General features: G+C 38.2%; 2 protein-coding genes across 3 annotated transcripts; one reads left to right on the top strand and one right to left on the bottom strand.

Moving 5' to 3' along the window:
• Positions 1–42,884: 42,884 nt before the first annotated feature.
• On the top strand, positions 42,885–59,506 carry LOC121738364 (cyclic nucleotide-gated cation channel subunit A-like). Its single transcript, XM_042130354.1, has 7 exons — positions 42,885–43,086; positions 44,726–44,885; positions 54,440–54,585; positions 56,674–56,796; positions 57,860–58,765; positions 58,926–59,107; positions 59,248–59,506. Exons 1-7 carry the CDS (start codon positions 42,907–42,909, stop codon positions 59,504–59,506), a joined length of 1,956 nt encoding a protein of 651 aa, XP_041986288.1. The 5' UTR covers positions 42,885–42,906.
• A 19,519-nt stretch (positions 59,507–79,025) lies between these two features.
• On the bottom strand, positions 79,026–142,367 carry LOC121739093 (forkhead box protein L2-like). Of its 2 annotated transcripts, XM_042131415.1 has the most exons (11): positions 142,209–142,367; positions 139,243–139,326; positions 120,200–120,311; positions 97,914–98,055; positions 97,222–97,544; positions 96,440–96,641; positions 91,824–91,932; positions 91,291–91,354; positions 86,563–86,724; positions 81,302–81,418; positions 79,026–80,185 (listed from the first exon to the last, which is right to left on the bottom strand). In XM_042131415.1, the coding sequence occupies exons 2-11, from the start codon at positions 139,291–139,293 to the stop codon at positions 80,115–80,117; spliced, it is 1,353 nt and encodes a 450-aa protein (XP_041987349.1). In that variant the 5' UTR covers positions 139,294–139,326; positions 142,209–142,367; the 3' UTR covers positions 79,026–80,114. The 2 variants fall into 2 exon arrangements, with proteins under 2 accessions (XP_041987349.1, XP_041987350.1); XM_042131416.1 differs by lacking the exon at positions 139,243–139,326.
• Positions 142,368–144,179: the final 1,812 nt, after the last annotated feature.

Here is a 144,179-nt window from a genome sequence, read left to right as displayed (position 1 = left end):
AATATGACGTCGGGAAACAGAATCGCTCCGCTCTAAAGTTTTTCACAGTAAATACCAGATATATAATGTTACAAAGTAAACCATAGAGGCAATAATATTATATAGGGAATCCTACGCCGCAACTTAATTTTCCAAACCTCGTTCATAGAAGGGGGAGGCAGAGAGGGTATTTTGCGACATACTCGAGCGTGTCAGATTAAGCTTGTATAGGTTACCTGTCTCTAGTTATCGAGGTATAAAAATCAGTTTTCTTAGTTGATGAGTTAAAAAAATTTTTTTTCAAGTACCTACATAACATATTATGTCATCGGATCTATCAGTTAAAAGATAGTATGAGAATATCAAGTAAGTATACCCCAAACATGTTTACTCATAAAGCACTGATGATTTAAAGGTACGTTACGTATTACATTGCAAAGGGCTATTTATATTGTATGTTAAAAGTTTAATAAACTGTTACTTAAATTATAAACGGAATGTGCCTCGCGCTGGCTGATATAATTTATTTTTAAATATTTAAAATGAAGATTTCAAAATTGGATTCTGTCAATTTTAATCGCATGTGCCAAAACACAAACAACAATACGACCAAAGAGGAACACGTCCATCGAATTTGTCATATTTTTAAATTCGTAGGTAACAATTTAACAACCCTAGCGACGATTTTCGTCATAATACGTCAAATTTAAAAATTTCAACATCAGTTCTAAGTCGACATACTCTATCATTCTGTCTACTCTGGTAATACTGTTACTACGTCATTTCGGAACGCGCCCTAAGTTAGTACTTAGATAGTTCAAAGAAACGAATCATAATTCATAAGCAGATAGCGAATCTATATAATTTGATCGGGTTGTGTCGAGCCCAGCTAGAGACTGACAATGATTTAAGTACGTCGGTAGGTCGATCCCCTGTCCATGAATGAACTTCTCTGATAGTACTCGTATCTTGTTCAAGAAAATTAAATTCAAATGTATGGAAAATTTGGCGAAAATAATGTAGACATATTCGAGGGTGCGGGGGGGGGGAGGGGGTGACGCACACCCCGGAGAGGGTGAGGGTAGACAAAATTTAACTTTACTCTGTAACCTACATATCCTGATAGAATATAAATTCCTACATTATTTTTGCCTTACCTAATTTTCTTGAACTGCCTTAGTAGATAAGTGGCAAGCGATTATCCTAAACGCTAACAAAATGTATGTGATTTGACATAAGTAGACATCGGATTATATATGCATTTTCATACTTGCATATGCAAATGCATATAATGGCACTTTTGAGGTGATAGTGCATATTTTGGCAATTTTTCGTTGATAGTGCATATTTCGGTAGTTTTATGCCCTCGTAGTCTCCAAACTAGCTATCATGAGTCATGACACACACTGAGGCCACTTCTCTTCTTACAAAGATCTAAGATCTTTAATAATAAGTGAATTTTGATTGTGCATTTTTGTGCATATTTCGGCCATTTATCGTGCATACTTGCATGCATATTTTTGCACTTTGATCGTGCATATAATCCGATGTCTAGACATAAGTGATCGCTTCGCTAGCGAATACTAATGTCAAGTCCCATACATTTTGTGACGTTGGCGAGCGCTTACGATAATCGCTTGCCGCTTGTCTAGGCCCTCTGATCTACCACCACTTGGCTGTGGCCCCCGTGCGTCGAGGGAGCGGTTTTGGAAGCGCCGGTGTAATCCAGACGCTGGGAGTGTGTCGGTGCGATACTGCACCGGCTTCGCTGTCGCCATATCAAATTAGTGCGGAAACTGCATGGCGCTTTTGATTCACTCCGAATTTCGCAGTTTGTTTCAGCTTAGCAGATTTAGCTTATAACATAATATGCCAAATTTAAGTGCCAAAAAAGCCAATTTTAAGTGGCTTACGTTAGTTTTATTAGGGTACCGTACCCAAAGAGTAAAACGGGACCCTATTACTGAGAATTCGATGTCCATCTTTTGGGGTAAACGAGCAAACGGGTCACCTGATGGAAAGCAACTTCCGTCGCCCATGGTCCCTTGCAGCATCAGAAGAGCTGCAGGTACGTTGCCGGCCTTTTAGGCTGCGTTTCTACTGAAGCGGAGCGGAGCGGAGCTTAGCGGTGCCCGAATTGACCAATCACCATGCTTGAAATCTCCGCTCCCCTTCAATGGAAACAGCAAGAACGAGGTGGAGCGGAGCTAAGCGGATATTCATAGAAACGCAGCCGAGCGAGGTGAAGCGGTGCGGAGGACAACGGGGTGCAGAGCGAAGGACAGCGGAGCGGGGCGGTGCGAAGCTGGGCGGTGCGGTGCGTACTCGCGCTCAGGCGGTCACTGGCGACCGCGACATCGTTACGTCACAATAGACATAACTACGCTCCGCTCGACTCCGCTCCACTCGACTCCGCTCCGCTCCGCTTTAGTGGAAACACTGAGCACTTTTCGTCGCTCCTCTCCGCTCCGCTCCGCTCCGCTTCAGTGGAAACGCAGCCTTAAGAGGGAATAGGGTAATAGAGGAGAGTAGCGAAGGGAAAAGGGTAGGGGATTGGGCCTCCTGTAAACTCACTCACTGGCGAAACACAGGTTTTTCTGTGAGCCCGTGGTATTTTCTCCGGTCGAGCCGGCCCTTTCGTGCCGAAGCATGGCTCTCCCACGTAAGCGTCTGTCTGTCTCCAGGCTGTATCTCAAGAACCGTTATAGCTAGACTTCTGTAATTCTCACAGATTGATTTCTGTTTCCGCTATAGCAAGAAATAATAAAACAAAATACTTAAATATATTTTTAAGGGGGTTTCTCATAAAACAGATGCTATTTTTTGGCCTTTTTTGCTCGTAATCAATAATGGCAACAGGTATACGCACTTGAATTAATGTTAATATAATCCTTAATCTATATATTAATACGTGAGAGAAAAACTTTGTAACCCTTTTTACGAAAAATGGGGAAACGTAGGTGCATGAAATTTCGTACAGTTATAGTTTATATGGTGAAAGAGTGCAAGAGAGCTAATATTATTTTAAAATTATGCTTTTATCACATATATTTTTAACAAATAAAACGTTACACACACTACGACACTACTACTAGGGAAAATGACAGATTTTTGAGTGACAAGCCTATATACATACATACGAATTATACTCTTGTATTTATGGTTGAAGTCTGTTGACAACAAGTTGACAAATTGAAAATGGATTATTGTTTTTTTTTATTTAATTTTAGATACTATTAGACAATGCTTAAACGGCCAGTCTGAGATCAGCTGAGTCCCAGAGACAAGAATTGAAAAAACTATGATGAAGTCAATATTTTTTACAAAATATAAGTAGTTCTAATGTCCTTGCAAGTAAGGTCGAATTTCGACCATTGGGCGATCTCTAGTTATATTAATTGTACTTAAATAATTGATAATACAATGAAAATAAATTAAATATATTTTAAGGGGAGCTCCCGTACAAAAAATACGTGTGGTGTGTTATGTTTTTTTCGTTACGGAATTTGTTGATTCAGTCGCCGTGCTCAATTCCTACAATAAAAGCAATGCAATAGCCTAACACAATTTTTTGCACGCTTTCGCTCTACAACTGTACGGAATCCGTTCGTGCGCGAGTCCGACTGTGTGAGTTGACCGCTTTTTTATTCGATAATTTGAGCTCTCCGTATTATTAATAATAGGAATTATTAATAAATTATTATTATTTAAAGGAAAATCTAGACACGCAGTAGCATGTCAAGCCAAGTTCCAGCATAACAGTAGCTCTACCATGAGTTTAAAGCTATAGTATTTTTCGATACTCGATACCGACTGCCGTAAATTTTTTGTGTGGCAAATTTTACAGCGTCTCCAGCGGTTACGAGTGGAACTAAAATCGCCACACTAAATATTTACGTAGTCGGTATTGAGTATCGATAAATACTATAGCACTGCTTTAAACTCATAGCTACAGAACTGGCGAGCAGCACCGTGTGTTAGATCAAATGCTACAGACGCGTAACAAAGCGCGTGGTGGACGTAGCACGGCTACGGCACAGCTACGGCGAGTGCTACGTGTCGTAGCAGATCGCTACGGATGATGCTACGCTTTTCTTTTATTTATAACTAGCTGTTACCCGCGACTTCGTCCGCGTCAACAAAATGTAAAATACATAGGTAAAAAATAAAAAGTAAAAATATGTCCTCCTCCTTTTTGGAAGACGGTTAAAAGTATCCTTATTACATCAGCTATCTGCCAATAAAAGTAACGTCAAAATCGGTCCAGCCATTTCGGAGATTAGCTGGAACAAACAGACAGACATACAGACAGACAAAAATTCTAAAAATTGTTATTTTTGTGTAAGTACCGTCTAAATATTCATATGCACGTAGTAAAAGACGGTTATTTTAATATTACAAACAGACACTCCAATTTTATTTATATGTATAGATGTATAGATTCCAGTAGCAATCTAACGGTGGATTGGATCACTGGATTGGAAATATTTAAACAGGCCGTTACCTATCGTAAATAATATAATTATTAAACTGATTGGCTCATTTTAAACACAAGTAAAATAATTATGACGTCATACCTAGTTTGAAATTAGTCAATCAAAATTATATATTACTTACTCATAAATTTTATACTAGGTTGCGTTTGGCTGATGTAATCAAATTATAGTATAACATATTTTAAAAAAATTTGCTTTTTGCTTTCTTTACATTTCGAGCTAAGCTCGGTCTTTCAGGCACTAATATATCTTATCTTATATCTTTAAATGAGCAATTCTTGTATATATATATAATATATAATTTTAATCTAGGAATCGGCTCCAACGATTTTCATGAAATTTAGTATATAGGGGGTTTCGGGGGCGACAAATTGATCTAGCTAGGAATCATTTTTAGAAAACGTAATTTTATTCGTGTGTTATCGAATACCGAGCGAAGCTCGGTCAAAATAGCTAGTATTTTGTAAAACAAACATCAACATTCAACCTACTGTGAAATAAATATGATAGTATTTCCGTACGGACATATCGGCTATCAGTTAGCTGTCTTTAACTTGCCGTTTATAAACCGGAGAGGAGTCGACTTCGAGTTCTAAATGTCAGGAGTGTACCGACTACCGCCCTACATTTGAGATTGCAATCTATTTCTGTTCTACTCGGGACGTATTGTAGCATTTCGGTTCAAGTATAGAGTCAGGCATCAAGTAAATTACCTATTTCAGACCGACAGCTTCGCTTCATATTTATACAGGACCTACGGAGTCGTCCTTCGAGTGCAATAACCTAGCTGAGGTCGATGAAAGGGCGCGGAGCCGAAACGTATCAACGAGATACGTCAAGGCTCACACTGAATGAGTGACAAATTATCGGAGAAAGAATTTGAATTTACAAACGTAGTCTTTCCTTTACGATTCAAATTTACCGAGTATTCGAAAATGCTTATCCGACTATAAATAATTATCTTTAGCGAAAAGGCCTCGCATACGAGTGAGTCCCCTTGGCACAGGTGACTGCTTACGTTATATTTCTCACGATGTTAAACAGCGTCGTTTTACAGATTGGCAAGTAATCAACCAGATGTGGGCTTACATAATGTCAGCCGGTCGCAGGGACCACCGAGGCCGCCAGCAGCCGACTGCTAGCACCTCCGATGACCATCTTTACACGTGAGTAACACAAGCACACTAAAACGACACGATATGACATAGTGCCAGAGACACATTTAATAATTACTGAACTTTGATTTCATGACAGGAATATTCATTACATTATAGTTAAGTAATCATTAAATATCAGCTATAAGTGCGACCGTAGGAGACAGAGAATACACGTAACACGTCCTCTTAACGTCTTTGTATCTACAAGATGGATTTTGTAAGCAGCAGTTTAGACATAAAAATATAGCCACGTAAATAAACAGATCTATTAGACCAAGAAGTGACATAACATACAACGTGAGACTGGTGAGAAATGTTCAATGCTTAAGGAGAGTGCTCTTTACTCGACTCTCATTATATTTACGAAATAAAATTAGGTACTTCATTTTAGTCCGAATTCCCCTTTAAATAAGTGAATCATGGACACTGAGTAAATTACGCGGCTAGGCAAGCAGGCATACTATGCGAACGGCGCGGCGCGGGCGGCGGCGGCGTGCCGGTGACGGTGCGCCATCAAAGAAACACCGCTCTGCTACCCATCCATGCGTTGGGTCACAGAAATAAATCAAGATAGAACGGCTAAGCGGGTGGAGTAAGCGTGTTTCAATCTTGCTCTGTCGTGCAAGATTCGTTGAACGTTCATACAGTCAGCGCGCACGTCTCGAATTGATTACAACGAAATGGTTGTGCAAAAATGCCTCATTGTGCAATGTATAATTGTAAAAAACAGAAGTACAAAAGTGTAGACATACACACAACAAAAGTGTGTACAAAAGTGTGAAGACTAGTGGTCAATAGGAGGTATTTCTTGCCACGGGTAATTTATTTGTTTTATCTAAAAGCAAAGCAAAAATTGACACGAGCTATTCCTTAGCAACGCACGCGCGTCGCCGTTCTATCTTGATTTATTTCTGTGCGTTGGGTAAATTATTATTTTACTTTAAGCTACATTTACTTAGCGATCAATTAATATTTTATTTCTAATTTTTTTCATCTAACATACTTAATAGCTATATATCACGTCCCCGAGTATTGAACATGTCTCACCACTCACCAGTCATGCAGTAGATTCGAGGGCCGACCGTACCTGCCGGCGGACAAAGCGATTGTTGCCGATACCGTGACGGGTAATCTAGGCCCAAATGAAAATAAGTGTAGCACTCACTATTCACGGCGGCACGGCGCTAAAGCTTTGACACCGGAGTTAATTGCATTTCTCCGAAAATCCAACTCCGTAATGGAGCCATCACGCTCTATCTTCACCAGATTTACCCACTTGGCTCGCTTTATACCTCAGCATGGGCGTACCGAGGGGGGGTGGCAGGTGGGGCAAATTAAAAATTAAGAAAACGAATTTTTGCCATTTGTTTGCAATACAATATTTTTACAACTAAAAATTATTAATTTTTTTATTTTTATAAACACCTAGCTTATGAAAAATCTGATCTGCTCCCCCCCTGGCCCAGAACCTGGGTAATTTACCGCCCGCCTGGCACCAGAACCTGGTACGCCCATGTACCTCATGATTAATAACTAAATTAATAAATAAAAGCTATCTAAAGTACAAAGGCACTAGCACAAAACTTCGATTAAGTCAGTATTTATATTTCTGTACCTCGATATTTGATTAAACCATAATATAAATATTTTGATGAAGCGGTAATTTATCAGACGTTCTAAACTTAAACGATAATGTTTTATGTAATTGTTGTTCGTTCAATAGTTCAAACTGCTGTCCAACTTCTAGTTCGCGACTCGTGCCGCGGAATATGAGATGAAAATGCCGGAAATCGTTGTTTGGGAGATAGTTCAGTGCTCACTCATTCCCCGATAACTCTCCGGCACACCGACTCTACTGTTGGCAACATTAATGCCGCTACGTTACTACTTCGATCTAGTTCGTTTTCTACATATAATACTCGTTAAAAAGTATTTCCATGTTCAAACAAACGGTTTATTATGCATTGATACAAAAATTACAATACTATTTTGTTCTTTGTGTGAAAACGTTCCAGCAAGTTTTTCTAACAAAAAACAAAACTACAACAGGTACATTTAGTGATTTCGTACTAATTATTATAAGAAGTATAAGTGCACTGTGCATTATTATTATTATTATTGTACATTATTGCATTATTATTATTGCTTGAGTTTTTTTTTTTAATGAAATAAGGGGGCAAACGAGCAAACGGGTCACCTGATGGAAAGCAACTTCCGTCGCCCATGGACACTCGCAGCATCAGAAGAGCTGCAAGTGCGTTGCCGGCCTTTTAAGAGGGAATAGGGTAATAGGGGAGGGTAGGGAAGGGAAGGGAATAGTTGAGGGTAGGGAAGGGAATAGGATAGGGGTTAGGGGATTGGGCCTCCGGTAAACTCACTCACTCGGCGAAACACAGCGCAAGCGCTGTTTCACGCCGGTTTTCTGTGAGAACGTGGTATTTATCCGGTCGAGCCGGCCCATTCGTGCCGAAGCATGGCTCTCCCACGTATAAATATTGAGTGTGTGCGGTGCATTGTATTAATGTGTGAATAAAGCATTTTATTATTATTATTAACAATAAAGTTAAGATATTGTGCATAAAATTATTTTGTTAGTCTTCAAAGCTATTTTCGCTCTATAATAATATTATGCTCCCAATTAAAACGTGTTTTTACTTTCGCTGAACGATTCAAAGCAATATGGAAAATATTTTCCATCAGAATCCTGTTTTCGCGAGGAAAGAGCGCATTCCAGGAAAGCAATTAACAACGAAAACATTTTAATTATTCATTAATTAAAGTACAAAAGTAGGAATCAAAACAAATCACAATCATCATCGTTCTTACGCGCGGCTGGTGATGACATCAGGAGTGTTCATAACGATATCATCATCATCACTCAATTACAATCTAACAGTCAATTACTGAAGTCGTTTCGAACGTGTAATTGCAATATGTTCAAGGAAACGGCAAATGCGAGACGTGCGGGGTAAGGGTTTCATAATCTAAATATTTTTATTCTGAATGTATTTTAAACAAAATATTTCCTGAACGTCCTCAATATTCCACCGGTTCAGGAACCAGGCCGGTAAAAGTGAGCACGTAAAAAACATCCTCGAAGCTATATTTTACCTAATGATGGAACAATAATTATCATTTGAAGAATTTATACAGGGTGTAACAAAACTAAGTGATAATACTTTAGGGTGTGTATGTGTTCCTTATATTATAGAGTTCACTGTGAAAGTAACTGCGCTGAAAGATCATTTTTTAGGGTTCCGTACGTACGGTAAAACTGAACCCTATTACTGAGACTACGGTGTCTGTCCGTCTGTCCGTCTGTCTCCAGGCTGTAACAATTACAAAAAGTGCGAGTCTCCAGGCTGTAAGTCAAGAATCGCTATAGCTATACACCTCTGAAATTTTCACATATTGCGTATTTCTGTACAACAATAAAATATACTAAAAACCCAAAAAAAAGTTAATATTTAAGGGTTTCCCTTCCTATACAATTCCCATACAACAAACGAGATTTTTTTTAGGTTTTTTCGGTCGTAATGAATAATGATAACAGCTAGGCACTTAACATTTTCACAAAATCCTTAATTAGATTTGTACTTTAATCATTAATAATAAAAATTTATTTAGTACATATTAATTAAGGGGGGCTCCCATACGAAAACACAATTTTTTGCCTACTTTCGCTCTATACTATACCGGTACGGAACCCTTGGTGCGCGAGTCCGACTCGCACTTGACCGATTTTATTTGTGATTTATATATATGGGCTAGCGCCCCAGCCTCATGGGTTTTCCCATACAAAAGTTAAAAAATCGGCCAAGAGCGAGTTGGACTCGCGCATGAAGAATTTCCTACCATTATAGAGCAAAAATAGTAAAAAATTGTATTTTTTTTGTATGGGACAGACGGACAGAAATCGAAGTCACAGTAATAGGGTCCCGTTTTTACCCTTTGGTAGTGAACTCTATGCAGATGACTCGTGATACTAAATGATAATACATAAGGTGTATTATCACTTAGTATTGTTACACTATAACAGCTACTGAGATGCAATACATAGCATAATATAGACTGCTATATTATGACCAAAAGAAACAAACTATAACAAATGTATAATATCACATAGACATAGCTCTTGAGTCTTGACTATTTCATCATCATTATCGTTTGTGGTGTGTCAGGTACCGTGACGGGAAGGTCTTTATGTCGAGCGCATCCAGCAACCCCGGCCCGTCCGGCCTGTGCGCTAAGAACTTCCTGACCGCCCCCGCCGCCCCCGCTGTCCTCGCCGCCCCCGCCGACCCCGACGCCCCCGCCGCCCCCGACGACGACAACCCCCCGCGATCGCCCCCGCTGAGACCCAACGTGGAAGTTGGCTGCGACTCCAGCGACGAGGTAAGTCTCTCCTTCTGCTGTTGTACAGCGGAGCAGCCTGCAACACTACAGTTCTTCAAATTCATTCTCCTCCTCCTCGATAGTTTAACGATGTAGATGGTGAGGCTCTAGTGGTTCCTCTCCTTTATACTGTAATACTCGAACGTTGTTCAAAAAAAGTTTAAAATAATAAGTTAAAACGACTTGGACGTAACTGTGACAAGATAGACATATTTTATTGACATACGAACAGACGACTTGATACGTAAAGTACGCGCCTCGCCGAGAATATTCATGTGGAAAAACGATCGTAAAACGATTTTATTTCTAGATTCGTTTATGGTTAGTACTTTGTTACCGTTCTACATCACACTTTACAATATTTTAATGCACCTTTTTTAGGTTTAGTTTTATTACTATGTTTTAAATTTTTAATAAGTACATAACAATAAAAATAAATAAATGTTTATTCTAGAACCACGGACGTAAAAAAAATACGGACGGATCGCCATTAAGAAATGAGTGAAGCACCCTTAATAAGCCCAGGCGATCATACGTACACATCTTGCACACGCACTCGCACTGTAATAAGCCGATCGTACCGCCATTACGCAATTAGACTGCATCGCGGTGACACGTCTTTGTCATTCATAAATAAAAATAAATATGCCATCTTGTGTTGTAAAATGGTGCAAGAACAATACAACCTTACACAAAAACATCAAGGAATAATATTTCATAGGTAAGATAACATATTTTTAAAGTATTTTGATAAAATAATGTAAATATTAATTCAACTTCAACAGGTCAGTAATGTCCATAACAAAGTGGGGAAATTTTCCCCAAACCGGGGAAAATTTTAAATTATTTTTAAATAATCAAATAATTAATTTTATTGTCTTTTATTAGTATCATGTAAATATTTAGCATACTATTGACCAGTAATTAGGCAGGAATACAATAATAGGGGTGTAGACAGTAAACGAATTCTAATACAAATTATTGTTTTTTTGAGAGTTTGTATTATAGAATTACCGAAAATGGACATATTTTACTTAATAACTTTATAATATTTTTTATATTTAATAAGTGATTTTTTTAATTGAAATAAGAGTGTATTTATTTTTTATACATATTTTTAGGTGTAACAAAATACTTATGTACTATCAGAGAAGTTGATTCCTATGCAAATCGGGGACATAAGTAGTTTGTTTGCTTTACGTCAAACCCAGCCGACAGATCACAATTAACATTGAATTGACATAAGTATTCGACCAAATAACGTTGGTCTGTCAATTGCATAGCAATCAACTTCCTTGATGGTACATCTGTAAAATAAATATATTTCCTAAAAATAGTCTACACCCCTATTAATTTCTTAATTTACAAAAGTGGATATAATTGTTGTTTGACGACTTCTATGGCTCAGTGGGTGGGCTGTCGGTAGCTCAAGCCGGGGGTCGCGGGTTCGAATCCTGCCGACGGAACAAAAAGTTTTCAAAGTTCCTGGGTCATGGGTGTGTATTAAATATGTGTATCATATAATAAAAATCTTAAATATATGTATAGTATAACAGTATTAAATATATTTCCGTTGTCTGGTACCCGTAACACAAGTCCTTCAAGTACTTAGCACGGGGTTAGACTGACGTGGCGTAAGCGTCCATAGATAAAATTGTTGTCTTAGATTTCCTTCAGTAGTAGGGGAGGAAAGGTGCTATTGGTGAAGTCACCCGAGCGTCATTGAGACCTAGTAGGAATGAAAATATTGAATGGACCTCTAGACCAGGAATAAATTTAACACCATGTTAGGTGATTTGATTTGACGTTAGCGCATGGTAGAACTCCCGATAGCTCTAACAGGCCGTTAACTGATTTAACAAGCCATTATTTATTTAACATTACTTGATTGTTTGATGAAACGGGTTACGGGACATAAGTATCTTATATCTTTTCGTATACAGGTTTCGTATATAGGTTTCGGGGGCGATAAATCTATCTAGCTAGGAATTATTTTTAGAAAATGTCATTTTATTCGTGTTTTATCGAATACCGAGCAAAGCTCGGTCAAATAGCTAGTAATAATTTTATTATTGTAAATGTTTGTACATAATCATTATTACTAATAATGTTATGTAAATTATATACTTCTCTGTACGTAACATGTGTTTTTTTTCTATCTATAGTGTCATAAAAATAATATTTTCATTATGACATCTTTAACAACCGCTTACATTTCTGAAGCGAAAAAAACATAAAAATATGTTTAAGTATAAAAAATACATTTAACTTGTCTGAGTTTACAAAATTTAAAAAGTAGGGAAATTTATGATTTATATGGCAACCCTCATATCACGCACACGTCCTACACGGGCGGCCATAACTAGGCTTCACTCGTGATTATAAGAAGGTTACGTCCGTATTTTTTTTATGTCCGTGTCTAGAACATTTTATTTTCACACGAAAAATATAAAACTCAATTAAGATAGAATAACCCCCACACCGGTTTCATTAAAACCAGGCCAGCTACGCAGAAATTATTTTATAGTGCCCAAGTGTGTTGGCAGTACTCAAAAGCACTCTCTATTCATTTACTCTCATAACCCAGTGGACGCCAGACCCACACGACTAGCGACAGATCAGGCGCAGGACCAACTTTTTATATGGCCATCCGACGTCCGACGCACGGATCATCTTACTCGTCAGACAATCTAGTGATAAGCTTGAATTGTCCTAACCAAACTTTGGAAATAACACGTTTTCAACGCGGGAATTGAACCTACAATCCCCGAGTCAAGCCATTCTCTAAGCCAATGGACCACGGAGGCGTTTCCAATCAGTACGTAGTAATAAATGTGTGAAACTTATTTACACTCGATTGTCTCACTCACACGAGTAATGAGGGAGATCAACGAAGAAACGATCCTCAAATTCCCAGCATTTATAACCCTAAACCGTTATCGATGTAATCAGTTTTCTCGTGCGACCGAGCCGCCTGCGCCGCCTCCCTCGGCGACTCGCTCACCGCGCCGATGTCCCGAGCCTCGTTGTTTATTCAAAACGCAGTATAAATCAACTGGAATCTTTTACATCGCACATTATCGTGGTACAACCGCTCAGAGGCATTTTATTGCGACCTTAAATGCTACAGATAGTGAAACCCCTTTACTTATTTTTATGTTCCCCGACAATTTTAACCAAAATATAACTGTTATTTCTGAGGCGCAGAAAACTGTCAAAACTGTCAAACTGACAAATTTCAAATCAGTACAAAAATACAGAAATGAATTGCAAGCAGAGTTGCATTTTGCGATTTTAGAAAAATGAAACATATTATGATTCATATCATGATTCCTCAAAGCGACCATTTTAGCCCCGCAGAGCTTGTAAAAAATACTACCTGAGGCCGCTACAATTATATTCCGCTAATAGCTTGTTTTATAAGCGTATAAATCCTTCGCGAGAGTTGGGACAGGAGGGGGAGGGGGGAGAGGGGGGGAGTGTATTGTTGTAACAAATGAGATGTTGATTTATCGCAGCCTCCACTCGCCGCCTGTATCGCTTAAAATAACGCCAATCCTCTTACATTACCGCATAAAATGCTCCTGTCTTATAAATAACTGGATGTTGCCCGCCTTTCACAGTACGATGTTTTTCTCGGATATATAATTATAATGACATCAGCCTGAACTACTACCAAAATCTGAATGTGATTTGTAAAAGTTTAAGTATTAAAGTTTTGTAATTAATCCTATTAGTTCCTCTCAAAATTTTCCAAAAACAATTTCATCATATTATTATTACGAGTTTTATAATTTTTTTCCGAACATATACGTTTGGAATATTAGAATAATAAAACATAATATTGTAATATTTATAATACTAGTTATTTATTAATAATAATGTGATGCAGTCAATTTTATTTTATGAATAAGATTTATTCCAGTCATGAAGTCTGAAGACGATATGGCTGAAGTAAAATAGGTACCGAGTGGCATTAACAACAATAGCCGTCTCGGGTAAACATTGCGGACGAAAAGTTTATTTTTATAAGTCAGCTCTGAAGCGTGAGAGGACGAGTCTGGGAGCAAGTAACGTAATAATCTTCGCCCACCAGATATCATTGTAAGGGTTTTGTTTTTATTTTTAAACCGTCTATTTTTGTCGAAACACAATCTCCGTTGTTGAATCAAGTAAGGGTGTCAAAAGCACATTAAATAGACAGTTTTTATGTGTTTTACGATTTTGTTATTTATTATTATACTTATATTTTTTTGGAGGACTATAGTTTTACAAGTGTATGCAGTAAGTATATTTACGAAATATAAACGACTGATTAAATTTTCACTTGAGAGTTGAGACTAATAATTTATAGCTGTCCCGGCAAATGTTGTTTTTTGCTATATAAAGTATTCCGCCCACATTATTTCATTGAAGTGACTAAATAAGTATGTCACCTTGGCAACGTCCATCGCTATCCCGCCGCACAAACAATGGCCGCCGTCAGTCTCGAGTTGTAATAATTTACTATTATTTATTCAACAAATGCACTTATCGATATAAAAAGTAAAGAGTAAACTGCTCGCTAAGATTTACAAAATCGGTCGAGCCGTTTCAGAGGAGTTCAATTACGCACACCGTGACATGAGAATTTTATATATTAGATAGACGTGGGTGGCCAAATCATTATACTCAGTGTGAGTGATTACAGTTGTAGCCGTCCTTTTAAAAACCTAAATTTACCCAGACAATGCGTGCTAAACGATTGGCGTAAAATGCATAAGCATTGGACTGAGGAATACTGGAAGGAAGAAAAAAGATTTAATTGCACTTTTTAAATTATGATGTTAATGGCGTAAACTTAATACATGACCCAATTCACTCAGATCCTCTAGGACAATTCCCAGTTTGTTCACCGCAGGTGACTTGAAAATTATGATGAAAGCTGTGTTGTTGAACGAGTGAACCCTCTTTCGTCGATATGGGGCGAGATTAGCTCATAGGGGAATGATCGACTACATTTGGTTGAAGGAACCATGCGTCAATACCAATACCTGCGAGTTTTGCAAACTCCTCTCCATCACCAGGTGGCTGAATAGTAACCAGATGGCACCTTACAAGACACAAAAAAAGGTTTTTTTTTTTTCAAGTGAGTTTAATAATTTTGGCCACCGACGACGGTACATAATATTCTGTATGGAGAACATTAAGTAAATGTTTATTAGTATTGAAAGTCGTAATCCATAGCTGTATATCGATGCTCGTTGTTTTGATGGCCCCTATCAAATGTGCGTTTGTGATGCTCATCTCATCACTATTTGTCATTGAAGTTAAACCCCCTCCCCCCTCTCCAGCTGCAATCTATAGCTCGTAGAGGGGGAGGCGGGTTCAAGGACGGTCGAGATAATGGAAAAAGTATATGCGATAACGTCTCGTTCCCGTCTTCCTTCCCACTTAAACGTATGTCTTTCTAAGTATAATTTCCCAACTTTGTGTGTGAATGTGAACTCTACATTTTACCGGAATAAAATTATGCTACATTTTTTACCGGTACTCAAAATATTTCCATGCAAAATAGCAGAACCGAGCACCAATCGAGCGATTCAAGCGTGAAGGGGAACAAACGGACATATTCTCGCTTTTAGCAATACTCATCAGTCATCACTGTGGATTCATATGCACTACTCTATCCTTTCCATCAATAGAATAATTTAAAGTGACGTGTGAGAGAATGCTCATGACGCGTGATGGTAGTCGGCCGCCACGTACCGCGATGATCGATCACGCGAATCCCGGAGCCTACCGCCGAAAAAAGAGTGTTATGAATATTATGACACCGCAGATATTGCACATCGTTTTTAGCTTTCAGTGAATGATCGATGTTTTCATTGTGATTACTGATTAGTCTTACATTAAGTTTAATGCCTATTTATTAAGATCGAGCTGAGCTGTTATATAAAATTTACTAAGTACATAATAATATTATGTAAATACTAAATTAGTGGTTTTCCTGGCAGGTAGGTATTTTTCAGTGTACTCATTGTACAGTGTACACCCAGTAGAACTCGAAATAGGTATACAGTGTGTAACAAAAATAAGTGATAATACTTTAGGGTGTGTACATGTTCCTTATAGAGAGTTCACTGTGAAAGTAGCAGCGCTGAAAGACCAAATTTTTTTTTCTTTTGTATGAGGAAACTCGTGACGCTCGGGCCCTTGCCTTTACAAAAGTGAAAAAAAAATTTGGTCTTTCAGCGCTGCTACTTTCACAGTGAACTCTCTACAAAGAACATGTACACACCCTAAAGTATTATCACTTATTTTTGTTACACCCTGTATATTTTAGATTATAGCGTCAGTTCGTATGGAAATGGAAATACAATTTCGAATCCTTCACATTTACACGGCAAAATAACTTAAAACTTCGATCGCGGATTTCAGGAATTTCTTTTGTATTTTATTGTTGTCGCGATCACCGGTGCTCTTATAGGGCTTGAAGAATTAATTAAAACTTCATAGTAATTTAATTGATTGCCACTGTATACGTCGGCTACTGTATCTCTTAATGTGTAGCTACTACATACTATTGAAGTAGGAGGTCAGTCGATCCCATAAAGTTAATATATTTAGCGAGATAGAGAAACAAAGGCCTAAGTAAGCGAGATGTCACTATCAGTAACAGTGCGTGGTAAAAAGAGACGTGTGATACATGACAGCAGAACCAATTTTTTCATCTTTTTGACGTCCAGTCGGCACTTATCGGCATGTTGCCAATTTAATCTCTTAGAAAGATGCTTGTGTAAGTGTATACGTAAGCAAATTTTTACACACAGACGTAAATTAGTTTCGGTTTCGTTTGACAGCTCGAGATTGTTGCTCTATTCCGCTAGGTAATAACTTAATGGTCGATCCAGTAGTAACGGTAGTACGTCATTTGATCATCTTAATGCATTACCGATTGGCAATTAGCGTGATGGCAGTGGTACAATCAGTGTTTACAGCCAGCCTAATAGCCCATTGTCCGCGCGCGTCGGGACCCGAGCCGCGCGCGCGCTCACTCCGCCGCTGTGCCCCAAACGGATCGCCCGCTAATTCCACTTAATTGAATTCGAGTGATAACATCTAAGACGTAAAGTGAATATGTTCGTTAAACGGAATTGAAGTTTCGCGATGAGTCCGGTGTTCAGTATCGACAAGCCCCGCGTCCCCGACGCGATGGTGAGTAAACAACTCTCGATTTTAACGTTACGTTGAAAGAAAACACAAATTACTTCACCGTCCGCATGTCGAGATACTTTATTTCGGAAACGAGTGGAGTTTGAAGTGACTTGTATTATAATTCTACCTGTGTACGAATTTAAGACCTATACTAATTTTCGGCTCTATGAAACTCTGAAAAATTACTTTTCTATGTTTACAGTTATTATTGAGGTCTTACCCGAGTACCCACATACCTACAGAGCTATAACTCTTACAATAATATTTTAATTAAAACCTTCGCAACGGCTGCAAGCGTCTTCCCAATTTTTTTATTGTCATTTTATTTTTCTGTACATTAGATACAAAAATTATATTTCTTTTAATTAAAATTTTGCTTCAACTTACTGATGCGATTCTGTCTATAGTAGCGATAGGATGTCGTTGTTTTCACTTGACTCTTAAAAAGTTAAACTTTTTTTGGTACATAGAATCCCAATGGCGATATTTTAGGATAATTTTTATCTCTGTAAAATGGACAGTTCCTGATTTTCACATGTAGAATCTTTAGATGCACATCATGAGTAAATATTTGAATGTATCCCCCAACTCCTCCCCCGGGCCCTACCGCGCCCCTCCGTCGCCGGGGTTTCGTAGGATTTATCGCTCGCGTGTAATCTCATTACGGAATTACAAGTCACAGGACTGCTCCCTGGCGGACTTCAAGTCATTAAACTAACTGCCCGCAAAAACGCAGTCAAAGCACGAATGTGACCTTATTTTGATTAATCTTTGACTAATGTCCGACTTAGCCCGCCCTTTTTAAGTTAAGCATCGACGAAAAATAAAGGTTGTGTTTGACGTTGTGACGTGATTGTGTTTAGTATTTCGTGGACGTACGAGTAACTAATTTAATATAATAAATTGATTAAAGATTATTCCTGCTTTAACTGATCATTAGACAAAGACATCCGATTATGTGCACAATTTGTATTTGCATGAAACCAGGATATTATACTTCGGAGGAAATTCTTATCTTTTGTAGTAGGTGCTTGAAAGTTCTCCGTTCAGAACAAACATAAAAAAAACCAAGTGTGAATCGGACTCGCGCACGAAAAGATCCTTACCGTTGTAGAGCAAAAATAGTACAAAGCTTGTGTTTTTTGTATAGGGCTCCCATACAAAAAATATAATTTGAATTTAAATTTTATTATTAATTATAAAAGTACACATGTAATTAAGGGCCTTATGAAAATTTTAAGTGCCTTTATAATTGACAACTGTTGCCATTATTGATATCGAGCAAAAAAGGCCAAAGGCACAATCTGTGCAAATTTCAGAAGTCTAGCTATAGCGGTACTTGAGATGCAACCTGGAGACAGACGGACCGACAACAAAGTCTCAGTAATACGGTTCCGTTATTACATTTTGAGTACGGAACCCTAAAAAAACATACTATATACGGTTGTATTGAGAAACCTCCTTCTTTTTGGAAGTCGGTTAAAAAGAGGCGTTTACCATGTGGAGATTTTAACGACCTTTCCTCTTGCCTTAACACATTCGATATCTAACGAGTAACGAAATTCGTTGTCAGTTTATCCCTGACACATGATCACACATAAATTATAATAATTATTATATGGCATGATAATACTTACGCATTAATAATGTTTATGGTTTTAATGAACTTAGCACCTTCATCGTGGATACCGCTGACATAATAGATTTTCAATTGTTATGCGGCAGCCGGCCGCTTGGGGATTGATGGGTTAATATCTCGTCTGTTTATGTACCGATTTTTAGGGTTCCGTAGTCAACAAGGAACCCTTATAGTTTCGGTCTGTCCGTCCGTCTGTCCGTCTGTCTATCTGTCTGTCTGTCCGAGGTTTTACTCTGAGATTATAGGACCTACAGAGCTGTAATTGGGCATGATTGAACATAATATTATTGATGCCGACAAAATGGTACCTACTTATATAAAATCTTAAAAAAATATTTTGTATGGTATCTCTACACATCAAGCGGGGATGATTTTTATTTTCCATCGCGCCATCCCATCGTGTGGGGTGTCGTTGGATAGGTTTTTTTTAAATATTAGGAGTATTCACAGATCATTTTCCGATTTACGGTTCCGTTTGTGAAGTATGAAGTTTTAAAGTGGAAAAAATCTTTAGAGTATTCCACCCCCCCACCCCCTTCTACCAGCTAAACGGTTGTTTCTGGAATTAATGTGAAAAATTCAAGGGAATAGGAAATATGGAAAACTATCACGGCTAAGAAAACTTCCAAAGTTATTAAGATGATGAAAGATGATATTGTTAGTAGTGTAAAACACATTATAAATGTACATTCATTGACCATACAAAAATTATCAAAACTAGCGGTACTACGGAATCCTATATTGCGCACGGCCCGACACGCACTTGGCCGGTTTTGAATGATTATTATTATCATAGGCGCCATATTATGGTGGTAGGCACCATGCAGACCTTCAGCTGAGAACATTTTGTTTTAAATTTATTCAGAAATAAAACAATTTTTATTTTTGATCTCTTAAGTTTACGCGAGTATCACTCATGATATTCTTATTTTTATTTTATTCATAGTAGTCGCAATGTTAATTACCTATAATAATAATTATCCCTTTTAAAATTGGACCCAATTCGCGTACATCTCATTGTAATTGTTTACCCGGCCGGAGGTGAGCACGTGAGTGACGTGAATTAATAAACAACGATTCCGATGTCTCCAGCGATTCGGCAATCGACATGTGGCTTATCGATTATGCAAAGCGACGTCGGCACACGTCGCGGGCCCGACGCTTCGCCCGCGAAATTAATAGTTTGAACGTCGCCAATAAAGGAAGAAAACAACCAATTACTTTGTGTTTTAATGGCTCGGCAAATGAAACGTCTCTCCTCTCCTCCCCCCACCTTCCCCCCTCCGCCACCTGCGATACCCCCGACACTATTTACACAGCGCGGTGAATTACAGCCGCAGCTAGCCATACTCCTCGATATCCACTTGTACATGTTTTGTTATTCTCACTCTTGGAATGATTCTAGTTTCTGCTAATCTGATATCAGGTAAAATAGAACGGAATGACTCGACTGACGATTCCTTTGTATCCAGCATACTTCCTATTGCCTCAAGCCTCTTGTTCCTCAAGCCGAGTACTTCAGAATTGATGACAATTATGATAATCTTAGTTCAGCTCTATTATATACCGTTTTAACTTCGTGAAAATATACTTGTTTTTATTATCTTGATTATTATTAATTTATTATATTATCTTTTGGTTTAGGCCATTTGTACGATTTTACATAACGTATTGTCTGTATGTATGTTGTATATCTGTAAACAGAATGTCGCTCTCTCGATTTGGAAAACATTTTATTTATTTGAGTGTCCGAGCAGCACGACCGATGTTGATCTACGCTCGGGATAGATCCGATGATGATTACTAATTTTCAATCAAAATTCAAGTTTATTTTGGTGATAGTAGTGCGCATAACATTAATCTAAAACTAATAATATCCGGTTGCGGGAATTAGCGGCGCGGTATCGGCGGTACTGGGATAATGTAATTTTCATAACTTAATGACATCGCACCTACCGGCCACAGATTAATTTGGTACCGCATTACGGCTCACTGTGGCGATCATCAGTGTCATTTTAAAGCTCATTGACACAGAAATACAAACACTCGGTGTGGTCACAGTAGACATAACGACCAGTAGTTCGACTGCAAAGAGACGGACAGGTTTCAATATCTGTCAAATTCGTCGGGTTTCACTAGGATTATGAACGGAATGTGCCTCGCGCTGGCTGATATAATAAATTTTTAAATATTAAAAATAAAGTTTTCAAAATTGGATTCTGACAATTTTAATCGCATGTGCCAAAACACAAACAACAATACGACCAAAGAGGAACGCGTCCATCGAATATGTCATATTTTTAAATTCGTAGGTAACAAGTTAACAACCCTAGCGACTATTTTCGTCATAATACGTCAAATTTAAAAATTTCAACATCAGTTCTAAGTCGGCATACTCTATCATTCTGTCTACTCTGGTGTGGTTGTTGACACTTTGTGTGGGTATGCCGTATGACTGAAGATAAGCAGTTGTTGTTTGTGACTTTACTTATGGGAAATTAATAATAATTAATATATTGTGAAATGTGCCCTTCCTTGGACTTAACGAATTTCTCTACTAAACAAGACAATGAGTTTGGAAGTTCAGACTTCAACACGGAGCTAATACAGAGTACTAATAATTCGTATGAGCTCCGTGGACTTCAGACAGGGAGCCCTAGAACAATTTTTTTCTTATTACTTTCAAGCTATTTTTTATGAGTAGCTTCATTTCGATAAGACAAACATCATAATATATTTTATCTGCGAAATATCTTGAAAGTAGTAGCTAACAGAGATAGAAAGGATACTTAAAGGATACTTTGATTTGTTGGTCCTAAAATATGGATTGTTCTATTTGTAGGACAAATATGTTACTCTTAAATTATATAACTATTAACCTACACAAAAACTCATCTATTAACCTATACAAAAAATCAGCTAGTTAGGGTTCCGTTTTAGGGTTCTGTAATCAACAAAACTTGGTTGACTGCGGTACCCTTAACCGTAACGTAGGCCATCATGTAGACATTCTGAAAAGATTTGATTCAAATTTGGTCAGAAATGAAATTTTTATTTTATTTTATTAAAAATCAACCCGTTTTCGGCGATATCAATTGGTCCCAATGAACACCCGAACTATCGCGCGTAGTTCGCTAAGATCACAAGAATGCTCCGCGCCCGGGACGGGGCAGGCAGGCAAATTGTTGACGTTTAATTTAAAGTTGGAATTTTGCAGGAATGGAAAAAACATTCGATTCGTCCTCGCTTCAAGTATGTTTAATTAGTGCTTTGGAAATAGTTCCGACTTCCCGGGGTCGAGGCTTCGAAGCGTAATCGCTGTCGGGGCGGTGAAGCTCACAGCCTACATCTACTGCACCAGTACACAGGAAATGCTCAGCTAACAAGACGATGCTTTATATTTAATTGCACTCGATATCTGTTGAAGCGCAAATCCAATAAACAATTTCTGTAAAATGAACTCCATTTTGTTTTACTCGGAAAACTGAACAAAAAGTTATTTTGCAGTCAATTTTCCGACTTAAGAATAGAGGTTGCGTTGTAATTTAAGAATTCTTTATCCTGATGATTCGGTGTTGTCGCCGCGTGCTCGTAAAACCTTTTCACTTTGGGATTTACATTTCCTTTTTAATCCGGACGAAACAAGACGTGATGAAGGGCAACATTTCTATCACTAATCACTTATGAATGTTCAGAAAATTGATTTTTAATGGTATAATACTTACTTATATAGATTATAGATAAATTATCTTTTACTTTTAGCGAAACGACACCATACTACAATACTAAAATCCAATATCCATACTAATCTGTATGTCTGCCTGTCTGTCTGTCTGTATGTCTGTTACCTCTTCACGCCCAAACCGCTGAACCAATTTTGCTGAAATTTGGTATGGAGATACTTTGAGTCCCGGGAAAGGACATAGGATACTATTTGTCCCAGGAAAATGTACGGTTCTGCCAGGATAAACGAGTTTTGGCGCAACGGAGTTGCGGGCATCATCTAGTATTTTATAATAATAATAATTGGTATCTGGGTAATTCTACAGTTACTTAATATAACTATTTGTTATTTTTAAGTCGTTTAAATAAAAGTTTTTTTTCAATAACTTTTTTGATTTTTTTCTCAGTCTGTTTAGCGCATGATATTTGTTCCAGTTTTTTTTTGCTGGATTTTTCTTGCTGGGAAGGATCAGGGAAAAAACAGTGTGTATGTTAGCGAGTTCTTTATAATATTTTGTTTATTTCTGCATATCTAAAAAGTTGGATTTCTCTCAACAAAAGTGTCCGGATTTCACCCGCACACTTTTCAAAAACCCGGCCGGATGATTCCCGGACGCCCTCCGGTCCACTACGACAAATCTGGAAAAATCCGGACAGATGGCAGCCCTGGCATGCAACTATGTTCCTTCGTACCGAAGGAACATAGTTGCATGCCAGTATAGTCTAGAACTTTTGCGATATCTATTACCAAAGAAATCATGTAGAAAATTTCAAGAAAGTAAATGTCAAAAGAGGATTAAAAATGGTAGTCATGCTTTACTTATAGATTTTCGATAGCGGAAGAAACCTTCTTTTTCCGATCGCCATACTACGATCGGTAGAAATCTGTCAGTTTTTTCCTAAAATCTGTCAAAGTTTCTATTCGGATTTCTAATGGCCCGTGTTCCCGGCCTCAGGTTGACTTGGGTGTTTGGGAGAATGCACCACCTATTTCAGCTTCAAGCCTGACGAATCAGAGTTGCGAGATTGATTTTAGAGTTGTTCTTCTCCTAGACAGGTCGCGGACCAACGCCGACGGCGCTTATCTCGCCAAATTACACGAGTCAAGTTATTACAGCTTGGACCTTACTTTTGAATTTACTCTCAATGGATTTAGAATGATGCTTTAATATTATTTTTCGAATAAGTGGCTAAACACACTAGGCCGAAGTTTCGCGGCGTAAATTACGAAAATTATGCCCGACCCGACCATCATATCGTGATTTATCAACCAAACTAAGCATATGACTTCCGGAATAAATCAAAATCTGAGGGAATGAATAAACAAAAGCGATATACGATAGACACTATAATCGGCAATACATGTGGATGCAGCGCGAGGCGGGGAGTGTGTAATGCCGTCTGTCTTCGCCTCGCTGACACACTTGTCGCAATTCAATCGGCGCGAAGATTGCGTCTCCGCAATGTCGTTTGCCCCCGGGAATAAATGCATATTGAGCTCCCACCGCTGCCACCACGCCCGCCCACCGCACGTCATCGTGCGGTGTGCGCTCCGCCGACTCCTGGCTTGATGATATTGTACAATACACGCGGTTAGCACCGACCGACCAAAGCTAATGTCAAAGGTTATGCACCGCTCGATGATTCGATGCCCTAATTAATTTATTCTCAATAAAATATTGACTTTTCACACGCAAATTGTCGAACGAATCGGAATGTAATCAACGCCGCCTCGGCGCCGCGGACTGCTCCAAGTCGGAACAACTTCGGAGTCGGGTCGGATTGAATCGGTAATGCCTGGTAGAATTGACGTCATCAGATGAGGCTGGCGGTGCTCGGGGTCCGGACAATAGGCAATTACAATGACAGATCGCCGGTTCACCGCCCCCCTCTCCGCGCTCCCCCCACGGTACACCACACCGAAGACGGATACACCATACGGAATACACGAACTGATATTATTACACCTAATTGAATACTCTCTAACGAACTATTAGAAACATGATCATTGATCACACTGTACGTTCAATGTTCGTATAAGGTATTCAATTACAATTACTAGGGATCGCCCAATGGTCGATTATCCACCTTAGTTTCAACGACATTAGGACTACTAAGTACCCATATTTTGTAAAAAAAAAATTGCCTTTATCATATTTTTTCAACTCTTGTCTCTGGAAATCAGCTTATCTCAGACTGGCCGTGTAAGCATTGTCTAATAGTATCTAAGATTCAATAAAAAAAAACTATAATCCATTTTCAATTTGTCACGTTTTTAATAGATTTCAACCATAAATAAAAGAGTATAATTCGTATGTATAGGCTTGTCACTCAAAAATCTGTCATTTTTCCTAGTGTGTATAGTAGTGTGTGTAATGTTTTATTTGTTAAAAAAAATTATGATGAAAGCATAATTTCAAAATAATATTAGCTCGATGCACTCCTTCACCATAATATACAGTGTGTAACAAAAATAAGTGATAATACTTTATGGTGTGTACGTGTTCTTTGTAAAGAGTTCACTGTGAAAGTAGCAGCGCTGAAAGTCGAATTTTTTTTTTCACTTTTGTATGGGCAAGGGCCCGAGCGTCACGAGTTTCCCCATACAAAAGTGAAAAAAAATTTTCGTCTTTCAGCGCTGCTACTTTCACAGTGAACTCTCTACAAAGAACACGTACACACCCTAAAGTATTACCACTTATTTTTGTAACACCCTGTATAAACTATAACTGTGCAAAATTTCATTCACCTATAACGTTTCCTCATTTTTCGTCAAAAGGGATACAAAGTTTTTGGCTCACTATTAATATAAAGATTCTAGTTATGATCTGTGATTACGGTAGCTCTATCTAGAGACCGTACTATCACTGCCGAAAGCATCTCGCGACTTTATTTTGTTTTTCTCCGATTAACAGAGGTCTGGAAGACAATTATGGTATTTTATAATCCCTTCATCTTCTAAGTAAAAGTTCATTATAAGTATCATTAAAAATTACAAAGAGTTCAAAGTTCTTTGTAAATTTAACTGGTAATATCATTAGCAGATGATCTCTCTCAATTACACCGCCCTTTTCTCCCCCTCCCCCCTCCATTTCCCCCCGCTGTGGCCTGCCTTGGGTTCTCGCCTTACCTTCAGTTTGAATCTCGAACGGGCGCCTAAACTTCGATAACGTACCTCCACCGGGCGTGATAAGCCGCTTCGCTTACAACTTTTTGTTGTTAAGAAAATAATATCTACTTAGTATAATAATTTAATTTCCCAGGTTTAACTTTTAGTTTGTGCCAAACAAGTCAATGTTTTCATTAAAATCTTTAGTTTAGTACTTCTATGGTACTTAATGATTCATTTTTCGAATTATGTATATAGTGTTGGAATTTGCAAAGCATTTCAATAGCTAGAACGAAATATCAACTTACTTATGAATCTTAGATAATAATACGATTATTATCAGTACTAGCTGTGCCCTGCGGTGTTACCTGCGGTTTTTAAGTGAATTATAATAAAAGACTATGTAAAGTACATGATGCATGCAGCATGGTGTAATGGTAGTGATAGATGCACTTTCCGTTCTTCGAACAACGTCGAGACCTCCAAACTCATATCTATAAGAAGTCAGGAGTTCTCTCAGCAGTTAGCACCTTCGGGACCATGATATACCTTGGTGCAAAATCTTACTTTTTGGTAGAATATAATTATCTTCTTTTAAAACTGTACACTTACAATTTGTTACACCCTGTATATGATAGCTTATCTTCACAGTGAGCTATCATATACAGGGTGTAACAAAAATAAGTGATAATACTTTAGGGTGTGCACGTGTTCCTTGTAGACAGTTCACTGTGAAAGTAGCAGCGCTGAAAGACCAAATTTTTTTTTTACTTTTGTATGGGGAAACTCGTGACGCTCGGGCCATACAAAATTGAAAAAAAAAATCGTCTTTCAGAACTCTCTACAAGGAACACGTACACACCCTAAAGTATTATCACTTATTTTTGTTACACGTTGTATATTTTGAGAAGTTACCTACATACCTCATGGATCCCATGATCAAAATATTGCCACCCTGCAGGTAACCGGAGTACCAAGTTTAATATACTTTACAACAACAATATCTAGATTTTTTTAAATCGCTTGACAAACTCGAGAGGTTCATAACTCATAAGTCATAACTCATAAGTCATAATGGAACGATGCATCGCATAATAGGATTATGGGAGTGATGATGATGATGATGAATGTAATATTCCTAGTAGCATATTATGCTTTCTGTTCTTATAACAACGCCGAAACTCATAAACTTGTATATATTATAAAGAGTCAGGAGTTCTCTCAGCATCTTCCGAATCATGGTATACCTCGGTGCAAAATCTTACTTGTTGGTAGCATATTACGCTTAGAATACTTCTGAAGAAACCGAAACAAACCGCATGTTTTCATATAAATTTTGAGAAGTTCCCTCAATTAGTTATTGATCCCTTCATTAGATCACCACTTTTGTGAACATGGTACCAAATTAGGATAATACCCTAATAAAGAAAAATATTGAAAATCGGTTCACAAACGGCGGATTTAATCTGTATTTTTTTTTTAGATTTTTTTATCACTCAGCTATAAGCTGTTGTTTTAGCACAGCAATTTCCTAGTCATTTTGGAGTCAAAAAATATTCTTAATTACAATTTAGTCTATAGGCGCGAATCACCATAATATTTCGCTTGGCGTCTTGCCCCACTAGCGAAAAGATGTATGAGCGATCGGGACAGTGCAGTAATGGCGTGCTGGCGGGCGCGTGCACTAATGAGGCCGTCGCCACGCCGCGCACGTCGCCTCGCCTCAAGTACGTCGCTCGATACCACATCACAAACGACACATTTGCATTTTTATTGACACCTCCGTCGTCACCCGCAAAGCGCTAGTCGCTGTCATTGACGGTTTGGGACTTATCGATCTGGTCCGAGCACGAGCTGCGAAAGACTCTGCTTGCTTTTACCGATAGTTGAGAAAACTATCGGTATCGATGGAGATTAAAGAAAATCTTACCAGCGCCAGGACGATCTTTGTTAGGTGGTGCTTGCGATGCTTTCGAGAGAGGTGAGCTGCGATCGAATAAAGTTGGAGTTTATTTTACCAAATATAATATAGCAAAAATTTATATTAGGGGATCACACGAAGATAAAACGTTGCCAAAGAGTAAAAATGTACTATATTTCAGCCTTGCGAAACACAAAATAAAGTTATATACTTTTCTAAGAAGTCCCGGTTGTTATTACTCGGAAATACGCTGGCATCATTTCAGACCGTATTTTGCATCGCAGATCCACCCCCGATGTCATTATATTTAATATTAAATTTTGAGATCATACTCGTAGTACTATTTCCGGAGCTTTATGAGTTTGATTTTAATCTGCAGCGAACAGGCCCGTATAATGCGGGACGAGGAATAGATCGAGGCTGAGGTGGCCCACGCGGCACGCGGCACGAGGCAAACGCAGCAAATAACATCATATTACCGCGGTATTGCAGTCACTCAGCCACTCAGAACATCTGGAGACACTCCAGCCCGATATTGCCGATATTGTAGCTAAACCCAATATCGGCTAACGGCTTATCGGCAGACGACATTATTTCAATGTTATAGACAACCAATACGTTTTGAAATAGTAATTTCCTGCGGCTAGTGGCTCCCACATTTAGGACTACGCGAATGTCTACTTCTGTTTTATACATATACTTATTATACGAACTTTCAAAAGCATTTTCATGGTTAGACGCCCATTAATGGTAGTAAAATTTAAAACAGCATTTAAACGTCTTATTGTCTATTTTAATGTCCTTTTCTCTGACGGCGGCTCGGTGGTGAGGAGCATTGAGATGAGTGTCACATAGCGTTTGAAGGGCGACCAACGACAATGACCCGGGGAGTCGCAGGTGCGATCACCTTGGCGCTGCAATAACAATTTCGATCACGGCTCCAGAGAAAATGGTTTCCTTAATATTTTCCTCGGTGTCGAAATGCTATTGTTATTTGGGGAATAACTTTGGTCGTTGATATATTATGAGAGATGAATTTAAAACAGCCGGGGCGCTAGGGTCACCTGTTTCGTATTATTTTAAATTTTAATTATAAAAAAACAATAATCAGTCAGCCTAACGCAAGTCGGACTCGCGTACGAATTGTTCCGTACCGTTATAGAGCAAAAATAGAGCAAAAAAATGTGTTTTTTTTTAAATGGGAGCCCCGTAAATATTTATTTAATTTTAATATTTATTGTTAAAGTAGGTACACTTCGATTATTGTGAAAACCTGGTGCTATTATTGATATCGAGCAAAAAAGGGCAAAAAATCAAATTTGTTGTATGGGAGACCCCCATATATTTTTTTTTATTGTCGAGCAGCAATAGAACTACACAAACTGTGAATATTTTAGAAGTCTAGCTATTCTTGAGATACAGCCTGGACAACCTTATGGAGATAGATAAACAGCTGATAGACAGACTGACGGCCATCGAAGTCTCAGTAATGGGTTTCTGTTTCTAAAAATGAATTATCCGTATAAAATTGACGGGAAAAAATATTTGTTATGACAACACTTGTGTCAAATTAAAATTAACGACCATCAAACGTAGCGGTTACGGTTATCGTCAAATTTTGCAAATTTTGTGCAACCTCCTCTAGGAGACAACCCTGATAACACGCTCGTCTCAGCTAAGCACTGTCAATTACTAATATTATATATCTTCTCACCTTCGTTGCTCGCGGATGAAGGGCTGAGTCGCGGAACATATCATCCGTCTATTCCTCTATACACATACCTACACACATACCTACACGCGCACACACACACACACACACAAACACAGCGCGAGTTAACGCGACTCATATTTTTCTTTGTGATTGCCTTATCGAAAAATTACTTTATGTGTTGTCGACGACACTTCCACTGATTCGCACTCGAGGAGGCGCTTTCCCACGAGCCACGACACGACACGATTTAAGAAATACACGATGTAACACGGCAGTCGGCACACGGGCTGTGGGTATGGGTATGAATTTTTTTATTATGAAATAAGGGGGCAAATGAGCAAACGGGTCACCTGATGGAAAGCAACTTCCGTCGCCCATGGACACTCGCAGCATCAGAAGAGCTGCATGTGCGTTGCCGGCCTTTTAAGAGGGAATTGGGTAATAGGGAGGGTAGGGATGGGAAGGGAAGGGAAGGGAATAGGGGAGGGTAGGAAAGGGAACAGGGTAGGGGATTGGGCTTCCGGTAAACTCACTCGACGAAACACAGCGCAAGCGCTGTTTCACGCCGGTTTTCCTGTGAGAACGTGGTATTTCTCTGGTCGAGCCGGCCCATTCGTGCCGAAGCATAGCTCTCTCACGTATAAAAGGGTTTGCTGTCAGGAATAGGAAAAAAATTGTCACGTGACTTAAATACTACATGGCGGATATCTAAGATAGCGGATTGGCTATTTACGGCCGTTCCCAATATTTGATCTATCTCTGGTTTTGCCCTACTAGAGATAGGAATAGCTCACAATTGACATAAAATATATGTCTCTAATGTCTAATGTGAGCTATTCCTATCTCTAGTAGGGCAAAACCAGAGATAGATCAAATATTGGGAACGGCCGTTAGTATTTGAAATGCACCCCCATGATATGGGTACTAAAAGCGTGTATTTTAGTTTTTAACTATTATTATAAATACTTAACATTAGAGAGTTTTAATATTTAATTTTGTTTTTGGTAAAGTTTTAATAAAATGATGCCTCAGCAGAGTATATTATTTTTATTATGCTATGCGCATATCATTATTTTATTACGCCATCCTATCCAGAGTATTTTAGATACGAACTAACTTTTATGTTCCAGGAAGTTGTGAACTTCATGCATTATTTTGTTATAATATATTATAAAATATTTGCTACATACACTTACCAGCACCAAAATTTCTGGTTTTCGGATATGTTTATTTCCATATCATATCGGACTGCACCATATCAGCTGTGCAGATTTAAGAGACAAAGCTAAAATAATTAATTTATTAAACTAGTTTATAAACTATGTTATATAATATAAACTATATTTGTATATAAACTCCACCTTCAATAAAATGAATTTTACTCAAGAATAAAGCGTTCGTTCTCAACTTTTGTCTGAGATACTTATAAACTATTACAAAGCACTCAGTGTCTATTGTAAAGTTGTATTTCATTGCACTCGAGATCGTATTAAAGTATGTAATTCGTTTGTTGTAGTCAACGTGTGCGGGAAAACTTGTTTTTATATCAAGGCTTTGTGTCGTATTTTACGTCCACGCGCTTGGAAAGTTTTAACTGCTCTATCCACAACGCAATATCGGAGATGGTAAACGGAAACGCTAGTTAGTGAGTTAGTACTCAAGTCTATCCTACTCAATTATTCTTATCAACACGTTTTCTTCAAAAATATATTTATCAAAATTATATTTATAAACACGTTAAGTCAGGAATAATTTATAACACTATACAGCAAGCACCGTGGAGCCATGTAAGGGTAATAATTAGTAATATAATACATACAAACTATATTAATATGCACGTAACCTAGGACGTATTTAGGTTTTAGGAATTCCCTTCAATTTGAATACTAGGCATCCTGAAACTAATGTCTAGGATTAATTTTAAGATTTGTAATTTTTTTAATGGGATAGACTACGCAGGAGTCCCACATACCCCGGCCGATATCCCCAATTTGCCGGGGATGCGTAAAACATTTCCCCATGTTAAAAAAAAAAAGGAATCAAACGAGCAAACGATGGGAACGATGGGAGCGAACCTGATGGGAAGCAACAACAGTCGCCCATGGATACTCGCAACTCGGAAATACTGCTGGCGACAGTTTGACTCATCGAGGTGATGAGGATAGTATATTTTTCTCATGGAACGATGGCGGAAAGTTGCAGGAGGTAGATTCCGAACAATTCCTCGGAGCACTTCCCAAGATACAACCGATAGGATGGAGCTAAGCCACATCTCGGCGTGATTGGTCCAACATGTTTGAAATACTATGGCAGTCAACAATCCGAGCGGCTCTTCATTGCATAAGATCTAGAGGGAGTAGTTGGTATTTTGGCGCCCCTGTTCAGAGATTAGAGCAGTATTCCATGTGGAGCCGAACTGGCCTTGTACCATGAAACTGTTTTGAGACTCAAACAATCGTGCGAAAATGTTGCTTCCTTCTCTAACAAACGTAAAATGACGTTGTTAGAGCAGGACGCGGCATTCTCATCCGATTGTTTGAGTCTCAAAACGGTTTCGTGGTACGGCCACTGTTCCTTGTAGAGCTGTAGGCGTTGAATCGGACTGAAATAAATATTAAAGGGACGGGGTCCCGCTCTGTTAAGACTTAAGAATATGGTAGTTTCTTCGAGGCTAACTTGGTCTTACCCTATCCGATATCATCTAGACTCTAGAGTCTAGATGATATCGGAACTTGAATTTTGAAATGTTTAGGTACACCAAGTATCTCAATGCTGGGGAAGATTGTCAAAGTGGTGCCCTCAAAACGAGAATATTATACGAACATTGGTAACTTTTTTATAGTGATCTCGCAGACTTCAATAAGATTTTTTATATTTTATTTTGTAGATGATGACATGTTTGTTCTATAATATTATTATGTTAAACTACTACTCTTAAATATGAGAGGTTCTCCATAAGAACGCCTGATCAGAAGTTTGTTTAATTGGCGGCAATGTTTAGTGATTCTTGTTCGCGTGTTTAAATTTCACTCAAGCTTCAAGTCGACGTGAAGCAGTCGAGCAAATAAAAGGTAATGTTAATTAAATTAGCTCCAAGTTAAGAAAATTGTCTGAAGCAGACATCATTATTTAGAGTTACGTAAATCCGCGTACTCGCTACGCCTCCCCGTGATCGATTAGCAAGATTTTATACTTTAGTGTTATACTAAAGATAAGAAGAAAGATGGCCCCGTGCGAGTTTCTTACGCCGGTTCCTCTCGCCGGGTTAGTTCCCGAACCGGTGGTAGGCACCGTAGTATCGACGTTCAGAAATGTTTTTGTAAAAAAATTACTCTGAATAAAAAATATTTTGATTTTGATTTTGATACTTAACGACTATTATACATAGATACTCCGTACTCTATAACTCGTTTCTACTAAGTATTTTAAAGTTTTATATATTTCTGACGACCTCTGTGGCTCAGTGGTTGAGCGTGATGTCAGCGCTCAAGCCGGAGGTCGCGGGTTCAAATCCAGCTGACGGAACAAAAAGTTTCCTATGTTCCTGGGTATTGGATGTCAGGTATTAAATATGTGTATCATATTATAATAAAAATCTTAAATATATTGTATAGTATAAAAGTTTTAAAAATCGGCCAAGTGCGAGTCAGACTCGCGCACAAAGGTCCGTACCGTCCGTTCCACTTTGTTTGTTGATAGGAAATGCACTGAATCGAACAAGGAGTAAAACGGATTAATCTGTACTTAATATTATAAATGCGAAAGTATCTCTGTCTGTCTGTCTCGCTTTCACGCCAAAACTACCGAACCGATTGTAATGAAACTTTGTACACAGATAGACTAAAGCCTGAGAAAGGATATAGGCTATTTTTTAACTGGAAAAGGGTTGTAAGGGGGTGAAAATGCGTAAAAGTGTTCAAATTAAGTTAGTTCCAAAAATTCATAATAGATGTCGCCGTGCCGTCTCCTTCATCGCGCTGACGCTTACTCAAACGTCTTTCTATAAGAGGTGGTATCATCTCATATTAGATTTTCTTATTACGTTATTAATTAATTAAATAAATCAGTACTTTATCTATGCATAATGCAGTGACGTAACCTTAAACCTATCAATGATAAAATATAGTTTATGGGTAAAGTTGTGTAATTGGGGGGCTAAATATACTTTAAAATTTGGCATAAATAAAGTTTACTTAATTTTAAAAAATGAAATAAGTTATGTGCAGTTACCCTTAGGGTACTAGGGTTTTTTTATAAAAGCTTTTGACACCAATTTTGTTGACATCGCGCGCTATAAACTGAAGTCCACGCGGACGAAGTCGCGGGCAACAGCTAGTTTAATATACTTAGTACAATTAAGTAGTAGCTAGTAGGTACCCTTTTCTCTATTAAATTTTAATAATACGTTAAAATTGACGTACCTAACATTAGTGACGTAAATCCATTAGTGGGGAGTTATCAGTAACTATTTAATATTTATTTTATAACACAGTTTATGCAGCTCATGAGTCATGAGTCATGTCCCCTCACACTTGACCCGCTACAGACCACAATGTGCTATTTCAATATATCGAACTAAAGTACCTTCACACCAATTAGGCCGATACGAGCGATTGTACATAATATTGTAGCTTTAATAAAGCATTAACTTTTTGAATTAATTGCTGAAATATAAGTTTGTATATTTTGTAAATTAAGTTTAGTTATGAAGCATCTCATTTGTTTTGAGTTGTGGTGAACCTTAATTGTGCATTCCCCTGTGTGTTCAATATTATAATAAAATATATACAAATTATCTTCCCCAAGTTTTCTTCGTAACAAACTCAACAAAAGCCTTCTTCAAATTCTCAATATATAATATTATAATATCGTTTAGGGTTAAACTGTTTTCATATTATCTATGTTATCGTGAAGGGCGGAGGACTGTGTCGCTCCAAGCCGCCCGCGCCGTGAGCGCAGGGAGGGACCGCGAATGATAAGTTACACTCACTCTGGCAATATTTCACGCGGTCTCTGGGGCGAGTTCAATCCGAGACCGACACTTGGGAGTTGCGTGCTACATTATCGTATCCTAGTATCGTTACAAATTCAGTATAATACATGACATTATTCGCCGGTGTTTTTAAAAAAAGGATTTAGTATAAAAAATTAACACACAAATAAATCTAGCTATTTCATCTTCTACTACATCTATTGTCAGTAGCCACATTAGCGTTACTCGCCGTCGACCGCAGTACATGACTGCAGAGTCGTTAGTCGTCGACCGCAGCCAGTGTGAAAGCGCACGGCGCGTTACTGTAATCACTAATGCGCAAATATTTATATTTGCAGCTTTATCGCGCAAGCTGACAGTTTCATACTTTACAGTTAACGCAGCGACATCTTTGTGATGGATTTTACATTAATTACCTGACTGCGTCAGGCGCCTTGTGGCAATATAATAATATTATAATTATATGTCACGCTTAGAGTTTAGACTTTAGAGCCTAAACAAGAGGTCGTCATAGAAGACTGAACGGATTTGGAATTGACAGATTATATTCATCTCGGTCGTAATCTGAGTGTCACTGGGTAATTGCTATAGGTTTAATTATTTTAACTATAATTTTATTTCTAGCGACTGCCGACTAGCATGAGTACTTCACTCGTTATACGAACACCCAAGAACATCCCGCGGCAGGCTTCTGTATAAACGCAAGATGGGATTGAGAAAATAATATTCCATTATAAAATTCAGCTAAGTACTGTCATTTCGCTATCTTTAAAACCCATAAACGGGTTTTATTAAATCCTAAACCGCAATAGCAGCGGCTACAAAATTTTCAGTAAGCCGATATGAAAACATTATGTTAGTGCATAATACTTAATTCAATTCCGATTATTATTAACGTGATCCATTAAGGCGACGCCTTGATAATTATTTGGCTGTAGCGATGTCGATTTTTCTCAGCAATGAAAGAAACTATAGTTCATTGTTAGTATTCATCATGTCTTTGTCTTTGAATTACCCATAGCATAACATGATTGCAAAAAAAAGAGATTCTTATTTTGCCAACAGAGGAGAGTGATTTAAGAATTCCGTGCAACACTACGCTTACACATAGTTAGCGTAGTATATAATGCTTATGTTAGCGATATTTAGGTTGTGAAATAATGATATAAATACGTATATTTATGCTACATTATCTCTTATATATAATATTATGTTTTTATTTTATAATAAAAATACTTTAATAATCACATTACTTCAACATAAATTGGAAACGTCACCGTTACCTGCCGAAATTGATAATCCTAAATTCGTGCCTCTGTATAATTACGTCATGTTCAATGAACCTTTTTCAAGCCGAGATACAGGCAAAGACAGGAAAATAGTATAGTATTATAATACATAATTATATAAACGACTTGGGAGCTCCACTTAATATTTCTTCACCTATAGCATTGACCTCTATTCAAACACCTTCTCTATTAACATTAACTTTACCAAGTATCGCACTTTTATTTTCGACTAGCTGATGATGCCCGCAATTCCGTTGCGCCTAAAATCGTAACAGACAGACAGACAAACAGACAGACAGACTGAAAGATAGACAGACATACAGATAGTCGCCTGTTGTATAGGCTATAGCAGGCTCGTCTTGTATTTACCTTCCAGCCCCAACAGATGATCCTTTGGACCAGGCCACAACACTGCGTTGCGGCGTCGCATCGCAAAAACAACTATAGAAAAGCAATGTAGTTTTTTGCGATGCGATGTCGCAACGCAGTGTTGTGGCCTGGCCCTTGGGCCTTGCTTGCGTCATTCTTTCTAAGTTCGCGATATCCAGGAAAACCATGCCATCGTAACCAATTTGGAGGCTCATGCAATGGCCGATAGCATTCCCAAGCAGCCGCCCCGAGTGCTCCAGCTAGACGGGACATTATGATGATTAATAATTCTGATCCTACGTCTTCCCCTCGGCCTGTTTCGGGGATTGAGCCACTCCCACTCTCTTAGACGCTCAACGTCCTCTTTAGCAGACGCCACCTGTTGTACAAAAGTCTCCACCGCTTGCTACTTATTTTCACTCTCCAGCAAGGCGCATAATATAATATAATAACTTTATTGTGGTGATAACAAGCCGTTGTTTCCTCTCGTCTTACTATCTCACATAAGTACCGGCCGAAGCACCCAAGGGCGGTCGTAGCTGCGTGAGACGAAAAGACAGTACACCGGTCTTTCAGTTGACCCATTCTTTAAGACCAGGTCGAATGGATGTGAGCAGGTTGAACTGACTTGCGGCTACTCTAGTGTCTCAACCCAAAGTACAAGCATTCGTAATGTGGCCCTATTCCGCTATCGCTGGATAATGTCAGGTGAAGGGTCCTGTCCCGTTCTGGCATTGCCAGAGCACTTCGGTCAGTGAGGCAGCCTCCAAATCCCAGGGCACAACTCATTGCTTACTTGGAATAATCGGCTGATGCTGTTCATACCCCCAAGCACTTAGAGGTTCCACCTTCCTTTGAGTTTTTTCAATATATATTTTGTAGGTATTTGACCTCCAATCTGTTCTATGACTCGGATAAGAACGTTGGGATCGATTTCTTATTGCTTTTATTTAATAAAATAAGTTTTATTACATATTGAATGTATAGGAATCGATACTCTAAATTTGAAATAATACGCTAACTTGTTGCACAGTACGATGTAAAGGACGCTATTTTCAACTTGACTGCTTTGAATACGTTATCTACCAGTATCGCACGCACCAGTTAAATTAAGCTAACTTTAAAAACGCGCTATTTACGTAAATAATTTACCTTACTACATCTTGTGAATATAATATGAAGTAACCCAAGGTTAAAAATTATGCATCATTTCTTTTAGAAATTACCCTGTACCCTGATTATGAAAAAAGTTATTGCTCTTTTCCCTTTAAAAGCATCTCCTGTAAAGTTCACTTTTATAAGTTAGCGTAGTATAAATTGTTGGTGTCTATATAAGGGGGGCTCCCATACAACAAACGTGATTTTTTTTGGCCTTTTTTGCTCGTTATCAATAATGATAAGAGGTGGGCACTTGAAATTTTCACAAAAGACTTAATTGTATGTGTACTTTAATAATTAATAATAACGTTTAAATAAAATAAATAATTAAAGAGGGCTCCCAAACAAAAACACAATTTTTGGCCTATTTTTTCTCTATAACGGTACGGAACCCTATGTGTTTTCTATGAGAGGCCGGCCCGGCAAGCAATCTAAAACATATCCGACACGGTTTTTTTACTTTAACGCGGCGTCACCTTAACAAAACATCGATCATAACGGCCGACGCACCGCCGACGCCGCGTCGCGCTGATAAAAATATTGGCACTCTCCATTACCTGTATCATAAAAGAATTGTTTTGCCAACGGATAAACTGATTGAATTACCTTAAAAGGGTGCTCCGAGGGACGAATTAAAGGCGCGCGGGCGGCGGGGGGCGCACACACACACCGGCTGTGAATAGTGGTACACACATCCACGCACTACCCCTCGTAGCGATGGCCTTCGGTGTAATATTGTTTACAAGAACACGACGATCCGAGACCACTCCATTAGTAGACAACATTATACATGTCACTTAAATATCCGCATCTTTATTAAAAAATCGGCCAAGTGCGAGTCGGACTTGCGCACGAAGGGTTCCGTACCGTTATAGAGCAAAAATAGGCCAAAAATTGTGTTTTTTGTATGGGAGCCCCCTTAAATTTTTATTTTATTTTATTATTATTCTTAAATATTGAAGTAGTATTGATATCGAGCAAAAAATGACAAAAAATCACGTTTGTTGTATTCGAGCCCCCTTTAAATATTAATTTTATTTTGTCTTTAGTATTTGTTGTTATAGCGGCAACCAATATACACAATCTGTAAAAATTTCAGAACTCTAGCTATAGCGGTTCTTGAGATACAGCCTGGAGACAGACAGACGGACAGACAACGAAGTCTAATGAATAGGGTTCCGTTTTCACCATTAGGGTACGGAACCCTAAAAACGTCTCTCCCAATAGTGTATCAGTCGGTGCGATGCCTGTGTCAGCATTGTGATGACTGACATACCGACTAGTTACGGAACAAAAATATACAGTACTTAGTAGCATATCTTCGCTCTAGCCGCCCGAAGGGGTCGCGGTCGTACGCACTAAGCGTGACTTCAGATACTTTTAAAGGGCGTAAGCTCATCTGTTCTGCTGGTTCTGCATGAATTAATTTGATTTCAACGACACGATTTTTTTACGCTACTTACATCTTATTGCACAAAGGCTAAGATAATGGAATCGTTTACTATAATATTACGTATATACTATATACGTATATTACAGTATATATTATACGTATATAATAAAGAAGCGATAACAATCCTGCTACTTTTTTCAGGACTGATGCATATAATTTTTTGTCTCAATCGGTTTGGCGACTTCGAGCCTTAAGGCGCTGTAGTTGTTGCAACTACGTAAAATGGGTTTTTTAAAACACGTTTTGAGTAAAAAAAAATGTCATTATTTGAGTATAAAATAAGTACCGTTTTAAAATTGAGAAAATTTTCTATACGCAAAGGTATAAAGTACACAATTTGAAAAATTCTGCTCGATAGAAAAAAATCTCAAAGATGACTGTTATAACGAGGTTATAACGCTGTTTTTCATAATTAAATCATTTTATGGCTAAATTACACACTTTCTAGAAAAAACAAAAATGTAGTATATGTGTTGTAACCTAACGTAAACGATTTGATATATTTGATTTGTGTAATACAAAAGGTTTTTACTCCTATTTTCTATTATCAAGGCAAGCGGCGAGCGCGTAACAGCCACTGTACAAGGCGCGCTGATATGAATGTTATTTTAAATATGTCCTTAACGTCGAAATTCGTACTGACAGACATCGACCTGCTTATTTTAGGGACTACTGGGCCTTAAGAGAGGACAGATAAACATTTTTGCATTTATAATATTAGTAAAAGAGATTAGAAGAAGATGAGTAAACTACATTCTGTGAATGAATGATTCGATTTGCTTTGGGCCAATATCGAAATAAATATAATCGATGAAATGTACAAATAAAATAAATGTAAAGCTAATTGGCTTCAGCAGCGATTCATTTGAATTAAAACTGTTTATAAAAGCTTGAACTCAAACAATCCTTGAGCTCAAGCCTCGTAAAAACCATCGCCCAGAATAGCCAGATAGACTTCTATTTGTAAACACTCGAAGAAACTAATTATATTTCTTACGTTTTTACATCTATTTCTGTATTAAAGCCAATTAAGCCAAAAATAAAATAATATATTCAGAAAATTGCTTATTTAGATAAATTATTATAACAAAATTTTAGACTACAAGGACTAAGTAAATCATTTAGTTTAGTGCAAAATAAAATATCTGCGAAACTTAGTTAGGAAAATATGAAGCTTTATTTTTTATATTTTAAAATGTCCCTACAGGCTTACCTAACCTTTGAATCGTCAGTGCTTTATATGGAAGCTTCTTTGGGGTATACTAAACATCCCCTATCTTAAGCTGACAGATCCGATGACATTTCTATATTCAAAAATAACTTTTTTTAACTTACTACGTGATAAATCTGATTTCTATACCAATAGGCATGACGAAGTTTTTTTTTTCTTGTTGGTAAGTTAAGGACCATTAAAAAATAGGAATATCGGTGAAAAAATGACTTTGATAGCTTAAAAAGTAAAAACTCTCCAAGATATATACATATTGTTACCCAACTGTGACGTCACGCTTAGGTAGTTTGTTCGATAGCTATCTTAAATAATATTGCGTTTATGATAGTGGATTCATAAGAATTTTTTTTGTAAATTGTATAACTTATTGAATGCTATACAAAAATTAAGGCATTTTATTAAAAATTCGACTTGACTATCCAACTTTGAAGGCTCATAACAAAAAAAAATACATAAGTTATGAAGCTGAAATTTTGGAAATACTTGTATTTTATCGCTATGTCTTTATTTTATTTAAAAAATCAGCTAATCTTTGACCTTGCCGTCATCCCTATTACCATGATAACTAGGCACTCTAGACCAGTGGTTTTTAACCGGTGGTCTGCGGACCACTGGTGGTCCCTGGAGGCATTCCAAGTGGTCCGCAAAGCCATCATTAACATAATCATAATTTTATTTGCTAGAATATGGTAACAAATTGATCTTAATATTAAATATTTTAGAGAACACAAATTCTGCTTAAAGCATGCAAATTTTTATATCTTGAGTGCTAATTAGTCACAAATCACAATTTCAATAAGTGTCTAATAAAAAATACATACTATCAAAACAACGAATAATAAAAACTAAGGAAAAGTAACTCCGTCAACAAACATGCTCCACAATACTTGTCAAAAAAGTGTACCTTAGGTACACATTTCAATACATTTGCAATATTTAGGAGACCTTGAGCGGTACTAGGCTGACGTTACATGACAGATCAAAAGGAACCAAATTTAAAACGGTAATAGTATGGGAGTTACGATTCCTTAGTTTTTATTATTCGAAGGCTCCTAAAATAATTCCTAAAATAATTAGTGAGAATTCAGAAGTTAGTAAAGAGCATACTCTTTACTAACTTCTGAATTCTCACTAATTATTTTAGGATGATATAATAGGATGACATAATGAAATAAATTATTGACTTATTTTTAAATTTTATTGTTTTGATACTTGGATGGACTATGCAGTCACAAAAATGACATTTAATTAAAATCTGTAACGTTTACATTTTTGCCACATAAAAAAAATTTGTGCTAATTATAAAGTTGCCCTTGTTTTCTTTATCAAAAAACCCTTAGTTTAGGTAAACCAACCGGGTGGTCCCCGGCTGTGGATGTGTATTAAATATGTGTATAATATAATAAAAATCTTAAATATATGTATAGTATAAAAGTATTAAATATATTTCCGTTGTCTGGTACCCGTAACACAAGTCCTTCACGGGGCCAGACAGACGTGGTGACTGGTGCGAAGCGTCCATAGATATTATTATTATTTATGAGAATAATATAACAATCAAGACGTGTGTTTAGGACTCAGGAGTAAGCCACTGACCGGCGACTGCCCCCCCACCTGTCAGCCTGTAATTAGTAATTACAACTCGATTATACCTGCTACTGATCGCCGTCTCTCAGGTGATTACAGTTATATTGTTATACCATACTGGGTCAGTACCCAGTATGGTATAACAATATAACTGTATTACATATGTACATTCATTGATGAACGCCAGTGCGTTCATCAATAAATGCCTGTATGTGCCTGTATAATGTATATTCTATATGTGAAAAGTGACGTTAAGGGCACATCGTGATCAGGCGCATTTTCCATGCGTGTTTTATGACCGAGTGCCATCAAAATACAGCAGTGATTTTCATTCTTTTTTATGATGCGGTGTGAAAAAAAAAAATTCGCGAGCCTTTGCTTTTTTATTAATTAGCATGTCCTATGTTTATGAATATAATATTTTTTCCTTAAATTTTTCCTACTTAACTTATCAATCTTTTTAATATTCATTGTTTTTTTACTAAAATAGTTCTCTTCCTCTGACGACCGTTACAGAAGCTTCCAACGTTAAATGCCTAACATTTAAATATTATAATATGATGTGCGCGTACTCTTCCATAACAAGTTCAGGGGAAGGTTTGTATTTAGTGAGTTATAGGACCGCTGGGGCGTAGAGACACGTGTCCGAACTCCGATGTCTGCGGCGACTGCGGTGGGCGACTCGGCGGGTGACGCGACATCACGGCTAATCATCTCCAGTTGGTAGTTACGTCTAGACTCTAGACGTTACGTCATTATTGTTTCGGGGTTCGTTTCGTTCATTATTGTTCGTGAAAGCCCTCGCTACACCGCGGCCGGCCGAGGGCGCCGCCGCGTTACGAATTTTTCAAACAAAATCGTGTGTCAAAGCTCTTTACAAGCCGGGCCGACAATTTTCCGTCACCACTCACCGTACACAGTACGTAAATATATTGAACGGAACGTTTAGGTTGAGCGCTTTTGATTAATTACGTCCGGCACACGGGAGCTCGAAGTCAGCATCGCGTTATTTAGTCAATGGCTGCCGGTTCGGTGGAACGCTTTCGATAATAATTAGCGTGTCGTCAGCGGCCGTTTGAAACTGACGCTTTGATGATATAACAATTTCAAAGTAATTATTGAATTCGAAGAGTACTGCAGGTATCTGATAGGTCGAAGAGCTTCTCTTCATCCTGGCCCATTCGGACGAGATCCGGTAGCTTATAATATACTATATTATGTTACATTTACATTGGAGGTTACTCTTAGTAATCGTATTTGCCATTTGGAAAACAGGAAAGGTGACATCAAAATATTTTGATTACAGAATACACGTGTACTCACTAAGTGGACATCGAACAATGTTGTTGTTGTTGTTATTTTACCTGTTATACGATTTATTTCCCTCAAAACTACGTTAACGTAGTCATTAGATACCGTATTGGGCATATTAATTCATCGTGTTCGTGTTGCAGGGCGCCGCGGAAGGCGGAGTGTGGTGGCGTCGCGCGCTGTTTATGGCGCGGCGGCGGCTGTGTTGGCGGCGACGACGCGACACCCGCGAGGACTGGTTCCTGGACAAGTTCGCCGCTACCACCTTCACCGACCCCGAGGAGCCCGCCTACCAGCCTACTGCCAGCCGCCTGCTCTGCGGCCTGCGCCTCGCCTTCGACCCCACGCTACCGACGCACTACTACGTGAGTACACCCATCACCCAGCTGTTCCAAAACGTTTTCGTAGCCACGTAATGGACGATTTGTCTGTAATTTGAGATAAATCAGCTGTCTACTCTGATCGCTATTAGTCGTGGACGAATTTGCCGCGTCAGGACACGCGGGACGGCTCGTTCATGTTGTAGTTGTCTATCGTGGCTCAACGTGTAAACGCCTACCGAGCTTAGATTTGCGCAGTCGATAGTTGCGTCGCTTTTTATATTGAAATACCGGAGACACAAAATCAGAAAGTAATAAATGTAGAGTAAACGGATCGAGAACGTGAGGTATTTACACAATTTTGCTTACCCCAGAAAAAGAGATTATAATAATATTAAGATTTCGCCTCCAACGAACTCATTCACGTACGTCGTTCCCCTCTGAAACTGCTGAATTGCAGGTGAATTCAGATCGGACAGCTTCAGTTGAGCTGTAAAGACACGAGCTCGGAGGAGAAGTAAGTAAGCGAGTAACTTAATTACCTGAGAGCCATCAAGAAGTTGGAGCAGCGGTCCCCGGCGTGGTGTCACTAGCTCGTGTACTCTCTCTCTTTCACCGCCCAATTGTAACCGAATGCCCAAACCGAGAAATTATATGCAACTTCGCAGTACTTTTGTACTAGTATTATGCTTGAATATGAGGGACAATGCTATTTACTGTGATATTTTTGACATTATGAATATGCTCAGACTTGCTAAGACAAACCCCAGATACGGAGCCAGTATGTGTAAATTAATTAAGTACCTAAACGTCTTACCATTAATAATGTATTCCCCTTTTCTGAACGATATGATAATGTTATAAAGTTTTCTAACTCGTGTTAAGTTATAATTCACTAATTTAATTCACTAATCGTAATGGACTTGTATTATTTCAAAATATCTCAGTTGGTTCACTTATTATTTGTTTATGCCGTACAACCTAAATCTTATACTTTAAACGAGCAATTCTTGTGTATAGGTATATAAATATATAATTGGAATCTCGGAATCGTCTCCAACGATTTTCATGAAATTTAGTATATTATAGGGGTTTCGGGGGCGATAAATCGATCTAGGAATCATTTTTAGAAAATGTCATTTTATTCGTGTTTTATCGAATACCGAGCGAAGCTCAGTTGTACATTAAGCGAGCCAGACAAAAAGTGTAATCCAGACTAAAAAAGGTTTTGGTACCTTAAAGACGGGACCCTATTACTAAGACTTCAATGTCTGTCCGTCTGTCCGTCTGTATGTCTTCAGGCTGTAACTCAAGAACGGTAGAGAGTTGAAATTTTCACAGACTATGTATTTATGTTGCCGCTATAACTACAAATACTAAAAACAAAATAAATTTAATTTATAAGGGTGGCTCCCATACAACAAAATATGTGATTTTTTAATCATTTTTTGCTCAGTATCAATGATACTAACAAGTAGCCTCCTGAAATGTTCACATAGTTTCATTAATTATACTTTAATAATTTATAAGTAATAAAATTTAAATAAAATTAATAATTATGGGGCTCCCATAGAAAAAACACGTTTTTTTTTCTACTTTTGGTCTATGGTGGTACGGAACCCTTCGTGCGCGAGTCCAACTCGCGCTTGGCCGATTTTATTTCTCAAGCCGCGTTTTGTTTCAGTGGCTCGCCTGCGTTTCTCTTGCGATACTGTACAACGTGCTCATGGTTATCGGACGCGCCGTGTTCTGGGAGCTCGACAAGCTGACGGCCAGCTGGTTCGCCATCGACTACATCTGTGACGCCATCTACCTCCTGGACACTGTCATACATATCCACGAAGGTACGTCGCACACCGCCGGGGTGGCCGACGGGCCGTGATGGACATCACTCGATAGACAATAATCTCAATCTCGATTGCGACTATACAGTGTGCAGTTAGTATTCGCCTGTAATTGTCTATCACGACCCGACGTTTACCACACGCCACAGGCCACAAGCATATATTATGCCACAATATCTACACGTACCACCTGTCATGTGCCATAGACAGGCTGCTCAATATTGAAGGTACACACACGCCATGCGACATGCCACGTAGCTGTAACGCTGAGCGGCGAGCGAATATTATGCGTACTCACATTTTCAAAAGTCACATTAACACAAGTCAAAGAAAATAATTTACTGAACATTTAAGATAAAATCGACTACGGTTGATTGAATGGCTTTTTCATGATGTCCCCGATTACGTATACGATGGTCGATGAGTAGTATGAGTAGAATTAAATATCTATATATTAATACGCAAGCGAAAAACTTCGTATCCCTTTTGACGAAAAATGCGGAAACGTAGGTAAATGAAATTTTGCACAGTTATAGTTTTACATATTATGGTGAAGGAGTGCATCGAGCTAATATTATTTTGAAATTATGCTTTTATCACACATTTTTTTAACAAACTAGAGATCGCCCAATGGTCGAAATTCGACCTTACTTTCAACGACATTAGGACTACTGCCTATATTTTGTGAGAAAATATTGACTTTAACAATTTTTTTTTCAATTCTTGTCTTTGGGACTCAGCTGATCTCAGACTGGCCGTGTAAGCATTGTCTAATACTATCTAATATTCAATTAAAAAAAAACTATAATCCATTTTCAATTTGTCAACTTGCTGTCAACAGACTTCAACCATAAATAAAAGAGTATAATTCGTATGTATAGGCTTGTCACTCAAAAATCTGTTATTTTTCCTAATGTGTGTGTTGTAGTGTGTGTAACGTTTTATTTGTTAAAAAAATGTATGATAAAAGCGTAATTTTAAAATAATATTAGCTCTATGCACTCCTTTTCCATATAAACTATAACTGTGTGAATTTTCATGCACCTACGTTTCCCCATTTTTCGTAAAAAGGGTTACAAAGTTTTATAGATAAAACATTACACACTACAATACGCACACCCAAGAAGATGGCAGATTTTTGAGTGACAAGCCTAGACATACGAAATTTACTCTTTTATTTATGGTTGAAGTCTTTTGACAACAAGTTGACAAATTGAAAATGGATTATAGTTTTTTTTTATTGAATCTTAGATACTATTAGACAATGCTTACACGGCCAGTCTGAGATCAGCTGAGTCCCAGAGACGAGAGTTGAAAAAAATATATGATAAAGTCAATATTTTATTACAAATTAAACGTAGTTATAGTCCTAATGTCGTTGAAGCTAAGGTCGAATTTCAACCATCGGGCGATCTCTAGTTATAATAATCATTCGTATCTGGTTGAATAGATTTTTCTACTACGGAGCCATAAAAACGATGACTAACGACATGATGGTTCAGAGCGCGTACTTCATATTAGCGTCTCGTGAGTCGTGACTGTAATCGAACACTTAATATTTTTTTTTATGAAATAAGGGGGCAAACGAGCAAACGGGTCACCTGATGGAAAGCAACTTCCGTCGCCCGTCGGCCTGTTTCACGCCGGTTTTCTGTGAGAACGTGGTATTTCTCCGGTCGAGCCGGCCCATTCGTGCCGATGCCTCTCCCACTCATATTTTTTTGGGATAGATCGCCCGGAAATTGTAAGTATATTTTCTAAATGTGGGACGCACCCTTAGTACGCATCCACACACACTTCTGAAAATATGTCACGGTCACGGTCTCGGCCAACCTGGACGCACCTTTACGCGTTGTCTACGCACACGGGCAGCGAGGATATTACGGCATTTATTCAGTCATCCGAGTTATTAGATTTGAAATGTACAGACGTTTTACTCGCTGGAAAGCGACATTCGGCTGTGATATCTCATCCTACTGTAATATTATGCGTTGCCAGGCATGTCCCACTCGCGAGAATAGGTATCGAACTGTAAGTACCACCCGCGGGTGGCCAATCAGTAGGGACTCACAAGCGAGCGGTGACGCACGCGCAAGATTTTTCGTCGCGTGTCTACTGTTTACTGATCATAGAGGAATTTTATTCATGATACTGGTTTAACCGCTGTGACAAAATCGTTATAAATCTTATAAAAATAAACAATTAAGAAAGGCCAACGAAATATGTATTTGAATAAGGTATTTAAATATAAAAAGTAGATAAAAAACTATAGAAACATAGCAAATAAACCAATTTCATACAAAGAAACGCACAAACTACACAGAAATAAACACAAGTTACTATGTTTAAATTGTAAAAGTTTCCTGCACTATAATCGAATATATAAAACTACTATAAAATATAGGTTGGGTTACTAAAATTTTATATTACTATAAAAAGGTTTGCTATTCATACCAATAGTAATTAAAAAAGAATATTTTGTTTTTTAAAAGGCGAAAACCTTGATTTCGTCAGAAAAGGTACGAGTGCGATAGACAGAGAGCGGACATGTAGGTGAATATAATTGTAGGCACCTAGCACTGCGCGGTCGGAATTTGAACTTAATAGTATCGTAACATGAGTCGTTATTTCTTTAAAAGGGTTTTGCTAGTGAGACTTCTGTTGGTACTACTAATATATATTCTGTGGCGTTGCTAAGTACTCACATGCGGTTTTGCTCGATAGTTTTACTCCAAATCGAATAATAATTACTGTGTGGGCCGCAAAACTGACAGCTCAAAGGCTTGCATCGAGCCGGATTGATGGAATTTAATATATCGATTTAGAATAAAACTATCGAGCAATGCTGAATGTGTGGACGAAAGTCCGAGCCGCGGATTTTGCTCAACGTTATGGCTCGATTGAGCAAAACCGTATGTGAGTACTTAGACTAAAAGTTTATTTAATGTATGTAATTCTCATACTTTCATTCCAAAAATTGCGATCATGTCGGGACTCGGGAGCAACATGTTATTTCATTATCTTAAATATTTAGGTAGATTAGTGATAGTTACTTTGTAGATAAACAATATCTCAAACAATGATTTTGCATTCGAATTGCAACGTAAATAACATAGATTAAGTATTACAAGATTCTCTTATCTCCGCGCAGAATATGTCGCAACCCGCCCGCTCCACCAGTAAATCTCTTCTATTCCCTCGCGGAAATAAAAAGATGAATAAATTTTATTCGCCGCGCTCGTGGTAATCAAATCCGTCGGTCGACCGACTAGATTAACCGGCTCCCAGTTCACCGGGTCGGACGTACTTTACACGCGTGTTACGAGACTGATCTCTACATAAACATGTTTTTTTTTTATGAAATAAGGGGGCAAACGAGCAAACGGGTCACCTGATGGTAAGCAACTTCCGTCGCCCATGGACACTCGCAGCATCAGAAGAGCTGCAGGTGCGTTGCCGGCCTTTTAAGAGGGAATAGAGTAATAGGGGAGGGTAGGGATGAGAAGGAATTAGGGGAGGGTAGGGAAGGAAATAAAGTACGGGATTGGGCCTCCGGTAAAATCACTCACTCGGCTAGCGCTGTTTCACGCTGGTTTTCTATGAGAACGTGGTATTTCTCCGGTCGAGCCGGTCCATCCGTGCCGAAGCATGGCTCTCCCACGTAACATAAAACAGGCTACTAGTCGTGTTTTCTCTCGGGCGGCTCTCACGTTTTGTCTCCAGCACATAAATATCCATTCGGCCGACACTCGTAATCCCGAAACTCCCTGAAAGATAAAACCGGGGGAGAGTGGGGACAGCCGGTCCGGCGTGACGCGGGGTGACGCAGCGCGGCGCGAGTTACGTGCCTTCCTGCTGCGCCGCACCGCGCCTGCCCACGTCCTACCGACACGTCGCGCGTCGCGATTGCTATCTACCCGCATTTACTCCAAACCAACTTTATCATACTCGTATTGTATATTTTTTGGGATTACCTACTCTTATCTATAATTCCAAAATTTCTGAGCTGAAATAAGTTATAATAATTTTATTTATATAATGAATCATGTTGCAAACAGTTCTGAATGAAGGTGGCTACAACAGAAACGGCGAGTCAAAACTGCCGTACCCAAGAAAATGATCATTATATGCCTTCGAAGACACATGACTCGTTGCCAGAAAGATAACAATATCACAACTTTTTTCATACAATCGACTCTCCTTAATTGCCTGCAAAATTGGATATTTTAATCTAACTTAACTTTAAAATGCTTTAAGAATACATAATTATCTGTAAAAGCTGTTGAAAGAAAAGTAACGAAAAATCTAAAATAGTAGAAAAACACAATTTGTGGCAAAATATTGCGTTGAGACAGATGTGATGCGCTTGTGACGTTGTAGTAACATGAGAAACCATTCATTACCAAAATTGTTACCGTAATTAATGAGGCGGGCAATTAAGGTCACTTTCGTTTGGCAAGTCGTGAGGTTTCGCCGCAGATTTGACTGGGATTTATTACTGACTTTATTATCTTTATTGCATTTACGACTCTCATTCAATATCGGTTTGGCTTAGTTTCAGTTGTGATTCGAGCTCCCGGACTAACTCGAACCAACATGGTACCAAATTCGGATTAAACCCTATAAAACAATAGAAGAGTTATGAAAATCGGTACACAAACGGCGAAATTATGGTTGAACATACAAAAAAGATGAATATACAGACAAACATATTATAACCTCCTCCTTTTTGGAAGTCGGATAAAAATATCGCGCACCATACATTGTTATACAGTGTGTAACAAAAATAAGTGATAATACTTTAGGGTGTGTACGTGTTCCTTGTACACAGTTCACTGTGAAAGTAGCAGTGCTGAAAGACGAATTTTCTGGTCTGGTCTTTCAGCGCTGCTACTTTCACAGTGAATTCTCTACTAGAAACACGTACACACCTTTAAGTATTATCACTTATTTTTGTTACACCCTGTATACACGTTCAGTGTTCACACTGTACTGTACTAATTATAATATTATGTTATTATTGTAATTATTGGCTTGCTATGCGCAATGTATGGCGCGCGATATTCTTGTGCTATAAACTATAATATTATGCTTTTATATTATTATAGCGTAGTATGAAACCAGCTTAATATACCCATCCCAAGCTATGCGGTACTATTTGTTTTATGAACAATATAATAATTATAGAAAGACTTTTAAAATTAGATTTAAATAAGTACACATTATGTGGTATATTGGCAATATTCTTTTTCCTGTAAAACAAAAATATCAGGAGAACTTATTTTGGGATTATCGATTGACCTCCGCGCGGTATTAGCAGTGGTCGGTACCATTTTTGCGGTTTTCGTACCTACATAAAGAAAAATCCGAGCTAAATACTGAGTATGTAATTCAATTTGCACTTGGTCGGTTTTTGATTCAGGGGAAAATAATAGTTCAGCGACGATCTTTTCTGCGCTTAACTAAAAGATTTTGCCGAGTCATTTAATCCAAAAAACAGTTTTAGAGTTGATAAAAAAATATATCCACAGCCGAATATATAACCTCCTCGTTTTTGGAAGTCGGTTAAAAAATAGAATGTTCCGGTGAAAGGAGGTGATGGATGGTTTATTAAATGTTTAATACTTTCAAGGAAATGCACTTTTCAACTTCGTTAGGAGATTTTTTGTTTCTAGCTTTTGTCTTCGCGGGTAGTTTATTAAAACTACTCTGTACAAGTGCAAAGCATTCAGCTTTATAGTTTTTAAACAATGAAGCGAGAGAGCTCGCTACGAAACAGATTAAATATTACTGGATGGTTGGAGTCGGTCGGAGAAGACGGCCGCGTCTGCGATCTCAATCAAACGCAATCGAGACGTCTATCAATACTCAATACAGTAATCGAAGGGGCGAGTGCCTGTCGGTGTAGTGATGTGCCGTTAGTGGTGTCCACGTGTCGGCGATCGATGTCCGAGTGCGGGACACCCACGCGCCGCGCCCGCCGCCGCCCGCGCCGCGCCCTGCGTCATCAAATTTAGGTAACGCCACGACAAACACTCGACCCAACCTACTTGCCGTTTCCGCACAAACATTGCAATGCCGCGTCACGCGCCGATCTTCCCCGTGGATTCCTACTCGTCAGTCGTATTTTAAACATATTTTGACAATCATTTTAACCTCTGCGTCTCTCACTTCTCGACATAATATTTTTTTGTTTTTTGGGATCATAGAGTATGAAACAGAGTTAAAATAGCCAATCGTCCTACTAATAATAAAAACTAAGGAATCGTAACTCCCATACTATTACCGTTTTAAATTTGGTTCCATTTGATCTGTCATGTAACGGTCAGCCTAGTACCGCTCAAGGTCACCTAAATATTGCAAATGTATTGAAATGTGTACCTAAGGTACACTTTTTTGACAAGTATTGTGGAGCATGTTTTTTGACGGAGTTACTTTTCCTTACTTTTTATTATTCGTATCAATCGGCGAAGAAGACTTTCGGAAATCGTGCATCCTACGATGCTCTTTTCACGTTAACAACGCGCAGCGCAATAGCTTCACATGAGAATTGAGATATTTGCACGTACTTTAAAATTTCATAAGTACCTAATCTTGTTATATAAGTATGTACTAAAATAATTTGGGTTTTTGGTTAAAGCACCAATATAATTTTAAATTCTTATAGGTAATTCACAAAAATCCGAACAAATTAGGGGCCTTCAAGCAGCATATTTTAATCTAGGCATTAATTTTATATTTATTAATTACTAGCGACCCGCCCCGGCGTCGCACGGGTATTAAATATATAGCCACTGAAAAAATTATTAAAATCGATTCTTCACGTGGTCTACTTCTTATCTGTGCCAAATAACATAAAAATTGCTCCGGTAATTCGAGAGATAAGCCCTTTCAAATAATTTCCCCCGTTTTTTTACACATTCTCCTATTAGTCTCAGCGTGATAAAATATAGCCTATATATAGCCTTCCTCAATAAATGGGCTATCTAACACTAAAAGAATAATCAAAGTCCGATGCGTAGTTTTAAAGATTAAAGGGAACAAAGGGGCATGAGGGAAAAAAGCGACTTTGTTTTATAATAATTATGTATAGATAAACATAAATTGCTCAGAACTCTTCCGTTCAAATTGCTAGGAATTTCAAAAAGCTTTTAAAAGCTCGAACAAAACTTGAATATTCATCATTAGCCTTCTGTTTTGTCGGCCAAAGGATTTTGCGCCAGTCATGATATTTTTCTGTAACATTTCGCTCAGAAAAGTGTGAAGGAGCGAGGTTTTTCGGTGGCAAATGAGCGCTTCGTATGCATATTTATTTTTTCACTTCGTACCAAAGCGTAAAACGCGTACCTATACCGAGTGGGTACGACGTGTGAAACTAAGCGTCAGATTAAAGTTTTAAAACCTTACCAAATAAGACATCCACTTACCCCCGTCGGCGGGGCTTTCAACCGTAATAACCGCGGCGCTGCGAGTAATTTCGTGTAACTAAACAGAGGGCAATTAGAAGTGATTCGCGAATGTCGACCGTTCGTAATGAATCATTACGTAATGAACGTGGTGCGCGGGTGGCGGCCGGCGGCGGCGCGGGCTCGGGCCACTTTCCACCGGTCGCGAGCGCAGTCTGCAGCGCTGCTCGATAAAGTCGGAAACGTTTGTAAAATCTTACTCGGGCCTGATTCCACGTTACCTACAAAATAATGTAAAAAGGTGACGTGAGAATTTGCTCATATTTTATAATAATTATTTAGTTACCGTATTCCTCCGAAACGCCTTTACTGATTTTTATCAAATTTTATATACTCGTATTATGCATTTGCAGTAGGTCTGAGAATCGGCTACTGGTTACTTTTTATATTGATAATTAGTGCGTTTGTTGAATAAATAATGGTAAATTATTACAACTCGAGACATGACGGCGACCATTGTTTGTGCGATGAGATAGCGATGGACGTTGCCATTGTGACATACTTATTTAGTCACTTCAATTATAAACTAATGAAAAAATAATATTTTACATGGCAAAACAACGTTTTCCGGGACGGAATATATAATAAATATATTTGTCATACGTCATATTATAACATTTCATATAAAAGATCGAGTCTGCTCGTTGCTAGTAAATATCAGACTCTAATCAGACATTTTAAAGTTAATATACTTAGCGGAATAGAGCAAGAGAGATGTCACTATCAGTAACACTGCGTGGTAAAAAGAGACGTGTTATACATGACAGCAGCACTCTTTTTTTGACGTCCAGTCGGCACGTGCCGCACGTTGACAATTTAATCTCATAGAATTCATGTTCAATCATGCTTGTGTAAGTGTATACGTACAAACATTTTTCACACAGATGAGAACCAATTTTGGTTTCGTTTGACAGCTCGAGATTGTTGCTCTATTCCGCTAGGTATATTAACTTTATGATACTGACCTACTGCTTCTTTAGAAACGTCTTATTGTCTCGTACCTTAATTCGGATCCATACTTAAGCTCATACAGCATACTTAGTGCACACTGACAAACTACACACAAAAATTCACTGTATTAAATTGTGGTAACTCAGCTTTGGCGAAATGTTTTTTCGAGTGATTAATGTGCCATTTTTTCATGTGAAAAATGAATTTTATCAATTGTTTCATTTACTTACATACAGCAAAATAAAAATTTGTATAACATCCACCTCATTAGTTAAATCGAGTTCCCGGAATCTGGATCTCGTCGTATTCCTATGGAAGGTCGTTACAGTAACTCGTTCAGTTTCCGCTGTAGTCGCTGTAATGAGATGCCACGTTACATTCCGACTCGTTTATTGCTAGCCTAATTGACCGCAAACTACAATAATAATATGAGGTGACTCGTCGACTCGTTAGAGCGAGCCCACTCTGTCTTGGTTGCGACATCGAGAGCGAGACGAAGTAACTCATAGCAGGCGACGTAGCTGCGTTGTGGCGACGTAGCAGCTGCGTTGTGGCGACGTAGCTGCGTTGTGCCGACGTAGCTGCGTTGTGGCGACGTAGCAGCTGCGTTGTGGCGACGTAGCTGCGTTGTGCCGACGTAGCTGCGTTGTGGTGACCTATCGCAAGTCGCAACACAACGAGGCACTGTGGCTTCGCTCATTGTCAATGTATGTTAATAATACGATGGTCCGCATCATAATAATAGCGAAATAGTAAAATAGCGAAAAAAGTTTCGTTCACAAATTATTTTTTCTGGGCTTTTCATAGATGATTATAATAAATGTTTCGAAACCGAGACGTATGCTCTATGTGAGCACAATGGGGTGGACCACGTAATTAATACCTATATTCTTTGCAATGCGAATTGATCGATAGTTTTGGTACCCTTTTTTACCCCTGGATGTACTTCATTCTGTCTTAGTGTTGGTGTGTCGCACTAAAACAGATCGAAATATTATCATACTTCTAAAGCAATAATTAAGATAACTTCTCTGCTAAAAGTTTATGCGAGTATTTCTGTTGCTATCTTACGGCGCTGGATGTATTCGGCAATGTCTAGCGTGTATACAGAGTGTGTACTAGCTGCGCTGTTTGCAGGCTATCTGGAGCAGGGCCTCATGGTCAAGGACTCGCACATGCTGCGCGCGCACTACTTTCGCTCGGACCACTGGCACTACGACCTGCTGTCTCTGCTGCCCACAGACCTCGCCTACTACTGGTGGACCCCCGGTTCTTGCAGCTATGTGAGTACATTACATCCACGTCATCAGAAATATTCTACTCGTCATAGGTAGGTAGTTCCGATCTTGGATTGCAGTTACGGAAAGGTTATGCTGCGCCGGTTTGTTATTATTAAAGGATTCACCTGACCACCTATTCGGTAGCATTGGGATTATATTGTTAATGAGTAACATTAATTTGATTTACTTTCACGTAAAATTATAACATCTATAAATAGTTATGAAGGTATTTTTGTTTATATAGTTATGAAGGTATTTTTGTTTATATAGTTATGAAGGTATTTTTGTTTATATAGTTATGAAGGTATTTTTGTTACTAGTAATTTGGCGTAGACGCTCTACGATGTAGTAGCTACGCCATAGCCATAATTATTTTACATTTATGTTTTAGTGGGATATCATTACTTTTTGTAAAGAAAATTTCCCGAGCAAGTGTAGTCTACACCTAAATCTTCCCAGTCCAAACTTACATATTCGACTATAGTCAACCTTAAGGGGCTGTTTCACCACTTCCTGATAAGTGTCGGATATGCTATCCACAACTTATCTGACAGATACTCCAACTTCACTTGTCAGATAAGTTATGGATAGCTTATCCCAAATTCATCAGGAAGTGGAGAAACAGACCCTAAGGGCCTGTTTCACCACTTCCTGCTAAGTGCTGAAAGGCTATCCACCACATAGCTTGACATATAAAGTATGGAGAATCTGTCAAAAAAGTTGTGAATAGCCTATTGGGCACTTTATCAGAAAGTGGTTAAACCAGCCTTAAGTCTTGTTGAGTATCAGCCGAATTAAACAATGAAAATCCAAGGGAATTAAATAAGTAGCTGCCATCAGTAGGCATTGAAATAATACGGTGTAACACGAATGTAACACTTATACAACTATAAACTCTACATCATCATCACATTTTCCAGACTCTACAATATACAAAATGTTTATAAAATCCACTGCAAGCATTCGTTGCTCCGAAATTACAATACAATTTACAACGTGTATTATATTTTAAGTTTCCTGACATAATATATTAATTTCCCCTTTCTGTGGCGGTTTAATCAGCGCACGGTCCTATTTGATATTAATATTATTATATATATTAATATTCAACATATTATTATATCAAAAAATCTAGTAGGAAAAATCTTTGTGATATCTACAGCTATAATTATTAGTGCAAGGTTTCATTAAAATCCATTCAGTACTTTTCATGTGAAATAGTAATAATTAATAAACATCCATAAACATCCATACATACAAACTTTTGCGTTTATAATAATATTTATTAAATAAAATATTATTAAAAGTATTATCGTATATTTAATATTATTAAAATATAAATCAGGTAACAAAATAGTAAAATTTACAAAATTTCGTCTCTAGACACGAAATAGGTAGTAAATAAATAATAATTGATTGAAAACGTATTTTTATAATACTGAAATTTAGTTAGACCGAAAAAATCGGTTGTTTTTGTCTGACGTTTCTTTTTGCGAAAAAACACAGTGGCGTGTGTTTGTGTTTGTGAAAATATCGTTTATTAGGCAAACACCGCGAGCGTGACGTATCGGCCAAACACCAATATTACAGAATAAATAGTACAGACAGAACGCGAGCTTAAACTAGGAAGTATAAGCTTCACTCCACCTAATAGGTTCCTAGTGAAATGAATTATTTTTCGGACCGTGTCTTATGTATCGTGTGCGCCATACACGCTACGGTTTACCGGAGAGGCCGCTTGTATCAGTTGAAAAAATTGATTTTCAATTTTGCTCCGGTCGACTACGCAGGCCTAAAAACTGCACAGTAGCTCTACCATGAGTTTAAAGCTATACTTTTTATCGATAGGTACTCGATACCGACTACGTAAATATTTAATAACTATGGCAAATTTTTCAGCGCCTCTAGCGGTCACTTGGGGAACTAAAATTTCCATACTAAATATTTACACCACGTAAATATTTAGTATCGAGTATCGATAAATACTATAGTTTTAAACTCATGGTAGAGCTGAGTGGATTTCAACAACTTGCATTTTTTATATAATTTTGGTGAAAATTTTTGTTTCATGTGTGTATTGATGTGTTGCAGCAACGTCTGCCGTGTCCGGTGATCGTCCGGCTGAATCGTCTGTTCCGGCTGCCGCGCATGTGGGAGTGGTTCGACCGCACCGAGACCGCCACTAGCTACCCCAACGCCTTTCGCATATGCAAGGTTGTATTATATTTTAACCGAATTCCAAAAAGGAAGAGGTTCTATTATTTGGCTGTATATAAATTGAACATATAAGTTCATGTAAGATTTCGCAACGAGGTATACCGTGGAGTCGGAAGGTGCTGAGAGAACTCCTGACTCCTTATTGATGCGAGTTTGTGCGCTGTTTTAAAACTAAAAGTATAATATGCCGCTATGCAAACTACACTTATTATAATCATCGTAACTACCGTTATATCTATCACTATTCTATATTGTTAACACAATATAATATAAAAAATCTTATGACATATAATAGAACTACAGACCACTAGTTCGGCGACCGCCTAGTGGTCTAAAATCTAAATTCGACCTTAAATAATAATAAATTGGTTAAAATTAAAATGGTTAAAATGGTTCGGACGCTTTTAAAATTTCAGTTTCAAAATTTGGCTTTACTTTTAATAAAAATCGGCCAATTGCGAGTCAGACGAAGGATTCCGTACCGTTATAGAGCGAAAAAAATGTGTATTTTGTATGGCCCCCTTTAATATTTATTTTATTTTTATTATTAATTGTTAAAGTACAAATATTATTAAGGATTTAGTGAAAATTTCAATTGCCTAGCTATTGCCATTATTGATTACGAGCAAAAAATGCCAAAAAAATCACGTTTCTTATATGGGAGGCCTCTTAAATATTTGTTTTATTTTGTTTTTCGTATTTGTTGTTATAGCGGCAACCGATATACACATTCTGTAAAAAATTCAAAAGCCTAGCTAAAGCGGTTCTTGAGATACAGCCTGGAGACAGACAGACGGACAGTCAGACATCGAAGTCTTAGTAATAGGCTCCCGTTTTTACCCTTTGGGTACGGAACCCTAAAAATAGGGATAGTATAATTGTAAAGTGCAATAGTTCAATCACGTAGACGTATATTCGTAATAATTTAATATTCTGAATAAAAAGTTTCTAGTTCGAGTTTGAGTATGCGTATTTATAAGTGGGAAACGAGGAAGAAGGGAGGGTAGATATCCTCACTCGAATGATTCGGCATTTAAGTAACGTGCTTATCGTGCGGCAGGTGGTGATGGCGATCCTGGTGCTGATCCACTGGAACGCGTGCCTGTACTTCGCCATCAGCTACGCCATCGGCTTCGGCTCCGACAACTGGGTGTACAACATCACGGGTGCGCGCAACGAGTCCCTCGCGCACCAGTATATCTACAGCTTCTACTGGTCCACGCTCACTCTCACCACCATCGGCGAGACCCCGCAGCCCGAGATCGACGCAGAGTACCTGTTCGTGGTCGCCGACTTTCTGGCCGGGGTGCTCATCTTCGCCACCATCGTCGGCAACATCGGCTCCATGATATCCAACATGAACGTCGCACGCGTCGACTTCCAGAACAAAATGGACGGCGTCAAGCAGTACATGGCCTTCCGCAAGGTCAGCGGCGAGCTGGAAGCACGCGTGATCCGCTGGTTCGCCTACACCTGGGCCGAAAGCGGCGCTCTGGATGAGGAGCACGTCCTGTCCTCCCTCCCCGACAAGCTCAAGGCCGAGATCGCGATCCGTGTCCACCTCGACACGCTCCGCAAGGTCCGGATATTCCAGGACTGCGAGCCCGGCCTGCTGGAGGCGCTTGTCCTGAAGCTGCGTCTGCAGGTGTTCAGCCCCGGCGACTACATCTGCCGGAAGGGCGACGTCGGCAAGGAGATGTACATCGTGAAGCGGGGTCGGCTCCAGGTGGTCGCGGACGACGGCACGACCGTGCTGGCTACGCTCAGTGCCGGCTCCGTGTTCGGCGAGGTCAGCGTGCTGGAGATCGCCGGCAACCGCACCGGCAACCGGCGTACCGCCAACGTGCGCGCGCTCGGCTACTCCGACCTCTTCTGCCTGGCCAAGCGCGATCTGTGGGAGGCGCTGGCCGACTACCCCGACGCCCGCGCTACCCTCACCGAGCGCGGCTGCCAGCTGCTGCGCAAGGTGAGCTCCCGGAGCCCTCGACACGATCGCTTTTAGAAAAATCATTCGCAGCCTGGACTCGGAGGCGTTTCATAAACCGAGTTTCGCAGTTTCATTTTTTTTTTCGAAGCGTCGGTGTGAGATCTGAGAAGTGCAAAAAAAATAATTTGTGTTGTCGTAGGACGGTCTGCTGGACGAGGAGGTGTTCTCCAATGCGCAGAACACGCAGCAGAGCCTGGAGGACACGGTGCGGCAGCTGGAGGGCACCGTCGATATGCTGCAAAACCGCCTGCAGGCGGTGCTCAGTGACCTGGGCCAGGACCAGGCGCAGATGCGCCAGCGCCTCGCGCGCCTCGAGACCAGGTATACTCCCGTTCAAACTCGACGGCGGCTCGCGATGCCGCGCCCTTCAGTTTGACTCCTAACTATCGTGTGTTCTGCTGGGCGACTGTTGCTGGCGGCTGGCGCGCGTGATGTCGGTTCCTAAGCTGAGCGTGTTGCAGGGTGGAGGCGGGCGCGTCCGAATTGTCGGAGCAGTCTGATGGTTTGTCGGACTCGGACGATTCTGACGACGATTCGTCGGACGCATCGGTGCGCAACTACGATGACGTGATCTACGGAGTGGTGCGGTCGTCGCCCGTGCGGCGGCGCACACGCTCGCAGAGCGTGGAGCGGCCGCCGAGCGCGCGCGCCACGTCCGAGCCGCGTTCCGCGTCGCTGCGCGAGCGCCGCCCCGACCGCCCGGACCGCCCGGACAACTGAGCCTCGCCCCCCGCGACCCGCGGTTCATTTATGCTATCTAATATAGTGCTGTATATTTTACTACTTGCATTTTTGTACATTATAAACAATATTTATAGATTTTATAAATGGTTCAGTGAAGGACGTGGTGGTGGTGGTGGTGGTGGTAGTGCAAAATTTGTGAAAATATCCGACGCCTAGACGAACCCCCGGAGGCGACGAGCGCGGCCGAGTAGTCGAACAGTGGCGACCGTCGGCTCCTCCGTCCGCGCCGGTATCCTGGGAAGCCGTAGTACTAATTAGTTTGAGACTATGTAGCGCCTGACGCTTCGAAATATTTTGTGTAGTTAATGTATTATTGATTATTATCTACCGAAACACTATAAAATTCCGAGCGTTTCGTAGGCCACTTCTTGGGTTTTATTCGTATTTTATTGGTCAATATATGGCGAACATTTCATTAGCTAGATGTATTGTCGGAGACTCTGATATCATGTTATTAGGTGTATTATATTATAATAGTTAGGTCGAGTGACGGGTAGCTCAGGGCCGTTTTTAGCACTACTTGCGCCCTGGGCGAGATTTCTTCGATGGCGCCCAGGGTGTTAGAAGTGCTTAAAAAAGGCGGCGCCCCTTTTGTTCGGCACCCTGGGCAGTCGCCCCCCTAACGCCGCTACTGGGTAAACGGCAGGGGGAGGGAAGATGTATATATTGTATACCGATTACCGAGTCACATAATATACTGTGCATTTTGTAGCCTGCAGGTGAACTGACATGATTGTGCTAAGCCAAAACTTTGTACTGTTGTGTGACAATCATTATTAACTTTATATTGTAATGTTTTCACGACACATATTTCTGTCCTGTATATATTTCGAGAACTAATATTTTGTAAGCTCTACACGACGAATGAGTTTGGAATGCGCTTTGTAAAAATGTTGAATGTTACTAGATAAAATTATTATTAATTATGATAATATTATGGTCCATAGAGAAAGTTATAGGTGCTCCGATTATAATATTCGAGTGAATACTAAAATATACTTACTATAAATTAATCAAAAGAAATTATTGTAACACCATTGACGCGGAAAAATTGTGATTGTATAAGCAAGTTGAATTTTTAAATTTAAAATTTAATTATAAAGAGTTACGAAGGTGTCAATGGAAAAAAGCTTTAATTATTTAGGTGATTTCGAGTGAAATATTTAGAAAAATTTACAAAACGTACTGCTTAATGTCAAGTGCGGTCTCAACTGACCACATATGCCCGACGATACAAGTTTGAAGTTACAACTCTCAGAAAATGATATCGTCAATAGCAAGTAGCGAGCCAACCAGATATCTACGAAGTAATATTATTAATACTACGACAACTGTCCTCCGACCTGTGTCTAAAGTTTATTAGTGTAACTATACAATGTACATTGGTGTAACAAAGGGCTGAAACTATCGCTCCCCTGCCCTCGGGCCCCACCTTCCGCACAATTAAGCGAGATAATATTGTAATTTAAATGTATGTAACTATATACATATTGTACATAATTGTATATCACCATATCAGTGTGGTGGTTCTTTACTCCTTAGTGAGTGGGCTTCGTTGTGTGAATACATACTACATAGGCATACTACAGTAAAATGTGAAAAATTAATTTTAGGGCATATTTCACCACATCCTGATAAGTGTCGGATAGGCTATCCACCACTTAACTTGACAGATAGATTAATAATAATACTCCCCACACCGGTTTCGGTGACGGTGGCCGGTTTCATTGAAACCAGACCAGGTACGCAGGAGTAATTTTATAGTGCCCAAGTGTGTGCGCAGTACACAAGAGCACTCTCTATTCCTTTACTCTCATAACCCAGTGGGACGGAAGACCGACACGACTGGCGAGAGATCAGGCGCAGGACCGACTTTTTACATGCCCATCCGACGCATGGATCATCTTACTTGTCAGACAATCAGGTGATCAGCCTGCATTGTCCTAACCAAACTTGGAAATAACATGTTTCCAACGCGGGATTCGAACCCACCACCTCCGGAGTCGAGAGCGACGCTCTAACCACTAGACCACGGAGGCGTTATTTATTATGATAAATAACGCCTCCGATATGATGAGGATTATGGAGAATCTGTCAAATAACTTGTGACACTTTATCAGGAAGTGGTGAAACAGGCCCTTAATATTATATTAAGTATCTCCGAATCGTCGTAGTAAGTGGCCCCGAGTCGTCGTATTATTAAGTAGCCCTCAGTCGTCGTATCAAGTGGCCCCAAGTCGTCGTTGTAAGTGGCCCCAACTCGTCGTGGTAAGTGGCCCCAACTCGTCGTGGTAAATGGCCCGAGTCGTCGTAGCAAGTGGCCCCGAGTCTTCGTGGTAAGTGGCCCGAGTCGTCGTGGTAAGTGGCCCGAGTCGTCGTGGTAAGTGGCCCGAGTCGTCGTAGTAAGTGGCCCCGAGTCTTCGTAGTAAGTGGCCCTAGTTGCCGTGGTAAGTATGCCCGAGTCGTCGTGGTAAGTGGCCCGAGTCGTCGTGGTAAGTGGCCCGAGTCGTCGTAGTAAGTGGCCCCGAATATTCGTAGTAAGTGGCCCTAGTTGCCGTGGTAAGTATCCCCGAGTTGTCGTGTTAAGTGGCCCCGACTCGTCGTAGTAAGTGGCCCGAGTCGTCATAGTAAGTGGCCCCCAGCCGTCGTGGTAAGTGGCCCCGAGTCATCGTATTATGTGGCCCCCCAGTCGTCATGGTAAGTGGCCCCGACTCGTCGTGGTAAGTGGCCCGAGTCTTCGTGGTAAGTGGCCCCGACTCGTCGTGGTAAGTGGCCTCGAATCGTCGTTGGCGTAACAAGGGTTCGCTTTAGGTATATATATTTACTTCTAGAATCTAGTAGGTGGTTATTTGGTCGCTGTTAAGTATTTGTGCAGTCTTATTTTAAAATCTAAATGATCTAACTAATTCAATTCAATTTCTTCTTTTTAGATGTTAGTAGAGTTGACAATAGTACCATCACATTTGCCCACTTGGGCATGCATATATTTAGCATGTAAACTATGATATAATTTGAAATATTATGACACTCTAAAGAACATATGCATTCATAACTCAATACGTATTTTTTTTGTAGGATGATACACAAATGCTTCTCAGCGTTCATTTATAGTATACTATATTATTATTAAATTATATGTTTGTAAGGTTTAAAGAAATGTTAACTATATATTAATATAAACATAAGAGCTGGCGCGCACTACGACTTTTAGTCGCGCGATTATTTTATCGACCTACACAAATTCAAATAAAGTGCCACTTTATGATATAGGCAAATCTATATTTCATTTTGCTCTACGCCATTGAAAAGCAGCGGCAACATGGGTCGCTAGACAAATGTCGGTAGAAAATGAAATCTGCCTATTTCAAAGTGGCTTTTTATTTGAATTTGTGTAGGTCGATAAAATAATCGCGCGACTAAAAGTCGTAGTGCGCGCCAGCTCTTACTACTATTATTATACTGCTATTTAATAACGATTTTAGTAGTTTAATAGTAAATATTATTCTAATGTTTTTATAATAATTATTTATCACAAATATATTTTCGTATGAGGACAGACAGTGAGAGTGTAACACAAAGAAAGTGGATTGCTCTGTTTAGATCCTACTAAGTAATCTTTTTGTAAACGAAAATCTATTTTACATAATTACTCGTACAACAATGTTATCAACACGAATACTTAATGATTCAAATTAATATTTTCTTTACTAGAATTTTAACAAGAGTCAAAAGGATGAAAATGGGATTTAAACACAGTAACATTTAAGTGCGCCATTAGAGATTCGGAGCTGGCTCCAGAGAGTTATGTACTGGGTAGGACCTAGAGGTGAAAACTCCCTAATGTTCCCGGAATTTTGGAAGTTTTCAGGAAAGTTTCAGGAAGTTTACTCGAAATCGTCCTGAAAACTTCCTCACGAGGGAATTTTGAAATCTGTGATTTATCTTATTAAAGACAGTTGTGACGTATAGTTTTGATTAAATTTAATCAAAACTTTAAAAAGTAGCTATTTTTTTAATATTTTTTAGGAAGTTTTCAGGAAGTTTTCCTTGGAAAGGGATTTCCGGGCAATTTTCATCTCTGGTAGGACCACAATTACGATGCGTGATGATATTAGAGTCTGGTTCACAAGTGCCATTTTCCTCTTAACCTATTGAAAAACTATTTAAGATAATCAACATTTGAAAGTAGATCCTTAAAGAGCTGGAAATTTTCTAAAAAAAGTCCTACCTCCCGGAACTGTATCAATAATAATCCTTATCATTTTAATTGAGCTACGAAAATAACGGTAAAAATTAAAAACGCGTAGCTCGGGTTTCGCGTGATTCGCCGCAATCTGCCACGTGAACTAAAAAAAATATTTTAACTGATTAAATTAAGGATTTTTTTTTAGTTAAGGTACAGTCGCCATATTTTTAAAAAAACGTTCTAAAAAATAAAATGAAATACTACAGTTATAAATCAAACATCAAACTTTAGCTTCACTATTCCTTTATTCTTAAAAATAATAAAGAATTCGTTAACGTTTTCAGGAAAAGTTTAAAAGTAAATTTAACAAGGGTACTCATATTTTCAAAATTTATTTTTGGGCTCCTTATTCTATAAATATATTAAAGGGATAAATATAATATATTTATTTTTAGTAAGTATTGGTTGTTGTAGCGGCAAAAGAATATATGTAACACAATTCCGGAAAATTTCAGAAGTCTAGCTATAGCGGTTCTTGAGATAGAGCCTGGAGACAGGCAGACAGACGGACAGACAACGAAGTTTCAGTAATAGGGTCCCATTTTTACCCTTTGGGTACGGAACCCTAAAAAAACATATATCTACAGTTTCAAGCAAAAATAAGTGATATGAACGTTCGAGATCCATTCACTGTTTGAGATCGTAATACCGTCTTGGGGACGATATTAGGTTTATGTATGGGGACGATATTAGGAAATTTTAATTTTATTTTGGTTCATCTATTTAAAGAAAAAACGTGTTATAATCTCAAAATGTTATTCAATCGATTAACATCTGAAGTAATAGTAATTAGTTTTACAAACAAATTGTATCAATATGTCAGGCATCTCAATATTTTATGATACTTATCCAAGAATATTTCAATGAAAAACTGACTTTAAATTTTTTTTTTGATTTTCCACTTCCTGCCGGTACGAAAGGCGTGATGCCCTCACTTCTTCACAATGACCGACTGATGCAACTAGCTCCTAGCTCGTGCCACTTATGATAGATGGCAGTTTTTAAATAAGTAGATATCGAAGGGGACGGAATTAGGTTTGGGGACGAAATTTGGCGACTGGTACCCCTATTCTTTATAAATTTTGCATTTTTTTAAGCCCCTCTTGAAATTTTGATAGAATGTTCTAGATCGTATTCCGAATCGAATGAGCTCAAAATCATAATTTCGGTGCTGGAAATGAGGTTTTGAGGAAAATAGCACTTGTGAAATAGAGTATTATTATGTTATTATTTTGTCTATCGACTATTTAATATTCATAGTTGTGTATCTTAATTGAATGTTTAGTTTAAGTATTTCGAGGTGTACTAATACTTAGCTGGGTGTTGGATATTATGTTACGCTCAAAGACCGAAAACTCTCAGTGAGCGAAAAAATAGCTCACAACGCGTTGTGGTCACAGTGAAACACCCACGACGCGTTCTGGCAATCACAAAAAGACCATAACGCGTTCTGAACATATTTTATTCTTACCATATCGTCGCTTGGTAACAATACCAAGGTAAGTTAATCTTGAATTAAGTTTTCAAGGTAGACAAAAAACTTCGTATTCCAGAAATAATTTTAAATTAAATATGTATTTCACATAATCATTTTAAGTGGTTATCAAATTCACCTACTTTCACACTTCCGTACTAATATGATTTTGATGAAATTTATTATGGGGATACATTGAAACCCGAGAAAGGACATATTAGGATACTTTTTATCCCGGAAAAATGTACGGCTCCGCCGCGATAAACAAAATTTGGCCCAACGGAGTTGCGGGCGTCATCTGGTTATTAATCATATTATTTTGTGTTCAGTAATTTGTTAAGTACTTACTTCATATTATGTTGTTTTTTTTTAATATAAAGTAATTTAACGATAAAAGTACAGTTTTTTTTTTAATAATTTAAATATAATGCAACTACGTTGCGTCAGACAGACGGTAATAATATTTTATATTAGTATGGGTGGAATTATGGAACTATGGATATTTTATAACTAATTATGATAAACACGTTATACGTTATACTGCAGTGATTTAGTATGGGGGAGAAAAGAAAAAATATTTTGTAGTACGCGTGGTAATTCAAATATTATAATATTCCATTAGTTTTTCCATAAGAAAAACAAAAAGCAGATCAGCCACGACACGAATTTCGCTTCTTGGTCTTTTTCGTAGATAATACAATATAATATTTTAATATATAGAGATTGCCAGAACGCGTCGTGACCATTTTCATTAGAGCCACAACGCAAATTTCGCGTCATGGTCTTTTTGTGATTGCCAGAACACGTCGTGGCCGTTTTCATTAGAGCCACAACGCGATTTTCGCGTCGTGGCTGCTTCACTGTGACCACAACGCGTTGTGAGCTATTTATCCGCTCACTGAGCGTTTTAGGTCTTTGAGCGTAACAGATACACGTACATTTGTGTCTAACCTCGGTGTATTCGGTGTAAGTGGAACAGTATCGGTGACACTGCGCGTTAGTCGGGAGTGTACCGCAGTCTCTACACGCTGTTTCCTGCCGCGAAGAGCGCGGTACTCATTCTTGTTGGATACTACAGTAGGGTTAAATTTTTCCGGAAATTAATTTTAGTCAGAATTTTTACGTCAGTGTTTAGTAGGGGTCATGAGTAGCTTAAATTCATCAATTCGACCAAATCTAACGGCTGCGTTAGCCGCCATATTGGTTTGAAAGCTAAGCCTATTTTTGACCACATCTTCTTTACTTTTTTTTACAAAAATGATAATAAAACAAAGCTGTTGCAAATAAATTTTCTACAAGTTTGATTCTGAGCTTTTCATCGCATAATCAATATATTTTACGGAAGTAATTGCAAAAAACAAGTCAAAGTATAATTCCGCCTATAAGACCTGTATCTTGAATTTAACAAATTTAACCCTCGGTTGGTCGCGCTTTTAAAATAACGCCGTTGGTCACCTGGGGTCTTTGAAAGCCCGAAAATTAAATGACCTAAAAATAGCATAAATTTATATATTTCTTAACTTTTTTCTGTAAATTATTATTATTCAATTCAATGTTAATCAGATTTCATCAAACGATTAATTATATTTTGAATACTTATTACCAAAACTTACAAATAAAAAATAGAAGTCAAAAAATTTCAAGTGGAAACCGTGAGTTGGGAAAATTTAAAAAAAAATCAACATTTTCTTATAATTGTGGTAAAACGTGTAGGTAACTAAAATAACAGTTAAATTTTCTATAACTTAGATTGAAATTTAAAAAGCTAAGTCCAAATAACATATAAACTATTGAATGTTAAACATTGACAAATTTTTTAGCAACAGAACCCTATATATTTTATACATTTTCCTGTTCTAATACTTTAAACGTGTGGTAAATATACCGACAATTAGTTTCTAATCATCACCAAAAAATAATCATCATCATTTTGGTCTACATAGCAAAATATGCATTTCTGGAAAAGTGCGTCTAAAACTTTTTATATGCAATATAAAACAATAAGAATTAACACACGAACATTTTAATTCAATTATTATTAAAATACAAGGAAAATCATAAAAGAAACCCATTTCGATGTGAAAACTGTATGAAAATATCAAATCGAATTTAGTTACGCGGTTGGTCACCTGGGGTATTTAAAGACCCCAGGGTGAATAAACACATCTGTAACACATAATACATGCACACGAGCTCAGATTAGTGGCAATTATATCGAAATATAATTCTTTTTAGGAAGCTACCTAAAGAGCGGAGTTGCTACGATTAGTTTAAATATAGTTTTTTCTCGATTTCGCAAACTCCGGGCTTTTAAAGACCCCACGCGACCAACCGAGGGTTAAGAAAGAAAATACAGAATTGAACTTGTAGATAATAAAATTTCCTCCGACTTTGATTTTTTTGATTTTTTTCAGTAATCAATATTTAATTCCCTTTTTGGCACTAGCGTTAAATTAATACCACGTAAAAGAAAGGCGGCTGGAGGAGTACTCCAACTCCTCCAGTCGCCTTTCTTTTACGTGGTATCCCCATTAAAAGGTCTCAGTAGCGCCTTCTTCATTATCACCGAATAACTCTGGAAGTTCGACAAATTTTTCACGTGAGTCATCACCACAGTTTTGACAAACAACAGAAACTTTTAAGCCCGCTTTGCGATATCCGCACATTCTACTAAAATTTACAAGAAATCATTTTAGGGTTCCGTGCCCAAAGGGTAAAAGAGTGGATTTCAACAACTTGAATTTTTTATATAATTTTGGTGGAAATTTTTGTTTCCACCAAAATTGGGGATTAAGTGTTTACTCCTGTAAACACCTAATCCCCAATTTTGGTGGATACACTATTAATATGGTTAAAAACTATTAATATGGTCTGAAAACGACTAATTTAGAATTTTGTACTTATTTTGATAAAAAGACTAGCTGTCCCGGCAAAGGTTTTTTTGCCATACAAAGTATTTCGCCCATGTTATTTTATTGAAGTGACTAAATAAGTATGTCACCATGGCAACATCCATCGCTATCCCGTCGCACAAACAATGGTCACCGACCGCCGTCAGTCTCAAGTTGTAACAATTTACTATTAAGTATATTTATTCAACAAATGCACTTACCAATATAATAAGTACCTACCTACCCAGTAGCCGATTTTCAGACCCACTGAATATGCATAATATAAAATTTGGTTAAAATCAGTATTCAGTACAGCCGTTTCGGAGGAGTATGTGGCCTAACATTGTGACACGAGAATTTTATATATAAGAGAAAAGAGAAAGATAAAAAAGGTGAAACAACGAGGGCGGTGAAAAATTATTTGTTTTTGAAGTAAAGGTAGACAAATTAATAAGTTTGGGAACTCCTGTTATAACTTATAGGGTATCTGGGGGCATTGGAGTGCCCCCGCCAAGATGAGCCAAGCGAAACGCGCAAGGGCACTACCTACCTTTTCTCGAAACGTTTCGTCGTATTTTTGAACTCTCTTAACTTTGGTTTGGCCAGATAGTTGAAATTTTTAAGATATTTTGAAATGAGTATATTAACTAAATACGAAAAGTTTGAATATTGTTACTATTATACTTTAGATTTTATAGGTGTCCAGAAACCCACAATTTTGGCACCTGAAGTCTGAGAAAACTGAAATTTGGTATGTAACATATTATAAGTACAGAAACAACAAAAAAATTATCGAACCCAACCTAACCTATCCTAACTTATATTTCACTTATTGAGCAAAATTGGGAACAAAATTGTGTTTTTTGTATGGGAGCCCCCCATAATTATTATATTAAATAATAATTTTATTTTGTTTTTAGTATTTGTTGTTATAGCGGCAACTAATATATGAAAATTCCAACTCTCTAGCTATTACCGTTCTTGAGTTACAGCTTGGAGACAGACAGACAGACGGACAGACAACGAAGTCTTAGTAATAGGGTCCCGTTTCTACCCTCTGGGTACGGAAACCTAAAAGAAATACACCCAAAAAAAGAAAAAAAAAACTAAAACAAAAAATAACATAAACCAACTTACAAAAAGAAAATCCCACCAAAAATATTTTGATGTTAAAATGTTGCCAAGACAAGAACATATAGTTCGTGGTGTCAAAAAGTAGTGAGATATCATGTAGACCCAAGTTTCTAACCTTTCATACTCTAAATCTAAAAACTTTAATTTTACACTAAAGCACGGCAAAATACTTGATAATAATACAATGTGTCATTTCTTGTCTTTATATTATTCTCGTACGAGAAGAATATAAAAACTCTACACATATTAAGTCAAAATCAGTGTCTTGGCCATTTTGTTATTCTTCAGGCTTTGAACTTAATAATTACTTTTCTGTTGTACTTAATAACTTTTATTTTAAAATGGCCATGCCACCGATTTTGACAGAGATTTTAGATTCTTCTCGTACGGCTGACACATTATATTATTATCAAGTATTTTGCCACGGTTTTTAGTGTAAAATTAAGGTTTTTAGATTTAGGAGTATACAAGGTTAGAGACTTGGCTCTATATGATATCTAACTACTTTTTGACACCACGAACTATAATATGTTCTCATCTTGGCAACATTTATACATGAAAATGTTTTTGGTGGAATAATCTATGATCAGAAATATCAAGTTTTAAACCAGTCGCTTGGGTCCCGGTACATTTTAACCATAGGTGAAGGAACTTAAGTATTGATTTCTGAAAGAAATCATAAGGATCAAATTTGTAGGAAATTTAGTGATCTATCATTTACAACGATCATTCTACAATAATTATTTCTGCTAATTTCGATAATAATTAAGATACAAATGAAATTATACTTTGACTCGTTTTTTGCAGTTATTTCAGTCGGATTTGGTCGAGTTTTTTAATTTAAGCTATTTATGATCCCATTGGTGCTTTTGCACCAATGGGATGAACCTGACTATAATTAATTTCAGGTTTCCATACATGGCTGAACTAACTCTACTGGAGTACAAGTGGTGTTCACGGAACTGGTTTTGATGTTTAGATGAACTCTTGAATGTAAATACTATTTAATGTTTTTTATAATAAAAAGTTAAAAAGTCTCTCTATTATTTCTATCCTGACTTTGGAAAGCGGGAAATCTGTTGAAGATTCCAAAAAATTTTAATGAGTTTATGTTTTCCGAGCCGTTTAAGCCCGACCGCACATTATCCGAATTCTGATCAGAAACAGTTGAATTACGCCGGACTGCCACCCCGCACACTATCCGAAATATCCTTCCGGCGAGTTCGAGCTCACTCGGCTCAGTACAAAATGTAAGAGACAGCGCGAAAGTTCAACTGGTATGGCACATCAGTCATCACACATGACACAACTAACTAGAAAGAAAACTAGAAATAAATATCAAATTAATTATAGGTCTACTAGAATCTGATGTTCTCATAACTCTTGTTGTTTATTTTTTGACTCATGCCCCTAAAACTTCGTTTGAAATATGTCACTACTGACGTGCACGTTCCGAATATTGATGTTTGGCATGGAGGTTGGAGATACTAATTTGAATCTGGGACAAGGAATGTTTTTTATCCCGGAAAAATGTGCTGTTCCCACACAATATACTTTTCTGATTTGCGCGTAAACGACTCAATCGATGTATGGGAACAACTATAAACTAAAGTCCACGCGGACGAAGTCTCGGGCAACAGCTAGTACGTCATAAATGGTAAACCTTAAGCCAACAAAAAGATTTTTTTTTTCATCTAATCTATGCGTGTGGGATATCTAAGGATTGTTCTTCAAAAATCATATTGAAGTTTCTAATAAGCATAGACATAATATACGACAGTATATATTATGTCTATGCTAATAAGTATATTTTTTTTCTTATCTGAATAGTTTGCGAGAGAGACTCTTGCAAAGTGGTAAAATGTGTGTCCCCCCCCCCCCCGTCCCCCCGTCTAACTTCTAAAGTAGGGGCATGATAAATCTAAAAAAATATATGATATACAACTTACATTAATATAAAAACTACCAACGAAAATTGGTTTGAACGAGATCTAGCAAGTAGTTATTTTTACGTCATAAATGGTAAACATTAAATAAACTTTCATTAAGTCAACTTAAATAGAAAAATAAATCAAAAACTTTTTAATTTTTTTTTTATTTTTATTTATTTATTTAAGTAGGTAGTAGGTAGTTGAGAGTGTACCATAAACCTGCAAGGTTTGTCTGCTTAATTTGCTGCTGCGTAACCCTTCATGGGAACCCCCAACTCGCATTTTTTAATCTAAATAAACTACTTACCGATACTGGTACTCGACAGCAATAAAACCACGAAGCTAAAACAAAGCTTCATGAATAAAACAAACCTGCGTCAACTACGGCCATCTATGAAGTTACTACATAACTAAATTTAAACACTACGGCGCCATCTACCCACAAATGTTGGTATCTTACTGAGTGTTTTTCACAGTTCAAGAATAAAGATCATGTTTTTGTACTAAGATTTAAAATTGTATTATTCTACTAAGATTTTAAAAAATCAAGTTACAAAATATAGACATAAAATATAGACACAAAAATCTCGACAAAAGTTCAGTAATAATTATTATTCAGTGACGGATTAACTCTCAAAAAAGGATGGACAAAAATGTATGGGACCATCCATCAATGGCATTGAAATATGTGTCATCGGATAGGTCTCTTGAATTGGAACAACAATTGCTAAGATACATTTGTTATTACAGCTGTCCGTTCCGAGTTATGAGACTTGTAAGTTCAAATAAAAAGGTTACGTTTACACAAGGCTAGCCAAGCTACTTGATTACCTAAGCTATTTTAATAGCTTCTTTTCTCTGAAAGTCTGCCCTCCTGTTATTTAAGCACTTGCTTTTTACATAATTGTAGCTAGGATGTTTGTGTTTGTTCACTTTGTGACGTATATGACCTTGTGCGTATGTGACAGTGGTTTATAATAGCTACAGCTATTTAAAAATCGACGAACACGTAAGGCAGCGCTCTATTAAAATATTTTGGTCGTGGCAGCTTTAAATCTCGTTTAAGGCGGCCGTTCGCCACTTCCACTACCCAGCGGCATACTGTAAGGACCGCGCTACACCGGAATGGCAACGGCGAAACGAGCACTTTCAGTGTCATATGATTTTAAACTTTATCTTCATTATTGTAATACATAGTATCGCTTGAGAAGTCTACGGCTGCCAGTGGCCGCTAGTGGTACTCCCCACACCGATTTCGGTGTCGGTGGCCAGTTTCAATGAAACTAGGCCAGGTACGCAGGAGTAATTTTATAGTGCTCAAGTGTGTGCGCAGTACACAAGAGCACTATCTATTCCTTCACTCTCATAACCCAGTGGGACAGAAGACCGAAACGACTGGCGAGAGATCAGGCGCAGGACCGACTTTTTACATACCCATCCGACGCATGGATCATCTTACTTGTCAGACAATCAGGTGATCAGCCTGCATTGTCCTACTCCTAACCAAACTTGAAAATAACATGTTTCCAACGCGGGAATCGAACCCACGACCTCCAGTTGAGAGCCACGCTCTTAACCACTAGACCACGGAGGCGATACTATGTATTACAATAATGAAGATAAAGTTTAAAATCATGTGACACTGAAAGTGCTCGCCTCGCCGCTGCCATTCCAGTGTGGCGCGGCCCTTACAGCTCGAGCTTCACTTGCCTGTTCTGTAGCAAGCTGTGTCTCCCCACGGTCTTTAGATGGTGGTACGGACCACTCGTAACCGTAAGCTTCGATAGACTCCAACCCATCTCCAAGCCCACGGTCCAAGAAAAACACGTCATATCCATATCCAAAAAAAGTAGCGGGGTCTGTAAACACGTCATATCAAAAAAAAGTAGCGGGGTCTGTGAATGGCGCGTACCGTTTGCGAGTGACAAATGACCAATGGAATAATAATAATAATAATCATTTATTTGCCAGAGTGAAATGTACGGATGTAATGTATGTAAAGCGAAAAAGCCGGCCTAATGCGTATCGGCCACGCACAATAGAGGGTTCCGTAGTACCGCCAGTTTTTGACAAGTTTTGTATCATCAATGAATGAAGAATTATAACATGTTTTACACTACTAACAACATCATCTCAGTTACATTCAAAGGAATTTGAACGAAAAATTCCTTTGTACTTCTCAATAACTTATGAAGTCTTCTTAGCCGTGATAATTTTAAATTTCGGCTTTGTAGGCTATTCTCTAACCGAAACCGCGGAGAACCAGACAGACAGACGGACAGATAGACCGAAAATATAAGTGTTCCTTGTTGATTACGGAACCCTAAAAACGGTAACAGGATCCGATGCGTTTACTGTGGTGCATTAATTGTCTTGTGCAAATTAATCACTTCGTGTTTGTTTGTTCTTCATACTTAATAAAAAACGCCATTATTACTATTTAATAATTTAAGTATAATGCTTTATAGAAGAATAGAAATAGAAATAGTTTATTAAATCAAGTTACATAGACTCATTTGTTAGTAAAGGCTTATAAATTATGTTAGTAAAATTATCTTTATAAGTTTATAAAATAATAATACTTATTTTGACTACATTGTGCATCACCTCTGCTCCATACCGTTAGATATGGCACAGCAGTAACGCACATAAGGGCAATCGAGTCGACTGGCTATCATAGTAAGAATGCTGTTGGTACTCCCCCTCACTCTTCGCACTAAAGACGCGCATCGTTTGCGCATAGTGGCGTAGAAACAATCAACGCGTGCCTCAGCTAACATCCCCGAAGCGCTGCAGTAGCGGGGAAGCCCCAACAGCATTCTGAATGCGTTGTTAAACTGGACACGAAGAGCGTTGTAGGCCCTAAGCGTGTATGTGTTCCACAGGCTGCACGTGTAAAAGGTCGTGCAAAATGCTCTGAAAAGAGTAATCTTGACCGACCTCGTACAGCGCGCAAACCTGCGGACCAACATATTAGCACGAACCGACAACGCCCTTCGTTCTCTTTCTATGTCGTCATCGTCCTTGAGGTCGGAAGTCAGCATATGTCCTAGATATTTAAACTTGTGTACCCTCTGTAACACGCAGCTTTATGCTCCTGTTAATAACTTTATGTACTTACTAACAAAAAAGTGGTAGAGGTTAATACAAGGGAATTAATGTAATTTTCTTTACAAAATATCTCTTTAATACAAAAGTATTATTAATATAGTGCCGGTTCCCTAGAACTTTTTTTTTTATTAAGTACCTACTACTTATCAAAGTAATTTTTCGTAAGCAGCTTCATTTTGATAAAACGAACAACAATTTCCTCTGCGAAAGTGGTAGCTAACAGAGATAAATATGTTTAATATTTCGATTTGATAGTCCTAAAATATGATTTGTTCTATTAAAAATGCGTTTCAAAATGAAGCTACTTATGAAAAAATAGCTTGATATTAATCAAAAAGTTTATTCTAGGGAACCTGTACTATTGTTTTGTAACACATTACTTAATAAAAAATTAAAGTAATACTTTTTCATTTTATAAACTTTATTTATGTAGGATCCTGTGGCGGTACCCACAATTCGCCTAACATTCCTGCATCGCGCTATCGAAGTTTTCTGAGCGCATGGGTATATATACGACAGCTGATACGTATCACATGGGCTTCGGCCTGACCGGGCATACCACCTCGCTCGGTCGGAAGATCATCCTTTGTGGCGGCCACGCATATCCCACATTGGTGACCCTGGCTGCCGTGGTATAACAAAAATGCCGTTAAGTGACATTTGGTCGATTTTCAGGTTTTGACTGTACATGAATAAGAAAAAAATTCTCTATCGACCTATATAAGCGGTTTTCTGATAAGTTGAATAGTTTCGGAAATAATAATAATGAAAATGCCGTTATATTACCCTTTTTTGTGCATGTAATACGCTTAAATGACGTTAAGTCATATTGGGAGTCAATATAGCCGCTAATGTTCATTAACTTGTATTTTTATTATACTTTTTTCTTGTGATTGTTTCACTAGATTGCCGTTATACGGTATTTTGTACACTGTAAAGTGATTAAAGTACTTTAACTATTTTATTGTAACTCTTTTTTAATGCAGGACTTTATGTTTGCTAAACAATAATGCCGTAAAGTGAAAAAATTAGACTTAAATGTGACTAACGAGTCTTAACGGCATTATAGCTTAGCATTTAGTACATTTATATTTTTACTCAATGAACGCTACGAGCCAGTAACGGCATTTATAAAGTGAAATAAAACATATTTTAAATTAAATATTAGATTTAAATGTCGCTATCTCACAATAATACGCTATAATGCCGTTAAATAATCTCACCCGGTGACATCCTAGTTTCGCAGTCAGAGGTCAGGAGTATTCAGTGCGTCGCAGGCGCTTACCGAATGCGCTTACGCAATTAAGAATTAAAATTCCCTATCTCAAAAAACAAACTTGCAGTATTCCTAATAATAATAATAAACTAAGTTGAACAATACCTACTACAATAAAAAATAATCACTAAAATCGGACTTGTGGTTCCGGAGATATGCGTGCACAAAACATACATACATATACATACATACACTTTTGAAATTTGCCACATTTGTTCAGAAGCTGTCATATATTGATATAATATTATACAACAGTTCTGGAAATATTACATACATGTACACGTCGAATTGATAATTTTGACTTGATTTGTATTTTGTAGTTTCAGTAAGTTTTATTTTATTTAGTTGTGTTGTTTTTATTTGAGACAGAAAGACTTAAAAACGGCCGTCTTAAGAGCATGCTATAATTATAATATTATTATGTAGAAATGTTATCGTGCCTCTTAGCCACCCAATTAATGTGATATTTGTATTAAGTAAAGAGCTAAGCGTCCATACAAATTAGTTGTAAGTATAATCCCACCAAAACATTAAATGTAAAAAGGAGCCAAGCAAAATATTGCATAGCCATGCAATATATCTATCGTAAAAAGTTTTCAGATCACATTCAAGCCAAGCCTTCATCTTATTTTGTAATTTAAATCAACATTAAGTGAATTTATCAATAGTTTTCTTTATTTTATATATTATTATAGTGGCTCGGCAACGAGCACAAGAAAAACAAATATAAAACTTCATATTTAGGGTAGTTCATACTTACACAAACGGCAAGCGTAAAGTGTTTTTTAGTACCGTATGTAATGACGCATGTCGACGATTGTACCCAATAAATACCCAATCAGTCGCTGATTATTTCTCTAGTGCTCATTGCCAAGCCACTATAATAATTATAAAATAAAGAAAACTATATATATAAATTCACTGAATGTTGATTTAAATTACAAAATAATAATTATAATAAAACTCTTTATTGCACACCAAAATACATACACAATATGAATTATAAATTAATTAAGCACATTCAAGCCAAGCCTTCAGGCTTGGCTTGAATGTGATCTGAAAACTTTTTACGATAGATATATTGCATGGCTATGCAATATTATGCAATATTTTGCTTGGCTCCTTTTAACATTTAATGTTTTGGTGGGATTTTATTTCTTTTTTTAAGGTTTCCTTTCTTTTCAGGTCACGTTAAAACGTTTCTGTACTTAGCTTAGCACACATTCTCTATCTCTAGGTATATATTCTATGTCGTAAAATTAATTGATAATAACAGGTAGGTACTTCTACAAAGTACAAATTCTATGACGATAGCCTAGAATTTCAGGATAACTTTTGAACTATCAAGAGGTTATTCGTGCATCGATGTTACTTTCGATTGAGTATTACGACCTATTCCGGATTTTTTTCAAACCATAATAATTATACTCCGCAAACAAGCGATACCGCGATATAAAGGGAGTGCTACACCATCTATCGAGCGAGTATGGAGTGTACATCGTAATTCGCAGTTCTGATTTGAGATTTAATCTAATTTAATTATCATAGTTTCATTGTTAACTTTGTTCACTATTTTTCCTTTTGTACGTAAAATAATTATTATGAAGTCAAAACTCATTTTTAATGTTCTTGCAAAGCCACAAACAATAAAATTCTTTTCTTTTATTTAATAAAGTTATATTATACTTTTCAGTTTTTAGGCTTCCTTGCCCAAAGGATGAAAACGGGAGCCTATTCCTAATGAGTCTAGATTTCGCTGTCTGTCTGCCGTCCGTCAGTGTGTCACGAGGCTAGATCTCGAGAACCGCAATAGCTAGATATTTTATTTTTTTTACAAATTATGTACTTTTATTGTCGCTATAAAAGCTAATAGTCCAACTAAAATAAAATGAATGATTAATGGGGGGTCTCATACAACAAACACGTTTTTTTGCCCTTTTTTGCCCTATATCCATAATGGTAAAAGTGAGGTTTTTGAAAATTTCAGAAAATACTTAATTGTATTTCCACTTTAATAATAAGTAATAAAAAGTACATAAACTTGTGATTTAAGGGGGCTCCCATACAAATTTACGGTACGGAACCCTATGTACGCCAGTTCGACTCGCACTTGGCCAGTTTCATAATATTTCCTTTCATTGTGGATAACGACCTACCTTGTTGGCAAATTTCAAGGTTCTAAGTCTGCTAGAAGTACCTTAGAATTTTGATGATCTGTCAGTCAGTGAGTGACAAAATGTAGTTACTTTGATCATCCGTAACTATTAAACTATTTATCGAAATGTTATGTAATTTTGAGGTTATGCTAGTTTTAATACTTACTCCTAGTCACCGAAATTCTAAATTCCTAGCTTTGTAAACATCGAAGATAAATGGGGTGTGAAAAAGCCGCGAACCGCTTCGAGAAAAGTATGGTACGGCCGTGCCTTTGCTAAAAAGCTTGGCTGGAGCACTGCCGTGCTCCCAGATATACTATAGAGCTATCTAAGATGCTCAATAAAGTACATAATAAATATTGTGATTTACTAACTTGGGTTTTAATTTATTACAAAATAAGATCCCTATTTAATACTTTAACTCCGTATAGTTAAATATCACAATGCAATATTTTTCGCTTTGTATCGCTATAACGCCGTTAACGTAAAAAGTAAATAGTGTAACGGCGTTTTAGCGGAACAATGAGTGGAGTTATTCATATACATATTGTAGCTTACTAGACTTAAATGCGGTAAAATACCAATAACAGCACTAAAGACTAACATAAGTTGGTTCTGTATTACTTGATATTAAACTAAATCAGGGTTATGTACTATAACGACATTTTAACTAAACCTATGAGAAAATGTTTGTAGTGTTTTAATAGACAACGTTTTTATTAGGAATAGAAACACTAAAATGCCGTTAAGGTATACGTAACGGCATTTAAGTCAAATTATAGATGAAAGAAAGAAACATTAATGATGAACTAAAACGAAAAACGGTTTTTTTTATTATTCATAAAGAAATTCTAGAAGATCACATATTAATAGATAATAAGTATCTCTTTTATGTATGTTCTGGTGCTTTTCGATCTCAAATCGGTTTTGTCATTGAGGAGTTACATAGGTTTAAATTTTTACCGCGTTTTTTGCTCATAACTCAAAAGTAGGTTTTGGTAGTTAACGGCATTATAGTCATACCACGGCAGCTGGGGGGCTCACATACAAAAAACACAATTTTTGGTCTACTTTCTCTCTATACCGGTACGGAACCCTTCGTGCGCGAGTCCGACTCGCACTTGGCCGTTTATTTCAATAACGGAAAACGAGAGAGCTGATACTGATTAAACCCGAGCATGGCTATACTTATTAGAAATACGAAAGTATAGACAAACAGCGGAGATAAAATCGGAGCGGCACCTTCAGTTTATCTCCACTGTTTGTCTATACGTTCGTATTTCTACTGTAGCCATGCTACGGGTGCTGATTAGCTACTCACTACGTTTCTTTGTCGATACTTTTGAAACATCACTCGACAAAAGGTACCGAAGACACTGATCGATTGGCGAATCGCTTAGATATATTCTGAATGAAGAGGATAATGTTTCGTCAGTTATCTGAAGTGAAAGGCGCCGTTGAATAACATCGAGGACTTTATTTTCAATATAATATAATAAATTTATATAAAATGCATGTGAACTTCGGTCACGAATAGATAAGTACCTATGTTAACAGTCTTAAGATCTTAATGACGTCCGAAAATTAAGTTAAAACTCGGCTGAGTTCGTCCAATGCTCACACTATAACTAGTAAATTATTTGTATTTATTTTAACATTCATTTGTATTAAATCACAAACATCCAAGTAGCCTCGTATTCGCCCTGCCTAAACTCCACTCGATATATGCACCTACATAAATATCGGTGGGACATTTTTGAGATTCCGTTTAGATTCATATTATAACAATTACTTAGAAAAAATCTCATAAGCCTAGTCCTAGTGCCAAATTATACAATATACATTCAAAAAAGAATTTGTACCTAGCTTAAGCTCGACGTTAGGACGATTGATGAATAATTATTGATATTATCATCTTGTTTTGAGTCAGCTTTTAGGTACACCACGTTCATGCTAATTCATGTAGCTGTTATTTTCTATCGAGTGGCTTTTCCGACGTATCAGTAAAGACAGCGCATAAATAACCATAATCGTGGTGGAAATTTTAGTCAATAAAGCGCCACGTTTTAACCGCTAGCAAGTACATATAATATACATTCAATTATACATTTAGGATACCTACCTATATTTAAATAAAACAAACAAATAACATTATATTTCTACACCATATCAATAATTTGTTTTTACATTGACGAAATACTCCCAAATATAATATTTAGGTACAATGTAGATCGAGACCAGTCGAAGAGACGAAGTAAATAGAATTAACGAATTACATACTTAATAATTTACAGGAAAACTAAAAAATACATCCACAGATTGCCACCGTTGTGGTTATTATGAAAGTAAAACCTATTGACACTTTTTACATGAAACATTTTGAATACGGGGCTCCGTTCGTGACCAGGTTCGAAGCATTCTCTTCTTTCACACCGACTGAAAATAAATATTAAAGCATGAATAAAGTGTAAAAATCAGAACACACACATTCACGACCAATTCGATCCACTGTCAACGTTGTAACTTTTTTGACATGTACTTACATAATAATACCTACTAGAGATCGCCCAGTGGTCGAAATTCGACCTTAGTCTCAACGACATTAGTACTACTACGTTTAACTTGTAAAAAAAATTTGACCTTATCATATTTTCTTTCAACTCTCGTCTCTGGGACTCAGCTATCTCAGACTGGCCGTGTAAGCATTGTCTAATAGTATCTAAGATTCAATTAAAAAAACTATAATCCATTTTCAATTTGTCAACTTGTTGTCAACAGACTTCAACCATAAATAAAAGAGTATAATTCGTATGTATGGGTTTGTCACTCAAAAATCTGTCATTTCTCATGTAGGTGTGTTGTAGTGTGTGTAATGTTTTATTTGTTAAAAAAATGTATGATAAAAGCATAATTTCAAAATAATATTAGTTCGATGCACTCCTTCACCATAATATTATAAACAATAACTGTGCAAAATTTCATGCACCTACGTATCTCCATTTTTCGTAAAAAGGGTTACAAAGTTTTTCGTTCGCGTATTAATATTATGATTATGATGATACTTAGAGGTAATTATACCGATCCTATATTTTAAGGTTTAAGGTTTAAGACTTTATTTCTCACAAAATAATTTTAGAAATTATTATACATGGCGAGAAAATGGTGTTACAAAAAAAATTTTATGATTCATTTTCCAAAATTTCTCTGGAAAACATTCTATAATATATATTAAATTTATTATATTATATAATATAAATAGGATCTTAACATACTGTAGGTTGTTAGGTACTATTAAATTACAATCATTCAACTAACATCAAGGAGTACATAAAATATTTGAGTTTTTTTTAATAATGACAGTGATTTTATTTCATGATTTCTTTTATGGCTTTAGGCCATAGACTTAATATATGCTTTAGGCAAGCTATTTATATATTTTGGCACCTTCAATCATATTCTTTTTTATATATTCTATGTGCCGATCTACTGGCTGTCTGCAGCACGGCCTAAGCGTCTTCTAACGTGCATATAGTGTAATAGCGGTATACTCACTCTCCGGCCAGAAGGGATATCTGGCGGCGTCGGAGGAGGAGACCTGATCGTGCCGGCGCGGGGGGGAGTACCCGCTCCCCCCCACCACGTAGCCGGAGTTCGGACTCGACGATCCACCTGCACAACAACACACACATTAAATGAAATGATTTAGAAAATGTCATTTTATATGTATTTTGACCGAGCAACGCTCGGTAAAATAGCGATTGATACCTATCGACTTCTGATTGTGCCGTCGAAAACACACGACTTTCGGTTTATTTCACTCTGTGGCTCAGTGGGTGGGCTGTCGGTAGCTCAAGCCCCCCCCCCCCCCCCCTTTCGCGGGTGCGAATCCCGCCGACAGAACAAAAAAGTTTTCAAAGTTCCTGGGTCATGGATGTGTATTAAATATGTGTATACTCAATATAATAAAAATCTTAAATATACCTTTATGTATGATAGAAAAGTATTAAATATATTTCCGTTGCCTGGTACCCGTAACACAAGTCCTTCAAGTACTTACCAAGGGGCCAGACTGACGTGGTGTGAAGCGTCCATAGATAGAAAAAAAATCACTGAAAAGTGTACTTTAAAACATGTTTTTTTTTCATATTAAGTATATTATAAAATCTGCAGATATCGTTCATAGAATCAGGCATTACCTTGCGGAAATCCATAGCTTAAAATTAAGTTTGTTTTTATTTTTAGCAATATTCCGCGAAATAATGCTTATTTTGCGGAATATTGCTAAAAATATTTTTTAGCAAACTTTATTTTTTTCCGCAGATATCGCTTAAATTACGAGACAAAATTAAAAATAATAGTGAGTATGTTAGCGCCGCCTGGTTATACATTTCGATAATAGCATCCTCGTTGGGGGCAAACTTTTAGTGATTGAAATGTTTTAGATGGCGCTTATTGTAGCTTCGGATGAACTTGTACCGGCTGCGTTCCAGTAGACGTTAATTTTGACCAAAACGCTCAATACGTCCCCTTTTGCCGTTCCATTTGACGACCGCGGTCGTTTCGATCGCGGTTATGAGTTATAACGTCACTCATGACGTCATCATTTCGCTCAAAACGACCCTCGACGAAGATGGGTCAAAGTGGGCGTTCTAGTTTTTTTTTTTAATTTTAACGTAACTTTATCGCGAAAGCCATGTTCAAAAAGTTTTGAGAAGAGAGTAGAGACAAAAAAATCATATTATTTCATTATGTACAAATAATATTTTAATTGAAATAAGTAAGTAAGTATATTAAATAACATTTAAGTAATAAAATATTTTCATTGAAAAAAAATTTGTTTTAAATGAAAGGTCAAATGATTTCTTATAAAATATAATACTAATTTTCATCTCTCCTGTACCTGTTGAGTTAGCATTACGCGGTATTGTTACTTTATGTGACAATAGTCAATATGCAAATTAATAACTATGTGGTTTTGTTATTGAAATATGATTCTATGTGAAAACTGAAATGTAATAAAAGTTTAACTATATTAAAATATGATTACTTAAGTAAAAAAATTTAATACTAAAATCGAAACAAATATAATTATTATTATGTATTTTATTTGTAAAATAAATGTAACTATAAACAATTACTTTTATTTACGACTTCAAGAAAAGGATCGTAATATCCAAGTTCTGTTCAACGTATGTAGGTATAAAAAAATATTATATGTTCTTTTTTTAAACTTTTCTCAAAACGTTCCATATTTCATTCCACTTGGGTTTGTATCACACTCGACGCTCTTAATTCGCATGCTAGCGGAACGGGAAAAACTACGGTCTTGAGCGTTAGCGTTTTTAACGTCATCTGGAACGCGGGGACAGTGTCCTAATAATTTTTTGTTCTGAAATATGAATATAAAAAATTAGTTAACGTATTTTTTTTTATGAAATAAGGGGGCAAACGAGCAAACGGGTCATCTGATGGAAAGCAACTTCCGTCGCCCATGGACACTCGCAGCATCATAAGAGCTGCAAGTGCGTTGCCGGCCTTTTAAGAGGGAATAGAGTAATAGGGGAGGGTAGGGAAGGGAAGGGGAGGGTAGGGAAGGGAATAAAGTAGGGGATTGGGCCTTCGGTAAACTCACTCACTCGGCGAAGCGCAAGCGCTGTTTTACGCCGGTTTTCTGTGAGAACGTGGTATTTCTCCGGTCGAGCCGGCCCATTCGTGCCATAGCATGGCTCTCCCACGTATAAAAGGGTTCCGTATTCAACAAGGAACCCTTAGTTTCGGTCAGTCCGTCCGTCTGTCCGTGGTTTTGCTTTCGCATTTAAACATATTAATGATGCGTATTCTGAACGTAACTGAGATGACAGATGTTGTTAGTAGTGTAAAAACGTTATAAAAGTATATTCATTGACCGTAAAAAAATTAATTATCAAAAACTAGGAGGTACTACGGAACCCTAAATAATTACGGCGTGGCCCGACACGCACTTGGCCGGTTTTTGGATAATAACTTTACATAATTATAATTTGTAAAATAAATTATTATAGTTTATTATATTTTTATAACAATTGTATTACAATTTTTAACAATAATACGAAATCTTAGGCGCCAACACTCTCAAAAACATAGATAGGTGGCGCCATCTATTTGCTGAGTTGGGTGCTTTGATGTGGTGGTAGTATTGTTGTCCCTTACTTAGAAAAATATTTCAATCTCTCATGCATCAATACTTTAGGTGTTAAGTATTTGTATAATAATATACTGAATATACAGCTTTAAAAATCATAAATTCCTAAAGTTATCAAGCACAAAATATAAAAAATCTTTAAAAGCACATTACGCAATATTACATGTGCATAATGTGCTTTTAAAGAACATACTTAACCCATTTACACTTTCGCCAATTCTTAAGTTTAACCGAACTTTGGCAGCTTGAACCGAACTTCGTCATTCGGCCGAATTTCGGTTAAGAGGGCGACTAACCCAAAAAATCAAACATCGTCCTTCTCTCTTCACACTCACGCCCGTCTTTCATATGCCAGGTGAAAAAGAACGACGCGGATTCATCGCCAAATTAGTTTTTTCTCAATAACTCGATAAATATACAACATTTTAAAAATCCGCTAGGTCGATCTCTCAATGATAGAATTTTATACAATGTGTTAAAATACTAACTTAGTTCAATGCACGGTTATGGCAATAAACGAAAAATTCGTGAAAAGTAGATGCATCTTTGTGATTTTTTTCTATCGGGAAAATTTTAAGATATCGTGTTTTTGCTCAGATCGAATTCTCAGAAATATAATTTAGTATCAAATTTTAGAAAATGAAGCAATTCGGGGCTTATTTTCAAGTATAAAAATGAATTATAAAATCGACACTTTAGGGTTAGTCGCCCCCTTAAAATGCCGAACATTCTGCACTAGAATATATTATACTTGCACTATCACAATGATATTCTATGTTACTAGTATTTTAGAAACTCATTGCACTATCATAATAGGTTAGGAAAAAAGTAAGTCGCATTATAGTATGTATGAACTTGTCATAAAATCTCTTGGGCTATACCAATTGTATCTGGCTGATTTTGGTATCATTAAACAGTTTTAATTTTACAGAAGACAATTCTAAATTAGGTAAATGTGAGATTTTCATTTGTTTTTCTTATTGTTTAAACCATAAAGTTAATATACCGAGAGGTATATTAACCCTCGGTTGGTCGCGCTTTTAAAATAACGCCGTTGGTCACCTGGAGTCTTTAAAAGCCCGAAAATTATATGACTTAAAAACATGACAACAGAAAAAAGTTAAGAAATATATAAATTTATGTCATTACATAAATTTATATATTTCTTAACTTTTTTCTGCAAATTATCGTTATTTATTTTAATATTAATCAGGGTAAATCAAAAAATTAATTATATTTTGAATACTTATAACCAAAACTCATAATTTAAAAATAGAATTCAAAAAGTTTTAAGTGGAAACCGTAAGATAGGAAAATTAAAAAAAAACAGCATAGTTTTAAAATTGTGGTAAAACGTGTAGATAACTGAAATATTAGGTAAATTTCCTATAACTTAGAATATTAAAATTTAAAAAGCTAAGTCTAAATAAGATATAAACTATTGAATGTTAAACATTAACAAATTTCAGCACCAAAACCTTGTATATTTTATACATTTTCCTGTTCTAATACTTTAAACGTATGGTAAATATACCAACAATTAGTTTTTATCATCACCAAAAAATAATCATCATCATTTTGGTCTACATAGCAAAATAAGCATTTCTGGAAAAGTGCATCTAAAACTTCTTGTACGCAATATAAAACAATAAGAACCAACACACGTACATTTTAATTGATTTATTATTAAAATACAAGGAAAATCACAAAAGAAATCCATTTCGGTGTGAAAACTGTATGAAAATATCAAATTAAATTTAGTTACGCGGTTGGTCACCTGGGGTATTAAAAGACCCCAGCGTGAATAAACACATCTGTAACACAACATACATGCACGCGAGCTCAGATGAGTGGCAATTATATCGAAATATAATTCCTTCTAGGAAGCTACCTAAAGAGCGAAGTTGCTACGATTAATTTATCCATACTAATATTATAAATGCGAAAGTATCTCTGTCTGTCTGTCTGTCTCGCTTTCACGTCAAAACTACTGAACCGATTGCAATGAAATTTTGTACATAGTTATTCTAGAGTCTGAGAAAGGACATAGGCTACATTTTGATGTGAGAAAATATATTATTTCCATGAAAATATCGATGAAAATGAATTCGCATTGATTGGTCTTTTTAACTATAGTTTTAAAAATATTTGGTTTCTTAAACAAACAAAACACAAAACTAAACCGCTCTTCTTACTAACCAAACCAGCTTTAGAAATTTTTCTTACTTAATGAAAAAAAAAAATTACTGCCCTTCTAAACAAGTCTTAGAAATCTCTCTAACAACAAACATTTTGACTTTACTTTTACATTACAAATGACTAGCTGGCTAACGGCCCCGCGGAGAAGCGCGGAGTGTGGGCGAGGCACATCTTTTAAATATATTTATTAATAAAAACTAGCAATATTTGCAGCAAGTGCCTTAAACGAGGCACGAAATTGAACAGAAGTTCGACCGAACTTTGGCCGAATTTTTCATTTTTACCGAATGTTCGACCGAAGTTTGTATTCGGTTCAAACCACATTCGGTCCGGCCTTACTAAGTACACAATTATTATTATTATCTGATGAGTGATATTAGTGTCTGTATCGCACGTCTAACGCGCGTGTGCTATCAGAGGTAAGGAGGTGTACCTTCCTGCCAGAAGAACCTGGAGCCGGCGGCGTCAGAGGAGGAGACCAGGTCGTGGTGTCGGCCCGGGGAGTACCCGCCGGCCGGGGAGTACCCCCCCGCGTACCCCGCACCGCCACCACCCCCCACACCGCCCCCGCCCGCGCCCGGGCTCGACGACCCCTCTGAAACAGTCGTCGCCACTAATGAGATACTGAATACAATCTTTATATAATATAATAAAAATTTTGTGTCACGTTGTTTGGCCGTGGTGGACTCCTAAATTACTGGACCGATTTCAAATTTGATTTATACACCGTGTGCAATTTTCTTTAACTTGAAAGATTGGATAGCTTACATCTTAATTTAAAGTCCCAATATTATTTAATTAATATTTTATTGTTTAATAGTTAATAGAATCAGTTGTTTGAGGAAATCCAGAACTTAAAATTTTGTAGTATGTTATTATTTTCAGCAATATTCCGCAGAATAAACCTCAACCTGTAAGTAAATAGAGTGTACGCAAAGGCATGCGTTACAAATTTAACAGCACCTCCCTCCTTTCCCACACTGACTATGCGTACATGCAAACACCACCACCAATTTGGGTGCCTCATGAGCTCACTGAAAGAAACCTTATGAAACGTGTACTCTTATGAAAGGTCGTGGTCAATCGGCTGGTTAGGCTTCACAGACTGTTACCGGGTTAACTCGCAACAAGGTAATGCTGTGTGTATGGTGGGATTGGAAGGGCATTCATTATGAGCTGTTACAGTCAAGCAGGACCATCGATTCTGAACTGTACTGCGAACAACTGATGAGATTAAAGCAAGAAGTTGAGAAAAAGCGGCTGGAATTCATCAACAGAAGGGGTGTGGTTTTTTTATCATGATAAGTGATAACGCTGGACCTCACACATATTTAGCACTCTATAATAATAGAGTAAGAGTTATTTAATACTTTTTAGTTCATATTATTATTGTTTTTACCTTGGAAGTCGGTTTTAATTTTTTAACGTCGGTAGTTTTAAATAATTAAATATAATCAAAACAAATATTAGGGTTGTCAGCATCATGGTACTTTTTACAATTTAGTAGAATTTTTCTTCCAAATACGTCAATTTTCTTCTGATGTTAAAATTAATATTTACCCATTTTATACTCACAATTATTATTTTGTTAAAAATAATAATTGTGAGTAGCTTCATTTTAATAAGACGAACAACACAACAATTCGTTATAGGGTTCTGTAATCAACAAAACTTGGTTGACTACTAAACCCCAAAACGGAACCCAAACAAGCTGATTTTTTGTATATTGATAGATTAATAGTCATATAATTTAAGAGTAATATTGTCTTACAAATAGAACAATCCATATTTTAGGATCATCAAGTCAAAGTTTGAATTTCTTTCTATCTCTTAACAGAGATAGATAGAAATTAAATGAAAGTGCGAAAAAATGAAAGTGGTAGCTAACGCTACCACTTTCAAGATTTTTCGCAAATAAAAATGTTGTTCGTCTTATCAAAATGAAACTACTCACAAAAAAATTACTCGAAAGTAATATTTTTGTGAAAAAAAAATTGTTCTAGGGCTCCCGTACTATATTTTGTCAAGCGATTTAAAAAAATATATGCATACTAATATTATAAAGCTGATGAAGAGTTTGTTTGTTTGTTTGCTCGAACGCGCTAATCTCAGGAACTATAGGTCCGATTAAAAAAAATCATCAGTGATAGATAGCTCATTTATCGAGAAAGGCTTAAATTATTACGCTAAAACTCATAGGACCGAAGAAACAGTGGAAAATGTGGAAAAAACGGGTAAAATTATTGGAAAGGGTTTATCTCGCGAACTACAGCTGGAGAACTTTTTATTTATTTACTTATATTCTTTATGTACATTTTTTTAAAACTAGCTTAAGATAAACCATAGAGTACATAGGTGTGCTTACTGCTTATCTCTAGAAGAGATCTCTACCAGCAGATCTATAACAAGACATTGAGAAATGAAGAGAGTAGAGAAGATACAGATAGTACCTACACAAGAGAATAATGAAAACTTAATAAAACTAAACATGCATGCCTACTTTAGAAGTTAGAGGGGGAGGGGCACATTTTACCACTTTGGAAGAGTCTCTCTCGCAAACTATTCAGGTTAGAAAAAAATGAAACCTCAATATGATTTTTGAAGTCCTATCCATACCCCAAACGCATAGGTTAGATGAAATTTTTTTTTTTGTTTCAGTTGTGCCTATTGGGACCCCTAAAGTTTTTAATAATTTTTCCAATTTTTATCAAAATCTTAATGCGGTTACAGACTACATCTACTTACCATGTTTCAAAAGTCTCTTACAGATTCGAAGAAAAGTGGCTGTGACATCTGACGGACGGACAGACAGACAGACATGACGAATCTATAAGGGTACCGCTTTTTGCCATGCGGCTATTTATATTTGAATTGGATTGGATTATATTTGGAACCCTAAAAACGGTGGAACCGAAGCTCAACTTAATGTTAATTGACGAGCACAGTTTAGTTATTGGGATAATTAAAAAAGAACGGAATTACAAGAAAAAATTCGCGTACGCAACAAAGACAATGGCAGACATTTTTATTACACAGATCATGATACTTACATAATGCAACTACAGATAACTCATTGGGGTGCCCAGTTTAAAAAATTATTAGTTTTAAAATATTTCTACATTGACAGCCCAGCTCTAGCCCCCGCTGCGATATAGGCAAAAAGTAGGGAGCTGACCACCCCTGCGGACGTTGTTCGTAGAGTCTATCCTCATCCTGAGGACGCTCCGGTGTGGGGGCGAAACGCGCGTCGAGGTTTTCAGCTTTCATGGTGATGAGAGGGCTTACACGAATTTGCTAACATTATTGCTTGTGTGGTGGTGGTGTTTGCAGGTTCTTGCATGCGAGTGTACGCATAGGCAGTGTGGAAAAGGTCAAAGGAGGTGCTGTGACGCATGCCTATGCGTACACTCACTCATATTTTACTTACAGGTTGAGGATTTTTTCGCGGAATATTGCTAAATATAATAACTGTATACTATTTTTTTCTATTTCATTGCACGTATCTATTATTTGATAGTAACAATTATCTGTTAGCACTAATAGTTGGGGAGGGGAAGAGGGGATTTCGGGAGTAGCTCGAGCGTGTCAGATTAGGCTTGCATAGACATAACATGTGTCTAGTTATCATGGTATGGAAATCAGATTACTCACGTGGTGGGTAAAAAAATTTTTTTTTGAATATTGAAATGTCGTCGGATCTGTCAGATTAAGATAGGGGATGTTTAGTATACCCCAAACAACCTTCCATATAAAGCACTGACGATTCAAATGTTAGGTAAGCCTGAAGGGACATTTTAAAATATAAAAAAATAAAGCTTCATATTTTCTTAACTAAGCTTCGCAGATATTTTATTTTGCTCTAAACTAAATGATTTAGTCCTTGTTATCTAAAATATATTTATAATTTACCTAACTATTAAATAAGCAATTTTCTGAATATATTTTCTTTTTCAAAACTTTAAAATGGCTGCAGTTTCTGAACCCACCGCTAAAATAAAAAAACGCTCTTATTATTTTTTTATCAGCTTTACCTAATGTACAAAACCTACTAGGTCTCCATGACGCTCGAGTGACTACATAAATAGCAACCTCCCCTCTCCCCTCCTCCTCTACTATAAAAGGTTCTAACAGATGGCGATATCTGTTGACTGGATTGAGAAAATATTCAATAGGTGGCGCTAGGTATGTTAAAATAAATTAGGAGGGATACGAAGTTCATCTGGCAATGTTATAAATTAATAGCTGACCCGGCAAACGTTGTTTTATTATATAAATTATTTCTAGGATAAATATTAAAAGTAGGTAGATAAAGACCTATTCTCATGCCTAACGAATGTACATACAAAATTTCATTAAATCGGTTGAGTCGTTTAGGAGGAGTTCGAGCACAAACACTGTGACACGAGAATTTTATAATATCTTCTTTTTTATATATATATATATATATATATATATATATATATATATATATATATATATATATATATATATATATATATATATATATATATATATATATATATATATAATTCTCCTGTCACAATGGTAGTACCGTACTCCTCCAAAACGGCTTTACCAGAGGCTTTACTGATTTTTACCAAATTTTACACGCATATTCAGTAGGTCTGAGAATCGGCTACTGGGTACTTTTTATATTGATAAGTGTATTTGTCTAATAAATAATAGTAAATTATTACAACTCGAGACTGATAGCAACCATTGTTTGTGCGGCGGGATAGCGATGGACGTTGCCATGGTGTCATACCACTAATCGCGCGAGTACCTCACATTTTTTCGGGATAAAAAGTATCCTACGTCCTTTGCCGGGAGTCAACGTGAAATATTTCATCGGCATAAGGGTCCCATACATTAACAGGCCGCCTGCGAGCTCTGGTCGGCAGGCTGCCTGACAGTCATTGACCGTCGATACAAAATCTACAAAATCGTGAGGGGAACTGTGAGTCTGTGATTTTTTTGTGATTGCCTGGCGGCGGTCTACCGGCGAACTGTTAACGTTCGGGCCCTTTAAGCATGAAGATAATATTATGTAACAGCCAGACACAGTTACACATTTATTAGATATATTAGTGTGGATATACTTATACCAGACAGTTTGATAAGTGGTAAGGACGAGCTCGAAGGAGGTTACTCGAAGCCTTACCGAGGGCTTGCACGCCGATGACGTTGTAGTTCATCGACATCGGCTGCATCGCCTGCATTTGACCCTGCAAGTGAAACACCGATTTTATTATTTTGAGGAGATTTCTTCTTGGGGCCTCGAAAGCAGAGGACGAACAGATATTACATAATAATGTAAAAAGCGCTGACCCTCGATACCTACCACTAGGCGGCGAGGATTATGAAATATCCATGAGATAAAAAAAATACGTGTGGCACTCGGAGACTACCGCGGTAAAGCTTGCATAGCAGTTTTCGTCAATTTATGCAATTATATTTTGCATACGTCCAGTAGCACGCACACAAACACCGTGCGGAAGTCCGCCGAACTCAAAGCAAGTTAGCGGATGCACGTCAACGCCGGAGTGCGGGGTGTTTGGTTCATTTTCGTTACGGAATTTCTCGATTCGGTCGCCGCGTCCAAAGCGCGATAAAAGCATTGCCTATCAAGCATGAGAAAGCGTCGCAACGCGATAGATAACTACAATATTATCAAGGTTCCGCTCCTGACGCTACCTGCTGCAGCTGGTGCGCGAAGGGGCTGACGGACGACTGATGTGGCGGGCTGCGGCTCACCGCGCCCCCGCTGTACGCCAGGCTGGTGGTGGGCTGCGTCAGCCACGACCTGCGAACACCACGCACACCTCCAATACACTATTACATACGCAAAGTACCATGACGAATGATAACCACCGAACGCAGCTGATAACAAAACGATGGCGTTCGGGAGAGTAAAAACCGAGTATTTCCAGTGATGTGTGTTTTAAGACGGCCATCAATGCGAGGGAGAGCTCGGCCACGTGCGTTATATAATATATATAAAGATATGATACTAAGTGGGATGATTACCGCAGCGGTCCGTGAAGCGCGGCGTGAGCGGAGTCAGGGACCGGTTAACAAGACAAGACTCCTCCCTCGCCCGCACTCGCCAATAGCGATACTCCGACTCGGTACTCTCAATATTATATTTTAAGACCTGCAATGCTATCTGACGGCATTCGTTGTAAACTCGTCAATCCGATTCTTATTCAACTTTTATTAAAAAAGCTTATTGTAGACTTTCTGAAACCTCAATGTTTTGGAAGTACAGTTCCAATATTAGTAAAAATGTTCCGATTACTATCATTATTATTTATTCAGCTATATGAGATAGACGTGAGAAAAATTTATCCCCGTCCTATCCCCTACAAATATAGAATCCTAAGAGTGGGTTACACCAACTTACTTTAACTATATCTTTAACTATAACTACAATGTAAATTCTCAAATCTTTGGTTTTAAAGTAAAAAATGGTAGGTAGCCATATTTAACAATAACCTTGAGCTCGACAAGGTTTGAAATGCACGTGGCGAAAAAAGGAACTAACACTGTCATCATACAAAAACGCCATTTTTGACAGTTCTCCTTTATGAGCAGCGCCCCCGCCCACGTTCATTTCAAATCTTGTCGGACCAGCTGTCATCTGTCAAATTCTGTGGTCAAAGTTAAGGTTAAAGTTAAAGTTAGCCATAACTATAACCATAACTTTGACCATAGCTTTAACTTTAACCACGTCTCTGGTGCAACCCACCCTAAAAACGGCTTCATGGATAGGATATTCAGTTGAAATAAAAAAAAATATGATGCTGTTATCGTAATATTTAACAATACCTACGGTGCAAGTTCAATAAAAATATTATGTTTTCGTTTGTTATCATGAGTTCTTGTATCGGCTGCTATCTGTAACTGTTGAAATAACCTTCGCCAATAAAAATAAGGTCAAATAAGAGTTGGGACTGTATATCTTTATTTTGTACCGTTTGCTATCTCTATAAGACGATTAATATTAATATATAAATAATCGGTCAAGTGCGAGTTGGGCCCGCGCACGAAGGGTTTCATTCGAAGAATATGTTTTTTGTACTCTTAATTATTTTTTTTTATTTAAATTTATATTATTAAATATTAAAGTATTTAAACACAATTGAGTTTTTGTGAATATTTCATCCGGTGCCTATCTATTGCCATAATTAATATATCGAGCAAAAAAAATTTGACTGTTATTCCTCCTGCAGGAACTAAAATTACTACAAATACTTAATAATAAAATACATTATATTAATTAAGAAAATGATGAAAAATCTGTATCGAAATCAGTCCGAATAGCATTATGCGTTAACATCAAGTTACGTACTGCCCATGTTATGTAAACTGACACGTAGAAATAAATATTTACAATTGTAATTAATTAAATTGTAACGTTGCTATGTCAATATTATAACAAATATTCTGATAATTATTACGATATTAAATGTGCAAAACAAACAATGAAAATTTGTCGCAAAATGTGTCTAAGTATAATGTGGAGTCTACTCATTACGTCCACTAGATACTTCTCCGTGCGTAACGGTATATAAATGTCGTAGTCATCTGGTTTAATCTGCGATTCGATTGAATGACTAGCGCATTCATTGAATGACACCATTCAATTGAATGACTAAAGGACAACTCGTCAAGACGTTGAATGAGACGTTTAACGTTTTGATTAAATGTTATAATATTGTTACGTGCTAGGGTTCGAAGAATTTGGAGAGAAAGACCTGCTGACTCTCTTGAAGACTTTATTCACTAAGTCTAGGTCACACAAGCACACACTAGGTCACAACACTTAGCACTAAGTCCAAACACTAATCACTAGGTCCAATCACTAAGCACTATCACTATCCTAGGTCGTAGCCAAGTCGCAGGTTTCACTGGTTCACACACTGGTTCACTCACTTGTTGTCACTCTGAAGTCGCTTTGATGATCGCTCGAACCGAACTGAATCGCCGGGCCTGCCTGCGGCTTTTTATATGGCGAGACGAATTCCAGAAAGTTCCCGATTCACGTAAACAAGTAAACAAGTATGGGAACCTTCTAGGAGGCTCGAGCATGTACCACCTGGCGCCATCTAGTTTCGAGTAGGGGATTTATGTGTAGTGTGTCCCCTGATCAGTTTCGCTGGTTTGCCGCTAGATGGCACCACATGTCCGTATACCGTGTACCGTAACATAGTGAAGTCGTTAAATGTGATGCTAAATATTTTTAAGTAGCCGTTAACGGGGTAGTAATAGGTAAATTGCCGCTGACATATTATTTCATTACAAATAAAGCACATTCAAGTAAATTTAATCGACAAAATATCTACACAGTGCTATCAGCTGTGCGAACTATTTGACGCTATATTTATTTTAGCGACTACTAGCGCCACAGTGGGAAAAAAGTGATATACTTACGTTAAATTACCTGACTGATTTCATGTCCGCTATCTTCAAAGGGCTATGTTAGAAATCGCTAACTAGTTGGATGTTGAGCCATAATCGTTCAATCGACTTTCGGTCGAGTCATTCAAATGAATGGTGTCATTCAATGAATGCGCTAGTCATTCAATCGGATCGCAGATTGAACCAGATGACTGCGACATAATATATACTGTCATAAAATATGATTTCGTGCTCTATACGAAGTACAATCCGATTATTTTTAGTTTATTTAATTTTAGAACGTTACACGGTTTATTTAATTAAATATAGTGTAATTTGGCACTTCAGCTCTTCTTAGTCATAATTACTGCAAAGTGCAATTTCTAGAGAAGTCGACACGCTATAGTGCGAGTGACACGTACACTGCACTTTCCACTTCGGCCACTGACCGTTACACTTTATTTTCAACGTGTACTTTCACCTTTATCACCGAGACATAAAGGTTATATAGAATAATGTTCATCGCAGCGAATATGACATCATCAAATTTTGACCTACATTAATTGCTGCCATTTCGCTGCATACTCGGCAATCAGTAAACTTGAACACCTTGATGTGCAAAATGCAATGTAGATATATTATAGATAGTACATTAAGTACCTATTTATTGCTGCACTTATCGTCAGGGTTCCGTAGAAAAATTTTTTTTTATTACTATCAAGCAAATTTTTTGTGAGTAGCTTCATTTTGATAAGACGAACAACATTTTTATCTGCGAAAAATCTTGAAAGTGGTATACTCCACTCGGGCTAACTTGTCGCTAGCGGTCATTGACTTCCTGTCAAAAACTTGTCATTTTCCATATAGAGTTCGACCAGGCTGTTAATGAACGTGGCGAGAAAAGGAACTAACGCTTCTATCATACAAAAACGTCATTTTTGACAGTTCTCCTTTACCAGCAGCGCACTTTGACTGACATTGACACATTCAATTAAAGCCTTGTCGAACTGTAAACCGCGATTGGCAATGAAGTGTCAGATATTGTTTATCGGAGTCAACGACCGCTAGCGACAAATTAGCCCGAGTGGAGTATAGCTAACTGAAATAGAAAGGATTTCATACGTTGATTTGATGGTCCTAAAATATGGATTGTTTTATTTGTAGGACAATGTTACTTTTAAATTATCAGCTGGTTAGGGTCATCACCTATCAATATAAGTACAAAAAAATCAGCTGCTTTGGGTTCCGCAGTCAACCAAATTTGTTTATTACCGAACCCTAAAACGGACAAAATTCTTCGGGCATATTATATATTTAGATGGCAACATGATTATGGAGTTAGAATCTTTTTTGACGACGTATCAAGTGTCTGCCGCGTGTGCATTTTCACATTTTGCACGTCTTGCTTCACTCATTAAAGTAGTTAAGTCTTTCGTCCCATAAATGTTCCTGCCAGTGGGACGAATGACTAGAAGCAATCTATTTACCGGCGATTCGTCCCACTTTTATATTATCCTATTGTTTTCTGACATTGAAGAAGGGTTGGTACAGAAATTATGATCAGCATAAGTCGCAAACATTATGTGAAGTAAGGTTTACAAACTTGTTCGGCGGCATTGTGCACTTTCGTTATCGACAAAAAGTGTTAAGTCTGCATCGGGGATTCGGGTCACGTGACCTTAACGCAGACGTCCCATCGGGATGAACATTTATGGGATTAAGACTCAACTACTCTCGCTAATTACTGTGTCGCTTTATGTGCCATCGAAAAAATCAATTCATCGGAAGATGGGGGACTCGTATTATATTATCAATGAAGTCGTGATTCGGCTAGGCTAGATTCCGACATAAGTCGACTAAACAATGTGCCTATGAATTTGTCCTGTAGTAGTAGAAAGGGGCTGACTCACGCGTCGTATCGGGCATATGGCGCGGGCGCGTAGGAGGGCGCGGGGAAGTAGTTGCGGTGGTGGAGCGGCAGCGGCTGCAGGTGCGGCGGCGGCATGTACACGTCCAGCACCGACTTGCCGTATGCCGCCGCGCGGAACGGCCGCTTCATCCGCCGCCGCCGCCTGAAGTTGCCGTTCTCGAACATGTCGCCGCACTCCGGGTCTGCAACACGCCCACACATACAGACCCCTCCACCACGCGTCGCGACAAGACCGCCATCCGACTCCACGCGGTCAAGCCGCAGGCGTCGAGCACACTGGTAGTAATATAAGTACAGGATACCATAGAGTCGCCAATAGCCATACTTCATGATACACAGGAGAAAGCGAGGGAAACCATTCCTTAATAATAATAATAAAATTTCATCTTTATATTTCGTTCGCATCGCAGGATTAATATTGCTATGTTACAACTTCTATCAGTCATCACATCGTAAAATTACTTGAAAAAATAGCAGGGAGCGAATTTGAATCGTAAAAAATCCTTAACAGGATTGGTAGGTGCTTACCTAGCCGAAATACAGAGGAAAAAGAGATCAGCTGCGGCTTTTTCTCTAATTCCGATCGTCGATGTCTGCGAAGACTGGCACATAGAAAAGCGTGAAAATTTTAAAAGACGACACAGATACAAGAGCTCCGCCCGCATTATGTGATACTGTCGCAAGCAAAAATCAGAAATCGCCCTGACCAGCAGAAACATTCACATTGCAGGAAACTGGCACTACGTGACCATACAAACTCACTTAGGATCCAGTAGTTGCCCTTCCGCTCGCCACCGCCCTCGCGCGGCACCTTGATAAAGCACTCGTTGAGGCTGAGGTTGTGGCGGATGGAGTTCTGCCAGCCCTTCTTGTTCTTCTCGAAGAAAGGGAACTCCTTGGTGATGAAGGCGTAGATCTCGGAGAGCGTGGCGCGCTTGGCCTGGCTGCTCTGGATAGCCATCGTGATGAGCGCTACGTAGGAGAAGGGCGGCTTGTTCTGGGCGGGCGGCGTGCCGGTCGTGGACTGCGGCTTCTCGCCCCCCGGGCTGTGCGCCGACATGCTCGCCTTGCTCTTCCTCTCCACGCTGCAAAATCATTGAATATGTAATACATTATAATACTGTATCCATAACGAACGTAAATTTTACTGAAGAAAATACCTTTCTGAACCAAATTAATCGGCAAACCAAATCAGTTAACATAAGAAACGAGCTAGTGATATCCAAGACATGCAGACCGCACATGACATGGCAAATTGGCGAATAATAATAGTTAATACTTATAAAGTACCTATATTTAAAGAAATGTATAGCTATCCTTCTTATCAATTTTTTACTGTTGCATATTATTATATTGTAGAAATACTATGTGGCCCCAGATGTGGAGGCTTTTATGTCTGATGACACGAATACTTAATAATATGACGTAGTTATAATTATTATATTGTTGTATACCCATTGGTGGTGGCGACTTCCTCCCTCTGTAGCGGCGGCAGGGTGAGGGTCTGGTAGACCCGCGACAGGTCCTCCTCCTCCTTCAGCAGCTGGGAGTTCGACGTCTCCGGGTCTTGGATGCACATCCTACTGTCGTAGCCACCTGCAAAATCAATATTCATCAACTGATGGTCGATGCAATTTTTACGAAGAGCTATATTATGCTAACTCATGAGTCATGATGTAGATGCCTTCATTATTTTACGAAATACTTAACTCTCTTTTATTTTATTTTATGAAATAAGGGGGCAAACGAGCAAACGGGTCACCTGATGGAAATCAACTTCCGACTCGCAGCATCAGAAGAGCTGCAAGTGCGTTGCCGGCCTTTTAAGAGGGAATAGGGTAGTAGGGGAGGGTAGGAAAGGGAATAGAAGGGAAGGGAAAAGTTGAGGGTAGGGAAGGGAATAGGGTAGGGGTTAGGGGATTGTGCCTCCGGTAAACTCACTCACTCGGCGAAACACAGCGCAAGCGCTGTTTCACGCCGGTTTTCTGTGAGAACGTGGTATTTATCCGGTCGAGCCAGCCCATTCGTGCCGAAGCATGGCTCTCCCACGTATAAAACCCACGTCTCTCAGGTACAATATTCATTATACATTAATACAATAGAGGACGACCACGAAGATTCAATGATATATCATACTACTACTATTATAACTACTCTACATCTATACTCTACATAGAATATATTATATAGATATATCTATTCCGAGTGCAACGCCAGTAGATCGATGTAGATATGGTTTATTTGTCAATCCGGGAAATGTTTGCATAAGCGGTTTAGGAACGAGCAAATAAGTATACTTAATACTTAAATTATTATGTTAGACGTACCGGCTGAGATTTAGCCAATCATGCGCGTACGTGCCTCCCGATACAGGATTCTCGGAAACTCTGTTCCGTGCGCCGCGAAACTAAACATCGTGCTTTCCCGCCCCCCGCACCGTGCACACCCCCGCGTTCGCCCTACACGGCTTGCTCATCGTAAGATTTAAAATACCTAATAGTATTGTCGTACTGGCTATAAAAGTGGTCACGATATCTGTGTCTCGTGTGGCACAGCATAGGGATCGGGCGACACTTCACAGCTTGTAGAAAAACGATGTCATGTAGGTATCCTCGTTAATCAAAAGGTCGTGGTGATACTAAAAGACAAACGACATGTCATATAAAGGGCTATTCTTTGTATAATGTCTCCCAATACCGATGTCCGATCCTTTTATGTTTTAATATGATACATTATGATGGCCTATTTTAGATAGATAGATAGATAGATTCTTTATTGCTCACATTAACTAAATAATACAATAATATTTAGTTAATTTACAAATTAGCTCTTAATTTTGAAACCTTTGAATTTTTTTTTCACCGGCTTTTATACTAATCCGACCGGTGTTATTGCAGTTATTGGCAGCCAGTATTGGCTGTGTATAAACTATACCTATGCTTCTTAACACTAGAAAGACCGGAATTTTTTTTGTGTGTTACTTTTTTGCTTTTGCATTTAAGTGATCGTGTAATTATTTATAAATGTAATTAAATTAAATTATAGAACAAATATTCTAGAAAATTATTTAAAAAATCATTTTATATACCTGCTACTGATATAATGACATTATAATGACTTCACAAGATTTATTGGTTTTGTTCCTGTATTTGAGTATAAAATACCGTTTTTTCAGATTTTATATTTTCTCATTTTAGCAATAGAATGGTAAAGTTACTCTTATGTACAGTAATTCACGTCTAGAAGTCATGAACAACTTGATGAAAATACCCTATTTGAGGATAAAACTATTATTTTTCGTGTCGCACTTTTAGTCACAATATTAAAATCTTTTATCACTAAAACTAAAAAAGTACAAAAAATATGCTTTAGAAATGAAATATACTTAAAATTAGCATAAATATAATTCTTTTATCATATTTTCATATACCAGCTATACGGTTGCTTCTGGAAATGTGAAAATATTCACACGGGGGCAGAAAATATGCTGAATTTAAAAGGAAAACTATCACGGCTAAGAAGACTTCCTAAGTTTTTGAGTTATAGTCAACTAAAAAAAATATATTTGGTGAAGTTTACTTTTCGTTCACTTTGAACGTAACTGAGATGATGTTGTTAGTAGTGTAAAACACGATATAAATGTTTCATTGACCTTACAAAAAATTATCAAACACTAGCGGTACTACGGAACTCTATATGCGCGTGGCCCGATACGCACTTGGCCGCCCGGTTTTATTACTATTTATTTTGATTAGCTAGCGTCAAAAATTAAACAATCAACAACGCCGCGCTGGTGAAAAACTCCTGTCAACAAACCTTAGAAACCGGGCATTAGAGTCTTGAAGTAAAGGATTTTATTTTAGATGTATTTATTACTAGCTGTTGCCCGCGACTTCGTCCGCGTGGACTTCAGTTTATAGCGCGCGATATCAACAAAATTGGTGTCAAAAGCTTTTATAAAAAACCCTGGTACCCCTTAAATCAATACAGCTGTGCAGTGTGCACACAATAAGTACTTTATTTTTTATATTAAACTTTATATTTTATGCCAAATTTTAAAGCATATTTAGCCCCCCAATTACACAACTTTACCCATAAACTATTTATCATTGATAGGTTTAGCCCCAATTTCACCAACGTCTGTTAGTGTTAACAGCTTGTTAAAATGTCCTGTCTTCTCTTTCATTCATATGAAAAACGAAACAGCTAACGTGATACTAATTCGAGCATTAACTTTAACAGTCGTTGGTGAAATTTGGTCTTAAGGTTACGTCACTGCCTGCACAGATAAAGTACTGAGTTATTTAATACCGTAGAATAGATATAACAATCGAAAAAAATCGAGACTTAAATGTAAGATGATACCACCTCTTATAGAAAGACTTTTGAGCAAGCGTCAGCGCGATGTACGCACGCCATCTATTATGAATTTTTTGAACAAATTAACGACGCTTACAACCCTTTTTTTCAGTAAAAAAAGTAGCCTATGTTCTTTCTTAGGCTTTAGACTATCTGTATACAAAATTTCATTACAATCGGTTCGGTAGTTTTGGCGTTTGGCGTGAAAGCGAGACTGACAGACAGACAGACAGAGATACTTTCGCATTTATAATATTAGTATAGATTATGTGCACACTGCACAGCTGTTTTTGGGTATTTTGATTAATTAAGAGCCGCGCTACACCGGAATGGCAGCGGCGAGGCGAGCACTTTCTGCGCTGCCATTCCGGTGTAGCGCGGCCCTAAGAGGGGTACCACTTACCAGGGTTTTAAAAAGTTTTTAAATTTGACACAAATTTTGTTGACACCGCGCGCTATAAACTAAAGTCCACGCGGACGAAGTCGCGGGCAACAGCTAGTTATGAATAAAAACAATAATATATAATAAAGTAGGTATGATTAGTTCTGTTACAATAATGAAGTAAAAATTAAAACGCCATATGTTTTCATATATTAGAATTAAAATGTTGATTGCATTGATATATTTTCTGGATGGAATATAGGCCAACACGGTACACTCAAACTCCTTAGAAATGCAGTAGGAGTTCTATAAGATAAGATATATTGATTATTATTATACCAAGTGATAATATTATTAAACATAATATTCTAACGTATTAAAAACTATAAACAAAAACATAATAACTAATAAGTATGATTAGTTCTATGTTACAATGAAGTAAAAAATAAAACGTCATCTGTTGAATCGTATTAGAACTAAAATGTTCATTGCATCGATATATTTCTGGATTTTTTATAATATTATACATAAAATATATTTAAGATTTCTGAAATATTATTTTAATACACATCCAAGACCCAGGAACATTGAAAACTTTTTGTTCCGCCTGCGGGACTCGAACCCAGGACCCCCGGGATGAGCGCTGGCCACGCGCAACGCGAATTAATTTTCATCGATATTTTCATGGAAATAAGATATTTTCCCACATCAAAATGTAGCCTATGTCCTTTCTCAGACTCTTCTGTGTACAAAATTTCATTGCAATCGGTTCAGTAGTTTTGGCGTGAAATCGAGACAGACAGACAGAGATACTTTCACATTTATAATATTAGTATAGATTTTTTAACAAAAAATCGAACCCGACTTCCAAGGTAAAAACAATATTCTTAAAATGACTTAAAAGGTATGAAATAAATCTTATTATTGATTAGTGCCTTTTTCAAAATTCGACTTAATCTCAACGAATTCTGTACTCTATTTTCATTCGTTTCTTCATTCGAAGTCGGTACCAGCCCAGAACTGAGATACTTGAGATCCTACTAATATTATAAAGGCGAAAGTTTGTTTGGATGTATGGATGTATAGATGTGTGGATGTGTGGATGTATGGATGTTTGTTACTCTTTCACGCAAAAACTACTGAACGGATTTTAATGAAACTTTACAATAATATAGCTTATACATCAGAATAACACATAGGCTACAATTTTAACCGACTTTCAAAATGGAGGAGGTGTTATGTTCGTTTTCTTATGTTCAACGATTACTCCGCCGTTTGTAAATTGATTTTCAAAATTTTTCTTTTGATATGTAGGGTATCATCCCAATTTGATATTATATTCACAAAAGTGGTGATCTGATGAAGGATCCATACGTAATCGAGGGAACTCCTCAAAATTTATGGTGACTTCGGTTTCGTGAGAAGTATTCTAAGCATATGCTACAAACAAATAACATTTTGCACCGAGGTATACCTGGTATACCGTGATTGGGAAGGTGCTGAGAGAACTCCTGATTCTTTATAGATACAAGTTTGGCAGTTTCGGCGTTGTTTTAAGAACGGAAAGCATATGCTACTATGCAAATTACATTCATCATCATCATCATCACTACCATAATATTATACCATGCATCATCCCATGATTATGAGCCTTTTCATAGTCTTTTAGATCGAGGCTCGAGTTTGTCAAGCGATAATTTTAAAAAATCTATACCTAATATTATAAACCTGAAGAGTATGTTTGCTTGAATGCGCTAATCTCAGGAACTACAGGTTCGATTTTAAAACCTATTTCAGTGTTAGATATCTCATTTATCGAGTGAGGCTATAGGCTATATTATATTATCACGCTAAGACTTATACGACCGAAGAAACTCAGGAAAATGTGGTAAAAACGGGGAAAATATTAGAAAGGGTTTATCTCACGAACTACTGGAGCAATTTTTATAGCAATATTTGGCACTTATATAGAGTAGACCGCATGAAAGGAGTATTTATAGCTATTTTTATTCGAAAATGTACGGTTTCTGTGAAATTCCTAATTTACGCGGGCGAAGCCGCGCGGGACACCTAGTAGGTCATATAACTTAGCCAGTATAGCGGCAACAGATATTTCAGAAGTCTAGCTGTAGCGGTTCTTGAGTTACAGCCTGGAGACAGACGGACAGACATTAAAGTCTCAGCAATAGGGTCCCGTTTTTACCCTTTGGATACGGAACCCTAAAATGTCACGTTCGTCGTATCATGGGAGTCCGCCTTAAATATAAACTTTATTTTATTTTTAGTATTTATTGTTATAGCGGCACCAGAAATACACAATCTGTGAAAATTTCACAAGCCTAGCTATATCGGTTCTTGAGATACAGACAGACGGACAGACATCGAAGTCTCAGTAATAGGGTCCCATTTTTACCCCTTGGTTACGAAACCCTAAAAAAAAACCCGTGTACTCTTGTACACGGGTTCGTGTAAAAAGAGCCATTAATTAAAAATACACTTTTTTTTCCTTAAACTTTGTTTTTTCTAAGATTTTATAACCCTTTCAGACCTACCGTGCACAATTAAAGAGTAGAAAGTACATTACGTTTTTTTTTTTAAGAAATGTATTAATAAAATTAAATTTAACGTATTGTCGTCGCTTACGAACACTATAAAGTATTTAAAGGTACAAAAATTGATACCAGTTATTTGTGGCGGTACCCACAATTCGCCTAACTATCCTACATCGCGCTATCGAAGTTTCGGCGATATAACTTCTGAAATAACGTCAGCGGACCGCTTTCCACCATTTTCACCTCGAATGAACTACCCATAGAATATTGAATATCCACAATTATACACTAAAGCTGAGGCTTAACCTACGCGTCAGTGACGGAGCGTCAAGTTGCGTCAAGTTGTCGAATGTGTTTTTTGTATACAAAACACACATTTGACAACTTGACGCTCAGTCACTGACGCGTAGGTTTGTTCTAAGCTTAATCATGAAACATATTCAAAGCTCGGTATCGCGTACTACTAATATTATATATTCTGTGGTATCGCTTTCGTGCTAAAAGTTTCTGGAAGAACTTGAGAGGTAGGGAGCTTAGCATAATAATTAAGCGTATTAATTTGAACATCTACTCTAACCTATTATCCAGCCTATATAATATATAGGCTGGTTATCTTATATATAAAATTCTCATGTCACAATGTTAGCTAGCGTACTCCTCCGAAAGGGCTTTACTGATTTTTACCAACTTTTATATGCATATTCAGTAAGTCTGAGAATCGGCTACTGGGTTCTTTTTTATATTGATAAGTGCAACTGTTGAATAAATAATAGTAAATAATTACAACTCGAGACTGACGGCGACCATTGTTTGTGAGACGGGATAGCGATGGACGTTGCCATGGTGCCACTTATTTAGTTACTTCAATAAAATAATATAGTGAAATACTTTTTATGGTTTGCCGGGACAGCTAGTTCTACATAAAAAACACATATTGAAATAGGTATGTAGAGACTAGAGACCTAAAGCTGACAGGAAATGAGTTACATCAAGAGTTACGGTGACTGGCATGGTATGTATGGTACTCGTGGTACTCGTGGTGTGTACGGTCGCAGTGCGTCAGTGGCGCGAGGCGGCGGAGGCGCGGGAGCGGACGGTATCGAGTTCGGCGGGTATTGTGTGTGAAACAATGAGTATTTATAAAACATTTAGCCGGCCGCGGTATCGTTCGCGAATTAATAACAAATAACATGCCACCGCCACTTCTCACTGTTGGATAACGTTTACGGCCTCTTAGATAACTCGTGTAACGCCATGACCTCACCCGCCTGCTTAAACACAATATAATATACTCATTACGAGCTCCCAAGTCCCAGCCAGCTCGTGGTCTCCCTGATCGTATGTTGTAATTTTCTCGCGGCCTCGGCGGGGCCGGCACTGTCGCGGTTGGAGTTAGGCCGGTAGGACAGTTTTAGTAGTTAGGCTGCAGCTGTCGTTTAACATCGCTTTGGGTTATCGCATCGCATATAATATGTTTTTGCATATGCGAATGCATATAATGGCATATTTTACGCGATAGCGCATATTTTGGCAATTTTTCGGCGATAGTGCATGTTGTTTGATTGTGCATGAGGCCACGAACAGAGGTACGATAGAAGAAAATACTTCAAATATGTGGCCCCACCCCTGTTTGAAAACCTTTAATAAAACCTTTAATGTCAACGCCGCGCGCCGGAAAGTTTGTGAACCTAGAGTGGACATACTATGATTACAACACAAAATTCATTTTTTTGCTTAGGTATGCCAGAAGGGGCACGGAGTATTTTATTAATAACATCTATTAGTAATCGACTTGCTAAAAATAATGAATTTATAGAGAAACGGAAGAAGATCCTGCCGTGCCCCCGGCCCGGAGCCCCGGCCCGCAGCCCTGAGCGACGAACACAATATTCGCGCTCGGCTGTAATCGACACGCCGACATCATATTGCTCTGCTCGTTACGGTAATGAGAGGATTACGTCGAAATTAGATCGAATTATACGTTAGCTAAAATATCGACAGCTACATAGAGGAGACCGGAGACGTCACACTCTAAACAGCGGATTCTATAGAGTCACCGTAACGGCATAGTAAAAGGAGGGGAAGTAAGTTATCTTCATACAAAGGCACCGCGCGCGGCTTGTATGTGTGCGCCATAGTATCAAATATCAATGCGTCGCCACTCGCCACGTACGCCGTACGGCACACAACAAAATCTCGGCGGTACCAGCCTCTATTAACTGGCCGAGATTTTGTTGTGTGCCGTACGTGGCGACGCATTGATACTATGGCGCACACATACAAGCCGCGCGCGGTGCCTTTGCATGAAGATAACTTGCTTCCCCTCCTTTTATAGGATACGTAGGGGAAGATTCAACATAGACTGGACCGGGTGTCATATTATGAATGTCCGATTAGAATAATAATCGCCGACGTTATGTGTAACATTTAATTGCGCCCGAGTAGTGCGTCAGGGTTTCAGCTTTCCACATCCGTCCCGACAATGTGAAAACTGCTTGCGCGCTAAATCGTTCGCTGACGGAGCTGCATGTAATACGTTAGGTGTCGAATTCTCGAATTCTGAGACGCCATCGGGTCCCCAATTGTGAGTAGAACAAAGATGTATCGGGCGATACGGCGCGTTAGAACCTGAAGCCCCGACGATACTCCGTACAAAGGTAATTGTTCTCCTTAACGATAACTCGAGTATGTTCTATGTAAAGCGCTGCAGCCGCTAGACGAGTCCGCCCGAACGATATCCGTCCGTAATACAACCTCCGACGGATTGTTTAGCCTTGCAGCTTTCTCTGCATCAGTTTTTAATTGTTTTTTTTTCTGACGCACGGTTGCCTAATCAGCGCAAACACGGGTGGTAAGATTCGCTAACAGCCCAGCAGGTGCACAACTTACAATATGTTGTGTAATGGTCTGGAAAACTTTTATTATTTCAGTAACCGACACATATTGCATAACCTCATGTATTTGCAAGTATCCATGTTTTTGGTTTTATACAGAAGAAGAATCTTGGCTTTCGAAGTATAATAACTAGTAGTAAAATCTAGATATTCGAGCGCAGGACTAAACGAACGTTCGGGCATGCGAAAATCAGGAGTTTGACTCTCCCATAATGGGGTTTTTATTTCATGAGTAAATTATCATACTCGAACTCTGCCATCCTGTTACTAAAATCAATTATAGCAGTGGCATCAGTTATCACCGTCCGATGAGTGTTACCCTGCGAATGGTAAAAACTATCGTTTTTATTATTCGTAGGTGTTACCCCAGTCAAGTTAGACATTTTTGAGGTTGCATAAATTCGCACCAAGCTGAAAATCACAAATAAAACTTGAAAGTTCCCCGATAATTCCCAATTCCCATGTAGGTTATAATGCTACATTTTTTTTCGAGGTCAAAGGTCCAAAAAAATTGTTTCTCACGATTTTCGGCGAAGCGGTAAGTTTCTTGATTTTTCATAAAAATACTTTTTTTTTATGACAAAATTGTAGGCCATAAAATTGTCAGCAAAATTATATTCGTACTTCCTTCATACAGTCACTGTTTTTGAAATACTAGAGATCACCCAATGGTCGAAATTCGACCTTACTTTCAACGACATTAGGACTACTACTTATATTTTGTAAAAAAAAAATATTGACTTTATCATAGTTTTTTCAATTCTTGTCTCTGGGACTCAGCTGATCTCCGACTGGCCGTTTAAGCATTGTCTAATAGTATCTAAAATTAAATAAAAAAAAACAATAATCCATTTTCAATTTGTCAACTTGTTGTCAACAGACTTCAACCATGAATTAAAGAGTATAATTCGTATGTATGTATATAGGCTTGTCACTCAAAAATCTGTCATTTTTCCTAGTAGTAGTGTCGTAGTGTATGTAACGTGTTTGTTTGTTACAATGTTTGTTATAACCTGTATAATGTATGCCTATGCTTATGTCTTTTATGATAAGAATCTTTTTTTTTCTCACTCTCTCACGATTTTACACAGATTTTAATTTTTTCTCGGACCTTTATTTTCATATTTTGACCACCGCTTCTCATCTAACTAATCCTAGGAAGATAAAAAAGGTTGCATTTGATAGAGAGAAACTCATCAACTACAATTATTATAGTAATTTGTGTTACAGGAATTTATTTAAAAAAAATGAAAAACAGAAAACAAAGGTTAATGTAAAAAAGGAAAAAAAAAATATTGGCTTTTTGTGGGAGATCTAGCTCAAACATATTATTTGTAGGGGAGCTTCATGCTCCAGCCGGACGCGCACAAAATTCGTAGGGCCATAGAGGCCCTACGAAATTTGAGTCCGGGTTTCCTACAGTCAGCGACCTTAGCTAGTATCGAAATTACCGGTCGATGAGTCCTCCCGTCTGTCTCACTGTAATCCAAGTATGTTATATACGTCTATCTAACTTTGTGTTCGCAATAATTATATAATGTTTTGCGGTCGTTCTACTATCTGTGCGAATGACGTTGCGAATTTTCCAATCTTTGTAGAGGTTAAAGACGAAGTAGCGACCGTACGTAGAGAACGCGCCCTCTAGATATACCTGTGACGCGCCGCCCGTGCGAGCAAATCCTGACTTTCTTTACGCATTTAAGGCCCCGTATTCCCAAAAACGGACGATTTTCAAGATTTAAAAGTGACAGTAGACACAAAAATATAGTAATTTAAATTCTGAAAAAAAATATATGTGTTAGTTAAGGATCTAACACAGTGGAATTTATATTCCATTACACAATATCATGAACTTCACTCGATAGAAAAAACTTACCTCTTTTTTTAACGAATTTTCCATACTATGTCCAAATTATTTGGAATTTTCAGATAATTTTTACACTCAATTAAAGACAAAGAATATATCTAGGGCGATTCGTTCTTTTGACTCGATCTAATTGATGTATAAAAAAACGATCAAAAAACTATAAAATAGCAGGCGCAAAGTGTGTGACTGAAAGCGTACCAGCCGAACCTTCAAACGTCCAAATAATTTGGACATAGTATGGAAAATTCGTTAAAAGTAGAGGTAAGTTTGGGATTTTTTCCTATCGAGTGAAGTTCATGATATTGTATAATGGAATATAAATTCCACTGTGTTAGATCCTTAACTAACACATATATTTTTTTCAGAATTTAAATTACTATATTTTTGTGTCTACTGTCACTTTTAAATCTTGAAAATCGTCAGTTTTTGGGAATACAGGGCCTTAAATAGAAAGGTTATCTAAAATTACAGGCCTCGCCTTTTGCAATAATTAATTTGTACAGATTGCGCATTGCCCGGAGCCCCGGGAAGTTTTACTTACTTAAGTACTAATTACACTGCGCTCTAAGAATTACTTCAAAGTACGATAATATAGTGTCACCGTTCACTTCAGAAGCTAAAAGAATTTGTGACGGGCTAATCCATAAAGTTAATATACCTAGCGGCATAGAGTAACAAACGCCTGAGCAAGCGAGATGTCACTATCAGTAACACTGCGTGGTAAAAAGAGACGTGTGATACATGAGCAGCACTTTTTTTTGACGTCGAGAGGCACGTGCCGCACTTTGACAATTTAATCTCATAGAATTCATGTTCAATCATGCTTGTGTAAGTGTATACGTACATATTTTTTATTTGTTGATTAGAACTGAATATGAATGTATATAGAGAATTTGAATACGCTAATCCTCAAAATCTTGACTGAAAGAATGAGTATATTACTCCGAGATTTAGAGAACTTATGCCAGCCTCAAAGGATGAGATAATACACACAGATGAAAACCAATTTCGGTTTCGTTTGACAGCTCGAGATTGTTTCTCTATTCCGCTAGGTATATTAACTTTATGGGCTAATCACAATACAAATCATAACTAAAGAATTACAGTAAATGTAGAGTAAATAGCAATAATATTATTATAGCGCAAAATGACTATGTAGCACGGTTCGAACGAACCCGCGTAGCTTTCGTAATTTTATTGAAACGCAGCGTATTGATATAAAGATAACGGCATCGTAAATGAATTAGCCCCGCACACACTACTACGCTACAGGCAGAATCGATTATGATCGTAATGAAATCGATTTGTGTGTTAAGTGCGGTGCATTAACGCCGTCCTCACATTTGTACCTGATCCGTCACGTCTGCGTTTCCGCAATTTTACTACCTCCGCTGCTTCTGCCCATGTATGGGAGGTTCAGTCATCACAATATGATATTTCATCACCTTATTAGGTCAATTTTATAGTCACGAATTGGAATGAAATACAAGTTTACACTTGCGACGAACGTGGAGAGAATATTATGCTTACATCAACGCAGTCATATTAGTGAGGGAGCCCTAGAAGATTTTTTTATTATTATTATCTATACATCTATACATATAAATAAAATTGGAGTGTCTGTTTGTAATATTAAAATAACCGTTTTTTACTACATGCATATGAATATTTAGACGGTACTTACACCAAAATAAAAATTTTTGGAATTTCTGTCTGTCTGTATGTCTGTCTGTTTGTTTCGGCTAATCTCCGAAATGGCTGGATCGATTTTGACGGGACTTTTATTGGCAGATAGCTGATGCAATAAGGAGTAACTTAGGCTACTTTTTAACCGACTTCCAAAAAGGAGGAGAATATTTTTTTCTTTTTTATTTTTTTCTATTTTATACTTTGTTGACGCGGACGAAGTCGCGGGTAACAGCTATATTATATAACTAGCGACCCGCCCCCGCTTCGCACGGGTAAAAAATATATAGCCAATGTCACTCACTGATTAAATGAGTTTTTAATCTAAACTAATATTATAAAGAGGTAAACTTTGTTTGTTTGTTTGTTTACTCATAGATCTACTACTACTACTCGACTATATGTGGGAGAGCCATGCTTCGGCACGAATGGGCCGGCTCGACCGGATAAATACCACGTTCTCACAGAAAACCGGCGTGAAACAGCGCTTGCGCTGTGTTTCGCCGAGTGAGTGAGTTTACCGGAGGCCCAATCCCCTAACCCCTACCCTATTCCCTTCCCTACCCTCAACTATTCCCTTCCCTTCCCTTCCCTACCCTCCCCTATTACCCTATTCCCTCTTAAAAGGTCGGCAACGCACTTGCAGCTCTTCTGATGCTGCGAGTGTCCATGGGCGATGGAAGTTGCTTTCCATCAGGTGACCCGTTTGCTCGTTTGCCCCCTTATTTCATTAAAAAAAAAAAAAACTAAGAGCTGATAACTAAATCAGTCATGACTCATGACTCATGTAGCTTCAGCTGTGTTAAAAATCTGCGTACTGCGTGCAGATTATCAGAAAAGGTTGTTCAGGGAAGTAGCTAACGGAGTTTTAATACAGCTGAACCTACATTTTTTTCTTTTTTTCCCCACCCCACTACTCCCACACCCATCGCCCACGGCCAGCCAGCACGCAGATTATCAGAAAGGGTTGTTCAGGGAAGTAGCTAACGGAGTTTTAATACAGCTGAACCTACATTTTTTTCTTTTTTTCCCCACCCCACTACTCCCACACCCACCGCCCACGACCTGCCAGCACGCAGATTATCAGAAAGGGTTGTTCAGGGAAGTAGCTAACGGAGTTTTAATACAGCTGAACCTACATTTTTTTTCTTTTTTTCCCCACCCCACTACTCCCACACCCATCGCCCACGGCCAGCCAGCACGCAGATTATCAGAAAGGGTTGTTCAGGGAAGTAACTAACGGAGTTTTAATACAGCTGAACCTACATTTTTTTCTTTTTTTCCCCACCCCACTACTCCCACACCCACCGCCCACGGCCTGCCAGCACGCAGATTATCAGAAAGGGTTGTTCAGGGAAGTAGCTAACGGAGTTTTAATACAGCTGAACCTACATTTTTTTCTTTTTTTCCCCACCCCACTACTCCCACACCCACCGCCCACGGCCTGCCAGCACGCAGATTATCAGAAAGGGTTGTTCAGGGAAGTAGCTAACGGAGTTTTAATACAGCTGAACCTACATTTTTTTCTTTTTTTCCCCACCCCACTACTCCCACACCCACCGCCCACGGCCTGCCAGCACGCACATTATCAGAAATGGTTGTTCAGGGAAGTAGCTAACGGAGTTTTAATACAGCTGAACCTACATTTTTTTCTTTTTTTCCCCACCCCACTACTCCCACACCCACCGCCCACGGCGTTGTCCACATAAACTGTACTTTGAGATAAAATAATTTATTTTGATAAGGATTATTATCATGAGTAAAATAAATGCATTTAAATGTAGTCCAAAAAAAATCAAGATTTTTAAATAAAAATATGGTTGTTGTGCCTCACTTGACATAGATAGGTATAGTGTGTCGCGGACATTTTTGTAGATATTTATAAGATCTACATTTACTTAGAACATTGTATGGTTCTATCTTTTATAGTTTTGGGCAGCGTACGCAAAATAAGAAAATTTTCTGGTTGTTTCCGAAAAACTGAAATATCTTACGGAACCCTATATTTTCCAAAATAAAAAGTAGCCTATGTTACTCGTAAATAATGTAGCTTTCGAATGGTGAAAGAATTTTTAAAATCGGTCCAGTAGTTTTTGAGCCTATTCGTTACAATTAAACAAACAAACATACAAACAAAGTTTACCTCTTTATAATATTAGTATAGACTAGCTGTTGCCCGCAACTTCATCCGCGTGCATGTATGTTATTAAAATGGAGATTTAAAAAATTTAACACCCATCTACGACTGTTTTATTTCGATCTATATTACTCGTACACACGAAATTTTTAATTTACATCAAAGACCCACGGAACTTGAACCTCAGATACTTATCGTTTTGAAAAATCCTTTCTTCGAAGACCGCTTGGCGTGGACAGGTGAATGGGGCCACAGGACAGAGGAAAGGAACATGTGACAGAGATAGAGGATAGACTTCAGAAGACGGGATTTAAATATGTAGGCATCTATCCCTCTTTAACTTACCTCTTATTCTCAGATTAATCTACAATTAAATCACAATTTCGAGGAGTTTCTTAATTCCATTACTTATCAAGTCACCGTTTTTAGGAGTCCGTACCCAAAAAAGGGTAAAAACGGCCGGGACTCTATTACTAAGACTTCGTTGTCTGTCCGTCTGTCTGTCTCCAGGCCGAATCTCAAGAACCGTTATAGATAGAGTTCTAAAATTTTTACAGATTATGTGTGTGTTTATCTGTTGCCGCTATATCAAAAAATACTGAAAACAAAATAAAATCAATATTTAAGGGTGGCTCCCATACAACAAACATAATTTTTTTGCTCGATATCAATAATGACTACAGGCAGGCAGTTGAAATTTTCACAGAATCCTTAATTATATGTGTACTTTAATTATCAATTATAAAATTGAATATAATTAAAATTTTAATTTTTCCCATACAAAAACACAACTTTTGGCCTATTTTTTCTCTATAACGGTATGACCCTTCGTGCGCGAGTCCGATTCGCACTTGGCCGATTTTATTGTAAACATGGTATCAAATTCGGGCAATCAATACAACAAAAAAAGGATTTTGAAAATCTGACTACAAACAGCAAAGTAAACATTAACTCCTCCTTTTTTTAAAGTAGGTTAAAAAAGTATCTAAGATGTTGAACAGGGATGTAAGGTATTCGAATTTCATTGAAATCGGTCCAGCGGATTCAGAGATTAGCCTGTACAAACAGACAAACAGACAAACAGACAGAGAAACAAAAATTTCAAAAACAGTTAAAATGTGTTCTATTACTCTTCTACTATGCCCCTGACTCGTTTTTTCAAGTTTATTTTCAATGTACAAAAATTTTACCTCTACGATTTTATTATAAGTATAGATATAGATATTCTATTGATAGATTACTAACAAGCTATTTTTTTGTGAGTTATAGTGAGTTATATTTTGATAAGACTAACATTTTTATTTTTGAAAAATCTCGAAAGTGGTAGCTTGCAGAGATAGAAAGGATTTCATACTTTGACTTGATGATCCTAAAATATGGATTGTTTTATTTGTAGGACAAGGTCACTCTTAAATTATATTTAAACTATTAACCTACCAATATACAAAAAATCAGCTGGTTAGGGTCCCGTTTTACGGTTCTGTAATCAATAAAACTTGGTTGACTACTGTACCCTAAAACGGACCACTTTCGAGATTTTTCGAAAATAAAATGTTGTTCGTCTTATCAGAATGTAGCTCTACTCACAAAAAATTAGCTTGTTAGTAATCACAAAAGGCTCCCTGGCTATATTGTATTTCACGCTGATGAAAATAGCTAGCTCAAAATATTCAACTTCAGCAAAAGAGTCAGCAATAGATTAAATAATTATATATTTACACTTAGAAATATTTTCCGTCCAGACTAATTGTCTACCTCAGAAGTGACTAAGAAGCCTCAAAGAAAAAAAAGTAAAATACCTACCTTGAAAAATTTAAAATAACAAAAAAACTTGACGACTTGGCTTGAATGTGATCTGAAAAATAGATAGACTTGACTTCCCTTTTTTACATTTTATGTTGTATTTGTTGGGATTTTATTAAAAATATATTTTGCCATACTTATCACAAAAAATTAGCTTGTTAGTAATCACAAAAGGCTCCCTGGCTATATTGTATTTCACGCTGATGAAAATAGCTAGCTCAAAATATTCAACTTCAGCGAAAGAGTCAGCAATAGATTAAATAATTATATATTCGCCCTTAGAAGTATTTTCCGTCCAGACTAATTGTCTACCTCAGAAGTAACTAAGAAGCCTCAAAGAAAAAAAAGTAAAATACCTACCTTGAAAAATTTAAAATAACAAAAAAACTTGACGACTTGGCTTGAATGTGATCTGAAAAATAGATAGACTTGACTTCCCTTTTTTACATTTTATGTTGTATGTTGTATTTGTTGGGATTTTATTTAAAAAATATATTTTGCCATACTTATCCAATGTTTAAAATTGATTCATTACTAAAACAACGGATTGTCCATTTACATGAACGACAGTCTACACATGGATATTAGTTATTACCTCTATTGTTATTAATTTGACTTAACGTAGACTGTAGAGCAGTGGTTCTTAACCTTTTAGTCATCCTACTAATCCTACTAATATTATAAAAGCGAAAGTTTGTTTGGATGTATAGATGTATGGATGTATGGATGTTTGTTACTCTTTCACGTAAAAACTACTGAACGGATTTTAATGAAACTTTACAATAATATAGCTTATACATCGGAATAACACATAGGCTACAATTTTCACCGACTTTCAAAATGGGGGAGGTGTTATGTTCGTTTTCTTATGTTCAACGATTACTCCGGCGTTTGTTAACCGATTTTCAAAACTTTTCTTTTGGTATATAGGGTATCATCCCAATTTGGTATTATATTCACAAAAGTGGTAATCTGATGAAGGATCCATAAGTAATCGAGGGAACTCCTCAAAATTTATAGGGAAACATGTGGTGACTCCGGTTTCGTGAGAAGTATTCTAAGCATATGTTACCAACAAGTAAGATTTGCTGAGAGTACTCGTGATTCTTTATAGATACAAGTTTGGGAGTTTCGGCGTTGTTTTAAGAACGGAAAGCATATGCTACTATGCAAACTACATTCATCATCATCATCACTACCATATTATACCATGCATCATCCCATGGTTATGACTTATAAGACTATAATGACCCTGTTATTGGTACTTTTCATAGTCTTTTAGATCGAGGCTCGAGTTTGTCAAGCGATAATTTAAAAAAATCTATACCTACCTAATATTATAAACCTGAAGAGTATGTTTGCTTGAACGCGTTAATCTCAGGAACTACAGGTCCGATTTAAAAAACTTATTTTAGAGTTAGATAGCTCATTTATCGAGTAAGACTATAGGCTATATTATATTATATTATCACGCTAAGACTAATACGACCGAAGAAACTCAGGAAAATGTGGGAAAAACGGGGGAATTGGGAAATATTAGAAATTACGAACTACTGGAGCAATTTTTATGGCAATATTAAGCACAGATATAGAGTAGACCAAGTGAAGGGAGTAGTGAAGGGAGTAGGGTATATATAGGGGCATAAGCTATTTTTTATGGGAAAATGTACGGTTACTGTAAAATTCCCAATTCACGCGGGCGAAGCCGCGCGGGACATCTAGTGGGAGAATATTTTTTTTACTTGTTTTATGACGAAATATGAAAGTAGGGGTTAAATTAGGGGACCTATATTTTTTTTTTGAAAATGTGGTCATTTTCATTTATAAAACTTGGTTTTTAATTCTGATCACTCTAAAATGACTTAAGCGCCAAATGACGTCATTGGTACGGTTGAACAACAAAATACCTTTGCAGTTTGCACGTCTTATCTGATTTCTTAAAAAAAAACTGTCAGTACTGTCACTGACTTTGTGGTACTTTGTTTTGAGGTTATTGAATTCGTTATTGTGTTTAGATCTGCATTATTTTCGTTCGTATAAGCAAAGGTGTGTATCGTATCGTATTCTGCCGTACCAATGACGTCACAAGTGGATTTTTCGTTTTAATCTTTTTCCTCGGAAATTAATGATTAAAAAAATCTGTGTTTTTTTTAGGACTTCGGAAATAAAAACAAAGAAATGGTATTTTTTATTTTTGATGATTAATTAAATGAAATGTTGTCAATTGTCTTGTCGGGGACCACACAGTTGGTTTACATAAATTAAGGGTTGTTTGATAAAGAAAACAAGCACAATTATAAAATTGTGCTTGTTTTCTTTATCAAACAACCCTACAACAAAATTATAAAATTAGCACAATTTTTTGGCAAAAATCTAAAAGTTACAGATTTAAATTTAATGTAATTTTTGGTACTGACTCTTTACTGATTTCTGAATTCTCATATATTATTAGGATGGCTTGGAATGCGGACCACTTGGAATGCCTCCAGGGACCACCAGTGGTCCGCGGACCACCGGTTAAGAACCAGTGCTGTAGAGCTATAGGTAATAATATTCTTAACCGCGCCTTAGCTGTCGAATCTTGTCGAATCTGAGGGCAAACTACATAATATTATCTACAGTAATTTTCAAATTTTGTTCATAATTATGTAATATGATAACTGACTTTAAATCATTAAACACATATTTCACATCATAATATAATATGATACTAGTCTCTGAGTCACGAGTCGCGTCGAGCACTCGATTTAAACAATAAGCATAAAGTTCAGCGCATTATAGCGGCTATTGTTTGAAGAAATCTAGCTCGGAACGAGTGCAATATCTGAGGGATCGGAGTCAGAAATAGTTTAGTGCCGGTGGGACCGGACGGCGTAAACGCGTAACGCCAATCAAACGGCAATTCGGGCCGCGGCTCGGGCTATCGATGAATTTCCGCCGTTGACACTTAATAACTATAAGCGGGCTATTGCCGGCCTGCTGCGGCTATTGCGGGCTCAATGAACAATCGCCTCGTAAATAAGCCGGGACGTTCGGAGCGGGACGAGAGTGGTACGCGCCGCCCCGCACCGCCGCGCCGCCCCGCGCACCTACACAGTGCACTCGCCTACGCACCGCCGCGCCGGGGAGCCTAGCGACTACGATCCAGTAGGCCTACCACGAAAGCGTTTTGAGACTCAAACAATCGGACGAGAATGCCGCGTATAGCGTAATGCCGCCGCTCTAACAACGTTATTTCACGTTTGTAAGAGTAGTCCTACTCTCGTACGAGAATGTTGCGTCCGCAACATTCTCGTACGATTGTTTGAGTCTCAAAACCGTTTCGTGGTACGGGCCCTATTACCAGACCGACCGCTTAGCTACATTCTCGTACGATTGTTTGAGTCTCAAAACCGTTTCGTGGTACGGGCCCTATTACCAGACCGACCGCTTAGCTTGGTTACAATTAAAAAACTTCTTGTTTGGCTTATGTATAATTTTTAATTTCTTACTGCGGAAGATGTAACAATCCACCACATTCCTATCCCCAGACCCACAATAATTAGCGCCACATTTCTGCATCGCGCTATAATAACTGCAAAAATGGTTTCGGTCACGGTGGCCAGTTTCATAGAAACCAGGCCAGTTACGCAGGAGTAATTTTATAGTGCCCAAGTGTGTGAGCACTACACAAAAGCCCTCTCTGTTAGTCTGTTCCTTAATTCTCATAACCCAGTGGGACGGACGACCGACACGACTGGCGAGAGATCAGGAGCAGGACCGACTTTTTACATGCCCATCCAACGCATGGATCAACTTACTTGTCAGACAATCAGGTGATTAGCCTGCATTGTTCTAACTAAACTTGGAAATAACATGTTTCCATCGCGGGAATCGAACCCACGACCTCCGAGTCAAGAGCCACGCTCTAAAGCACTGGACCACGGAGACGTTCATCATCGCACTATCGGTATACGACAGTTTTGAGCAATCAATTACGTGGGCTTCGGCCTGACCGAGTATACCACCTCGCCCAGTAGAAGGATCTTCCTTTTCGGCCACCATTCGTGAGGTGTGATGATACAAACATAGGCTCAACCCCACCAGGCAGTTAGATTCCAAAATTGAGAGAGCCATCGCGGTACCGTTTATAATGGCAGCTTTTTAAAGGAGATACTTATGAGGCGACTTTTAATTACTCCAAAAAAGCTACGTTGAAATTTGAAGTATGTAACTAACGTTCTTTATGAAACTTTTTAGGGTTCCAAAAACACAATAATTATTGCCTATCTTTGGTACGAAACCCTGCGGTGCAAGTCGGGCACGCACCTGGCCGATTTTTGTATCATGACGTGTGCGGTGTGGCATTCTGAGTTTTAAAATATTTTCCTCCAAATGTAATGGTACCAAATATTATTTGGTTACATCAAAGTGCGGAAAAACGTTAACTAACAACATTCAACAGGTAGAGCGCTACCGTCGGACTTCGGAGCCGGAGGGCCAGCGCGGTGGTAGGTAACTCAATACGGACGTAATTGGGGGCCCCGGGCAGCACGAGCCCCAAATCGGTAGCGTTACACTCTGACTCCGGGCCAATCGCTAGTAATTAATCCCGCACCCCACCCCGCGGACGCCCCACCTCGCGGACCCCGGGCTAAACGTATCCGCTAATGACTCATGACAGACTTAGGCGACCGTCTTCGTGCATGGAAACGTCGCTTGCCGTTTTATGGGATAGTTGAAACACGAATATAGAAGAAGTTCGTAGAGAAGGTAATTTCATTGGTTCAAAATGAAGTACCTCAGAGAAATAGGCTTGCTTGATATTTTAGTTATATGCGAAATAAGTAGATAAGCGATTAATTAATACAAAACTTCCTCCCCCTCCCCACCTCCTCCAGTCGTGTTCCTCATATCTGAGGGTCGTTACCTCCCCCTTCCATGACCTTCCTTCTAATGTTCTTACGCCAGCTGTTCTACCCTCGGCCACTCGAAGAGCGTCGTAGACGGTGGACTCAAGTGTGGTGCGGATTTGATCAATTATACATAACTTCCTAACTGGGTTGAATTCCAGCTGAGGAAGGCTCGAAGACAGAACACTAAATTTAATGAAAATTTAATGAAGATGCTTGTGAATGAGCTAGTGCTCGCATTAGGAACCAAAATATAATGAATTTCTGTCGATGTCTTCCAATTTGTCCTCTTACTAATAAAGATAATATTTCGTAGTATACATATAACTGTTCCAGGTCCGCTGTCTTTGTCCGTCATGCGATTTATCTAATATACCAGACAAAGTCAAACAGACCGTGCAATAAACATAGTTAATAGTTATATTATTACTTATTATTAATTACATGAAGGATTGAGTATAAGACAAGGGAACGTTTTGCCTCTGCGTGCAAATTTTTAAAATTTTTCGACTTTCTTCGACTCTACCTTTTAAACTGTGACGTTCATTCTGTCAATCTTATATCTTTTAACGAGCAATTCTTGTATATTATAATTGGAATCTCGGAATCGGCTCCAACGATTTTCATGAAATTTTGTATATAGGGGGTTTCGGGGGCGATAAATCGATCTAGCTAGGAACCATTTTTAGAAAATGTCATTTTCATCGAATACCAAACAAAGCTCGGTCAAATAGCTAGTATAATATCAACAGAGTGAGTTTGTAGCTCCATTGGGTCATAGAGAACGAGGAATGTAGTGCATTTTGACCTAAGCGTGAACAAAACTACAGTAGCATTATATAATTTTGACTCTACATAAGTGCTTATCCAAGATAGAAGGAATACCTAACACTTTGATTCCGTTGCAGTTTTCTAATTTTTCTTCTCTTAACCTTTGGACTCAATAAATTCCGAACAGAGTATACAAGTAATCACCGATCCCAGCAATTTGTATGGGTATGAAGACGGCTTTTTTTTGAGTTCCCAGCATTGTTCTCATATAAAAAGTTGTTCATTTTGACGGGCTCATTTGATGGTTTGAAGGATAACGGTGTTAAACCCAACACCTGTACAAGTAACTTTAGATGGTAGTCGCAGTAGGCGAGGTGGGTCGCCACTCGATACTCACCGGGGGGGTCCAGGTTGAGCGAGCAGAGCGAGGTGGGTGTGAGGCTGCAGGTGGGCTCCTCCTTGGGCTTGAGCAGCTCCGTGTTGCCCCCGCCCGAGTGCAGCGACATCTCCTGTGCACAAACACACACAATGTAGATCGTCATCAACTCATCATCGACATAATAGATATTATAATTATGAGCTCCAAAAGACGAGCAGTCGGAAGCCCCTTTGGACCATAGATGCAGGGGGGCACGAGCTTTAGATATTTGTCGCACGTTCATATAAGATCGAATCTTTAAAATGGCCAATAAATATTCGGAAATATCTATTTTTATACGTTGAATGCTCTCTACGATTGTGAATGAACGGCGAGGCGCCCTCGCGTGGTTCGTGTCGCGACTCGCGGTGCTCGAGTCACAGGCGCGGGCGGGCGCGGTGGGCGGCTACTCCTATTCGTCAATGTTAAAGCGAACGACGATGTTAGTAAGTCAATCCCTAATTCTGTTTACCGACACTAAACAAATTAAGTTGTTTAAAAAACAAAGTCACAAAATCTGTTAAAAGTAAAACCAATTGTACTAAAATAATTTTTGGCCTGCCTCGAGATACTTGAGTGATAAGCCGATTTCCGTTAAATTGAATAAAAATCTAAGTATTTCGTGAGCTTTCATTATGCAAATTATAGAAAAAGATGTCCGTAATCGTTTGTAATATGTAAATGTGTGAATTTAGCATGCCTACATACATAGCTATGTTTATAATAGAAGTAGCTCTCTCACTCTACATTTTCTGTCTCCTCTCTATAGTCTTACAAAACTATTTTAACTCGGAGTTTCCACTAGAGTGTCATCCTCGTGTGACCAACGATATCAAAATACCGTGTGACGTGTCGTCTACAGTCTACACTTTACACTTATTCTAGGTAAAGGTCGTAACTCGTAAGGTAGAGAGCATGTTGTGGCAGGGCGATAGCGGGGGGTCGCGTCGCGCCGCGTGTGTGCACGCGCACCGCGGCCGCGTCGACTATATCCGAGCTGATTTGTTCACAACAGCTGCCTCCGCGCACCTATTAACCGTTGATACATGTTTGTCACCCGGCTATTAGCCCGAGCGGGACGCGCGCACGCGCACCCCCGCCCGAACGACAAGGACGGCGCGTCCCGAATCGGGCTGATATATATTCGCTGCACTCGTGACACCCGAGAAAAATTCTCGCCCAGAAAAATTTGAATCGGAGTATAAACGCGATGTCGCCGCCGGCGGGAGATTTTTCACGGGGCTATATAGAGACATAATATTAATCATCGGTCTCGCCAGGCGGGGCGTTCCACTCGTGAGCGCTCCTTCACCGAGCGGCCTTTACCGACTCTACCGTATCTGAAATTCTAACTAAATCTCTTTTTTTTACAAAACCGCAATATTTAAGAAAATAGAAGTAAGCACCCTCAAGTCTTTTTCTCCATTATATCTAGGCTTTGTAGATTATTATTACAATCCAAGTCCCGAATTTATTTGATGAATTTCATACTGATTTATTCTAAATAGAAATTTCGACTCTGAATTATTAATCGACTCGATCACATTTTATGCTCCGTTTAAAGTTGTAAATACTACCACATGCAACGTAAATAAATGTAATTTAAACGAAGTGGCGTTAGACAGGGCTCGGCGGCGCGGCGGATTAGCCTAAAATAGTCCCCGACTAATGGTGGAGCAGCCTCGGTCGAGTCCCAATAAACTGCCGGGTATATGCTGATGTACGTTCGGAAAGCTCTTAAAGCAGTTTGGTTAAATCTGCTTCTGTTTCGGCTGTAACGATCTTTTGGATACTGTGAGCCGACGCGGCGGCCGGTTCTGCCACTGAGTTGCAAATTGCAGGACTTCCGTTCTATACGTTAACATCAGTCGCGTCTCTCTGATCTGAAGCATCCTGAGCCAGATTTACAATAAGTTAGAGTTACGGCGATCGTGTAAATATTTACATGTAATTTAGATGATGAGCTATTATAAAACATACGTCGATGTAAACAAAGCGGACAAATTGAGTGGCTCGAGGTGTTTACATGTTCCCGACGCGGCGCGGGCGGCGCGGGAGTCGTGACAGACGATATGTCGCGCCACCGACAATAACAATATACCCCAAGAATGTTACAATACGATTTACTATGTTTACTTTACTAGTTTTTTATTTGTTCGTCTAATTTACTGCATATTTCCTGATTATCAGACGGAGTCGCGAGTCTCCACTCTCTATACCTATAATTGTATTGTATTTTACTATTTATGGGCGCGAGGGTGCTAATTGTTGAGAATCGATTTAATTTTTAGGCATAGGTCTATTACTTTGATATAGTTAATAATATATTATACTCTACTGACTACTGTATAATAATATTATGTGTAACACTTAATGTTAGAGCTGCTGAAACGTCGAAGCTATATAGGTTCAAACTCCTATACTCCACTCGGGCTAACTTGTCGCTAGCGGTCATTGACTCCCTGTCAAAAACTTGTCATTTTCCATATAAACCGCGATTGACAATGAAGTGTCAGATATTGTTTATCGTGGTTTTATATGGAAAATGACAAGTTTTTGACAGGGAGGCAATGACCGCTAGCGACAAGTTAGCCCGAGTGGGGTATAGGGGAAAATATCGTAGCGAGGCGAGGGGCCAGTCAAAAAGCGTATAATATGTGTTGTAACGTGTACGAGTTGTACGGGACCACCCACGGCGGTATGTACGTGCATCTGCACAGCGGCGCGCGGCGGTTTCCTCACGCCCGCTGCTCGCGATAAATTGTTGCAGCTTCAGGCGGGGGGGAGACGGTAGGGGGTGGCGGGGGGAGGCCACCGGCCGCGGTCACTCGATATCACTGCACCGGCTCCACGGCCGGATCAGCGATTGTGATCGATTGCGGATTGTTGTTCTACTACAGCTGAATGTCATTGTTCGCTCGGTAAACGTTTCTGTAATTGCGCGTCGGGTTACGTCGCGTACTCGCGTCACGCCGCGCCGCGCGCCGCCCGCGGGCACCTCGACACCCCTCGAGCTCTCATTGCTCACTCACTCACTCATCTTAAAGAATTGAAACTGGAGCTCATATGAAGGATGCGAAATATTTTATTCGTACAAATTATAATCCTAATAATGCGTGTCTGTCGCGAGTCGCGGTAGGTCTGCTACTTGCCGGTGTAGGAAATATACTTTGAAAGACGGGAAAAACATATCGAGAGTTTTTGTTGAGCAAAAACTCAGCTACCCGTGATACACGAATTTCAGCGCAATTGAGTTGCAGGCGACATATTATACTATTAATAATAATTATTATTATGTTTCATTTGCATTTTGCACGAGTACGACATAGGATGTATCAGCTAATGCACAATATTGTAATAAATTTATTTTATGGTAGGTACTCGGTACCATTGGTAAGTTGGTACCACAAATCATGTGTTCTACAGCGATTCTCTCTTCAATTGATAAGATATTATTACTTCAGTGCTTCAGCATGTAGGAATCATGAAGAGCTCTACAAAGGCAGTCGCCCTGGGACTGCCACATGCTGACTGCCGCGTGCTGACTGTCGTGTGCTGACTGCCGCACGATGAGTGCTGACTGCCGTGGGGTGACTGCCGCATTCTGACTGCCACGTGCTGACTGCCGCATTCTGACTGCCGCGTGATGACTGCCGTGTACTGACTGCCGTGTGCTGACTGCCGCATGACGACTGACTCGTAATAATATCCGATTTCACCGCAAACTGTCAATCCGCACAATTTTACACTAGCTCGCTGTTTGATTTAGGTCGCGTCTCTCGTGTTGCGACATACCGTTGTACATGACTTAGACAAAAATTATATGTTTGTAGGTCAAAACTCAAATACCGGTGCCCTCTCAAGGGCAATGTTGGAGTGCGGAGTGTTCATTTATATTGCGTTGTCCCGAGTCCCGATATTTGACCCCGCTTCGCGGAGATAAGCGGCCCTGGCAACATCTGATAAGTCATTAAGCACTAGCGGTCTTTCCACAGGAAGTAGGGACTGGACATCGCTCCTTATTTTCCGGATTTTTCTCTACTCCCAGTCTCTATCACATAAAGTAGGCCGCGCGGGATACGATCGGAGATGCCGGCGGTCGACATCAGCCGGTGCCGCCCGGTCATCTCAATTCGGAGCACAAACAGTACGACAGAACTATGGTCGTGTGGCGGTGGTTACTGGCGGTGCGGTAGGGATCAGCGTTCGTGCTAGCTCGTAGTGCGGACGCAGCAGTGTTCGGGCGCACGCGGCACTGCGGCTCGGGTTACGGTTGTTACATGAGTCATGACCGCGCTCTCCCGAATACACCACTCAATCAGCTCAATTGAGATTAACGTATTCGCATGTTATAAGTTATAACAAATGTATCATGGACACTCCTATTCCCAACAGTGAAAGAAACGTGTGTTTCCTTTTGATACTAAATACCGTAGCTCCCAAACTTAATCCGCCCCTACGCCATCCGTCTTTCCAGTTTGTAACAGTTATGATAGTGCTAAAATACTGATACTTAGCAAATTTAATGATGGTCATGACGTATGGCGTAAGCATAATAAAGTATAATATAGAACATAATATTGTTCACGAATCACGAGGTTCGATATCAATCGGGTCACTGGGAATCAAGATTACAGGCAAAAGGAATGCTAAAAACTGTAGTGCCCGTGGATTGTCGTTGTAACTTTTACCCCGATCAACGAATTCGGCATCCGGCAGCGGAAAGCGGGCAACCAATAGCGGGTGGCGGGGAGCGGGGAACGGGTAGTGCCACAACGCGAACAAAGAGCTCGTTGATGGGCGCGTGACGTTTCCACACTTCGGTCGAGAGTTATTTATTACAACGCGGCTGTTGACTCCGCCGCCCAGCACCTTCGTCGCCCTGCTGACATAAATTACTCCACTTTATGGTTTGATCGACTTTTGTTACTCGCACCATAAAACCCATCACCATCATCGGTTCGCCATGCACACCCACCGACCGCAGCTTCTGTCGCGGGGGAGACGCTCCGATGACTACGTTACAATTATCTCTTATATATAAGAGTTTTAGGATGATAAAAGTGAGTCACGGTAATGTGTTGTCTGCCTGTAGTAGTGGTGTGCGGTCAACGGGAGGAACGGCGTTAAATCCGTGCCCGGCGACCGTATCCGTCGATAATCATGTGTTTCGTGCGGAGCTCCGAGCCGGTGCGATTACGCGCCCGTTATCGCCTGCCCCTGACCACTGACATAAGATCGCGCAGTGACGACTGACTACCGAGATTGTCAATAAGATATTCTATTTACATCTCGCGCGCTACAAAAATTATAATATTATGATGAAACTTTGCACCAAGTAAAGTAAGTATGCGCCGCGGATTACACCGAGTAAAGTAAGTATGCGCCACGGAAGTGATCGTCTCCCCCTGTCGTGCCCTGTCTTCGTAGCGTAGCTTAGTCTGGCCGATCCGTTATTTCTTTAGCTTTGGAAGACTAGCTAAATTGAATAAAAATATACTCAACAATGTTTTTGTTGTTCGTAGAGATGGAAAAGATTTTCCCAATTTTGTCGGAACTACATTAGAATCCAGAAACAATTGAAGACGTGAGTGGAAGAATCGAACAAGTAACATTTCGTAACAAACGGACAATAACTCATTTTTTTCCTTATTATTTTCATAAAACTCTTGACTTATCTACTTCATAACCTAGCTAATATATTTGGATGTACATATAATCCACAGTTTTTCTATTTCAAATAACTAGAGATCGCCCAACGGTAGAAATTCGACCTTAGTTTCAACGATATTAGGACTACTACCTATATTTTGTAAAAAAAGTATTGACTTTATCATATTGTTACGGTACACGGTATACGAACATGTGGTGCCATCTAGCGGAAAACCAGCGAAACTGATCAGGGGACACACTACACATAAATCCCCTACTCGAAACCAGATGGCGCTAGGTGGTACATGCTCGAGCCACCTAGAAAGTTCCCATACTTGTTTACTTGTTTACGTGAATCGGGAACTTTCTGGAATTCGTCTCGCCATATAAAAAGCCGCAGGTAGACGGCCCGGCAATTCAGTTTAGTTCGATCTGAGCGATCATCAAGGCGATTTCACAGTGACAACAAGTGATCAATAGTGAGTGAACCAGTGAAACCTGCGACTTGGCTACGACCTAGGACAGTGATAGTGCTTAGTGATTGGACCTAGTGCTTGTGTGACATAGACTAAATGATTAAGTCTTCAAGAGAGTCACCAGGTCTTTCTCTCCAAATCCTCGAACCCTAGCACGTAACAATATTTTTTTCCACTCTTGTCTCTGGGACTTAGCTGATCTCAGACTGGCCGTGTAAGCATTGTCTTTTAGTATCTTAGATTCAATAAAAAAAAACTATAATCCATTTTCAATTTGTCAACTTGTTGTCAACAGACTTAACCATAAATAAAAGATTATTAAAAGATTATATTATTATAATCTTTTATTATGGGAACTTTCTAGGAGGCTCGAGCATGTACCACCTAGCGCCATCTGGTTTCGAGTAGGGGATAGTCTGTCAAGAAAGAGTAGACGCTGAAATAAATTTTCCAAACATAATCACGATGAAATGGTAGTTTTGCACCTTGTATTTTCACAGAGAACGTTTGTACACTTTAAATAGTAACGGCAAGCGGTAGTAGCAATTTTCGGACGCCAACCAGGCATTTTAATTTTTTTCAACCATAATTATTCCAGTCTTCCTTCGTCAGACGGAAACCTGTCAATTATTTTAAGAGCTTAATATGTATTTGATATTAAAAATCGGTTATCGGAGATTCCAAATAAAGTTTTATCGACAGAAAACTCCAGCACTATTGAATTTTATTGTTTATCAAAAATCGGTAAAACAAAGGTAAATATCTTTATTTTTAAGTGCCTATATTATCAATAAACGTTTAATATCGTAGAAATAAGATGTTAAAATCACTTACTTGTGAAATGTAACCCCACATCCCTTTTTGTACCGTGTTTTACATAACATACACCCTTTCATAGTTTAACTATGAACTACCACCACTTATTTATGTATTACTTAATCGCGTAAAACCTTTTAAAACACGAAAACAATTCGAACGATTAAGCCATAGAGAATTAAAATAAATACATGGTTACCAATGGTTACGTCTAATTTAGTTCTCGGTCCTAATAATTCCGCTTCAAATGGCACAAAAAAAAGTGGGTATCATAGATCCAGCGTCCAATTTGGGTCGCTGCGCCGCAGTAAGTAAGTAAGTAAGTAAGTAAGTAAGTAAGTAAGTAAGTAAGTAAGTAAGTAAGTAAGTAAGTAAGTAAGTAAGTAAGTAAGTAAGTAAGTAAGTAAGTAAGTATAGATCCAGCGTACTTGTATAATGGAGATCAGTGCTATAAGGGCATGTCAGACAAATATAAGATGTTGCGTAGTGACGTTACTCGAGAGGATAGTACGACAGCGGTGACGTCGGCATCTCCGCTCCCTCCCCCTTACCTCCATGCCCACCCTTGTCACAAAGTTTTGAGATGGCGAAACGAGTAAAGAGATATGAGACCGAATGTAGAATGGCGCTTCATACTCCCTATAGCACCATCATGGTGTAGACTGGGGAGGAATTTGGGAGTCGTTCGTTCTGTTCGTCTCGTTCGCTTTCCTGATAGATTCAAATTTTAGTTTAATTATTAAGTTTACTTCTAATTTAAGTTTTTGCATACTGTCCTGTACTTACTCTCCGTATTTATTATAATATTAATTAGTTAGAGTAGGTTGAAATTTGTATGAATTATGATACTTGTTTTTTTGCAACTAATCTAAAGTTCATGTTGCAAGGAGGGGAGCATGCAGCGGCGTAGCTACTAAGGGGCTAGGCGGGGCAGTGCCCCGGGGCTCTCAAACTCAGAGGGCCCTCGAATCCTCACCAGAAATTTCGATCGAAGTGAAGGTTTGGCTTCCATTCTCAAAATAAATTGATAGGTTGCAACCCCACTTTAATCATGACAACTCAGTTGAGAGAAATTCGAAAGTTATGCCTAGGGAATTCCCCAAAAATTTTAAACTATTATGAGTATTCATAGATCATTTTATGATTTAGGGATCCATTTGTAAAATATAAAGTTTTAAAGTGGAAAAAATCGTTAGAGTCCAGTGTCCCCCCATTCTACCATCACATTTCCAGAAGCGGTTGCTTCTGGAAATGTGAAAAAATACACGAGAGTAGAAAATATGCAGAATTTAAAAGGAAAATTATCACGGCTAAGAAGACTTCATAAGTTCTTATTAATCTTCATAAGTTAAAAAAAAATGTGTTCGGCGAAGTATAAAGGAACATTTCGTTAAAATTCCTTTGAACGTAACTAAGATGATGTTGTTAGTAGTGTCACAGAATATATATTAGTAGGTAGTACCAAGAAGTGTAAAAACACGTTATAAAATACTAGACGTTCCGCGCCGCGCCGCCGCGGCCGCTCACTCGGCGGGGCCGTGTAGTATCGTTACGGTACGATTTAACCATGCTACTAGTAACTTCTTTCTCCGCATAGTATTTGAAGTCCGAGTAGTAGTAAAATTTTAAACAACAGATCGATAAATCGATGATGAGTGGTCCCGCCCCCGAGCGGCGTAAGGGACGCTGTTATTGTCAACTCGGCGTTATATAAGCACGAGATAACAGATAATATATCCCTGATCTTCTGAAGGTTATCTACTGCGTAGCTACGACGACAGTCGTTCGAGACGATTACTTGACTATTCTATCTGGGCGTCATTTTTTTGAACCTTCATAGAGTTGGTTTCCGATGTACCAGACAGTTCATATTCTCAAGATATGACTAATAATTAAACACTAGCTGTTTGACCGAGCTTTGCTCGGTATCCGATGAAAATGACATTTTCTAGAAATGATTCCTAGCTAGATCGATTTATCGCCCCCGAAACCCCCTTTATCCTAAATTTCATGAAAATCGTTGATGAGCCGATTCCGAGATTCCAATTATATATATATATATATATACAAGAATTGCTCGTTTAAAGATATAAGGAGAAAGTCTCAATGGAATAGCTCTAATGATTTAGATTTTTTTGATATCTATAAGATTAAATTAAGAAATTAAAAAAAAAAACCCCGCAAAACCACTTTAAAAAGTAATGAAATAATATTTACTGACTAAGTTTAAATAATTCATATGTGTAAAGTAATATTTTAGTCCTATAACTGGCTATCCACCAATTTAATTGACAGATCAAGTGTGGAGAATCTGTACAAAAAGTTGTAAATCGCCTATTCGGCACTTAATCAGAGAGTGGTGAAACATGCCTTTATTAATTAAACTAAAAAAAACACGCTTTTTTTTAAATTTTTAATAAATGATTGCATTGTCATTGACTCTTAATACGTATGCAAAGTTTAGGAGTAATATCGTACTAAAAGATTACGTTACATACATACAGTCGACAATTTTTCATTCTTGTATTTTTAACTATTTCCTATAGATTTATGGACAGTGTAGACAGTGACAGTGTGTAGTAATAATAATAATGTTTTTACAATTTTTAAATTGATAGACTTTAAAAAACTATTAAAAAAATATTTTTTGTACAACTGAAAAAACATTTTCGATGAAAAAGTGCCGAAATATGCAGTAGAGCCATAAAATTTGATTGCATAATACTTAATATCATCCGACGTCTAATGAGAGTAATCACAGCCCCGCCGATTATGATAACGCGAACGGCGTTCCAGTGAGCACCTAATTATTTGTAATAATAAAACGGCATATTATTAAACTAATTATAATAATATTATTACAGAAATAATAAATAGCTGATACTTGCAATTAATAATCTTTGTCAATAAAATATTATAACATTTGAACACAACATAGTAAACGTATAATTATAGAAGCGCGGCTTGAGGTAGGTTATTTATTACGTTACACATTTGAATATTATGGGGGAGGGGGGTATTCAAATGTGTAACGGGGCGAGTGGGTGGGTGAACAGATGAATAGCTTTGTTCGTGAAGAGCATGCGTTATACAAGTCAACAGCGAACGAAAGGCATGCCCGCGACGCCCTCTGACCGTATCCAAAAAAAAAACAAAAATGACAATGTTGGCGTTGCGTTCGTTGACAATCAATTATTGAATGCGCCAAAACGAAAGTTGAATGAAAGAAGATGACGAAAATTGAAGACGAAAGCGCATAGTGTGGACATAGCTTATCATCGAGACTAGCGGTGACAACTGACATGACTCTCTGGGGATCCCACCTTTCCCAGAATTCAGCAAACGTAATTAAATCCCCCGACTCCCGGAAGAAAACTCAAAATTAATAACTAAAATCCTCCCAAAATTTTTAATATTTGGACCAAAGAATAAATTATATTCAAAAAACTTTTTGAAAAAAAGCTTTTATTTAAATAGTCTAATAAAATAGTCTAATGAACTATATAACACTGAAATAAGTTTTTAAATCGGACCTGTAGTTCCTAAGATTAACGCGTTCAAGCAAACATACTCTTCAGGTTTATAATATTAGGTAGGTATAAATTTTTTTTAATTATCGCTTGACAAACTCGAGCCTCGATCTAAAAGACTATGAAAAGTACCAATAACAGGGTCTTTATAGGGTCATAAGTCATAACCATGGGACGATGCATGGTATAGTATGGTAGTGATGATGATGATGATGAATGTAATTTGCATAGTAGCATATGCTTTCCGTTCTTAAAACAACGCCGAAACTCCCAACAAAGAATCAGGAGTTCTCTCAGCACCTTCCGAACCACGGTATACCAGGTATACCTCGGTGCAAAGTTGTTGGTAGCATATGCTTAGAATACTTTTCACGAAACCGAAGTCACCACATGTTTCCCTATAAATTTTTAGGAGTTCCCTCGATTACTTATGGATCCTTCATCAGATCACCACTTTTGTGAATATAATACCAAATTGGGATGATACCCTATATATCAAAAGAAAAATTTTGAAAATCGGTTAACAAACGGCGGAGTAATCGTTGAACATAAGAAAACAAACATAACACCTCCCCCATTTTGAAAGTCGGTTAAAATTCTAGCATATGTGTTATTCTATGTAAAAGCTATATTATTGTAAAGTTTCATTAAAATCCATTCAGTAGTTTTTGCGTGAAAGAGTAACAAACATCCATACATCCACACATCCATACATCCAAACAAACTTTCGCCTTTATAATATTAGTAGCTTTTCTTAATTTTCACTTTTCCTGAGCGATTGGTTCGAAAACGGATGAGAATTTGGAAAAAGTGTATAGAATCAAATTTATAGAGAATTTAATAAGCTTTAATGTCGTCATAGAATATTTTTTGCTACAACAAGGCTACAACACATAGTTTTTTAGTTATTGACAAAAACCCAAAAAAATTGACCTTTGTCGCCCTCCCCTCGAATAGGTTCCAGCAGAAATCGCTTAGGTTCCCGCTCACGTACTCTATACCCTCTTTTGAGTCATTCTTTAACCGGACTAAAATTGATATTATATTTTAATAAGTTTATAAAGTACTGACAGATTGTTAAGTCTCGCGACAAGCTTTTATTATCATGAAAATTGTAAATATATTGAGGATTAAAACTTAATACTTACCTAGTTCTAATTTTAAGAAGAAAATTATTTTGCACTTTAAAGAAGATACACCAGGGGCGAGAGAAATTGAAAATACGTATTTGAAAATGTATTGCTGTCTCACCAATCTCAAGTCTCCCACCGCAGAGCGCGATAGAGACAACACGACAAAAGTTCTAATAAAAGAACAACATCTTCGATTCGTTGTCCGCTGATTCCTCCTCCAAAACTTAACCGATTTAAGTTATTTTTTTTATTAAGAATTAAAGCAAGGCTTGAGCTGTGTTCCTATGTTTTATTTTTTTTGTAAGTATATTTTAGCCAGTTTTGTTTTCTGGGTGTTTGAACACAGAGGAAAATCTGGCCATTTTTTTTTGGTTTTTGGACGTTCTTATCTTTTTTAATAATAACATTATGAAAAAAAAGAAAACATAGGGACATGCTAATAGTAGCCATAGATATTCAGGGAAAAAACCATAACTCTACCGGCATTATCCAGGGAGGAAACAGGTCACAACGTTTGTATGGAAAAACGGCGGTGTGGACTGTGGACTCCTCTTAAGACTATTTACAAGTAAATAAAACAGTTTTATTAATATAATTTATTTTTAGTTATCTCTGGCTAGATATCTAATTCTTCTCTGTCTGTCTGTTTGATTATAGTTTGTTTTGTTTAAAAAAATTGTAGTTGTTAAAATCTGATTATCTTAAGTCCTTAAGAAATCGTATTTGATTTTGATCAGTGAAAGAAACGTGTTTATAATTTATGTTTTGCGAGTTGTTATATTCCGTTCATTTCTGCATGACTAAAAAGTCAAAACTAAAAAGTTAAACACTTCACAGAAGTGACCGGATTCAACCGGGCATTTTCTAAAACACGACACGACACGACACGTCACGTCACATCACGTCGCGTCACGTCACGACACGACACGACACGTCACGTCACGACTTGACGACTTGAAAAGTAATAGTCAAAGTCTCAATGAGCCCTTTTATTTGATACCTGTATTGCAGAAGTGCATTAAAAATAACTATTCCCCTATCTTGGATGTACCTCCATATTGGATGTAGAATGACATTACATTCGTTTTCGGGTTACTCTCAAAAAGCCCTTTCATAATATTATAATATCATATCCATATTGTAGTACTGCGTAGAAAATAACTATTTCGCCATCTTGGATGGTCGGCCATATTGGATTTAGAGTGATGTCACATACCGTATGCATGCATTGTCATTCAAACTAAACGTGTATGCAAAATTTCAGCTCAATCGGTTAAATACATCTACTTCAAAATTTTAAATTGAGTTCCAAAATTTCACCCGAATATACATACTTACATACATACAGAGCAAGTTAAAGAGCAAGTCAAACCACAGAAAAATTGGTTATTTCAGCGCTGCTATTTTCACAGTGAACTTAATATACGAGACACATACACACCCTAAAATATTATCACTGACTTTTGTTACATCTTGTATAATATTAAAAAAAAGGTTTTCTTTGCAAGCAAGTAATTTCAGAAACACTTCATTAAATTCCAAAATGTTTATGACTGATTAATCTATACTAATATTATAAAGCGGAAGAGTTTGTTAGTTTGTTTGTTTGTTTGTTTAAACGCGCTAATCAGGAACTACTGGTCCGATTTGAATAATTCTTTCAGTGTTAGATAGCTCATTTATCGAGGAAGGCTATAGGCTATATTTTATCACGCTAACACTAATAGGAGCGAAGAAATAGAGGAAAGTGTGGAAAAAACGGGGGGAAATTATTTGAAAGGGCTTATTTGAACGCGCTAATCTCAGGAACTACTGGTCCGATTTGAAAATGTTTTGCAGTGTTAGATAGCGCATTTATCGAGGAAGGCTATAGGCTATATTTTATCAGGCTAAAATTAATAGGAGCGAAGAAATAGAGGAAAATGTGGGAAAAAACGGGGGATATTATTTGAAAGGGCTTATCTCACGAACTACTGGAGCAATTTGGCACAGATAAGAAGTAGACCACGTGAAGGATCATAGGCAATTTTTTGTGGACTAATTTGTCTATGAAATATCTAATTTACGCGGGCGAAGCTGCGCGGAACGTTATATTTCGCGTGGTCACGACATCACGCGTAAACGGCTCGACCCATTTTGCTGATGATACTTTGAGTCCCGAAAAAAAACATAGGATACATTTTGTCCCGGAAAAATGTACGGTTCCTGCATAATATACTGTTATGATTAGCGCGTAAACTATTCAATCTATTTTGATGGAATTTGGTATGGAGATACTTTGAGTCTCGGGAAAGGACAAGGAATACTAATGTTGTCCCGGAAAATGTACGGTTCCGCACAATAAACTTTTATGATTATAGCCTAAACTATTTAATCTATTTTGATGAAATTTGGTATGGCAATACTTTGAGTCTCGGGAAAGAACAAGGGATACTTTTTATCCCGGAAAATATACTGTTCCCGGTCAATAAACTTTCATGATTCTCGCCTAAACTATTTAATATTTATGTTGATGAAAGGTGAATGCCCAAAAATGTATGGACCAAAAACCCGGAATCGATTGAAACCATTTATATGTGGCATAGTAGACTACTTATACTGTATCCCAAATACAATGTCCTTTTTGGATTAAACAATCACCGAGTACTTTAAAAACGATCGTAACTAATTGACTTTTCTTAAAGGATGATATTCAGGACGACGCGATGCTACAAACGATAGTGTGGCGATTAGTACGACATTTTTAATACAGATGTACAGTGTTGTAATTATGTATTTATGAATTTAATGTTTAAAATATATTTATCACTTTTATATCTGACAGTATAGAATGTTAGTTTGGTATAGAAAATAATCTGTATACAATATGTAGGTACTGTTTTTTAGAATTATTAAGTACACGATATCGGTTATATGATCGCAAACGAACAAACGGGTCACCTGATGGAAAGCAACTATACTGTCGCCCATGGACACTCGCAACATTGGAAGAGCTGCAAGTACGTTGCCAGCCTTTGAAGGTTTGCGTCGTATTGAAAATATAGTGACAGTTTATTTCAGAGTTTTACAGTGCGCAGCAGAAATTTACGCAAAAAACGCACGGTGGAAGACTGCCATTCACCAAAGTGATGAGGATGGTATATTATTTGCGTGGGGCGATGGCGAAAAGTTGCAGGTGGTATGATTCCGAAAAATTTCTTAGAGCACTCCCCGTGATACAACCGATAGAGGATGTAGAGTGAAGCCACTTGTGATTTAGTTTATTCTTAAAATATATTATATTTGACATACTTTTTTAGGGTGCCGTACCCAAAGGGTAAAAACGGGACACTATTACTGAGACTTCGATGTCTGTCCGTCTGTCTGTCTCCAGGCTCTTGCTCAAGAACCGCTATAGCTAGACTTCTGAAATCTTCACAGATCGTGTATATCTGATGCCGCTGTAACAACAGATACTAAAAACTAAATAAAATTAAGATTCAAGGGAGGCTCCCATACAACAAACGTGATTTTTTGCCCTTTTTGGCTCTTAATCTATAATGGCTATATTATGTAGACACATGATTTTTTTACGAAATCCTCAATTATGTGTGTACTTAGCAAAATTAAAATAAAATAAATAATTAAGGGGGGCTCCTATACAAATTACAATTTTTCCCTACTTTCGCTCTATAACGGTACGGAACCCTTCGTGCGCGAGTCCGATTCGCACTTGGCCGATTTTTTTTCTAATTAATTGTACATTATTGTCTATCAACATCGCTTTCACGAGAAAGATCACAAAAACAAAGGAAATAACTAGTTGATTCGAAGTAGATACCACACTGTGTATCTCAGATTTATTTTTTCAAATTGTCGGTTTCGGTTATGGTTTAGAAAAAAATGAATTGCATATTTTCAGTCTACTATTTATGCTCTACTTTGCTGTATATAAATTATTTTAATCGAGTATGGGTTTTTTTTGGGCATAGTCCTTTGGCATGGAGATTGGTGATACTAATTTGAATCTGGGACAAGGAATGTTTTTTGTCCCGGAAAACGCGGGAACAACTATAAACTAAAGTCCACGCGGACTAAGTCGCGGGCAACAGCTAGTTATGAAATAAAAATACATATACTTTAAATACATATAAGTAATCAAGGTTTATCATAAATGCAATTCCAATAATAGCATAATATATTAAAAGGTCCTAAGTTCCGAGTACTCAAGGGTGTCAAACAGGGTGACCCGCTCTCTCCCAAACTCTTTACTTGTGTGCTTGAAGAAGTCTTCAGAAAACTGAAAGATCCTTGGGCGGCGAAGGGCATTGAAGTTGGCGGAAAACGGGTAACAAACCTCCGTTTTGCTGACGACATTGTCCTGTTCGCTTCCACAGCCTCTGAGTTACAAACATTGCTCCAAGACCTGAGCACTGCAAGCCTCGAGGTGGGACTAACAATGAATAGGTCCAAAACCAAAATAACGACCAATAGCACGAAGCGTAGGGTCGAGGTAAACGAGCAAGAAATGCAATATGTCGACGAGTACATCTACTTGGGCCAGTTAGTTTCTTTTGAAAATAGACAAGGGACATGCATGCATTCTGACCGCTGGGCAAGAATCTCAACAGAGAAGCCTAGAAGAAGATGGCGTGATGAGCTGGAGGCATATCAGCCAGGCTGGCCAGCGGTGGCGCAGGAGAGAGACAGATGGAAGTCTTTGGGGGAGGCCTTTGCCCTGCAGTCTGCGCTTTTTGCCGACTATTCGCCGACTACAAAAGTGGCCGAATAGTCGGCTTTACCGACTAGTCGGCACATCTCTAAATTATGGCCAATCTCATTTACTGAAAAAATTATTAAAAGCAATCCAGTAGTTTTGATTTATTCATTCTGCCCGTGGCCTGCATTGGCCGGTGCCGACACACGACAAAGTTAATATACCTAGCGGAATCTATATATTAATACATGAGCCAAAAACTTTGTATCCCTTTTGACCAAAAATGGGGAAACGTAGGTAAATTAAATTTTGCACAGTTATAGTTTATATCGTGAAGGAGTGCATCGAGCTAATATTATTTTGAAATTATGCTTTTATCATACACTAGCTGTTGCCCGCGACGTCGTCCGCGTTACCATAGTAGATCACATCCCAAGTATTATTTATTGTACAAAAATATTCAATATACAGAATTGACTTTATTACGATTTTATTATATATAGATGTTCCGCGCGGCTTCGCTTGCGTAATTTAGGAATTTCACGCAACCGTACATTTGCAGCAAAAAATAGCCTATGTCCCTTCACGTGGTCTATTCTTCAGTTTGCCAAATAACATAAAAATTGCTCCAGTAGTTCATAATATAATAAGCAATCTATAATATAAAAATGAGTCGCTGAATGTGTTGCTAAGCGCAAAACTCGAGAACGGCTGAACGGATTGGGCTAATTTTAGTCTTAAAATATTCGTAGAAGTCCAGGGAAGGTTTTTAAGTGACACGAAGTTCACCGGGACAGCTAGTTCCATATAATTTCTCCCGTTTTTTCCACATTTTCATCTATTTCTTCGCTCCTACAAGTCTTAGCGTGATAAAATATAGCCTATAGCCTACCTCGATGAATGGGCTATCTAACATTGAAAGAATTTTTCTAATCGGATAAGCAGTTCCTGAGATAAGCGCGTTCAAACAGGCCCTTTCATATAATTTCCCCCGTTTTTACCACATTTTCCTCTATTTCTTCACTCCTAAAAAGTCTTAGCGTGATAAAATATAGCGTATAACCTTTCTCGAACAATGAGGTATCTAACACTGAAAGAATTTTTCAAATTGGATTAGGAGTTCCTGAGATTAGCGCGATCAAATAAGCCCTTTCAAATAATTTTCCCTCGTTTTTTCCATACTTTCCTCTATTTCTTCGCTCTTATTATACTTAGCGTGATAAAATATAGCCTATAGCCTTCCTCGATAAATGGGCTATCCAACAGTGAAAGAATTTTTCAAATCGGACCAGTAGTTCCTGAGATTAGCGCGTTCAAACAAACAAACAAACAAACAAACTCTTCCCAATTATAATATTATTAGTATAGATTTTTTTAACAAATAAAACATTACACACACACTAGGAAAAATGACAGATTTTTGAGTGACAAGCCTATACATATTTTTATTTATGTTTGAAGACTGTTGGCAACAAGGTGACAAATTGAAAATGGATTATAGTTTTTTTTTTTTTTATTGAATCTGAGATACTATTAGACAATAGTTACACGGCCAGTCTGAGATCAGTTGAGTCCCAGAGACAAGAGTTGAAAAAAATATGATAAAGTAGTAGTAGTTCTAATGTCGTTGAAACTAAGAATTTCGACCATTGGGCGATCTCTAGTTATATTACGACAGTATATATTATGTCTATGAGTTATATTAACTTTATGACACAAACGCTACGCCCCACAATTTTTAAATCTGTAATATCTTCGAAAATATTAATTTAAATCATATTATGCTGTTAAAGGCCCTATCTATATTAAATCAACAATGTATTTAAGGCATTTAATTGGATAAGGATTAATGCTGTATTGGTTAAATTTGCTTTGAAAATTGGCCACTATTTGTCGTAAAAAGTAAATGACACAAAAACGTTATTGTGAGATATCCATAAGAGACAGACAATATTATACGATCGCGGATCGGTGGCCTGGCCATTTTTTATTAGTTACGGTAAATACAAAAGTTCAGTTATTAAGTATAACCGAAAAGTAATATATTAAGTTCAAAGCCCATAGCATGACGAATAACAAAATGGCCAGGCCACCGATTTTGACTAATGTGTAGAGTTTTTAGATACTTCTCGTGCGGCTGACACATTAATACTATTATCAAGTATTTTGCCGCACTTTAGTGTAAAATTAAGGTTTTAGATTTAGGGCTGAGTATGTAAGTAAGGTTAGAAACTTGGCTGTACATAAGATCTCACTACTTTTTGACACCACGAACTATATGTTTTCATCTTGGCAACATTTTTACATAAAAATGTTTTGGTGGGATTTCATTTCTTTTTGTAAGATGTTTTTTTCTTTTAGTTCGTTTTTTTTCTTTTTTTTTTAGTGTATTTATTTTAGGTTTCCGTACCCAGAGGATAAAAACGGAAATACATAATCGATGAAAATTTCAACTTTCTAGCTTCTACCGTCCTTGAGATACATCCAAGAGACAGATAGACAGATAGACAGACAGACAGACAGACAGACGGACAGCAGACAGAAGACTAGACTTCATTGTCTGTCTCCTGTCCGTCTCCCTATTGCTCTCGCTGTCTAACCCTATCGCTCTCTACTATGACGACGCTCGACGTAGCTGTATTTCGGCTGTCGAGGGCCTCGAAGCTGCTAGACAGTGTGTGTCGTGTGGTGTGCAACAAGGTGCTGTGCTAGTACTGACCTCGGGGTGCAGGTGCGTGTAGTGCAGGCGTCGCGCGTCGTAGTCCTCCATGGCGCTCAGCCGCTCGCTCGCCGACGCATCAGACTGCCGACAACACACACCACTAAAGCAGCCATATTCAAAGTTTCCTCCGGGAAGCCATGGGGCTCCGCAAGATCTTTATAGTGGCAACACGAGTGATACGAATCTTCAGATATCATCAGTATAGACTCAAATTTCGTGATGAATACTATACACTTCTTACCACAGCTGCACAGGTAGCTCAAATTTTTACTTTTATTTTGGGTTCCGCCAAAAATTTTGCTTTTTGAAAGGGTTTCGCCACCGAAAAGATCGCCGCTATTTAAATAAATCAATACAAGTTGGCCGAGCGTTACCAAGTGAAGACCGATACCAATATTATGTAGAGTGTAGACAGTTATAGGTATATGTGCCAACTCTCGGTATCGCTTCCCTGGTTGGCCGAGTAAAGACAAGCGCCACATGCAGGGTCCGAATTCCGATACAATAGCCGGGCATTTGCCCAGAGCGGCAAAAAATTCAGTGTCCAACCATGGGGATTTCCCACTAAATTTAGTGGGAAAAAATAAATTTAGTGGATTTTTTAGGGGGTAAAATGTTTTGGGGACATTTTTGGGGGTAAAATTTTTGATGAATGGATTTTTTTTTTATTACAACCTTAAAAGCGGCTTTCGGATCTTTGCCGCGAGCGACCGCGACGAACGAAAATTCAAACGAAATGCCACTTTATGGCATACGCTATAGGTTTCATTCTACTCAACCACTAGCTTTTACGCCACCGGCGGCGGCAGCATAAAGTAGCATTTTATTTAAATTGTTACCGGTCGCGGTCGCTCACGGCAAAGATCCGAAAGCCACCTTTAAGATGGAACTGCCGCACAAAGCACATGTCTCTATAGTCTTTTGAGTCGTACCAGCTGAGTGCTGACAGTTGACACTGCTGACAGTAGGCTGACAGATTATTATAATTTTGTCGTTGTATGTAATGAAAAAAAAAATTGAAGTATAATTAAAAACTGCTGGCCAACAGCAGCCAATGATATTCTATGTTACTAACGTAACAGCAGCAGCCAAGCAAACATGTTTGGCCTGTTGAAGGTGTATTACAGCGTTTTGAGCGCTTAGTAAGACACACCCCAAGTAATTTTAAATATTCTAATTTTTTGGGAAGTTTTGGTTGTAATTTAGTGGGTTTTGAAGTTGCTATAGGGGGAAAATGTTTTGAGTAGTTGGCAACACTGGCAAAAATTATTTATTCGTAATTCGTATCATCAAACCTACTTCAGATTGGATGGAAGAAATATATTTTAAGTATTTTACTTAAATAAGTACTTAAAAAATTGTTTGAGTTTACCGACCAATGCGGGCCACGGGTAGTAATGACTATACTTAAATTATTTAAAACCAAAACTACTGAATCGATTTTATTATTATTCTTTCAGAGAGTATAATATAGTAATTTTGTTATTTACTGGGTTTCTTTGGCTACCAGGTTTATACCATTTTCATGTAAATTTTTGTTAAAACGAGATTACCGGCATAAGCTGTAAAGGGGTTTTAGCCTTTTAGGTTTTCAGAGTGATCAGACACAACAACATGTTGCTCTGAGATTTTCACACCACAGACTATGGCAGGGCTTCCCAAACTTATTTGTACTGTGACGCCCTAGGGACTTTGCCATTTCTTGACGACGCCCCTGAACCCAGCCCCCCAAAAATACTTTCTAATTTTAGAACCAGCTTACATAGGCTATCATAAAAACACTATTTGGACATTTTTAGTGATTATTTAAAATGGCTAATGTGAAGGATGCGCTTGGTTTTCTGAGCATAGCTTCTGAAAGCGGGGATACTGCCCGCTCGGCGCTCACTCGATTTGGTTGTGTCGACATAATATGACGCCCGGGACGATGTCGTGACGCCCCGGGGCGTCGCGACGCACAGTTTAGGAGTTTGGGAAGCTCTGGACTATAGTATGAAAATCTCCTTGAGGACTTTTAAGTTTTAGGGTTTTTGACAGGACTTTATCTTTATCAATGTTTTACGTTGCCCAATCAAAAGCGCATATGAATAAATTTCTAGTCAAGAAACCTAATAAACACCGCATAGAACCTATTAAGTGCCTGACTTGGCTTTTTTCGTACCACTGTACGCCTTCCACTTCTACATAATATACAATATTAAAGTTGATATAATATAAATGAGATATTTTCTGTAAATATGAAAGAGGGTCGCGTCCTCCTAACCTAACCTTTTTTTTTTAACATGGGGAAATGTTTTACGCATCCCCGGCAAATTGGGGATATCGGCCGGTGTATGTGGGACACCTGCGTAGTCTACCCACTCAAACCCAATGGTGCTCCACTCATCGCTAAAGGCAGAGTTGCGGGTACGATAGAACCAACTACAATCCTTAACCTAGCCTTGGTTTTTTTTAGCTACCGCCCATCTGTATCTAACATTATATCTGCATGACAGCATGAATTTTGCGGTAGTGGGCCTATATTAGCTTTGACTTTGACTTGACATAGCCGAGTTGCGCCCTAAATTTCTCGGGCCCTGGGCATGAGCCCAAAAAGACATAATATTATGGTAGATCCGACCCTGAGCCCGAACCTCGTTGATAAATTTAGATATCAGAATCGAATGTTCAGAAAAGAATATAAGAACTTCATTAAGTATCATAATGATAATTTAATGTTTATAACATTACATTCTTTAATACCTACAATATTCTTCTAAACTGATTACTGATCAATAAACTTAAAAATAATATTATTAGGTATGGGCATAAAATGGTACGACAAAACTTCATTTAATGTGATTTTAAACGGTTCAAAAGTTTACAGCAATATATCAAGTTTATGTTTCTCGGCTACACTTTTATGGAGCCATAATAGTTTTAATAGGCGCGTTAGCTTCTGTTAATTCACAATAATCACTCACCGGCGGATTTACGGCCACTGGGAGATCGACGTGGAACACTAGCACTGGTAAACTTTAGCACTGGCACAGTCACTGGGCGTCGCGGTCAGCCTCGGCGCGTGATCCGCGGTGATTGCGGCGTGCGGACGCGACGCGAGTCCGCTCCGGGGCGGGCGGAGCCGGAGTGAGCGACGTGCGGCGGCGGGCGGCGTGCGGCGGCGTGCGGCGCGCGGACACCACCTGCACGGTACACCGTGCTGCAGCCTGCACCACGACAGCGTCCTAATTAAGTCCACCGCTCCGACCCCAGCGTAGCCCTTGCGACCTCCACGTGTTAGTTTTGGAAATTCCAATTTCTTGGATTAAGGAAAACGTAGGATCGCCGGCGCCCGGCGGGGGGGGGCTGGTAATAGCTGCGCCGCGATTGGCTGAGGCGGCGCGGCCGACGCCAATGGCATGGGAAGGAGGAGCCTCGGTGCGGTGCCTCGAAATTTGGCGAGACCAGTCTCCACCCTGATCTTAATCTAGTACACATGCAAGATGTACTCGAACGTCATATTATTTTGGCAAAGACTAGTTACTCCTGACTCCTGACTCTCATGACATGCACATCTTTGACTGCATTTCAAGAGAGAAAAACCTCCATTTTGCAGATCTTAAACTAGCTATTAGTTTCTGATCAGAAAAATTCGGACGCCCGGCCCGCTAATACATTTTGACACGTCAGAATTCTGATAGTATGCGGGGTCCACAACAATATGACAATAATAATTATGTAGGTACTCGTATGAACAGTGAACAGAGTGCGTTTCGGCGGGCGTCCGAGTTTTTCAGATCGAAATTACTGATAATGTGTAGCTGGGCTAAAGCCACGCTAAAGCTGCGCGTCCACTGAATCGGAATCGGAGCGTACGGAGCGTCGTCATTTACGGAATGCCGATGGGGTGCGTCCACTGCATTCGGATTCCGCATCGGCAATTTAGTTATTCTTAGTCCGTCGTTATACACGCCTGCGTGCATTTGCGTTATGGAGGATAGTGACGAGGATATTCTTGTAATTAGCTGTATTTTATCAGAAGAGGAAAAGAGAAATAAGAGGAAACGAAAGATATCGGTTCATAATATAAACTCAAAAAGATTAGTTTTCGGAGAATTTCATACGTTATATCTTGATTAATTAGAAGATGAAAAATATTTTTGGGTACATTCATATGAATCGAAAAAAGTTTTTTTAACTTCACTATATTATACAACCGCATAATATAATGAAACAGGATACTAATTTCAGAAAGTCGATTGGAAGTTGGAACAAAGGGAAGGCAAATATTCTCTCTCCTCAGTTGATTATGATAATGTTTATGTTTTAGATTGTAAAGTTCTTCATATTTTTGCACTAAAGTAATAAAATGTCTTCATTCATCGCGAATAAGTATAAATTACGTATAGCCGTCGCGTCGTCGCAAACACGTCAGTACTTGAAACCTTCGCAATCCGAATGAGTAATGACACGTTCACTGCCGAATGCCGATGTCGTCATCATCGGCATAAATTCCGGTCTCAGGCGCAGAAATGCCCATCCAGTGCACGCAGTACCATACAAATCAATACAAAGCAACAAATCCGTACGCTCCGATTCCGATCCAGTGCACGCGCAGCTTTATAAAATTAAATTAAGTTTTAAAAAGACCCCGCCAAACAACTTTAAAAAGTAATGAAGTAATATATTTTACTGACTTTAAGTTTAAATAATTCCTAAGTGTAAAGTGATATTTTAGTCCATAATAGTTGCCACGGTGTGTCGGGGGACCGCCAACAGTGTCTTTTGCATTTTCCATCGACAAAAAAGAAGGGTGTTGTAAGTTTGAAGTGTCTGTCTGTCTGTCTGTCTGTTTGTCTGTGTGTGTATCTGTCCGTGGCATCGTAGCATCCAAACGGGTGGACAGATTTTGATCTAGTTTTTTTTTGTTTGAAAGCTGACATGATCGAGAGTGT

This window comes from Aricia agestis, chromosome Z, assembly GCF_905147365.1.
Source record: "Aricia agestis chromosome Z, ilAriAges1.1, whole genome shotgun sequence".
In the NCBI taxonomy this organism is placed as follows: domain Eukaryota; kingdom Metazoa; phylum Arthropoda; class Insecta; order Lepidoptera; family Lycaenidae; genus Aricia; species Aricia agestis.
Note: the sequence above shows the minus strand (reverse complement) of the source record. Positions and strands in the feature narration are given on the sequence as shown.

Coding starts and splice junctions, on each gene's coding strand:
- LOC121739093 (XM_042131415.1), bottom strand. CDS start 139,293: ATGGAGGACTACGACGCGCGACGCCTGCACTACACGCACCTGCACCCC. Junction 98,056..120,199: donor GCTCAACCTGGACCCCCCCG/GTGAGTATCGAG, acceptor TTGATTTTGCAG/GTGGCTACGACAGTAGGATG. Junction 91,355..91,823: donor TCGCGCACCAGCTGCAGCAG/GTAGCGTCAGGA, acceptor TTTCACTTGCAG/GGTCAAATGCAGGCGATGCA.
- LOC121738364 (XM_042130354.1), top strand. CDS start 42,907: ATGGCGCGGCGGCGGCTGTGTTGGCGGCGACGACGCGACACCCGCGAG. Junction 43,087..44,725: donor CGCTACCGACGCACTACTAC/GTGAGTACACCC, acceptor GTTTTGTTTCAG/TGGCTCGCCTGCGTTTCTCT. Junction 44,886..54,439: donor TGTCATACATATCCACGAAG/GTACGTCGCACA, acceptor CGCTGTTTGCAG/GCTATCTGGAGCAGGGCCTC.